Source organism: Vidua chalybeata, chromosome Z (genome assembly GCF_026979565.1).
Source record: "Vidua chalybeata isolate OUT-0048 chromosome Z, bVidCha1 merged haplotype, whole genome shotgun sequence".
Classification (NCBI taxonomy): Eukaryota; Metazoa; Chordata; class Aves; order Passeriformes; family Viduidae; genus Vidua; species Vidua chalybeata.
Window position 1 is genome coordinate 52921813 of NC_071570.1, and position 144179 is coordinate 53065991.

Sequence of the window (144179 nt, forward strand, 5' to 3'; positions counted from 1 at the left end):
GTGGAGCAGTTTCCAGCCTCCTGGTCCTTCCTCCTGCTCTGCATCCACCTTCTCAGCCAGTAACAGTCTCCCTACAAGAGTTTGGTGCAGTAAGGCCCCTTGTCAAGTGTTCTGTGTGTCCAGCCATGGTCCTGCACCAAGCTGCCTGCCAAGGCAACACAGAGCCTGCAGTTGTTCCCAGCAGTGGCTTTCTGGCAGAGCTGGTGTGCCCCAGGAGCTCCTGTAGGGAGGGAGGGGCATGACCACTGCATGCTAAGCACAGCAGCTTTTTCTGATAGGATGCAACATGGGACCCCATCCCAACTGTGTCCCTATGTGAGGCTTGTGAGATGTGCCATGGCTCTCTTCCTGATCCTCTGCTGGCTGCAGAAGGGCTTCCTGCATTAGTGGCAGGCATGCTACTGCAGTGAGCTCGGCACTGAACAGGCCCTGGGACTGGGGCATCACTCAACACTCATGTACTGGCTGCCCCCAGAATCTGACTTCCAGGGTCCGTGCTTGGAAATTAAGCTCTCACTAAAGTCAGTGCAGTCCCCCCTGCAGATGTCACTGCTGCCACACAAATCCCCACCACACAATGCTCCCCATGCTGTTTGCAGTAACAGAGAATGGGACAAGATAGCTTTGCACATTTTTCTTCCTTCATCTATTTTTCTTGCCACTGCTCCCACACTCTAGATTGGAACAAGGCCTGCATCATTTCCAGCTCCTGGTGGCACAGCATTCTTAATTCACTGCAGAGCTGACACAGGAGCTCTCACACTACTTGCCATATTTAGTGCTTAGTGCAAAAGCTCTCTTCCTAAAGACCCCATTGATAAAGCAGTGGGTCACGATGCCAATTAATCAGTGATCAGCCAGAGCTAGCAGCAGACCATGAGGTCTAGATGGCATTCTGGTTATTTTTCAGTGCTGTTTGTTTGTTGTTTAGTGTTCTGTTTGTTTGTTTTCCCTCTATGCTATTGCTGAAGTAATAGGATAGCTCTTGGATCTCAGTCTTGAGCCATGTGAAACACCGGGATGCTTTCAACCTTTAGCCTGGGAAGGAGTGGAGGGCTGGATGCAGACTGCTAGTAGTTTCCTGCACTGCTCCCCAGTCAATTCAGCAGCTAGAACAGAAATGGAAGTCTTTAGTGCTGAAATCCATGCTTATATTTGTAGTTCTGTCCCTACTTAGCCCTGTCCCTCCACCCTGTTACAGCTTGTGATGCTCTGACTTGCTTTCCTTACACTACAGATCCCTATTTGTATGTTTTTTTAATCTCCTGTGCCCATTCACAACTGAAAACACTGTATTGAATGCTCTCCCTCCTTTTAAAGCAGTTTCATCAAACCTAGCTCTGTAGAGGAGATTCTTTGCCTCTCCATCTGCTTTCCCATTGTTCTGGGGCCTCTTAAAGCCATCTGAAACTACATTAGGAGCAATATCTTCACCTTCTATGGGGCTATGCCAGAAATTATTGATAAAATGCTCTTTTATAGTCCTTACCTACATTGTAAAAAACACTCTAAAGTTTGGCACATGCCATTTCAGCTATGCAATGGGGTGACAGGGACTTTAAATGTCCTGAGTGTGTTTTGAAACAGATAACAGCTGATAACAGCAGAACCAACCACGAAATTCCTGACCTGCTGCCACCCACTGGTGTCATTGAATTACTTCTGCAATGTCTGAATGCTCCCTTGCAAAAGTCCAGTTTTCACTTTTAATTCACTTAAAATCCAAAGAAGATGCCTAGGATTTCCTTTTCCCACTGCGTGCCACTAAGTCCAATACACCAATCCTTCCTGGCACAGAGCAAGGCAAGGCAGAGGAAGACAGAAAGCCTCTCCTGTGTTGAGAAGACAGCAACACCTTTTTTTACAAAGACAGAGGGATTGGAATTGGTGGGTAAATTTTCAAGCTTGTTATCTAGCCCATTTCTTGATTTCCATTTACTAACTGGAAAGTAAATCCACAACTGATTTTCTCCATAGGCATTCTAATACTATCTGCACAAGGAGAAGAGGGCTGGTGTTAATGGAGATCATGGACTGGAGGCAGCACTTGTTCCTAGGCAACTCCCACCAAAATCACCAGTGTCCTCTGCTGCTTCCCAGACGGTTGTAATTAAATACTTGACTGTTCCTGGCACAGGGAGGGGCAGAGGCTGGCATGAACCTGGCTAGATCCCAACAACTCCCTGTGACCCTTTTGAGGTGCACCCAGTGCTCTGGCACCTCCCAGCTCTTGCAGAGAAAAGCTGGCAGCAGCTTCCTCGCAGGGGTATGGGAAGGGATTTCTCCTCGTCCAGCTGACCATGAAGGGGGCATGAAGGCCAATGTGCAAGCAGCTGGTTGCTGCAGCCAGGTGAGTGATAAATGGACAACTGGCTGAAGGGGTGTGCTCTGCTATGCAGGACAGTGAGGTTCCTGCAGGGGTGAAGGAAGCAAGAAAGAAAGGTCATGAGATTCATCAGATTTGGCCTCTGCAAACCTCCACAAGCATGATAATGGGAAAGAAATATGCAGGGATGCTCTTGTTCCTGCAGTTGACACCACCAAGTGGGGAGAGATCTCTCCCATCTATAGACAAAGAGAGAGACACCAAGTCAAAAACCACAGGAAGAGACAGACTGACTGCCATGGGAGGTAGGACACAGGCCACTTTCTTCCAGCTACATGCAGCTTTCATGGGCACACCTTCCTGCAATAACATGAAGAAACAGGCAGTTTTATAGAAACACAACACAGGTTTCTATTTTAATGAGAAAATAATTATATACTTGCATTGTAGGCCTCACAGTCACTATAAAACAGAAGCAGGATAACATTTAAGTGGTTAACATACAGAAAGCTAGGTATTGTTGAAAGTGGTTGATAAGTCATGACAAAGATGCTACCTTTTGGTTGCCAAACATGTCAATACTACTCTATTTTCCCTCAGAAACGTCAGTATAGAACAAGATGAAGCCCAAATCGGCAGCTTTAAAAACAAATTGTTCAGAAAACCTGCACTGTAACCTCAAACCAATTATAATCACAAAGGCTAACGCTTAACTATTTTTCAATACACAGTTTCATTAAAACCAGTCTTTGCCACAGGAAAGGATCTGAGCATTTCTTTTGTGGAGACAAAGTTAACTCTGCAATAGTGCTCTTTTGTTGCATTTGATATAGTAATATATAGATAGATATGTATTACTGCCGTATACTTATAAACACCTAAGCTTGGTAGCATGCAAATGAAGTAACAGAGGCAAGTAAACTGCATCTCACTCTTGTTACCACAGCACTAAATGTGCTGCTGACTCTGTCCATAATTTCTGGAAGAGAAAAACTGCTGGGTGAAAAGTCTATCTGTCCTTGGGTGAAATACTTTTGTTGCAGGGGCTGAAAGCAAATGCTTCTATCACACAGAACAAAGCAAGAAAAGATGTCTTATGATGGTTGATTATTGTCAGTAGCTTCCAGTGAGAAAGCTGGAGGGAAAAAACAGGCTTCTAGACTAAAGAAAATAAAGATGCAAATTCCTGGGAAGGCAGTCCAGGGCTGACCCAGGTTTTAGGAGCAAATACTGGGAGAAATGCTGATGAGCGCCATTTAATGCAAGACCACCACACCACAGAGGCCATCTCCTAGTCTCAGAAAACTCCTTTTTCCCAGTCTCTCTTAGCTCTCCCCAAAGGCCAGGAATCTTCTTGACACAGGTGTGTGGAGCTCACATCTGCAGCTATGTGACACATGGTCTCACTACTGCTGCACTGGTGCTGGTGCTTTTCCTACAGCTGTATGGTAACAACCAGCCTTGAGACGGGAATTACCCTTGATTCACCTGTGATTACCACGCCTGAAAAACAGGTCCACTTCATTAGATACATAATTCTTTCACAGGCATGGAACATCCCCATGGTGCCCCTCCTTGAGATAAGCTTGCTGCCCTCATCACAGAGAACTCTTGGTTCAGCAGGTTTTCTTCAGTTCAGTAGCACTTACAGAGAAAATGGAAAGAACTGAGTCAATGGGTAGATATAAATGTATTTACTATAGTTCCCTGAAAATAAGCCTGAAAATCCTAAGTGTCCATGGACAGAAATCACATGCTGGAGGAACTGAAGGGTGGCGGTGGTAGTGAATAATTTGGTTGCAAGCTCTGTGTTTATTTTTAAAAAGCACCAGAAGTATGTTCACAGTAACAGTACTCATTTTAAATGAGCTCACTGTTTCAGGATAAAAAAGCACAGCATGTCATGAAACCAAGGAAAGGCTTAGGGAGGACACAGTATCCTGACTGATGACTTTTTAAAAGCCATCAAAATAATAACTGATTATATAAAAAAATATTTTTTTAGAGAATAATGGTTTGGTGGTTTTTTTCCCATCATCTCCCAAACTTTTTGGTTTCTAGTCCAGAAATTATGGTTCCCAGTTGTAAAATATTCCTATTGTATTGCTTGGTGATAAGAAAGAGTAAACCCGCAGCCTCTATACTACATAGAAATACAAAGCACAAGAATAAATACCACATTTCTTTTCCTAATTGTCAGCTTACAAAACTGGTCAATACTTTGCAATTGTGACTCATGCAAATATCATGTTGGGTCAAATTTTAATATCACAAATACTGCATTAACTCAGTGCCTTATTTTTATATCCCCTTTCAGAAAAAAAAAAAAATAGCAATCACCCCTATAGCTGGTAAACAGCTGTGGAGAAAATAATCAGTGCACGCACTGCCATACACTTTATGGTATGCCAGCCTCGTGCACTCCCCCACACACTCACTCACACACCCACACACACCCACACACCCACACTAATCCTTCACTGCTGCTGATCCCAAGCCTAAGCAATAACTAAAGGCTCTATGGTTTGCTTGTAGCACTGAAAACACTGGCTTAACGGCTAAAATAGTATTTTCTTCCCTTGTCTGTTCTTCCTTGCTCATTCCTTCCAACTCCTTATGCCCTTTAGCTTTTTTGTTGCCTGGAAACGTGAAGACTTCCACAAAGCACTCTACTTCAAAGGCTTTTTAAGTTGTATAAATATAGTTGAAGACATAACTCTCTTTCTTCTTTATTTCATACCTCTTTCTAGACCAGAATCTGGCTTAGTTCATTTATTGCCTCATTTAAAAATTAAATGTCCTTTATTTGCATCCCTTTCTCACTACCTTTCTACTTCAAATTATCCATCTTCAAAGATTTTACACACATGCCATTCTTTCCCACCCCACCATCAAAAAATAGTTGTCATCCGCTAAATACAGATTTTGTACTTTGAAACTTTGTTGCGTAAATATGCTCTGAGAACCTGGAGTTCAGGTGATATTGCAAGCATATAGTATCCTAAAGCTAAGGTAATCCATTTGGCTTAGCTCTCATCCCCATCTATTCCACTCCTAAATTGTGATGGCTTGTGTTTGCAACACAAGGACTGTTTGAGTATGCTGGATTGTACATTTGCAGTAACTGCCTCTCTGTTTGTTGGGTTTTTCTTGTTTTAAACAGATAAATTACTAGAAAGGGGAGCAGAACCCACATCCCCAAAACCAACCCAATCCCAAACCCAACCCTTCAGTCTCCTCAAAGAAACAGAACAGAGGGCAGTATCTTTGTGTTTTGTGGCTGGATAACAGTATGCCGAATTAATGCTGATGGTCTTGTGCAGTGGCTGTGGGAGGCGAAGGAATTGTAGGAAGTTCTGACAGGAGCTGCTGGGTGGACCGTGGTCCTGGGGGAAAGCAGGGCTGGCAATTCAGTCAGTGAGAAATACAGGTGTGAGCCCTGGCCACAGACTCCTCCATGAATGACTTCCTGACAGATGCCTGCAGCCTATCTGGTCCATGGGCACAGTCACCCTCTTGTGCCCACCCCCAAGGGCTCCCACCCCCTGCACCCTCTCCATTGCATTATTTCAGACGGGAGATGGAGGGAAGAAGAAGGGGCTGTTTTCTAGGTGTGTTTTTCCTGTAGTTGTAGGATTGCCAGGAGCTGGATCATTTCTGTGTCTACGTGCATCGAGTTTGTTGTATATTTAATAAATATTGGGCTAAAATGGTGCTGCTTTCATGGTGGGTTTTTGTGATTGTGGTGGTTTTTTTTTTTTTTTCTTCCTTTCTCTTTTTTTTTTGGTTCCGGCGTGCCTGGTTGCTGTCTTCACATTGCAGTGTGTTTACTCGTCCTCCTCTCGGTTGGCATAAATGCCAGCTTCCCAGCGCAATGCCAGAGCACTCTTCCTGCGGTTCACCCTGGTTGCCTCGAGGACCTGGTCAAGAGAGAAAAGGAAAGCACAGGATGTCACTCAGCTGGACCTGTCCTCAGGGTGTCCCACATTGTGCACCCAGGCAAGCAGATACCAGCCAGGTGGGCAGGGACCAGCCAGTCCAGCCCTCCCCACAGGGCTCCAGTGCTACACCCTGTGCAGAAAAGGAAGACATGCGATGGAAACACTCGCTGATGTGGAAGTGGGGGGGTGCTACACAGGAGCAAAGCCACACCACAGGAGGACAGAAGTGATAGGAGTTCTCTGGCAGCATCCAGCTCTCGGCCCTCTCCCCAGGGCCAAATTTAGTTTAATTTCAAACTAAAACTGCACACCTTGAGTACCAGGAGCCAGCAACCACCCTGCAGCTGCACATGAGGCCCAGAAAGCGGAGAGCTGCCTATTTCAGCACATCACCCTCTCAGGCAGGACTAGGCAGCGCCTGCCCCCAGCCCCTGACCCTGCCCCTGCCCCTTCTCATGGTCGTGGGGCTGCAGCTACGGCACACTGTGATCCAAGTGCTCCTGGAGTGAAAAATCATTCCACATACATGTGAAAGGAGATTTACATGAGGAAGGCCTACAAAGCCTGGTACGCGATGGGCCCGATACATTTAAATGTATTTCATATGCACACATCATACACACAGGTATATGCACATACTATGTATCTATTTATACATATTCGCACACATTAACAATTAACTAAAAGAAACAGTTTTGACATGTGTTTTGAGAAAGGCAAAAAGAAAACAAGACAACACCAAAAGGCATTATTGTGACGTGTCTGAGGTACTCCTCAGCAGATAATGCAGAGCTGTGGGTGTTTTCCACACAGCAGAGTGAGATATAAAGAGGTCTGGAGCCTTCTTACAGAAGCACATGACAATGTTCTTTTCTGACCAACACTGAATAACAGCTCCATGATGACACTACAGAGCTGACAATGTCAATTGCCCTCAGTGTGTTTTAACCATCCCTGCCAAAGAAGCAAACTTTTGAAGCTTTTTATGTCAGTTAAAAAAAATCCCACAACAAATACGTGACTTTTCACTGAAGCAATACTGGCCATCCTCGTCCCTAATGCTTCCTGCAAGCTGCTCTGCACACTCTCTGACTGCAGAAGAGTAGATGACCTTTTGAGATAGGATGATGATATTTTATTCTTCTGTGAAGAAAGTCACGTGCAGTGAGGATTTAAGCCTTGACTAGAACAAAAGTAAATAATTAAAGACTAAAGAAATTCTTCTTCCAGCTTGTCACAAGCTGTGGTTGGAAGAGTACATAGGTGCTAGGCTCCTGCACAGGCAGTATCAGAAAATCAGCTCTGAACTCCATCTGAAATTACAGGCCACCGTAACCTTGCTTATGGGAATGAGAATGCACTACTGCATTTATGCCAATTGTAACCTCTAGACCTTCATTCAGGAGCTGAAGATAGGAGAGAGTTTTGCCAGAGTTAGTATTTCTTTGCCCTCTGAGTTTCTTTTAACTATGATTCTAAACGAGCCAAAGAACAAATGACAAAATCTGGCCAACTGAGATGAATTTTAACAAAAGCTCCATCTCATTCACAGCACTGACCATGGCTGCAAAGTTAGTCCAGGTCCACCAGAAGGATTTTGTTCTGAAATTTTGCTCAAAATCATGTCTCCTTTTTTTGCAAAACAACCACCAGAAGGAGGGACCAGGGCTGAATGGTTTCTGTTTTTCCTAGCGGAAGGGCAAATGTGCTCATAAACCTACCAATTAATTTTTTTAAAAGTAAATAAAAGAAAAAAAATCAGTAGGAAAAAAATAGGTCTGAGACATCAGCCTATAAGCTGTGTACTAGAGTTACTCCCACTGCAGAATGCCTAAACCAAAAAAAGACATTCCAAACTGAACAATGGAGAAGCAAAACTGGGAGTGGGTATCAGTGCATCATTCAGCATAAATTTCAAACTAAAACTGCCACTACATTTTAAAATAAGGTCTGTGGAATTTGGCCTGCAAAAATATGCCAGCTGAAAATGAAATGGATTTTACATCGTTTAGAACAGTCTGAAATCAGCAGCTTCTTTGCTGGACATCACAGTATTGTGAGAGTCTCTGGTGATGGGTTGCAACAGTCAAGACACTTAAACTTTGAAGACTCCTGCTTTGGATCAGTCAGCTTCTATTTGTCTTAAAAGATGGCAGTAGGGTTTCTTCCGTTTATCCCCGGTCTGCACATCTACCCCAAAGTTTGTTGGCTTCTACAAATGCTGCTGGCTCTCCAAGCAAAACTGTATCCAGATTCATATCAGAGGTACCATGAGGGCATAGCATGTGGACTTGCACCTTGCAGGAAAGCAAGTCTGGCTCAGTATTAACACTAAATAGTACAGCATATAAACTAAAGAGACTTTTGAATAGTTATTCCAGAATTATTCTTCTGATCTATTGAAAAGAGTGTTTGACCTAAAACAACCCTTGTTTTTACAAGGCTGTGACAGTGTTAGACCCTCTAGAGGAAACAGTGGCATAATTATAGCATGCAACTGGAACGACTTGAATGGGAAATTGGGACTCCTCAATAAAGCACTGAAATCATGACCCAGGAAACTGCTTGCCTAAAAATAGCCAACTATCTCAATTTTAAAATAAATTTGGCTGGTAACAGGGCTGACTCTAGACCCATAATAAGTGCAGCACACCCAGGCTCTCCATAGCAAGTCAAAATTGCTATCTCAATGCTTTACAAGCACCCTCCTTGATAATGCCCTGCATCAGCTGAGTGGGTGCAGGCAGGGCCAGTCTTGGTGTTCAAGGTATCTGTCCTACGGCAGCCAGAGCCAGAACTTCACACAGCAGGAAGATCAGGAAGCAGAAGCTTCACTTAAGCTTAGGCTACTTCAGCCTGTAAACTATGTCCTAATGAAAAGGCCACACTAGGGAAAAAAGCAATGTTACATAAAATGTCTTATTTGGCAGAGGTGATTTGAATACCAGCTGTAGTAGAAGAGGAAGAAAGTGGAGAGCAGAAGTAGGTGTGAGGGAAAGCCAAAAGATATGTAGGGCTGTAAGAACTGCTCTTCACCTCACTGCAGAAAATGTCTTTCTGGATCTTGTCATTGCAGCTCAAGGTCTCACTAAGAATTGCAGAAGGTTCTTTCCTTGAAGATTTAATTAATTTTTTGAGGATCTTGGGGAAAAGAAATTTGAAACAGCTGCCACTTTTAGGTGGTGTATGAATAATTTTTCTATCCATCCTAGAGATGGAGAGTTTCTATTGTCATACTGAGTTTCCCATGATCAGATTTAACAAATCCAGTACACAGCTTACAGCTATAATAACTGCTCTCTTACTGACAACAATAGTAAGCAATATATATATATATATATATTCTTTAGCCCATATTTATCACAACCACTGAAATAGTGGTGTTTTTTGAGTAGTCATAAAACTGACTGCTATATAGTACATGACAATTTTTGTTGAACAGTAGTAGTAAAACTGATGTAGAAGCAAAACAATTTTTCTGACGTTTAATACTTAACTGATTCTTCCCATCTGAATCTGGAAGAACTAAAAGAAGAAAAGAAAACAGAAAATGCAAAGGTCTGCATGTCTAAAATCTGTGAGTACTATGTGGTAAAGTTGCTGCAGAAAACACATTCATGGAGCACAGTGTGCATAAAGAGATGGAAGCACAAATGCAGGGATCAGGCTGCCTGCTCCTGCAGATGTGAGCATTCCTGCTCAGGAATGATAAACTAAATGCTTTAAATAAAACTGGAACTACTGAGAGAACATCTGTTTCTCCAGCATGAAGGTATTTTCTTTACTGTACCCACTTAATGCTGTTTACTGAATACCCAGACTGCTAGTAAACACAGTGAGGAGCTGGGTATCTGAGATTAAAATGTGTTTACTTGAGACAAGACAGTGGCAGTATTAAATTGCTGATTCTCAGTATTAAAACATGAACTATGTGCCCCATGCCATCAAATCTAGTATGTTCATCTTGTTTTGTAACACAAAAATTTTCAGCAGTAGCCTTTAATGTTGCATAAATGTCACCTTACTGAAGTTACCTGCTACAGTATGACTGGTATTAAGGAAACTGAAGTGTACATTTGAATATATGTATAGCTGTAAGGCCAAAAGCAGAAGGTTTTGAGGATAAAAATATCCTATATAGGGACATGAACATAAATCTCTTTAAAAAGCAGTGGGATGTGCTTTTAGTACAGACTGCAGGAATCTGGGGGAGATGCAACATATCACCCTAATGAAGCAGGATGCAGTTGCTGTGGTAGCTGAACTTCAGCAGTTACTGTGCCTTGCTGGGAGGCTGTTTTCTGCTTTCCAGAGAGGAGCTGTCAGGATGACTGCATGGATGCCCCTGCTCCTAAGCCAGTGCAAGCACAGCTGGCACAGCTACTGTGCTGCCAACAATGATTAAAACTGAGCCACCTGCCTGCACCAGAATGCATTTTGGAAGGCTCTGGTGAACAGGAGAAACAGGTCAGCTGTCGGGTTACTAGAGAGTAGGGGCATATCATGCCTTGAGTCTTGCTGCTGTGTCTGAAACAACCTGCCTAGTTTCAGCTGAAGATTTCCAGTGAGAATCACATTGTTTCTTCAGTCTGAGGTTGGACGCTGGGGAATAGCCAGAGAACATTCCTTCACCTGCGTGAGGAATTGCTGTGTCCTACAGTCTTTTTTATTTCTAGCCCCTTTCCCATTCATACAGACTCTTTTCCAGCTCCTTACTCTTTGTATCATTATCATAACACAAGGTGGACACAAAACTCTTCCCAGAAAAGACCATGTCCTGGGCCTGTAAAAACTACACCTGAACTTCTGCCTCTCAGGTAACATCAAACACTCTGTTAACTACTTAATATTCACAAATCTTGACTTAAGATTATATGTACAATATATTGTGCATGTATTATGGAGGAGAAAAGGCACAACCTCTGTTTAAAACCAGGACTCTGAAAGCATACTGCTCTTACACTGATTTAATTATCTATAAATACACAAAGATCAATCACTGGCTTGTATCAGTGTGATAAAACCCACTCTAAGTTATTTAATGAATAGGTAATGGCATAGACTTGTCTTTGCTTTACTCTCCAGGTCAGAAAATATTCATGTACTTGTCTTGAGGTAGCTGATGTGGTCAAATATATTATGGAATAGGGAAAAAATTGAAGGTTCAGGTTTATAAAAAAGTGCTGATGAGTATCAGTCATTACCACAATCTACAGAGAAAGTGACATGCATTTGAAATATACATATTACTGAGCACCTCATTAACAAACATTGCAGAAGTGTAGTTAGTATCAACTATCTGCTCTTAAAATTACTTGCTTTTGCAAAGTCCTGCTTTGGGGGTATAAGGACCGTCCCGATTACTACTTTGCTAAAATACCAAGTGTTGCTGTGAATACCCTTTATATGGCAGACTTGGGTTTATTCCACCCTGAGACAAACACTGATGCTAAGTTGTGGGACTGTGATCAGTCATCACATCATAACAGACAGGGACATGGAAAGGTTCACAACCTGAAACAGGCTGAGGCCATGCACTCAGATCTGACTGTTCCACGTATGAAAGGATGGTGTGAAGGTTTTTTTTTACAAGATACTAGAGATTTTGATAGTATTAAATACATTGTAATCAGAGACAAAGGAAAGCCACAGAAGTTTCAGGCAGCATCTGAAGATGCTCAAACCCAGGTTTACCTTTGCCAACTAAATGGTAAGAGGGATTAAGGAGAAGTTCTCATTTCTCACCTCAGGAATGCTCCAGCCCAAGGCAACAGCTCCCATCCCTTTAATTACAACTCCTCCCATGGCAAAAAGTGTAACTAGAATCCAAGGGCTAGAAAACCAGCCACACAAATATTTGCTGATGAAAGATATAAGGGAAAATCACACACATTTTTTAATACGAAATGGCACTGGCACACACTATGAAAATGACAACTGCAGCAACATGCACTTGGAATCACCATGCAAGAAGAAGCAAAAATAAACAAGCACTTGAAAAGTACCTCAGAAGTAACCCTGCTAGACAGTAATTTACAGGTGTACTGGTAGAAAGGGAAAAGACCAACATTAGTACATTGAACAAACATGTTATAACTAGGAAACAAGAACAAATTACAGAAATTCCAAGAACTGGCACATTCCACAGTATAAAACTTCAAGCAACTTAGTGTCATAAAAAATAAAAAAGTAAATATTAGCCAGTTTGGTGTTATTTTAATGGTGTTGCTTGGTCAGTCTCAGTTTTGTTTACCATCAGTGCTTGACCTATTTCCTTGCTGCTGCTTTTTCTCTTTCACTCATCTGCTGAAACCTGTACTTCAACATCCTCTGGAAGAAACTGACCCCATTCCTGAACAGCACAGCTCTTCCAAGATGCACTTGATTTGCCCTCTCTTTCTGAAAGGCATAACCCACAAGCCTTGACCAGAGATGCCACATTGTAGCCACTAAAGCCACTGAAGCCAGACATGAAACAGAAGGTGGTGATGCCTGAAGGAAAGACTACAGAGGGTAAATGCCCTACTGAAACCACCCTCCTGTCTTTTGTTGTGTCTAATGCAGGGCAAAAGTGGATCTCTGTACATCACTACTGCGGGTGTGCTCAGCACAAAAGGGAGTTCCCATGGACATGAAACTTTTCCATGGACATGAAATCTCTCCATTCAGGAGACCATGGCTGCTCTGCCAGGCAACCTGACTGCTTCCAGTACTTGAGGAAGTCTCTGGTTCTCCTCACTCACAAAGAGCAATGCTGGGCCACATTCAGCTCTCATGACATAATACTCCAAGTAGCAGCTGCCTGTCTGGTTGTTAGTTATGCTCCTTCTCCTGCTGTATTTAATGCATTTTTAAAAATAGAGCAGTGATTGGCTATTTTGTTTCTTTAGTTACAGAAACCCTTTTTGTTGAGAACACTGTTCAAATGCTCTCTGCTGACAAATTAAAGCTATTTGATTTTTAAATAAATAGTTGCTTAGCCTGGACTGTAAAATATTCACTCAAACTGACAGTGGTACAAGTGCAGCACTTCTTATTAAAATTATCTTTCCCTTGTCAATGGCAGAGTTGTTTACCAAAGGAGAGCAGAAAAAGCCATGGAAAAGAAACAAAACACTTCTGCTGATCTCAGGAAGTTCTCTTTGGGCTCTGCAGGACACAAACCTCTAATAGGATTTTGGGTGGGCAGCAGCAAAAAATCTTGTTTGGCTTTATGCAGTGGGCTTACAGAAAAGGAGAATGACAATGAACCTCAACACTGTGGGACTGTGGTGTGCACTGGAACTTTGCAAATTCACTGAAGCCTTGAAAATTCATGCAAGAAGAAGATCTATCTCACAGGTTGTCTAAGTGGTACCAATTCTCTGGCAGTGCATCTTTGGGTCATCAGTGCCTGGGCAGCTTTAGCGGCAGTGGAGAGCTGAGATGGCAGCCAGAGCGCACCTCTGGGGTCAGATACTGCCCAGACCACTGACCAGCACTCTGGACACGACATCACTTCAAACTGTAGCAGAGACTAGGTAACTGTGGCCAGTCTACCTTCCAGGGAGCACATGTGCAGCTCTGCAAGCACTTGAGGAACTGTGCTCAGGTCAATAAATGAGCAGGACCTAAGATTCCAGCCACAAGCCACCACTTCACGGGCTGGCCAGGTCACCTTCACTCTTAACAGGGGTAGAGGAAGAGCACAGGGTGAGTACTCACCCAAGCTGAGTGCCACCCTATTAGCAGAGCAGCTGCTCTGAAGTTTCCAGCCACCAGGCTGATGGTCTCAGTATGGGACTCTAGTGCTGGTTTGCACAGTGGGTGTTTTATACCCAACTCTTTTTAATGTTCCTATCAGCTTTTGCAAAGGTCATGAGAGTTGCCCTGAAAGCCTCTGAGCACCTTCAGGGACAGATGCTTTGGGGAGATGGCAGGAAACAGCACTCACCAGAGCAGGTGGGACTACTCCATTTCACTGGGTGCTTTGGGGAGGGAGAGGAAACCAGAGAGTGGCTCCTTCTTAAGATGGGCCCCCAAGATGCCACTGCCAGAATGAGACATGCTCCTGTGCACAAACTGTTTTTCTATTTGCTGTAGAAGTCTGATGGACAACAGAACCTTGTTTTTCAGTGGCCTCAGTAGAATAAGGGACCAGAAATTTTCTGGTGTGCACTGGAAACAAATCTATCTGCATTTTTAGTTAGCCAACAACAGTTCAACAAGACCCCTCCATTGTCCATTCCTTCTGATTTTTACTGCCTTTTGTTACTGTGCAATATTCACAATTATTGATTAAAAGCTGCCACACTGGTGCAGTATTCGTGTTACAAACCTTCACTTACATCTATACCCCTAATAAGAACCTGCTTTTAGTGAACATTACTAGAAAGCAGTTTGTTGGAGCATACTTGGCATTGTTCAGACATCTTTGGCTGCTTCAGCAAACACTGTGTCCTTATAAGGAGTCTGGCACTGAACTTGTATCTTACTATCTTCTTCACTCATTGCACAGTAATAATGGCTCTGAGTAAGAAACAGCTCTCTTAGGAAAAAGAGATTTTCCTGAATTTTGATACTTCCAGTTACAAAATCTGTAGCTCTTCTTATTAGTGTCTCTAATAAAGAACACCTTAATTCAGATAAACTCTACTACTGCTCGTGTGGAAGGAAGACAACAAATCTAGCAACAACATGCTAGCTGTTGAAGGATCCAAGTTAACTTCTGAAACCCTCCCAGTCTAGTTCCACAACTGGTGGTTTCTGGGGAAGTTATCATCTTACAGTGAAGACTGAACACACTTGGGATTGGATTTTGCAGGGTGGGGGGTGGTCTACAAATCACATGTATTCACAGGTGTGAATACATGCTTGATCCACAAATTTCAACATGCCACTGAAATAACCCACTGGAGGGTCTTGGTGATGTGTGAATTAACAGAACCTGCCAATTACAGAGTAGCTACACACTGCTCTTATTATTAGTTAACATAATTAATGAAAATTAAACATAATATGAGTTGCCTTTAATACTTGCAGTGACACACTCATCCTCTTCACTGGCCTGCATCCTTCCATTTTGAACACCTGCCCCTTGCAATGTGTTAAAATCCTTACCCACTTGCAAGGTGATCTGATCAGATTCTGGTGAAATAACCTGTTTCAGTGTCTGTTGGTTCTTGCAAGTCATGGTCTCTATCACAGGGCAAAAAGGGAGAGGGAGAACCACGCTTACCGCACTGTCGTCCATCCTTTCTCGTCTCTTGGTTTTGTGTGTTTCATAATCCTCCATGAGGGTCTGCATCAGGTTCTTGGGGCGCTGGGCTCCTGCAGACTCCTCAGATGGAGGGTCCAACTGTGAAGCAGGGCCTTCTGTGGTGGGGGATGGAGGAGGCTTGATCTTCTCAATCTTCCCTGCAATGACATGAAAAAGAATGACCCTTTCTAAGCTGAGGACTCACAAATTGCTTACCAAAGATGACAGCTGGAGAAGTATTTTCAGCAGATTTTGAATGAAGAAACAGTTTGGAATGAAGTCTATGAAACAATCTGGTAAATCAGGATGGCCATGGACTTTAAAAAACATTCTCCCTCTTCCTGTAACCTACTACACCAAAACACTACAAAATCTTTTTACAAAACCACTGTTTATAAAAGTACCTGCTTGAAATACCTCCATTTCCTCCTAGAGAATATATTTCTGTGATTTGGAGATGTTTGTAAGATTTTGGAAAACCACAAGATGATTTTTTTCTCACTCAGCCAATGCAACACACAGGGACCACGCACGAGACATCCAAAGAAGGCATCTTGTTAACACAGCTGCCTTCTCTTTTTCCAGTGCTTTTTGTCTGCTTTGTAAGGAAAAAGGCTTTGGGTCAATCCCCAGCCCTGCTCTTCCCTGCAGCAGTTTCCTGCAGGTTGCACAGAGTGCTCCTGTGGCAGAGTAGGATCAGGTCTCTGTCCTATAAACTCTTGGTTCAGATAGGGCCTTTGAATTCCCTCCTGGTTGAAGGGAAGCCAGAGAGAACTCATTTTGCTCTCTGGCTGAGTCCATTACACTCCATGGAAGGTCACTGTTTTGAGCAGAGTGACCCCAAAGGCAGGTAAAAAGCACACCAGGACAAGAGACTGCTGCTGTAAGCTGTAGGAGGGCTCACAGGTGGACAACTCATGCTTCTTTGGGAAGGACAGCCTGCCTTTCTCATCACTGACTTGGAGTGAACCATCCATCATGTCCTGCTGGGAAGAATGAGGATGACAGTAGCAGGTCATGGGAATGATACGTGGGGGTTCTCAGCTGTGACAGGAGAAAGAAATGCTGAACCAAAATCGCATTTCCTTTTCCACGAGACCATCATCAACTCTTTGAAATAAGACACTTCAATGAATGTAAAAAAAAAAAAAAATCATGAAAAGAGAAAAATACCCACTGCAAATCCCTTAAAAATAAGTGAAATAATCAGAAGGATCATGCTGATTTTCAGGAAACCTGTTGCTGAAATAAAGGAAAACCCTAGCTGGTCCTTCAAAAACTGTCATGACAGTTGCAGCCACCAGAGAGCAGCCTTGAAATCTCCTGTAAAAATCAACATCATTTATTCTTGAAAGTAGTAGTGAGCCAACACTGCAGAGGTATTTTTACAAGAACTCCCCATGCCAGGCTTTTCCATTTCTGATCAGTGTTGAAAAACCCAGCATGATTAGTTTCTCATTAATTTAAGCTTAATTTTAGCTTAATTTAAACTGAGCAGTGATGAGGCTGGGAATCCATCCTCTTTATAACACCCTACCAGAGATTGAAGGGGGGGTTTCTGTGAGCACAGGTTCTTCTCTGGGTTGCATCAGGACTTGCTCCACAGATAAACAGGAATCCTGCTTCCAAAGCAGGGGCTAACAATAGGTCCTGAGCTGCCCAGTTGCACCCATGTGTGACTGCTTAGATTGCTCAGCAGGAGAGACTTGAAACTACTGACACCCTGCCAATTAGGCCCAGTGGGTAAAAAACATGTGGCAAAAATGAAAGGCCTGATTAAGGGTCAGATATTTGCTGATTAAGGACTTTGTCCTTACACTAGTAATTGCCTTGGATGGATGTACATAATGGGGGAAGCATGAAGCTTCTCAGATGTCTGCCCAACTTGTATCTTCTCCAGGGATACTCACACCACAGGATGCCCAAATCTGTGGACAAGCCTAATGGCTGAAAAGAGATCCTTCCACTCCCCTTCGCCTGGAAAACAATGCAAATTGAAGGTTTTGGGGATTTCCATTTAAGAAAGGGGATCTCTTCAAGCAGGACTGTTCGTTCTGGATGCAAGGCCCAACAATTTTCATTATCACAGATGAGAAAAACATTAATGTTGGAAGAGACCTTCAAAATCATTGACTCCAAGCTTTGTATTACATGTGTACATATATATATCTCAATCATATATAATATATATACACACTTATTATACATGTGTGTATTTATATGAAGGCTACAGCATCCCAAATCTACAAATACACATTTACTTTTTACTTAGAGATGCTGCAGAGAAAAAAAATTCAAAGTAAGATATTTCAGCAGGACAGACTGTTTTAGGAAACTAGTCAGTGCTGGACTCAGGGGATTGCCGAAGTACATCCAAAAAAAGATCCCTCTAGTAATACAGAGCCTCATTACCACTCCAGGTGGAATGTGGGCTTCTTTGCTCTTCTTGAGCATCAGGTGAGCAATGCAAATACGCAAAACCACAAACAAGCAAACAGTAAATAAAGTGCATCTCAAAGATTCCCTCACTCTCTCACTTCATAGGCATCCTCTACTAGGGAGGGAGTAAGAAAGCAGAGGGCAAATTAACTGGGTTGATATGTTGTTAAGGCACTCCTGGGGAATCCTGGGAGAAAATTATTAACTTTCTTTTTTTCATACTTGCCTATAAAGGGGTAAGGAAACAGCATCTTCCATGAACATTTCTGCTCTAGCCTGTCTCAAAATTCTGATTTTAAAAGGGAGTTCATACATATGTTATTATATCTGATCCTTTTTCTGTACATGCATACTAGGCATTAAAAATTTTGCAATGACCACAAAATATCTTGCCCCAAAGTTTCTACTTCTCTTCCCACCACACAAAAAGTATCTGCAGGCTATGGCTGAACCTGAGAAGCTTCCTAAACATAGGTCTTTATTAGAGAAAAACTGAAGTGGAAAATGGTTTTGAGGCTGAAGCGGATTCTCTAACAGAGGCTTAATCTCCACAGCTGCCACTCAGGGTAAGAAAGTAGAGAGAAGAAAGAAAAGCACAGCACATACACATCCCTCAGTTACCTACAGTTTAGAGGTATCTGACTACTTGCATCTCTAGTTCCCCACTAGGCTTACACCATCCACTGAAATTCTCTCATTTAGTTGATCAGCTGAGGGCAACAAAAGATGGGCATGGTGGGCAGTTCTCCTAGATGCTTGTGCAAGTGTTTGAGTGCCTGCACATAAGCACAATGCGCCTTATGCCTCACCTGGCAATATTTTAGTGACCAAGCACCAAAAAGGCAGGTGTGGCACCTTCTCAAAGTATCTCTCAGGCATGGCTTCTTCTGCTAGGTACTCCCCATCCCTCATCATAAGATAGCAGATATTGACAAAGGGTTTAACTCTAGGTGAAAAGCCTTCACTGAACCAAGACCTCCCCTATAATGATTTTCACATCTCCTTTTGAGGAACAGGATTACTCAGAGCCAGGCACTACAGGAACTTAGATACAAGTCCTTCATAGTCAAAGTTACTTCTAATTAAAAAGAGTACCAAAAAACATGGGAATTACATCACCATGCTTACGCTGGATTCCTCTCATGTCACACACTCATCATCCTGCTCAAATAAACTACAAGACAGCTCCAAATGCTCTGCCCAGGAGAGATGCTGTACCATCTTTCCTCCACGTTGCTGGACGAAACCACTATCTTGCTGTGAAGCTGCTCACACCATGCCACGTGCAGCAGGAGCTGCAGCACACAAAACAACACAAGAAACATTCAGATTTAAATAGGGAAATATTTTGGGATCCATGGTGACTATCCATACCGTAACTGTAGGGATACATATGGATAACTCTGGCACTTCTTTGGGCTTTCTTGAATCTCCTCATGCAGGAAACCCAACTTTTTTGGGAAAAATTCAGATAGGTTCTTCACCTTTCCAAGAGTGCCCTGGAGAAGAGTGTACATGTTCCACTGAAATTACTCTGTGTCTCAGTTCAGTGATCTGAGATGGGTTAAAAGGTTGCTTCAAAGCATCAAAAACAATTTTAAAGGGTAATTGTTAGCAGCTCAGAAGTTTATTACTAAGAAACCTTTTGGATTTTGCTGAGTGACTGCAGACAAACTGAATGTTACTATCATTTTTATGAAGTTGCATGTCAGGCTGAGTAAAGCCAGCCTGTTTGCTATATAAAGTAATTAGCAGTTACTGCACATATACACCTACTTGAATTGTGCTAATCTACCACACTTCAGTTAAACTACAGAGCAGTTCACTGCAGTCCCTTTTCGTGGTTCGTCTTTCTGTTACCTATGTCAGTATCCACCTGGTTCAAAGCAGTGAAGGGGAGCAGCAGTAATAAATAGTCAGGAAACACCAGGAGTCCTAGTAAAGCAACTCTGCCCAGACCACCACTTAAATACAGTCTGACTGTTAGGCCATTGTTAATTAAGTTTATTATTATGCCTTCTCAAAAGAGTAAGTATGCACTTCCACACTTAAGGATTAGAAACAGATTTCTCAAATTTATACTTGACTCCTTAATCCCTTTCTGCTGAGGTATCCTGATGTTAGTGCCAATTCTTTCTTTGGAAAAGGCAATTTGCTGACAGAAATACCTGTTTCTTCTTTATTATTATTATCATCAATAGTAGAATTGTTATTATTTTTCTTTGTGAAACTAGATATACATACTACAGCACCAGACATATTCTACAGCATATTCCTTACTGGGCCCAGCAGAAGCATGTTTTCTTTTCTGCTCTGTATGGCACCTCTGCTCTGTTTATCCTAACAGCCAGATGTTTGTGCCTCTGCTAAATTGTATTTTGCCTCTTTTCACAAATATTGAAAAGATCCTGTAACTATTAAAAGGGAAGCTGCTGCAATCTTAAGAGGGATTATTACATGGTATTCCTCCACCCTATTTCTAAGGATGCCTGCAGGTGTTAACAGAAATACAGCTGGCTAAAGGGACAGCAAGGAAGAGATGAACTGAGGTTTATACACCTTCCAATGCTAAGCGTCCTGCAGCTGAGAGCTATGTTGAGCACATCTGCTGTTCAGCAAGCACCAAAAGCTAAAGAACTAGGAACTCTGGCAACGTTCTTTGTGGGTTTTTTGATCAATGATAGTCTTAAACACTGCCACATATTCATCTTTTCCTAAAAATTATTTCTTTGCCTTGCCACCAGCTGCAAATTGCAGTAGCTTGAGTCATTGGCTAAGAGATCCCAATTTTCTTTCTTGAACATATGGCAGTTGGACATTTAAAGGAAACTGTCTAGAATGATTCATTATAAACAGAAGTTTATAATTTTCTCTATGCTATTTACAACAAACATTTTTACAGACACAAAGTAAATGCCTTGTTGTGTAGAGAAAGCAGAAGTATGTTGTTTTCCCAGAAGCTCTGTTAAAACAAGTATTAGTGTCAGCAGCCCATCCCACATCACTTCTGAGAAAAATACAATCATTACTACCCCATTTCGAGTACTTTCAGATGATGCTATTCTTGAACACAGTCATGAGCACACCTTCATTAAAAAAGTCCTCCTAACTAACATCTGTAGTGCCCCGTATCTCACATCTTGTCAGACATTTCTCATAACACCTCAAATTAGAGAGGATCATTACGAAAAATGTTGTATTAGAGGAGTTATAACAACAGTACTGCAAAGAAAACACTGGTATTTGCTACATTTTTTTTTAATACATGTTAAGATCATCCTCTTTGCAGAAGAAACAAAACTAAATATTCACTATTTATGTGCTCCATAAAACTCCAAGTTCACAATCATATTGAGTAATGGGCTAAGTCTACATCTAATTCAAGCTTACCATGATTTTCAGAAGAAAATTACTATCACTGGCTTGTATTTACACAGTGGAAATAAAGACACCATTTAAGTACTCTTGGTAAAGTGAATACTTTTTCACAATGACCACTGTTAATAAACCTTACAGGCACTTGCAAAGCATATGCAGGTATAGGCTTAATAAAAATCACTACACAGTAATAAGCCTGGTGTGTGCTTCTGGGGTTTTTAAAAATGTATTTTTCCCTCTATTATATTTAGAAGGCATCAGTGCTTGACATTATTTCTTGAGAAGGGGAAGGAGGAGACAGATATGCTGTAACTGCTGTGAATGTCAGCAAAAGAACCCAGAAAACTGATCGGTCAAGAGGACTTCCACTGAATCTATTGAACAATTTGTTGCTTGTTTAGCTCAGTAGTGAATAACACCAGCTAAAATACATGGCAACTCATAGCTCTGGATATCATTTTACAAGACAAAGCTCATTAAGACCAAGACCTCAAAACAGGAAGCAAAACAAACAGAAAAAGATATCTGATTCATACCCCAAAATCTGCACATCTTCACTAATTTTGCACTTCCCTAATGATGTGCAAGACAAGAGGAAACCTATTAAGGATGGCCTTAGATGTTTGTCTTTCAAATAGCCACACAGCTGTAAAAACTGCTGCTGTGCTTCCTAGAGATGATCCTAAATTTCAGGGTGGTCTGAGCAGCACAGCAATGGACATGTCACGCTACAATGTGGCAGTGGGTGAATACAGAAGGAGATTTACTAGGGATGATCAGCACCTCTGCACTGTATTTGTGAAAAACCAGAACCTTCTACAGGTGTGCTCACAGCTAGAAAATTAAGTTGTCCCATGCAGTTTACAGGTAGATTAAGTCATTTGCCCTCCCACCCCTTGCAAAACAATATTTTCATTAAAAATGACATAAAATGAAACCATACTTGACCCTTCAGTCACATTTCACTTCTGCTCTGACACTTTGGGCTCTTACCTGGTGTAGTTTTATAACACACAGTTCTGGTGGGCATGGGTGGTGCACTCTTTGTAACAGGGCTTGGTGCCATTTGTAGACCTTGCCGCTGCCTCTTCAGCTCCTCTTCTCGTTCCTGGGCAGCTCTGATCTCTTCTTCTATCATCGACAAAGTCCGCTGTTTCCTCGACCGTAACTTGAAAGGGCCCACAGTCACTTCAGGCTCCTGTGTGGCCAGGATGGAGGCGGTGCTCCGAAGCTCCGCTGCCTCTGAATACTTGCTAAAATAGCTGACTTCATGCCTGTTTTCCTCCACAAGGAATGGTTGGGTGGCTGAGTACATGGGTGACTGCTGCAAACTCTTCCCTTCCCTGAGTCCTGAGTCTTCCTCTTTTGAAGTCTTTGGTATGGTGTCCCTTTTTTCTTGAACTGGTGAAGACACCTGGGGTGGTTCAAACGTTGGGTTCTGATGCTCCTTAGAGGCTGGAGCTGGCCTGGTGCTGGCTGGCTGCTCTTTGGCTGAGACCTCTTTCTCTGCTGGGATTTCTTCTTCCTTCGAGTTTCCTTTATCCACCTGCTCAGCTATGGCTTGTTGGATGGCGTTTTGAACCAGCAGGCCAGCGTGGTAGTCCAGCTGGTCATCCATCAGCATGGAGTCTGCCAAAGTGGAGGAGGGGGAATCACAGCCTGGGTCACTGAAAGACTTGGAGATGCCTTCAGCCCTGCACTCTGATGGAGTTTCAGCCTGCGGGGTCTGTGGCAGAGAGAAATCCGCTAGAGAACTTTCCTGCAGGGTGCTCATGGTCTCATTGGAGGCACCGCTGTCACTTACATTATCCATGCTGAAGTCATTGGAAAGGGTCTCCAAGACGGTGGTATCCTGAGACCTGACAGACAAGTCATCCAAACCAGAGTCAAGCTCCTCTGGCGGTGAAGAGGCACTGCCTGACTTTGGGAAGTGATCTAGAATTCCCTGTCCATCGTCCTTCACCATTGTGAAGACCGCCCTTGCACTCATGAATTCTCCATCCTCTGACCACAGTTTTGAGGCTGGTCCAGCTCTGGGGCTATCACTGCAGGATAACTCTCTTGCTGTGTCAGCTGTGGTAGTCTGAGTACTTTTGTCATCTTCTGAGCTACAGGAGACTTTCTGTGCTTTGACGACTGTGGCATTGTTACCCTCAAGTGGTCCACTTTGCCCGCACACTGAAACAGGTCTTGTCACAGAGAACATCGGCCTGTCCACATATGGAGAATTGAGGCTTTTGTAGAAGGGTTTGACGGAGAACATTTTGGGTGTTACTGACCGCCTTGGTGCAGCCTGACCCTGAGATGGACCTGAATGCTCCATCAGCTGGAACTGCTTCCTGGCAGCCGAGAAGTCAATTTGCTCTGTGACAATATCTTCTTTCTTGATATTGACTGGCTCTGGGGATACAAAGGAGCAGCTGACCTCTTTGGGGGATGTTGGTGTCGCACCTTGCTGCTGCTGCTGCTGCCTCTCCTTACGCTCCTTGTACTTCTTGTGAGACTCCAGATGCTCTTCATCCTCCAGGGGCTTCTCCTGAGGAGGGTTCCACCATTTGGCAGCAATATTGGGGTTTTTCTTGACAGCCTGGCTTTTAATGAGTTCCCTTCTTTCTTTTTCAAGTTCCATCATTTCTTCTGATGGCCTCACTTTGCGGACTCTGTATTTTTCCTTCTCTTCCTCATCTTCAAAGAGCTTTGAGGGCTTTTTATCTTCATGGAAGGCTCGCAGTTCAAACTTTGCCTCTTTCTTAAGGGTTGTAAGAGTTGTTTCTCCATCCTTAGAGGATCTTCTAGAACTGTTTGAAGAAGTGGGACTTCCTGGCACCTTCAGACTCTCCCTAGTGTCTTCTTTCAGACCACTCAAGGAATGGCCATTAGATTTCAGATTCTCATCTGTTATATTAGCTTCACATGGCTCAACCTCCAAGGATACCTGCTTGTCTGCTACATTTTTTTCCCTTTCACTAGATACTGACTCTTTATTGACATTAGCAGATGCTCCTGAACCATCCATAATCGAGACTACACTTGGTTCAGGGGAGGATGTCCCATTAAATGTACTGTCTGCAGCAGAATCGCAACAATTTGCCTCCAGCACTTCATCTAGGTATCTGATCTCTTTAGCAACTTCACTGTCCAGAGATTCATGCCTGTCCCTAAGTCCATTTTGGCTAGAAGCAGGCGAAAAGAAGTGGGTTGGATTGTCTATGGGATGTGGTGAAGCCACTGTGGTGATGCTTTTATGTTCAGAAACCGGAACTTCAATTTCCATTTTCTCTTCCTTTGTAGCAAGCACAGTAGATGGCTCCAAGAAATTGGCACAGTTTTGGTCTCTGTTTTTTCTTAACCTGATGTCATCCTCAGGGATTCTGGAAGATTTCTAAAATAAAAGAGAGAAAAATTATGAAGTCTTAAAAAATGAACACGTAATTTTTTGCAGAGCAAACGCCATCTGGAAAACAAATCCTAGCACTTCTTAAAGTTGAAATTAAAGCACTCCCTCAGAGTGTGGGAAAGCAAGGCAAGCCATTAACACAAAAAATAAGAAGTTACCTTACCATATGCTGGAAAAGGTACTAAAACAAAACAAACTTTCGTTTAAGAATCTCCCACTTGCTTACCATCCTCACTTTGTCGTTATTTCATGCCTGTGTCTTGGTCTGTGACTAGGAATAAGCTTTGAATTTCTCAGTTAACAGTAACTTGGCAGTTTAGATTCCTCAAAGATTTGCACATGCAGTACACAATACCTATCATCTTGGTACTCTAAAAATGCTTTCCACATCTGAAAGAAATCTCATAATGCTTCTACTGATGAAAAGTATTACTACCTGTGCTTTGCAGAAACAGATGCTAATATGCTGAAAGAGTTGGTGACTCACACCAAGTTAGGAAAATTGATGTAGCAATGGTAGGGAATGTTCAATTCTCAATGGCTCAATCCTGATCATCAGACATGGAGTAGAATTACACAGTGCTGGAAAGACATGGGGTTTTTCTTCCTCCCACATGGAAACCCACACACAATTGCACTTGGAAGACAGGAAGCATCTGCAACTCCCATAGCATGAAGAACACCACAAAGACCATGACAGGGACCACAATCACGGTATCTTCCCTCCCTCTTCTTTGATCTGTAATGCAGATGTACTGGATTCATGTGATGTGATGCCTCTGGTCACAAAGAGGTTATTGACATAAATACTATTTTTGTTCATATATAGACAAATTTTAATGGTCAAGCAGCCTAACAAACTTACTGAGAGTAAAGTCTGAAGGAACTTCTCATTAAGTTGGTAACACATCAATTAACTTCTCAATAATTCTATACTGCTAAAAGGCAAAACCAATCCAAAACACCCCAAAGTGGACATTTTAGACATGGTTCTTCAAAAAGCACTTGGTAACTTCCTAAATCATGAAACCCAAAAGTGATACATTATTCACTTTGACTCACCTTTTAAAACAGAAAGGTGGTATCTGAGCACTCTTTCTTGCCTTCCATATGTATTTCTATGTGTGAGGCATTGATCAAACCCCATGAACCCAGTGGCCACCAACAAGAGCACCATTGTCTAGTTGTCACCCCTGCCTTGCTGTCCCTTATCCAGCATGCTATTAACACACACTGCAGCAGCAGACCATCAACAAGGAGCACAAAGGCACTTACCTGTGACCTGAACAATCACACTGTTGCTGGATTTATATTGGCAGTCAAATGCATTTATTTGACACACCTTAAGGAATTACAGCCAGAAGAGCTCTTTCTAAAAACACTCTGGAGATCTTTCTAATTATGTAGTTGTACACAGTTGAAGATAATGATGGCTTCAGCCATTAGATATTTTCTTCTTAATTGTGCTTAAACACTGGAAAAAAATCTTTAAAAACAAACAACCTGCTTTTCTCTACATATTTTACTTGACAAACTTCACTGATTTTACTTGCTTCAATTCTTCATTTTCTGTTGAACTTATAAATATTCCAGCTAAAGTTTATAGCAGTTCTTTTCTTAAAACATACTGTATTTTTCATCATTTAAATATCTAAATGTGGCCAGTTTCTTTTTTAGTCCTGTTAATTATATACATATATATATATATATATATATATATATATATATAGTCCTGTTAATGATACATCAATAAATCAGATGCTCTGCAAACAAATATAGAGTAAGTGCAAAAAGTGCTTACTTTGTAAAATAGGCGCAGATGGAATGAAAGAATCACAGATAAAGGCTTCTTTTAACCAGAAAGGGCAAGAATTGCTCTTGATTTGCTGGCAGAGCTCCATGTACACAACAGGTATTCAGGTGACAGGATTTAAGACTGCAATACCTTTTTGATATTTGAGGTTACATCTTCCCTGCTTGACTTGCTGGTACAAAAATGAGTATGGTGGCACCTAGAGCAGTCTGTGCAAAGTCCAGGACTGATAACTGTCCCCTTTCACACAAACCATGGGTATGCAATTATGCTCCCACTAATATTTGCTTCTGATCTGACAGATCAAAGCCACTAGTGACATTGGTAACTCTGTAGCTACAAAAACATATCTTGAATGGACAGAAAATCAGTTAATGAAGATGGGCTCTCCTGCCACCAAAACACCTCCCTGCAGAGCCAAGCCAGAGCCAAAAGGCCCTTTGTTCCTGTGCTTCTTGTACCTGCACACCATGGAGCTGGAAATACACCTGACTGTCCCAGAGACTGCCTTCACTAAAGCACATCTGTTTCCACCACTGCTCTAATGTGTGAACTACTCCAGTTCACATAATATTTGGATATTCAAGTTCAGTAAAAGAACCATAGGTGCAGTTTTTTTGCCAAAACCTCTTAGCAAGTAAGAGCCCACTCTGTCACCATAGCTGCAATCCATAACTCAGAATTAATGCACATGCATGTAACAGTCTAATCAGGGCGTGCACTTGTGACAGCATGTATTTCTGGAAGTGCATGTGTCTATGCAATTAGTGTGGGACATGTAATTATGTAGCAAAACAGAAAATTATGCAGTAAAACCTATGAGAAAACAGTGCTTCTTATTGGAGGAGCCTTTCTGGTCTAGGGCTTAGAAACTGAGCATGAAAAAGGACTCCCAGCATGGCAGAGGAGCCAGTGATGATTGCTAGGAGAGTAAAAAAAAAAAACATTTAAAAGAATCAACCATTTTATTTCCTCAAAACATTCTGCCAGAATCTGGATACAACTTTGTGAAGTCATGGCAATGAAAATTAAGCTCTAGACACTCCTGCGAGGAGGAGAAATCAATCTACTGATGAATTACTTGAAGAAAAGAACTGAGATAGCTAAGGACAGAAGCAGATGGCAAAATAAAGCTTTTCAAAACAGTCCAGGCTACAGCACCTGCCTAGGACAACTGACTGTGTGTGGGAAAATGGCACATGTTAGGATGAGCCACCATGGGTGGGAGGAGGTGGGCAGTGGGATACACACAGACCCCCATGCTTCTTCTGCTGTTTGGTGGAAGGAGGTGAGCTTTCCAGGGGGCTGCCTTTTCTCCTTGATAAGCCTGGACCAGTAGCTTTGTATTTGCTGCCTACAGGAAGGCTTTTCAAAGCCTGCACCACTACAAAGACCTGTGAATGGGAAAAGGGCTGCATTCAAACCTAATTGTAGTCAGTCATAGGGCATTCACAGTCATGCTCTAAACCACTCATCTAGACCCAGATTTTCCAGAAGTTGCTGTTACATTTACACAGTCTCTGAATGTGCGTTCATTTCTGTCTAAGTCAGGATGCAACAGGGCAATTAGTGTCATTTCTACAAAGCTGCTGCACTTCAGTAAACTATAGTTATTAGCAGCTTAGAAAATTATTAGCGTATTTTCTCTTTGGCTGAATTCTTCCTCTACAAAAGTGTAAGTGTTTGGGCAATCAGCTCTTTTAGAAGGAGTAAAATGTGGGTGTGCTACTAGCAAGACCCAACAAACATGCTGCCAGTGTCTTCCTTTGATGCAACAAAAAATGCCTACAGAAACAAGTGGGAGGAAATCCTTCTGAGTCAGATCAACATTCTTCTGAAGCATCAGTGGGAAGGGAGAGGAAAGGATTAAACAACTAAGAAGTTTCATGGTTTAAGAAAATCTGGAAGTTTCCTCATTGTGGGCTTTTACAATCACTCCAGCCAAGTTTCAAGACAGCTGTTGATGCTGTTGGTCTCCTGGCTTCATTAGTACTGTCTACCTTCCATTTCTTTGGCTTTCATAGGCTTTTGGAGACTCCCTGTACTTTATTTGCTCCTCCTCCCCCTGCTTCAGCACTGAACCAGTGTTTGGTTCAACCCTTTCCACTCTTCAATCTATCAGGCCCACACTACATCAAGCAGTTTTAGCAGTAAAACCTCATTTGCAGATCGTTTACTGGTTAATCTATACCTCCTTGCTGATGTCAGTCATCTTCTCCCTCTTCACCTACTGTCTTGGCTGGCCTGCCTCTCTGATTGTCTTATTTGCAATTAAGAAGGAAGCAAATGATGGATTTGTTAGGAGATTGACTCTGGCAAACCTTCAAGAGAGCAGCTGCTTTCATTCACCTCACCCTTTTAAAGAGCACAGTCACCACCTGCATAACAGATGGAGCCAATCTGAAACACTGCAAAGACACAAAAATCAACTGAACCTCTGTGGTTCCAGACAAGACACACAGTCCAGAGACAAAACTCCTAGCCTGCACAGGTACTGTCCCATGCTTGCTAGTGACAGTAAGTCTTTGCAAAACTCATTTTCTTTAGGACCTGAAGTGTTGCAGTTCATAATGAACCTGAAAAGCTACACTTGTAAAAGGTGATAGCATATATCCCTCACAGCCCATGTTCCCTACCACACAACAGGTGCCGCCATCCTACCCCATCCCAAGTGGGAATGACAGGCCAAACCACTGTGGCAGCTCCTGTTTCACAATGGCTCCTGCACTCCCTCCTTCCCTCAGCAGGGCCTCATGGGGCAGCTGCCACCCCATCTAACTCCAAAAATGTGGTGAACACCCTTGACACTGGAGGAAGAAGAGTGTGACAGTGGGAGCCATTGCACAAAGGAATCTAAAGAAATGGGTCAAACATCTGTGTTTTGGAAACTACCTATTTGGGTGAGCTAAGAGAAAGCAGTAGCAGGAAAAAAAAGGTACAAAAAGATCCTAGAAATGGAGGGGGGAAGGGGTGAAGATGATGATGTGGAACTAAAGGAAAGAAAGGGTTTCTACTCACATTACTTACAGAAACTATACATTTTGATTAAAAAACCCCAAAACAAAACATAAAAAACCCCAAATCCAAAGTGTTGTCTTCTTACTTTTGTGCAAAAAGGTCTTCCTTTTTCATACAGTATTTTATATTGACACCTAAAGGTTTTTGAAACTACTAAGGTAAATGTTGCCCAAAAAAATTAGAGCTTTTCTCTTAATGAAATAAAATTCAAGTTTCAGGGAAAAAAAAAACAAAACAAAACAAAACAAAACAAAACAAAAAAAAAAAAAAAAAAAAAAAAACCCAAACTCAAATCCTGTCACCAAATTTTGAATTTAAGACATGTCAGGCACATGCTGACACTGCCTTGAATTGTTCCAGTCACAATCCTACTTGCACCCAAAAAGCAAAACCTGGCCTGTTCCTCTCACAGTGCATTATACAGTGTCTTCAATACAAAGACTGAAACAATAACTGGTTACTAAAATGTGTTAGTGTTGAGTGTCACAGTGACATTCTTTGCAAGCAGCTCTCTACCCTCTTCTGTGACTTTTCTGAGGCAGCCAGACAGTACAATATTTTCTTTGTGAAATGCTAGTTTGTCTCCTAAACACTTCAGAAATCACAAGAGTACATTCAAATGCAACAAAAATCAATGCAACTTCCTGATGGGGCTCACTCCCAGATTGGGGTGACCCCAAGAGGTGGAAAAGTCTTTTTTCTAACTTGTGCCTTCAAAGAAAGACTCAGTAGTCTTCAGTCGTCCGGTCTCAAGGCAGTTTATTGTATGTTATCTAAAAGATTTTCTTCCTGAACTGCTGTGGTCCATTCAGCAGGTCAGACAAAAGCACATACACACACACTGACACTGTCTCTGACACCCTCTGATTGCCCAGGGGGTTGGTGCCATCTTTTATATCACACATTATGTGTTAAATGTTTATAGTTTTTCCCCAATGCCTATCACCTATACTGAACAGTGACTTTCTACTCTAAACCAAATCTGTGAGTGCCAACATCACCAAGAACAAGGAGGATAGGAAGGAGAAAGAAGGAGGACAGGGCACGCCCAAATCCCTCCATCTTAGAACTTCTGACCCCCATGTACAAAACTTAGACCCCTCTGTACAAGGCCTAAAACCCCCCTGTACAGCACTCAAAGATTCTTCCTTTCACTTTGTGACTACTTCTATTATAATATCTAAACTTTTGTGACTTCTTGTTCTTCCTGCAAGGTTGGTAAATTGTTCCATGGATCAAATTCAAAACCACAGGGGTTTCCGGCTGCCTGCCAGGGTCTCAGATACTTCTGACTTGGACCCGGAACATCCAAGAATGTCTGAGAGACACCTTGGGTTCCAACAACTTCCTATCACGTCCTCCTAAGAACCAGTCAGGAGCACTTTTGGACTACAGACAGTGATAAGTGATGGTGGGATACAGTGCCAAACAAAGCGCTCACTTGGAAAGCTTGCTGTGTGACATTTTTTACATGGTTTTCCTATTTCCTTTTTCCATGTTTTAGCAAAGAAGTTGTGATTGCATTCATTCAGAAAACATGTGAAAGGCTTTGCAATATTATTTTCATTCCATCTGAGCTATAGGCTTCAGCTTCCCCATGTGATACACTATAAAGCTCTTTTATCAAATCAAACTCCAATCTTCTTTTGCTGCTGTAATAAATTAAAGAGGGATAAAAATAGCCCAAGAATTATGACTACTTTAATGATAAACATATATTGTGTGACAGCATATTTTAATTATGAGGACATACTCACTTGATACTGTATTTTTCCGTATGTGCCTCTGTAGCTCCAGGTTTTATTTGTGCCCTCAATAACAAATAGGTGAATTTTTTTCTGGGTAAATCAGGATCCAAATTTGTAATAAACCTTACTATTTCCTACTAATTCCAGGGTACATAAATTGAAGAGGTATTCTTCTGATAGGAAACCAGCTGGTCTTGTATGCCACTTATTTTCTCTGGCTTCCTAAAAACACAGATCTCATCCCTCCATGAAAAATTTGCAACCCTAATAACTAGATTTCAACCAGTGCTAAAGCAGCAAGAAAATCAAGTATCTTCCTGTAATGCTTGTACAGCTGTTGCAAAAAAACAACAATAAAACGCTGAGTTCTTTATACAAAATATTTTATTTCCTGCAAAGAACTGAAACTGCACAAAGCACCTGTATGGACAAAGTGATTTATACAGAAATTAATATTTAGAGACAAAGGGCTGCTAACTGCTGAGTGAAAGAAATACCACCTCTGATTAAGAAAAAACAATGCAGAGTTTATTACAGAATGATGGTTACATAGCTGGTAGTATGGAAAGCAATATATATTCAAGTAGTGTAGATGCAGATACTACTCTGTGTGGGGCTGGTTAGCTTTGCTATGAAAGCTCTGTTCAGTTTTATATCATCAAGATGGAAATCCGAAATTACAGGAAGCTGTGATTATGCTCTCATAAAGAGAGTGCAGCACTGTTTGGTACTGACACACTCCACACTCACACCCCATTTTCAATCACCTGCACATAGGGAGAACCAGGACCATGAAGAACCCAAGAGATCAGTAAATTGGCAATGATTTCAAGTACCAGAAGCTGCAGTCAAAAGGCCATTCTCCTGTTCTCTGCACTGTTGGCTTCTTGTAATGTAGGTCAGCTTGAAAGTGCAACTGAATTAGAGCAGTAAATGTGTGCAAAAGAATGCATTTCATCCAGAAAATGTGGTTTTATCATCACTCTCATCAGTTCAAATCCCACTTCTGATGCTCCTTTCACCTGCAAAATTATTTCTACCTCAAATTAAAATGCACCAGTAGGCATTATTATTTCTCATACTGCTTCAATCAGTTTCCTAGGACAGAAACAACAGCACACTCTGTGTGCAGGCATGGGAAACAAACCAATGCCACTGAGGGATAGCACTAGACTCAAGGTCAATACAAACCACGTTAGAGTGTTAATCAAGCGCACCACCACAGATGGTTAGTACTTTTTAACTTTGTTACGCATTTTTCCTAAGGCTTATTTTTCCATGGCTTGTGTGTAAAATCTGTTTTTGCTGAAACAAGATTGAATTCCAACAGCCGGGATACTTGATTTAAAGAGGTTGTGGTGCTAAGTCACTCAAATTGGTAAATATGATCTTGTGAAGCAGCCTCCAATGCTGCCTAAGGAAGCACAATGGTCTGGTGGAGAAATAAAAAGCACCCCATCCAACTAACACATAAGGAACATGGCACAGTTAGAATTGCCTGTCCACACCTGGCAAGCAATTCAATTCATGATAAAATCCTTATGGAACAGGAGAATTTCTCCTTTACAACAGAAGGTCACAGATGAGGTCCTGTACCGTTGCACTTACAGAGTCCACTTGGCTAGGCTCCCCACTCAGCTGGTGCTGGTGGAGCTGAGCTAAGGGCTTTCCTGTTTAGTAGCACTCTCTCACACTCAGCCTCTGGTTTGACGTTAAATGAAAGAGGAGAAATCCCAGGTGAATGAGGAAAGAGAAATGTTCAGCTTAACAGAGAGCCTAATACTGATACTGAGTTGAGCAGAACATGACTTCTGAATGTATGCATGAAAAATCAGTTTCACAAAATGCTGCAGCTGAAATCTGCTCTGCGCATGTCAAGGATGGAACAATTGCTCTGATAACGCATGATCTAATCCCAGCAGGGAGGGGAAACGACGCTAAACTAAGCCTTGCTCTTAATACTCTCTAACCCATCTAGATAATGTCAGCACAAGGAATGAGTGACCTTTATGGTTGCTTGCATGAAAAAGAATAGAGACAAGGGAAAAATTCCTTAGTCTTTTCTTCAGGGGCACAGGGTTCCTGTTCCAACTAAAGAATGAATCTACAACTCCTATGTAAATGAAAGAGCTCAAGAAAAATACTGGCATGTTAATCATTTTGGTGAATAAGAAAGGGACCTCCTGAGGAAGGAATTTGTGTTAGGCAGGGGCAGGAAGAAGGCAGTAAATGGAGACAGAGGGCCATGTAGTTCACTTGCTCTCTGAACAGGTACTATGGTTGCTAGGAAAACCTACTTTAATAAATGTAAGAAACAGAGATAAACCTGCTTTAAACAAACAAATAGGCTTTCTGAGATGTATTAGTATTAAAGTCCTCTGAGGATACAGTCTTTCATCAGTTGGTACAGTTTGGTAAATATTTCATAAATGACAGCCTAACCTGTATTTTCTGAAAAAAGATACATGATCTCTATGCTGGAGTTCTTTGACCACTTACTTTCAAGGGCAATAGAGTAGGAATTGAATGATTTAACTGAAACAACCACCTACAAACCTTTGCCAATGAAGACTAAGATTTTTCATTTTAAATCCTGTTTCACAAGTGTTAACAGTTGGAGGTAATACTGCTTTTAACTATTTCCTAAAGCCTAATTGATACTTGCTGTACTTCTGAAAGGCATGGCTGTTCAATACCTATTGGAGTTTGACAAGACTACTGCCGCAGAGGCTACACTGGGCTAAAGGAACAAATTATGCTCAGAAATGTATGGCCAAACATCTGTTTCTCTGACAGCTGAAGAAAGTTAAGAATTATTGTTGATATTTTGTCTTTATCAGTAGGACTTGTTACAGCTGCTCTCATCCATTAGATTAAGACTCACGACAGCAAAATTTCCTTAAATGAAGGTATGCCTACGTAACTGTGCTTGGTGCAGTGTGTCTCACCAGTGGTAGCCTCCTCTGCCAGGAGCACAAAGAACAAGGCAATGTTTGTTCACTGCAAGCAGTGAGTCTTGGGAAGGTAACAGTCTGAGGTCTCAACCAGCCAGCAGGATTAAGCACTCTATGGACTGCTTTCTTCCGAGTTTTTCAAGGAAATTGAATTATTTTAAAGCTAGAGACCTCTAAAATGCTCTACTGAGAGAGAGCATGTAGTGGCTTAAAAAGGTTCCTATTTAGAATTAGCTCTATCCAAAATGTATTTTACGCTGCTACCTCCAGACTCAGGCAAAAGCCCGTAACTGGAACATTATAAAAAGAAAACTGAAAGGACATGAAAAAAGAGGATACCTAGCCTAGTACTAGCTCAAAAATCTCATTATGTCAGTGAAGAGGGGGGAAATATGATGGTGGTCCAAGGATGTAACTCAAGTCTCTGCCATTAGCTGTTTTATACACACAACTGGGAAGAGAAGCCACTTCCTACAGGAGTGCCCACTGTCCATCAGGGAGCTACCACAGAAGAATGCTTTCACTCCCAGTCCCTTTTCCCAGAAACAGATCATGGAGAAAACAGCATTTGGAGACTTTAGCTGAAGATTTTATACAGGAGCCAAAACCCTTTTACTCTGATGCAGTGCAATTCACAGGGTTCTCCCTCTAAGGGCATGCATGTAATTTAATTTTCTGGATGGTGCACATAGAAAAACCCCACTTTAAAGATATATATCAACAAAATGAAATTTGCTATCATTAAATGATGAATCCAATACAGCCACGATGTTGGACTTTGACATACCATTTCAGTGGACTTTGACACATCATTTTAACAAATATTCAGCAAATAAGTAATATTTAGCAGGAAGTCAGACTACAGAGTCTACAAAACAGTTTTGCTAGTGAGAGGCCAAAAGTGTACAGTCTGTAAGAAGGAGGATGTTGCTAAATTCTCCACATGCCATTGCTGTCCCTAGGCTATAAATATGACATACCATGTGAGTTTGGGGTTGTGAACAGTTAGCAACCTAATCTATGCTTTGCTCATAACAAAAGCTACACACTTCAGTCACCTTACTATTTCCTGCAGGAGAGTATTTCATTGAAAGTGAGACTTGCATAGGTTGTTTTTTTTTTTTTAATTCCTTATTTGGGGAAGGTAGTTGAGAAATCCCTGGGATGTCTCCTTTCAGCACCTACCACTTCCTGTGCCTCTGCCTGTTTCCCTCCCCTCTTCCAAGCAAAAACTCATTATTCCTTCTTTTCCTGCTGAAAAGGACCTGATTTAAATTACCTACAGCACATCTGGACTACATTAGGATATTATTTCATTAAGGCATTCATTGCTTTCTCTTTGGGCACGTGGAGAATTAAGATAATGGTGGAGGAAAATATTAACTCTACTGGCTATTCCAGCTCACACTGCTCTGCTTTAAAATTCCTTCAGATTGCCCAGTCCCTCAGCTGTGGGTTCTTTTTTACTTAATAAAAGAAAATTGGACTAAACAGTGGTTAATTCATTTAATGTTAGCAAGATCACCAACGAAACTGTTATATTAAGAGTTGCTGTATTTCTCAAACAATTTGCTATTTGCTATTTGATAGGAAATGCTTGCTTGGAGCTATTTTAAACAGTCATAAAAAGGCTTGGCATTAAATAGCAAGCAGCACCTCGCATTTCTGTAGAAACACAAATTTGACACATTCCAGATCAAATTGCTTTAGAAGGGGGGAAAGACCAGACCTTCTCAAAAGGGTATTGTTTACTAGCATATCACATAAGCAGTAGCTTGGTTTGCAGTATTTGAACCGACTGCATGAGACTTCAGCTATTAGGAGTCTGTCTACCTGAAAGCCAAAGCACAGGCTAGTAGGAGACAGCAAGTCATCTTGGCTTCCAGATGCTTTCTCATTTCTCAGGAGTTAAAGAATGTGCTGTCCTCTGTGCATGCACAGAGGTATCAACTAAGTGCTACAGCATGCATCAAATGCCATAAAACCCAAGAATACTGTTGCTGCTAAATATGACTGCTCACAGTACTATATTTAATTTCCTCCAGTGTTAAAGAACTAAAAGATGAAGCTGCACAAACACCCTGAAAGCGTCTTCATGAACTGAAATTTGCTTTAGTGTCGAGAAGGGTAACACATTCAACTAGTGAGAAACATACCCCTTCAGAGCAACTAAAAGCTGAAGCCAGAAAACTTTGCAAGTGCTGCAAGAATACAGACACTGAATTTGCTGGGTGGTTCTCCTAGTTATCACATGCACAGGATATACAAAAATGTATTTTCTCCTTAGAATCAATATCGTCCTGTATTATGTCTAGTAGAAAATTGTAAATTTCACTACTGCTCACAATGAACAAACCAGCTACAATTCAAAAAATTCAACAAGTATCACTGGAAAATGGTATTTTAAATACTCCTCCCAGTATAGAAAGATAAAGATTAAATGTGATAGATAATGTGTGGCAGGTCAGAAACCTTAGCTTGCCCTTTCTCTCTGTTTCTGTAAACTCTGAAGCAGACTCCAAACATGTTGTTTTCCATAAAGGCCTTAGCTTTTTTTGGTTTGTTAAATCAAATTCCTTCCCTAGCTCATTACAGTACTGTGATGTCACAGGCCAAGTGAGACCTGGTTTAAAAAAAAAAAAATAAGCCCATAACCTCAGTCCATTCACACAAAGAGTCTTTTTTACAAGGAAGATGCCAGTTCACACTACTTGGAAAGTACATGACTTCACTTAACCTGTAAAGCAGCCACCGCCTTAGAGATACTTTCAAAAGCACCGTGCTGTCAAGAGACCTGTTTTCGGGTAGCATAAGCAGGAGTTTACTGAGGTAGGTTTTTTGTGGGCAGGTTTGTTTGGTGGGGTTTTTTTTTGTTTGTTTGTTTTTGTTTGGGTTTTTTGGTCGTTTTAGTTAGTTGAAATTTTTGTTGTTGTTGATTTTTGGTTTGGTTGTTGTTTTTTGTTTCTTTTTCTTTTTTTCTTTCTCTATTTTTTTTTTTTATTTGGATGTTTTGGTTGGGGATTTTTTTTTGGTGGAAGGTGGGAGGCTGGAGGGGGGCTGACAGGGAAAGCCACAACTCAACAATACATCATGTGGCTGGCTTAGTACTAAGAAACAGCAATTATATGAAGGGCTGCTGTGAAAGACACAAGCTCCAAGTGGTAATTAGCAGTAATTTTTACTTACCACTAAACAAAAAAAAAGGCTTGACTATATTCTTTCCAGAGGAGAGGCTGAAATGTTAATGGAAGCACTTAGGCCACCTTTGGTAAGCTGTTTCAGAAGACTCAGGTCAGGGCAGGGGTGCACAGCTTGTATGGAAAGTACCAGCCACATGGAAAAGAACTGGATACAAGGAGTGTAAAAAAATCCTCAAAACACAAACAAACAAAAGAAAACCCCACCCAAATTTGAAGAGTGATGGAGAAAATAGGCAGCACTTTTTGAACAGCACCATACCTGTTCATTACGGCTGCCTGTGGGCTAGTAACATTTGAGAACCCTTGGATTAAGTTTCCTGGAAGCTTGATCGTTTAAGGTAAAAACATGAGCTGTGCTGACCAGACATCCCCTGCAAAGGCCCTCTGGACTTTGGGTTAAAATGGCTTGAATTTAGGATCACAAATGATGCTAAAAATGACATAGTTCAAGCAAATTTTACTCACTTCAGGAATTACATAATATATTGATTTGCTTTCTTACTACTAGAGCATCAGCAAAGGGAAGGCACAGCCATTCTTTACCAACAATGATGAAAGTGACATTTTTGACAGGAGAACCCTTGAAGGCAATGGTAGCTCACTTCACTAGATGCTCCATGACCTGCCTGAGCCACATTAAATGAAGCATGTCAAGCCTCTACATTTTTTAAAATGGGTAGTAAGAAACTCTTTGTCACCTGTTGAATAAGTCTATTAAAAGAGAATGTAAATAAGTTTCTCAACAGAAAAAGAAAAAAAAATTAAAAAGGCACTCAACATCCCTGTCCTAAGCTAAGAGTGGCTTTGGTGAGCCTAAAGTGACAGGAAATACCATGTGTCTTCATGTAACACTTCCCAAACTGTCTGCACAGTAGAAGGATAGATATTTTAATACACAGTTAAAGAACAGTATGAGACAACCAGTATGAGACAGAAATAAAGATTTTACAATTTTAGCTATTTTACAATATTAGCTAATATTAGCTATTTTATTCCCTTGGATCGTCCCAGAATTTTACACTATGAAGAGAGATAAGTGTCCCACAGAGAAATAAAATATTTAAATAAAGTGCCAACAGATTTAAAATGCAATATCTGTAGCTGATTACTGATTAAATACAAAGTTTAGGTAACCTTGCCTCATTTGTGGTCACTGAAGGAGCAGAAGGTCACATGATCTTTATCTTCTGTACTCTTCGTGACACCAGGTGTTTAAAGCCCCACATGCCTGGGAGGTCACTGGAGGACAGAGCTGTAACTGGAGCACTACCCAGGTGTGCAGGAGGATGGAGCTCAAGACCCTTGTTTGATAGAGACTCATGGGAATTGTCCATCTGACATGCAAACGCTCAGTTTTCACTGAACCCTAAAGGAGTTGCTCTATGTAATTTTTTTTGTTTTTAAAATGACCTGTTTCTCATATCAACTAGTTTTGGAAAATATACTGGTATATTGCAAGACTGAATGGGCTAATTATAATGACGTGTGTTCAGTACAGCAGTGTAGCTTAGTAGCAAAGGTAGCAGATACCCTGCTAAACCCTTTTCTGCTATACCTGGCCTCAGATAAACCAACAAGCTTTTTCCCCTCAGGAACTCAGACTCACCATTGCCATCAACTTAAAGTAAGTTGAGGTTTTTATTATTTTTTGGTGTTTGGAGTTTTTTTTCCCCCTTAAAGCATCAGTCCCACTCAAAAGAACCCAAAGTTTATTTTAAAAAAATAAATAAAATTGTAGTGTTCTTGGTTGAAACAAAAATTTGAACAGAAACTTGAAACAGCTGAATGATCAAGAAACAAATAAAAATAAATAAATCTAACTCAAAGTGGTCCAAGAATACTTAAAAATTATTCCTTTTAACTTCAGAATGATTCCTTTTAACTTCCTGAAGTGCAAAGATTCTTGACACATCTGAATTTTTAACCAACTCTTCTGCATGACTATAAGCAGTATGCTTCTGGGTCCCTTATATCATGCCATACTGAAATGAAGTAAGTCTACAAAGACTGAAATGTTTTTCTTTCATAAAGAGTCTGTACTAGTATCAGAGAGCCACTGAACAATCAGCAATTATTATGTCTAGAGACATCAAGGGCAAGATTACAAAAGACAGAGTGCTGGCCTCAGTATCTGGGAAAAAAAAGGACCCTTACAAAGTAATTTACCTGCTTCAGAACCCAATCTTCTAAATTTGCAGCACAAATGCACATTATATCCAAGGATTCTGGGTTTCATGTCTAAACCTGTGTGTATGCAATGTTTGTGTAAGCAGGCAACTCCTATTTTTTTTCTGCAGATCTGAGGATTCTCAGGCCTGCAGTATGTGGAATGCTGGTGTTGAATGGCCACAAGACTGCTCTGTCCATGCCAAGAGGCCACCTGTAAAGGCAGATGAGGTGTGTAAAGCAAGAGCTCAACCAGTCAAAAAAATTATGTAGCTGGCACTATGTTCTGCCAGGCCCTTCACTTTGGGAGACCTCTTTGATCTGAAACAGTCCCCCGCTGAGAACGTTCACAATACACGATGAGGCACTGAATGTAGGGCACAGCTTATGCTGTGTTTCTGGGAGAGGCCATCCCAGAAACAGGAGTTTTCAACTTATGGGTTTGGTTCAACACAAATTATTTTAAAATGTGGCAGAACCAGTGATCTGCAGTGCTATATCTCCTGATTAAGTCGTAACAAAATTACAGCATTCACAATCCCTTTCAGCTACCTCAGGCCACAGATGCTTTATAAACCGAGACACCTTCTTCCCACACTGGAGGTGGCATGACTTCAACCACAGGGTCATTGCTACAATCTTGTAAACAGCTAATTCTGCTCTTTTAACATATAGGAAAAGGTAAAAAATTAAAAAGGGGGGAAAGGGGTGGGGTGGGGGGGAAGGAAAAAAAAAGTGTTCCTCTTTATAAAGTATACACAAGCTTAACATAAACCAAACAAATCCTCTTGTGCATCCCTTTCCTGTTCGGGGAGTAAATACCCTACCTGACTTTCTCAGTCTGTTGGACTAGCATAGCATCCTACATGACTATTAAATACAAGATGTGCAATTGCAGAAGAAAAAACAAGTATTAGAACTCTTCCCTTACCTCCTTCTGTGTCAACAGTCTTTTCATGACACACACCTCTCTGGAGGAAGTGTTATTCCTCTTCCCTGTGTGACAGCAAAGCTGCCTGCATGTGAGGAAAGGTCTAGAGAGCCCAGAGCCATCATATCTGCACATTATTTTTAAACTATAATCTCCACAGACATCTCTATCTGGGACTGTAAAATGAAGAGTGCCTCAGAAGGCTGTCTGCTTGAAGCAAAACTGGTGCTTAAGCCTACAACTGCTAGAGTTCACTAAACATTTTAAGGATCTCCTTCTCATTTTTAATACCTCCTCTAGAAATCTACACTTACCAAACCAGTGGAGGATTAATTACGGGTGGTGAACCTCTGAGGACATCCTGTGCAAGGGACCAGAGTAAAACAACAAAGATACAGGACATATGGTAAAGCTTTTAATGCTAGCCTGTCACTTGCTGGTTCAGTGCTTTTTCACTTTTAAGTGAACTGCTCCATTCCCCAGACTTCCTTTCAGGTCAAACATTTCTGACCTCACTGCATGGTTCCAGCAAGATGAAAAGGGGAGGCACTTCATGAGAGGGGAGGCAGTTTTCTGAGCAGGTGCCCATCCACCTGTGAAGCCAGTCTGAGCATGCTTGCTCACAAGCTGATTTTCAATTTTTGGCAGAAACAACTCATAGAAGCAAGGCAAGGCAGTTTTTCAAGAGAGAATTCCTTTTTGCAACAAAAACTTTTTAAAAATAAATAGTTTTCTTGGATATTTACTCATGTTTAAGGGGCTATTTGAAAACAAGCAATTACAAAGAATTTAATCTGTTGAACAATCTTAATTGTTCTTCCTCCTCCTTCCAAGGAAATTGCACACTTTAAACCCAAAGGCCAGTTTTATTTATTTTGTGAGTACAAATTGGCTCTGTCAGTTCAATTTCCCCTGGTGCTATAACCAGGCCTCCTGTTCTTACAAAGAATAACAGTATGAGACAACCAGTATGAGAGAGAAATAAAACCAGTTTCAGATATATGTGGTAAGGACAACATGCTCACATCTCAAACCTCTCCTTTCCAGAGAGTACCCCCACCCGAAACTTGCATTTCAGACAAAGTCTTCACTGCTGCTGTAGCAGCAGGAGAATAACTGCTCAGCATGAATTACCCAAGGACGGCCACCAAAATAAATTCCAATAGGAAATTGTAACATTAAACCTTGATAGGGGAGCAGAGGGCTCTTACATTTCACTAGTGCTTTGCATTTTGCAGTGAGGAGGTGCAATGCAGTTGCTTTTTGCTGCCCACTTTCACAGGGGAAGGGGTCCAGTGCCAGGCTCTGATGCTGCTTACTGTCAGGGCTGTGTCTTATGACAGAAAATGACTACAGCTTCTTTGGGGAAAAAATGCCTCCAGCATGTACTTGTACTTATATGAATGTCTACTCACACCAGCTGCTGCATTAGGTAACATAAGTAGGAAACCTTTAACCCTGGTGAAAACTAAGTGTTCAACCCAACCCAAAGAATACCTGAAGGCCTCTCTTGATGCTGTTTTGATTGAAATTAATTTCCAATGCTAAAACTGGTCTTCATTCATATTTCCATATTGAACAGGTAAAACTTAAATTATGTGTTTGCACTTAACTGCTCTGGAAATTGGGGCTTTGAGGGCATTCTCTATTTAGAAAAAAAAGTGGCACATGACATGTTTACTACCTCAGCACAGCAAACGTAAAATACCTTGTCAAAATTACTAGGGATAGAGCAATAAATGCCAATCAGCAGAGAATGCCATGAAAAGATGAGGCCAGGAAAAACAAGTTAGAAAGGTCATACAGAATCCCCCTTCCTTCTTTTCCTCAGATACTCACAGTTAATATTTAAGGAACTATTCATCTCCTTACCTGCTGTCACACACAAACAAGGAATCTGAAATGAAAAATTACTTAGGTTTGCTGCAAGCCACTTGGAGGGGGAAAGACTTCCTTTCGTCTCTTTTCCACTTTTTCAGTACCTCTCAAAAGCACTGTCTTACCCACACACTTTAGTTGTGGGTACTGAGGTGAGTGAAAACTCCTGTGACATCACGTGTGACCACTGCCAGCACCCAGTGTGATTCCATGTAGCCATGTACCACGCTCACTTCACAGTAAACTCTTCACTCTTCTGAGGTTTAAAAGTCTAAAACTTACTTAAACATCTCTTACTGGAGGGGCATGCAAACAGATGAGTGCCTCCTTAGTCTTCAAGGTGAAATAACCCAAGCTGGCCTGCCCTACACTCACAGTAGGCGTAGGAAGCTGGTCTGTGCTTCTAAATCATCTTTAGCTGCTCCATGCTCCATGTGGGTAGCTGAGCAGTCCTCTATCAGCTGCCCAATGGCAGTGGTCCTGTGCAGGCTCTTGCCTCTCCCTAAACACAAGTTAATTTGAAGAAGCTTCCTCTGGAATAATTTTAAATGTTGCTAGCACTTCAGATGACCTGTCATCCTACATGCTGAGGCTGTTTCTCAGGCAAACACAAAAGACAAGAAAAATACCCAAAAACAAACTGGTCCACCCCAGTTAAAACAAGCAATTTATTGTGGTAGCAAGGAACCTGTGCACAGTGTTTGTTTTGATTTGTTTAGATAAGGTGGCTGGAAACAAAGATCATCAGGAATTTTGAAAAAGCTGATAGAAAAATGTTTGTTTTAAAACAGAACAAAGTGTTTAGATAACTCCCAGACTTCCAGTCTTGCAAGCTGGAGTTATGCTTGTTAATTTCTATTAATTCAGACAAAATCTAAAGCTTTTTAACTCTGGTGCCGTCTTGCAAAGTTACACGTCCTGCACTGGCAAAACACAGAGAAATGTTCAGTTATGGGAAGCATAATTTCTTTAGTGTAATCAAACTTTCTCCCATATGTTGTTCTTCCAGATGCAGAGATGCAGAGCTTTGAATAGACACAGTACTTTAACTAAACACACAGATAGAAAATTAGAAAGGAGAGATCTCAACAGTCTAGAAAAAAACCAAACATTTATTTGCAAAAAGAGCACCCACTGCTATCTGCCATCTACCTAAAGGAGACCAGTAAGAAGCACAGGACAGCTTATTAACATAAATTGATTATGACCAGTCTATTAAAAACCAAGATTTACACTACAAAATGTCAAATATCCCCAAGCTTAGAAAAGATGTGTGTATTTCCAGTTGCATTTAATGCTTCTTTTGCTATAATTACTCAGCTGTTATTTCTTCTACACTTAATATTGGCAAATTGGTCAAAACACACCCAACTTTGTTCTATAACAATTCATTGTTTTTAATAAGAGGATAGCTGGTTTTTTTTATTCTTAATTCTTATTAAGAATATTCTTAATATTCTTAATTTTTTATATTCTTAATTCTTTATGCCACAACAACAGTAGCAGCAATAAAATTACTTTATGTCAGGGAAAACACACTCCAGATTTTTTCCCCCTGATTTCCTCCCTCTCACCCCAAACCCTGAACCTCCTACCTTTCACCATTATCCAGCACCAGCAGAGTATTCAGAGGGAATCCTGCATGGCACCATGATGATGCTGACTTGCCAAATTATGTTAAGTTTCTCCTGTGACAGGCAGCAACTTCTGAGGCTAAACTTCGCCAGAGCTTTGCATTTTCCTTGAAGAACTGCTGAACACAGCTTAGGAGGTGCAGGCAGGCCATTTCTGGCCTAAAAACACAGCTTAAGCTCATTTCATGAAGACCTTCAAGAAATCCATATTCTTGCTTTCCTATGACACCAGAAGGATGTGGCAAAGGCAAACACAAGGGAGATGTCTACTGGTCACAGCTTAAGTCTTAGAGATAACATCTATCTCCCACACAGAATCATGCCATTCCAGCAGGACTTCACACAAACACAGATAAGAACTGTGATGCTTAATCAAATGAGCAACAACATTTCAGGAAATGTTAAGGCATCTTTAACTACAAGAGAAACACAAGCATGCATTCCCTGATTACAGTGGTTTTCTAGCATTTAGAGGCAATTACTTAAATTTTTTCTAGCAGTGTGTTACTGATAAGCTTGTGTCAAGGCACTGGCTTATCTTCCAAGTAATTATAAATTTCTTCTAATGCTCCCTGCTATAAAACTAAGCTTCATTGAACTGATGGCAATGTGCAAAGAAGCGTAGATACAACTCCAACATAATATCCTACATCAATTCAGAATTAAAACTTAGCTCATTCTTCAAGTAAATAATTGAAGAATTAATAATAATTAATTTCTCTCTCAGCAAGTGAAATGCCATACAACAACAAGAATTCCCCTGAAATTCAGGATCCCCCTGAAATTTCACTGCTTTCTGAGACACGAAATTCAACTATAACGCTAAATAGGAGAGGACAGGAATGAGCTTGCTGACAGTAAATGCACTGAAACAAGCACCATGTCCCACTATAAGCATATTCCTCCTGTTGCAGTAATATTTTCTTATTTAAAAAATGCTAGGTTGGAAACATCTGAACTATCTTTCGCATTTTAGAAGGGGAGGTGAAGAAGAATGCGGAAGGAGATTTACCATAGTGAGGCAAAAAGCCCTCATAAATAAAGGACATTTCCAAGAAGCACAACTTGTCCTAGGACAAGACAGATGCTCAAGTTCACAAACATGGAAGAAAAGGTAAGGTACTCTGAAAGTCAACATATGTGAATACAGGTTTTCACATACCTAATCTTGAAGTCTGTCTGAGACTGTTAAACTCATGGGCACTTTAAAGTAAATATCAATATGAACAAAAGATGTATAATACCAAAACCTTGTTAAAGAGAGGGCTACAGATCTTTTACTTGTGTGATAACTGATTAATTCATAGAATATGTGGAAGAGCGTATTTTTATTTTTAAGAATGTTATCTGATTTCTTAATGAAATAATTTTCATTTTTTAAAAATTGTCTTCCAGCAAATTTATTTCTCCTTATTTAAGAACTGATGGTGAAGAGCTCTCTTCTATATTTTATCTAAAAATCTATATTTTTGTGTGAAATAGAGAGCCTTTAGGACTGCTGCTGATAGCCTGCTGGGCAGTGTTGCCATATTTGTCAGTTTCTTGTCATTAGAGATTCAACACATGCCACTGTGCATAGACAGTGCAAATTGTTAAGTACTGACAGACCTCAAATCTTACTATACAAATGTTGTGCTATTGGTTGATAGTTTACTAATAATTTCTGGGACAACTGTTTATCTCCTTTTTTTTTCTTTCTTTCTTTTTTTTTTCTTTTTTTACAGAGTCTCTTTTCCTTCACACTAAGACTTGCCTACATCTTTTGCCAAGAATAAAGGACACTGCAACAGCTGTAAATATACCGTGAACATGTCTTGTATACACACATTATGAAGCTCTCCATATACTGCTAACGCTCATTACCTCTGCTTGCAAGACTCTAGCAAATGCAGTTGTGGCAGTCTACACTGCTTGAAGCAGCAGATGAGAAGACATACAGTGGCTCCCTGGCTGCTGGAGCCCACCCTCCAAGTGCTGTTCCCCATCTGTGTGGGGCATGAGCACTAGTGCACTGCTGTAAGCTACACCTTCAAGTCAGATTAACGAAGAGGTTCACCACTTGCCAACTGTGTGGCAGACCCTGAGACAACAATCAGTGACACGAGGACTCCCATAATTTCTGCCACTTAAGAGGAGCTTCCTCTTGGCCAGCCTTGAGTACCACAGGTGCTCCATGGGGCACATCTGCCAGAGGCCTCTCATCACTGCTGAGAGACAAACTTCAGCTGCTGCCTCTTGGAGACAAGAGAACTTGGAATTGATTACCTATGTTAACTTGTGTGTCTGAAATTTCTCTTTTCCGAGTTTTTTCCCAGAATGTTTTCTCTTCCTTCTATTGATCATTGGGTTTCTTCAAGCTTTCTCTTCAGTGCCAGCTGTTCCTCTTCTTCCTCTGGCTTCTTCTATCCACCACCTACTTGCATCTTGATAAAAAAGGTCATGCTAAGCACATCAAGCAACATTCCTTCCACATAGAATCTTGTAATAGCAACATCCTGTGATTTGAGCCCATTCAGCCTGCCTCTGCCCAAGCTCACTTCCACTGAGGTTCTGTGTATGGATCTCCTTGGAAGATAATGCAGAAACACAGCTCATCAACTGCCCAGCAGTCCTCCTGCCTGGCTTTTTCCAGGCATTTACAGATCTGTTGCTCGCTCTAGTCAAACATCAGCACTGAAGCATTTGTTTTTAATTCCCTCCTCCTATTACAGTAATAGCAACAATAAAATCAACCCATAATGATTTCCTGGGCTCAAGTCAACTGCTCAGCAAATTAGGGCTCTAACAATGACAAGAATGCAGTGTTTTGGAAAGTAATTGCAAATGTTCTAGTCTGTGTCCCCTGTCGACAGCTGTCTGTAGGAGCAGTGAGAAGCTCTCTGCTGCAGCATACATTTGGGAATTGCAGTAATCAAACCTGCAGGTAGAACGAGCTTGTCCCTTCCTTTTTCTGCATACACATTATCTATCTATCTATCTATCTATCTATCTATCTATCTATCTATCTATCTATCTATCTCTCTATCTATCTATCTGTCTATCTATCTCCACATTTCTAGAGGGAAACAGACAGGAAGCAGTTTACACTGTGGTAACTCTGTGGGGCCAGAGGATGACTTTACACTGAGCTTTATGCACATAAATCTATGCACATAACAATATATGCTATCTCATGGCAAATTCTAAGCCAAGGAAAGGCTGCCCAACTTGAAGATGGGCATGAAAAATTCAACTGCATGAAAAATTGCACAGAGGCAGCTGGAGAAACATGGGACGGTACTGCAATTTCATATATTAAAATATGCAATCTGGAAAGTACAGGCAAGAAGAAATCCATAAAGCCATTCTGACATTCATTTACAGGGACGATGGGCAGAACAACACCTTGCATATTTCTAGTCCCACCATACAAATGCCTCTAACCACACTGTGTTAACCACACCTATGTGTTTCACAATGTCCCAGGAAATTACCTTAATTTCACAGAGTATTCTCAATCAATATTTAAAAAAATATTTTCTGTAGCATATCACCCTTCTAGTCCATTTTACAAAACCATGGACATTCAGCCATTAGGCAGTCATCAAACTGGGACAACCTAAAACTGGGAAATACTTGAAAAAATAACAAGCATTAAGCAGCACGTCAAATATTTGACTCATGGCAAGACTTGTGAATTAGATGCCAGGACATTAATGCCTTAGTGTGACACTGTACCCAAGATGCTATAAAGGCTCTGAGATTTTACCTGGGACCTGCTGCTGAATTCTGTGACAACACCTCCTCTCCCTCCAGTGCAGTTGTCCTTTGCTGCAATATATGGCATAAACTGGTCCAAAATGTCACATAAAACCCTAACATGGTTCAGGAGGAAAGGCAGAACAGCTTCAAACTCTGGGAGGAAGAGCTGGATTACTACTCTGTGAATTACTTGCAGAGCATTACCGTCTGAAAGGTAGCCACCAACAGGGGAAACCATGCAACTCCTCCTGTTGTAAGATTGTTACTCTAGAACGAAATTCTGACAAATTTGTCCACTTGTCCCCCCTCACAGACAACCCTTCTTCACACAACCATAGGGAGGGCAAGGATGGCTTGTCAGTAAAAAACAGTGTGGGGCTTGTGAGAAATTTCTTATGACAGCTTTCCTTTATGCACCAAACTAAACACTCACACTGCAGTCAGTCTTTTCTTTGGGTTTTGTATTGGTCTTTCTTCCATCCATTGCTGAACAGAAACCCTTAGAAAAGGGCAACAGTGTAACTAACCATGAGTACCCCAAGGACACCATCTGCTTTTCCAGGATCACAGCATTAGACCATGTATCAGCTTCGCTTTTATTTCTAACTGTCGCTTCTTTGAAAGACTAGGTGGAAATCAGGGCTTTAGCTTGCTGGAAACAGTTAACATCAAGATTTATCTTGCATTATTAATACATAGTGTAAAAGGACTGGAACTGTAATTACTTACAGACTAAATGTCTAAGGTTTGGAGTACAAGCTATTGGTTTGGTCTTTGCCTAGCTCTGGTCTGAACAGGATTCTCAGGTCACACAGCAGATTTGGGGCAAACCTTGGATGTTTACTTTCTTGAGAGCAGCCAAAGGGTCCGGGGAAGCAACTGGGGGAGTGGCAGAGCTCAGCTGAAGCAGCCACGCGTGCCTGTGGCTTCCCACTAAAAACTCCTTTCCCTTGCTGTAGTCTCCTAAAAAAGTGCTGAAGCACCTGTCTAATTTTATTGCCTCCAATTGGCTTCTCTAGTTTTAATACAGGAGAGCTTAGAAACTCAGGGTGCCAGGAAAAATCTCAAACTGATTTTCACACAACAAAAACATTGCAGCAACCCCTGCCTGCCCCCTACCCCCTCCCAACCCCGACTGACATGTTTGTTTGGTGGTTTCCCTTTCTGACTGACAGGTTAACAAGAACTCGGTGTCCAAAAATAACTTTTATGAGGAAGATAAAAATGTATTTTATGTTTCTTTTTACGTACTTTGTAACTCACGAAGTGACAGGAGAGTTTTGTGAGGTGAATACTATTTATCAAAACTGACACGTTCAAACTGAGACAGGGACCTAAATTAGTTAGTACAACTAGAAAAAGAAATACAACAGCTAGTCTCAAAACTGAATTTGTATTCCTTATGAGGATCTAATGCTGGCAGTACTCACCATGTGAGAACTCTGACCTATAAATAATCTTAGCTTAGAACAAATGAACATTTTTGCATAATGCATTGCAGTTTTCTGGCAGAACAAAAAATTATACCAGACCAAAACCATGTCTCATTTTTAAGGAAAAGAAGCCAAGCCAGTAAAGTCGACCTCCAAAAAAGGAAATCTCTAATCTACAAGTGCAAGTATCCAAGCATGTCTCCAACCCTTCTCATTCCATTAATAAGAGAGGAAACCAGGCCACCAGAAGTTTACAGACTAATGCAATTACAGGGTGGCTCAATAAGCACTGATTTGTCTGTTCTCTGTGACATGCAAGATAAAGCTATGCTAACAGGTCTGGCAATTCACGAAGCTGAATACTCACAAATCAATCACAATGGATGTTTTTCAGGAGGGAAATAGCAATCAGTTGTTCACAAATATATGAATGACCAGTTCTTATAGCTATTTTTAAGATCCATTAACTAAATAATTGGATTTACCTATAAATAACAAATGTATTTTCATTAGATAGCATTTAACATTTCTTACATCACAGGTAAAAAAAAAATCCTCTTAGCAGTATTAAAAGGTAAATAAAATTAAACTCATAATCACGGCACCACTTCAGAGTCACAATGAACTTTGAAAAATCTGTGAATACAAGGATACAAATGTACCATTAAAAAGTCTGTTGCTGAAAAAAAAGCCACTTGAAGAAAAAACAAGTTGTTCTGCTATTTGCAAGTGGGATGAATGTGGGAATCGGCCTCTCTTCTGGAATGGTGAGCAGCAGTTTGCACGTGGACAACAACAGAGATCTGGACCAGCTTCAGATGTAATGAAAGCAGAGTTCATTTGTTTTTAGGAACCACAAACACTACAGACCAGGGCTTTTAAAGAAAAATGCTGGAATCCTGATGCTTAAAATGAAAGTTCCAGAACTGGCTCCTGACACCTGTTTCTGGGACAGACAGATCTAGATGTTACTGATGTGTATACATTCAGGTCTGAATGCTAAATTCCAAGTATTCAACAAATGGCAAATTTGGGGTTTTCAGTGCCCTATCAAGAAGAAAAATAAAATATACACTAGAAGGCCAATCCAATCACTAACTTAACATCCAGTGCTTATGAATCTCAGATTCTGAAAAGAAAGGAGTAAAGTACTACTTCATTTTCATCACAACCTATATAAGAAAGTTACCAAAACTACTTCAAGAGTTTGCTGATCGCTGAATCTAAAACACCCATGCCACTGTCCAAGGGCTGACATTTCTCATAACCAAGGACCATCATTATTCACACAAGGGAACCATCATTATTGACTACAAGGGAAAATACCCAGCTTGCAAAAGGATAATTCAGCTTGACCCAGGCAGGACCTGAGCGGGACCTCTGTGTTGTTCTATGAGGGAATGGAAAAACTCTTGTTTTTCTACCCAGAAAAGCCCTTCATAGCATGCTGCTATTCTGCTCAGTGGAAGCCATCATGCCTTGCTACACTTTCTGACTTTGTACTCTGTACAAACATGCATAAAGCAATATTTTGTATTATGTCAGCTGATAATTTCAGGAAATACGTGTGGACAGAGCACTGGTAAGTCAGCTAAACAGAAATTACCCAAAGGAAATAAATGGCTTCAATTAAGGAATCGTGAACATCTCAGCAACTAAGTAACAACATGGCTAATGTGCTTATCAGTGCCTTAGCACCGACATCTCTTCTTACCAATTAGCATCTCAAAAGAGATAACGAAAGATCATAGCTTTCTGAGATGATTTGACAACCAACTATTACAGAAGCACTGCCCAAACCTGCAGCATAATTAAGGGCATGTCTTCAAAGCAGAGCTCACCCAGACTCACACCTCTGTGCTGCATCCCCCATCACCACCCTGGTTTGCACACAGACACTTCATTACTGAGTGTTGAAGAAGCACCCTTCTGGCCTAGTAACACAGGCTGGAGTCCACATGGATCCTGGCTGCATGTTGGAATTGCTGTGGGTGGATAAGTGGTCCTTATCCAACCCTAAGTATGAGTCTGAATGTGTCTGATGTCAATGCACATGCCAGTTTTACAGTGGAAATCATAATATAAGTACAGCCCTTAACTATGCTGAAACTGTGAAAAGAACTCTTAACCAAGGCACTTCACCTTGACCATTTCATCAGGAAAGCTGATTAATTTTCAGAAGCTCTCAGCACAGCTCAGATGGGGACCTCAATGTACTAGGTTATACCCTAGTTTTAAAACAGCAGTAATAACCTGGTCACAGCCTCCAATGAGAGCTTAGCAAAGAGGTGGGCATGTGAAGGCAGGCTGCAATATCAGGTGACAAGAAGATGAAAGCAATATGAATGAAAAATGGAGATCATGCACATACCATCAATATTTTTATTCTCAGCCACATCACTGTATGTGCTGGCATCACAAGGGTAAGACTTGAAGGAAGAGAGTGGCAAGGTTTTTTAGATAGTTAGACAGACTGTAATTAGACCCATAAGCCAGAACTTCTTCCAACCTCACAGGTTATGCAAGGTAAAAAAACAAATAAAAAACCTCCCAATCACTCTGCAATCCTCAGACAAAGCCTCTCCTTCAGAGGAGGAAGGAGCACAAGACATTTCTGATTGCACTGGGGAGTGTTCAGGGAGACCATGAGTAAAATAATGCCTATTTTCTAACAGGAATATATTAGCAATGATTATAATTAATGAATGGAACAATTTATTAAGGGCTGTGATTAATGCTCCCTTATAGGACATGTGGAATCAAAACTGGTTGTTTTTCTAAAATATAAACTGTAATCCAAACAAAAATCAATTTGGGGAAATCTACTAGTCTATGTCACAATGCCAGTCATAATAGGATCACAGCTGATGCTTTAAACCTTATAACCCATGAATATAGTGAGTCATGAATAACAGTACTGTTCCTTCTTCCAGTGAAGTGTCTGGTGATATGATACCTAGACTGTGACTTTGTTCAAGAACCTTTTTCCCTGATGATTGCCATGGCTTGGACAAGTTCTTTTTCCAGGAATTATGATTAAAAAATTTACTTCAGCAAAAGCTCCATCTTTTTGTATTTATACCCATGTATGCTTTCCCAGCAAAGATATTATAATGGGAACTGAAGAAAAGTTTTAATTATTTAGAATTTGTACCAAACTGGGCCAGAATAAATTTATGAACATATAATCAGAATTTTTAATTTACTGCCAGAAAACAGAAATACAGGTACACAGCAGCTTAAATGTAACTTGAGAAGGGGCCCTGAAAATCTTTCTCATTGAATGAGGACACTGAACATGGTGAACAGCTCAAAACAGATTAAGACACTTCTGCTGGACAACTTCGGCTTACAGGTCAGGCAGTCTGGTCATATCATCACTCCTTTCCCCAATTTATTTCATTCTTTTCTTTGGCAATCTCCAGTCTGTTGGTCATATGAAAAACAAAGGGCAGTGAGAACACACCCATGTTCCACTGGGTCAGCATTAAAAGAGTGGAAACTAAGAAGGGAAAAAGAAGTTGAAGAGAACTGGGAACACTTTTGAAAGGCAGAAGGGCATCACGTAAGAACAGAAACAACAACCTAGAAGTGGTTTAAGTATAGTGTGCAGCAGTGTGACTAGCAACAAGAGAGATGAAATGACCCAGGTTACTATAACAATGTGCACAAACTGGTATTGCTGGCACTTGATGGAACTAAAGCTCCCTAATCATACAGCAATAAAAATAATCCCATTTGCTCAGATGTCATTATTAAAGTCCCAGGAAGCCAAGAATTGACAGCACAAAAATGTGGCTATACAGCCCTTTTTATTTTCCTTATGTTTTTAAGTTCTTTGAAGCGAGTCTGACTTTTTTTTCCAAGCTTTTCTCTGATACCAGAAAAGGCTAGAATCTTTTCTTTACTTTTGAAAATTCTTTTTAAATTCTTCTAGATCATTAGATAGCTACCTTTTAAAAATTCTTCTATGATCCTTCAGTCACATGAACTTTGATTTTCAGCAAAAGACTCATTTTCCAGCACTCAAAACAAAAAAAGTCGCAGTATAGAGAGAATAGAACCACTTCTGTGCAACCAAGTACTATCCAGCCATGGTGGGCATTTGTGGCTCATTCTTCTGTTTACCTTAGAGGACACTGAGGTTCTTTGCTAGGACCTTTTATGATGAGAGGAGGGCAGGCAGTATGCGATCCAAGTCTATGCAACTGGAGTCATCTGCTGCTGCTGCATTATATTAAGTGCAAGTCAACTCCTTGCAGGATGCTTTTGTATTTACCTGCTATCAAGACAAATTACCAGTCTGAAAACACCACTTCAGCTGTAAGACAAGACTATTGTTTTTCACTATGCAGTGCTATTTATCTGCCATGGAACACAGGCTCTTACAAGGGCTGGGGAGTTATGTCAGATACCATGTGCAACCTTCTCCTGCCTGAAAAATGTCAGGAAATCGTATCAGCTCTTTAGTCTGAAGAGAAGCAGCCATGAGTTGACTCATCTGAATCACTGGAGACATACTAAGAACACTTTTGGTTAAGTAAAATGTATTGGCTTTCAGTGCCATAGTTAATACGTGGTAGTTTGAATCTGGGAACCACCAGCTAGAAAAGTATTTGCGTGTAATAATAATGAGCATTTCTTCCAAATCTTACCTTTATCACATCACATGATAAATATGAAAATCTAGGGATGCTAGGACTAACAGATGTATGTGTAAAAGAAAAGCTCAGCCAAATGCACCTCAACAATATTAAATGATCACATCTACCTTTACTGTTAAGATCTTTCTGGATTTTTTTTCTGATCTAATTCAAAACAATTCAGTGCAACCATACAGTCTCAACAGATCAGTAAAAATCAGAATACCAAACTCAGTGGAGCAACTGCAGAACTCTGATGATTTACAGCCTTTATTTGTTTCTTGTAAGGCTTATTATGTCCTTTAGTCACACACCTGGAAAGACTGTGACTCTGCTTTAGGGAATTTATGTTCTTGCAGTTCCTCCTTACTTCCTAAGGGCTTTGCACAAATTACTGCTTTTTAAATTAGCAGCATTCATTAAAACAAATTACCAGTACTGCTGCACTGCCTGGATGTGCTCCTAATGAGCCTCAAAACAGTTTTGCTATGTACCAGGAGACTAGGGGTGGCCCTGCCTCTTCACTAATCATACCTATGCTAACTCCAAAGCCCCCAGTAATAATGTTTTGGCAAAACTTCTCCATTTTTGGGATCACTATAAATAGTACCTTCAAACTACTGTCACATTATCTTGCTACACCCAACCCTGCACTAATCTAAATCAAGGAAGTTTTGCTGTGGACTTCAGCAGAAGCAGGCTGTTAAGCCTGAATGCTGATCACATGCAAAGGTGAGCTGGACAGTCTTCCAAGTATGACATGCTAATGGTGACTTTGGCTGGGCCCAAGAGAGAAGAAATACTGCAGCCTTCCTACAGCAAGGTCAACAGTATGCTTTCATCAGCTGTCTAATTAATATGATTTAATAAATATTAATGTACAATACCTGCATAGGCAAAAGGTAATGTGAAACTTATCAGTGGCTTGACTAGATTAACTCACTGCAATAGAGAAATGCAAATAAGTAACAAATCCAAATATTTATATTAAACTGCACTGTTTATTTCAAAATCATAGAGGGCAGATTTGTGCATGCGGAGCTACGGACATCTTCCACACTGCTGCCACACTTGAAGTTTTAAACCATTCCAGCATTACTCAGAGAAAATCCTGTGGAATTCAGACTTTCTGAGCACAGCTCTACCTAACACTTCCCAGCTTGATCCTGGATAGTAGTCCATGCACATGTATAATGAATGGCTGGTATGCAGACAGCAGGCTATGACTTCATAGCCTGGCACAGTCATAGCAGGCATTACTTCATCCATATAGGGATGCAGTATCACTTTTTTGGGAGAAGCTATCTCTTGCTGATTTTGAGTCAACAATTGTGGAAAGAAAGCTCAGAGTATCACTGAGAGTATCACTTCATCATTTCAACGAAGTGGCTGTCCTCCTGAGGAATTTAAATTAGAACAGAAATACACATATTCCTGTCTGAGCTGGTATCCACAACCACAGTATTGCACTGCAAGGACAGTAAATGCATTTAACCTTGTAACCTTTTTGTTGACAGCAAGTACACACTTGGTTTCATTTGATATGAGTGCTCCCCAGACAGTGTATTTAATTTTCAGCTTCGGCAATACTCTGAGCTGAAGCCCAGAGATTGAACTGCAGCCAATGCTGGCAGCTGGCATTCTGCTTTCTGACACCTATCTGCATTTGGATACAAACATCCAAAATTTATTATCATTGCTCTAGTACTTGAACAGCTCTGAACAGCATAAAATTCAATGAAGAATGCCATGCCTTCGGGGACCCACTGGACGCATGGCCAAATTTTCTTTTCATCTGTAGCTTTGGTAATATATTGGGTGCCTCAGATATGCTGTAATTTATAACTGTGGAGCTATGTTAAAATAGAAACAGGACAAAAAAAGCATTTCTTGGACTTTCTGAGTATTTTTTTTTTCAGTGATGCTTAAGACAACAGGGGGAAAAAAAAGGAAGGGAGAAACTTCTGAAGAAATCTTGGTTAGATGACTGCTAATTGTGCGAGCCATACATTGCAGATTCATAATTATCAACAAGTAAGCTTTTATGATATAGTAAGGAATAGCTGTGAAACTAAAGTCTCTGCTGAAAGAGACCCCAGAGCCAGCTAAGAACCTGCTGCAGGGGGAAAATCTGCAGGAATACCAACCCTTTGAAAGCCCTGGGCTATCCTTTTTACAGCACAAAATCCCACCTCCATCCCAAAGAAGATTACATAATGACTGACAAGTGATCTATACAATCTGTATAGTTGGATCCTTTAAGATAAAAGGATTAGAAAGAGAACAGTCAAAATGAACTTAGCAACACATGCAAACTGTCCTCATATAGGTGTACGTAGGTTTTGCTCCTTCTGTTTTTAAGCATACACTTTCTAGAGAAACTGATACAAAACAAAAAATCAATCTTCAAAAATTGTAAAAGCTAGTGAGATACAAGACTCGCTATATGTAAGAATAAAATGGTGTAAATAACATTTTAACTTTGATTTGCCTCTTTCAAGCCGGGAGACAGAAAAACACAGATCAGGAGACATTACTTAGAAACCCTAATTTCCAGTATTTTGTTGCACCTTCTGAACCTATAAACCTTTTTTCAAAGTTTAAAGGTCTTTCTGCCTTTGGAACTTTTGGAAAGAAAACCCATACCAAGTATTTCAAGAGTTGTGATAAAATCAGAAGAGCCAGGAAATGCAATATTTTTGAATTGCAAACTAGCTCTTTCATATTAAATGCCATCAGAGACTAGTAGACTGGTTTCATGGAAAAGAATACTGCCATGTACTGCAAGAATAGGTGTACAAATAATGACAGCCAAATTAATTTAAGGTTACACTTTTCAGATGTCAATCTTGACCATAGTTGATCTACTGCTACACTTAATGGTACTTTCATGAATCCTCAACACTAAAGGTTTTTTAAAAAATCAATTTAGAAGACAACTAACAATTATTAAACCAACTAGAATGACTTAGAATCAGAAGTTCTGGATTTCATTCTCCTATCTGGTCCTGACTTGCTGCATGACCTTGAATAAAATACTTAATTTATCCAGACTGCAATCCTACCTTAGCTTTGTCTCCTAAGACTCTTATACGGTTTAATTAATTAATCCATCTCTATAAATCTTTCAAAAGCTTAAGGATAGAAAGGCCTATGGAAATTAAGGTTATTAACAATATTTTATTACATAGAGGTAAACAGTGATGTATGTTTGATGTATGAATACTAATGCAGAGACACATAAACATACACAGCATGTTTTCACAAAACTTCTGACTTGCTCCCTCAAGTTACAGCAATTTGGAAGCAGTGAAGGAATGAACAAGACATATCCCTACAGATCCTTAATTTCCTGTGTAGCTCTAACACTGCCTCCCCTTCACAGCACATTCATACAATTACAAATTATGGTTGTTTAACATTATGAAAATAAATCATTCTTACCCTCAAACCCTGCTCCATGGACAAGCAGAGGACCTGCCAGGGTGCTGTGTACCTGAACATGTTTGGCCCCTTTTGAAGACAGACAAATAGCAAAAGGCACACAAATCTCTCAGGTCTTCCTGTTGCTCTGCATCTAAGAGATGCTTAAATGACGAGAAATCTTTCAGATGTACTCTTCAAGGGCCACTCCAGCAGACTCTAAGACAGTGTTACAGCCATTCCACTTGCACCCCGAGGAACTGAATAACTAATTCAATAAGAGGCTTCTTTTCCTTGGGAAGAGCTTAGCTCAAACTCAATTAGCATAAATAGGATGATAACCTTTGAACCTCCCACTCGTCCTCTTGAAGGAGAGGATGGTGGACAGCATGTCATGGTAGGGTTGCTCCTTCTGCAAATCTTGAGTTTGTATTTCCATTGCAGACATGTGACTCTACTTCATAAGTCCAGAAGCAGCTATCAAAGATAATCTGTAGCTTTGCTTTCTTTATTTTTGCTATTACCTTTTAGCTTGACTGAAAGGAATTTCCTCTTCCTCCTGTCAGGAGGAATTCCCTCCTGTCCCTGCCGCTGGCATCCTGACCTCTATTTTGCAATCAGCACAATAATAAATAATAAATTCACACAGAAGCTTCTATGATCACTCCCATGTTTCAATAACCACATTAAAAAAAAAAATACCACCCTAAATGAGACCAAAAGGTTTCCTCCAAAATACCCCAATGTGAAGTCTTTGCAACACTAGGAATAAGATATACTGCAGCCTTGCTTGTGGTTGAATTTTTCTTAATGGATTATAATATTTTTTCAGTTAGAGAATAAGGCCTATTCTCAAAGACATCAAACTGGTAGAAGAGCAAAGTTCAGTTATTTTCTACTTTTATGTTATTTCAGTGATGAATCAAAAAGGCACTTGAGAATGCTACTCCTGCCCAGAAAACAGTGGGATGCTGTCTATACACCTGTACCGTGTCTGCTTTTCTTATAAGGCCGTTGTTTGTAAGCATAAACCATCACAGATATAAGTCCACACAAACAGATCAAGCAACTAGGTTATCCTGGTTTCTTTCTTTAGCTTCGACAGAGGAAGAAGTAATTTTCGATTTTTATTTACTCAAATCTGACTCACTGAACCTCAATATTTTATCTCCAGTACTTGTACTGCAGCAATGCCACCCAAATAAATTACAGGCATGCAGGAAGAACTGTACAAGAATTGTCTCTATAGCTACTCCTACCAGAGAACTGAGGCTGTGCAGAGCACTACTCTGCCCTCAGCTCATGTACAGAAAGCAGTTATAGCAGAGTTCGGAGAGTCCTATTGGAGCACAAAAACCAGCAGAAGCATTCTCACACACTCAACTGTTTTGAAGAATTTTAAGAAAATTCTCTGAGAAAATGTACGTCCTCATAAATATTTTGCCTTTCTTGACAGTGAAGGGACAGACAGCCAAGAAAAACACCTAGACATGACTAAAGCACTGGGTTTCACCATGTACTTGGCAAACAACAAACAACAAACACACCTGAGATCTGGACTAACACGGATTAAAGGAGAATTTAGATTAAAACACAAGTTAGAGGAAGTGCTGCCTTTCTGCTAAAATAACATTAAGTTACTTCAGTATGGCCAAGGGCAGGGCTGTGGATTTTGGTGAGAAATGGTCATTCTACACATCTTTTGAACCTTCCTATGGCCAGATTTGCAAACAAATGATGTGGCAAAGAAAGGAGCCTGTCTGCATGCATCTTCATCTTGTACCTTCTTAATAATTTTTTTCTTGTCAAAGTCTGTGTGCCTTGATCATTACCTATACAATGAAGTTTATACCACAGTATTTAAGTTCCACAGTATTTAACTCTAAATACCACAGTATTTAAACTCTGAAGTTAGATGAAAATTTAGATACAGAATGGATCAACCTAAGTACCAAGATACAATCCTGCAGACTTGACAGTGAACTAAGTATGCAAAAATACCTGAAACCAAGGAGATCCTCAGGAAGATACTAATGACAAAATGTTTTGTCTTTATAATAGAGTATTAAAAAAAGCTTCCTAAAAAGAAGACCTCTGATCTTTGATTTTTGTAGTGAAGAACTGAATGTTCCTGAACAGCTCAGGAAGTAGCTAGCTGAAAATATTGTGATATATCAGCCATATTTAGAACAGTTAATTATCTGTGAACAACACATTGAAGCTGCTTTTACATCTTTTGCATTAAGAAGAATTCATGCAAGTGAACAATTAAAAATGCATAATTGGAACTTTTATGACCTTACATCCCTGCAAATATAATTTGCTTATTTTCTACTTAAGTAAGCAATCTTTTGCCCCCTTTGTTCTAGGCTTTCCCCCCTTTCTTTTTAATTTCTAAAGAAACCAAGACAACTAAAACAGCTTAAGCCCACAGCCAATTTTAAATGAGATCACAGAGCCGCTGATGCTAATATAAACATTCACATAGGAAGATCAGAAAGTCAATGCAATCGTTGACTTGTCTTCAGGGAGAAACATGAACAAACAGACACACTAAAAGGGAAGCTACAGAGATATGACTGTGCCATCCAAGCCAGGTCTATTTACAGAGAGTACATGCTAATGAATGCCCACTGTGTCTGAAAGACCATCATTCTTCCCTTTCACCAAAAATCGTTAACACCAGAGGAGAACTTTCCAGGGCTCTGAAGTCAAAATGCTAACACAGTATTTCTCTCCAGCGGCTTGCTGTCGGAAGAGTTAGTGTTGAAATCTTCTTGGAAAAGGTAGGCAGGATTTACAGCAGCAATGCAAAATTCTCCTCAGTCCTTGGAGGAGAATGCAAAGCACGTACCAATAAGTATCACACCCACATTCTGTGGTTTTTGTTTCTCAAGCAAGGGTCATTCGACTTCCTGTGAGACTCTGACAGCACAGCATTTGCTAGTGCTGCCCTTCTACTCCTCCTTCTTGTATTTCCCAATAAATACAAAGCCTTAGGATAAGGTTAAGAATTTATTCAAGCTGATGAAGCCAGAAAAGTTTTTCGTCCTCCAGTTGTCCATGAGTAAGGAAGACATGACACTGCATCAAAGAGGTAAAACATCCTGCCGTGAAAAATGCATGTCTCTAAAATATTAGATTGGAATTTATGAGATCAAATTCAATCCCAGGCTCTGACATCTTGGAAAAAATAATTTAACCTCAGTGTCTTTTATCAGAAAGGTGTCTATAGCATATTATGAGCTGTATGCAAAGAGTGTGCTTATGAGGACACCTGCTAATTTATCTCCTTCTTTGAAGACTTCAGGACTAATATCTCACATAACATCAGTGAATGAGGTAAGTATCCATATGGTATCTTTTCCTTTTGGTATCCAAAGAACCCAAGAAGAAAAGGTACCCGAGATTTTCAATTTTCTTTTTCCATTTTACTGTCCATTAAAATGGTTCATTACATTTTCCTGGTCCCTCAGTGCACCACTGAAATGCAAAGGCTCATGCAGTAGAGCATATTGCAGATAGAGTACCAGAAGTGTGAAGAAGACCTCCACTTCCCTTCCTCTGCTCACCATGCCTGATACTTGACACAGGGGAACTTGAAATTTCCTGAAATGCCTTTGTTTTTGTTCATGTTATATGCATGGTGTGAGAAATAAGGCACCACTGTGCTCTATTATTCCCTTAAAAAAGGGAACAATTTGTACCTGTCCTACAGAACATAGCCTGGCTGGCAAAGGACACTGCCACATAGGAGCCAGAGGTTCTCTCAGTGTTGGCCATGAGCATTTAAAGACTTTAAATAATCACAAGATTTGACAATTGCAAAATACATGGTTTGATGATCTGAAATTTGGGCAAAAGTACTCAGCAGTCTAATCCTGCCGAGTATCCATCTGTAATTACTGAATGTCATGAGCACTTTATTGAAAAAACACAAACTGCAGAATTGAACAAGAAAGCCCAAGAATTCAGCCTGGTGAGCTCCTCAGGAAAGAGTGACAGGTATTTCTAGTATGCAGTACTACTATACTGCTGCTCTTCCGTTCCTAGAGCAAGAATTCTCCTACAGGTATAAACCCCTCATTTTTCATTCCTGCCTCCAGGTTAGAAAGGAGTAAGATAGAAATTTTAAAGCAGCCAGTCTCTAAATCTCCTGAATTAAATGTATCATTTTGTTCATCTTACCTCTTCTACTGCACAACATCTCATAATCCCCATTTTATATACGACACAAAAGAGCAGATTCAAAGCTATCTTTATCATCAGACTATATATGCAAGATGTCAGATAGTATACCAAAAACATGCAGTATCAGCAACATGAGAAGCCTGTCTTTTCCAATCATATATCTCAAAGGCTAAGCAAATTTTCATAAACAAATGGAGAAACTTGGAAAGAAGCAGCAAAGTTTTGTCCAGACCCTGTATATGAAGCCTGGAGAATGAAAAGCTAGAAAACATCCTGTTGCTTTGTGGGAGAAAGTCAAATTGTTATGCAGGTGTGCTAGTGATTGGATGCTGAGACCACAACACTGGGTTTTTTTCCTTTTTTTTTCAGTCAAACAAATCTAATAAAATTAATTGTTTCTTCCTACATAACCCATCTCCATTGTTTTCTGGTAAACTTCTGTGGATACAACACTGCTACTGTTATTCAATGTCTATCTTCCTTACATAAAAGTGCCATCTCTGGGAAAACAAGAATGTGTAGTGATTCAACCAGCAGCTAGTACTAGGTGCTCCAAGGAGTAATAACATAAGGAGTATTTCAGTAAGATCATACACAAGGAGTTGTCCAGTACTAAATAATTTTCTCAGTACTTGGAAAAACCTGTTTCATCACAAGAAAAATATTTTTAAAGAGTATTTTAAAGTGAAAACATGTAGTTGACTATGGGCTGGATTAACACAGTCTAGAAAGATTAATTGAGATAAACAGAAGGAACTTGAGGAGCACAGTTTTCTACCTTCTGTCTTTAAGGAAAAGCAGTAAGAAAGGGTGTAAGAAAAGGGTATTTTGTCCAAATGCTCAGCAGCTATGCATGAATGTGACTCTTGACTGCATTTTTTCAGAAGAAATGCATGAGATCATGAAGGGTAAGATCTTAGCAGTTGCTGATTGCAAAACTTCCCTTGAACATATCAATTTGTGCACTGCAAACAACTAGTGATATTGAGGCATGATCAATGAGGTTTTCACATCGTACAGAAACTACTTGGCTTGGTGAAGATATGTAACAGCTTCCTAGCATGTTGTCAAACAAATCCTGCCACCAAAAACACAGGAAGAAGACCTGCAATCCCCACTTCAGCTTTAGGTTCTCTAGTTTAGCTGCTAAGGCATGGCTCACAACAATATCTATGTGGGTATCTGGCTGTAGAGTGCAAGGAGCTTTAGACTGCACTCATTCACTGGTATTCACATGGTTCTCCCTAAGCAGGAAATTCCTAATTCTCACTCATATTCTTTTCAAAACAGATACAACTGATGCTTGACCACCTTTTAACCTCTGAAAGACCAAAAGCCAAACATTTTTACAAATAGGAAAGATGACAAAAATTCTGAAACTATAGTAGAAGAGGAAACTCTCTTAAAACCTTCACTGAAACTGCTGTGGAGGGAAAAGAGATAATCCTCAGACAACTTATGTAAAAGGAACAACAGGAACAGAATATAAGACTGAGATTTATGTACATTGTCTGTCCTGGAAAATACTGAGTGACTGCATAACAGTTCTTTTCAGCTTTTCTAAGGTGTCCCTATCCAGGTAATATGCCAAGTGTATCCCTGGGCCTTCTACAAAATGAATTATGCACTAATCATAGAACTGCAACCTCTTGTGGTTTAGCAGAAAATATAACAAGCAGTTATATGACAACAGCTGGGATCATGTGTAAGTCACCATGGAAAACCAGGCTTTTCATTAGCCTAAAAGCACTTGAAAGGTGCTGGCACTATGGTTTTGATACTGACACAAGGACAGTAGGCAGCCACAGTCACACAGCAGTGACAAGCCAGGCCAAAGGAGCTGCTGTCATCCCGCTCACCTCTGCCCTGGCCATGCTGGGTTTGGTTGTCTGTCTGATGATATGACTGAAGAGTAATCTCAGTAAAAAGAAAGGGAAGAGTGATTTGTATCTAAATTCAGATTCCAACTGAACAAACACACACATTACCCAGCATAAATTGACACTGCATAGCCTAATCATCATACTTACCTTGGGTGGTCAGCTAGCAAGCCACAAGCTCAGCTTCCCCCCTCTTAATCCTGTGAAATTTGTTCAGCTCACAGTTTGAAGCAGTGTTTGTGTACAGTTCAAATCCACAAATGTGCTTTCCATTTGCAGTATCTTATGGCCCCACTGCAAAACTGCTTCAAGAACTTTAACAAATGCATGTTATGAAATGGACTGACAGAAGAAGGAAACAAGATTTCCTATGTCATCTGGTCCCATCCCCTATTATGGCAGGAAAGCATGACAGTTTATCATCTTCATGAAATTATTCAAATTCAGTCTTTAAAAAAAAGCAGAGAAAATTTGTCCCTACTGTTCCCATGGCAGTTGTAGTCTGATCCTCAAGGGCTGGGTTCTAGTTTCTAGTGGACATCTAATATATTTTGGTGTTTTTTTTTTTTTTTTTTTTTTTTTTTCCAGTACTGACCATTTGATTTAGTAACCTACTGCCCTTCTTGTTGTTTCCCTCCCTGATGCACATATAAACTTTTGATATATACCAGTCTGCAACTGTCTAGACTAAACAAGTAAAGTTCCTTTGATCTCAAATTGTACATCAGGCTTTCATCTCTTGGCTGTCCATGCAACCACTGCAGCGTCAAGTTATGCCCCTATCCCTTTTGCCCTGACTGGCAAGTAATCATAGTCTAAGAGGGAAGAAATCCTCTTTGTATTGCCCCATAGGAAAGTCAGCCCTCAGGGAAACACCTGGGCACATAAGGAAGGTATTTATACAGAAAGTGTATGGGCAAAAACAGGTTCATGGCACAGGCGGTGCTGGCAGTTAGTGGCAGGGCAGGAGATGCTCACAATTGTACTTCCCTCATTCAACAGGATTATACCAATTAAAAGATGACAATAGCTGCAAGGGGATGGGCATTTCAAATACAAATTTTTTCTCCGAGACTGGTAGCAGCAGCAACAGCTGTGCCGAAATGGCAATGAGTCAGTGCACCGAGAAACACAGAAAGTATGTCGTCCTTCATGGACTGTCTTACACAATTTCTTACCCTCTAATTGTCTTCCAAGCTCAACACTGAGCTAATGAGTGAATGATTAAGCACCAGCCCATGCTACTCTATGCCCTGGATACGATTACCCAAGTTACAGTGCCAAGCTAAACACTTGCAGCCCATTTCCTCTGCACGAAATGGCATCAGAAGGGAAAAACGGAACTGAGGATGCTCATGCGACCACTTTGTTTACAGGAGAGAAAGTTTCAGCAACTCAGTGGGGAACTGAAAGAGAAAATCCCTTCTCCCTTTGCACCATGCTCTAACTCTTTGTGTTGGAGCAGTCAGCACCACCACAGCCACAAAATCAGTCGGACTGTCAGTTCCATGGCACTGCCCTGCCACAGGTAATTTCAGAATGCAATAAATAATTCTCAGATATATGGATCCAAGCCTCTCTGAAAACCAACCCCCTCACCCTGCTATGAGCCCCACACCCTGGTCCTACCAGCTCCATCTCTCCTCACACCTCATTCCCTGCTGTGCCCTGGTCCATTTGCCAGCACCTCTTCTACACGCCTGAGCATGGCAGGGGCACTGCTGGCACTATCTGCAGGTTTTCAGAGGCTCTCTGCCTGGCTGATTTTGAGGCTGCACAGCCTTCTGAAGGTTTAACAGAGGTTACCCCTACACGGGTACATGGATCTCAGTGCTGCAGAACAGCAGCACAAACCTGTGAACTGCTGTTGTTGAACTATTGGCACAAACTCTTCTCAACTATGGCTGCAGAACTGGGTATAGAGGAAAACTTCAGCTTTTCTTTGTTCATTCAATTCTCAGCCTCCCTCCTAAAACTTCTCATAATGCCTACATCTAGGTCTCATACGTGCCATTTTTGCACTACAATGGAAAGAGGGGAAATGGAAAGTAAAATCCCAACTAGAAAGCCCCCAGCAGCCCCAGCCACATGAAAATGTTCCTGTTCACCAGCTTGTCTGAGAAAGCTCACCAGTCATATGGAATGATTTTATAATGGCTTTTACATTTGCTTTTTTCCACAAGAGTAATACCTTACATATTTGTGCCAAATAACGTGTAACATGTCAAAATCTTAGGAGAAAAAGCTGCCAGTTAAAACTTTAGCATGAAACTCATCTGATTTTCCTTAGAGTAGGTAGATGTTGCATCTTTCTACAAAAAATACAGTTTCTAAATGCAACTTGGGTAAGTCTGGTGACTGGAGACCAGCTCCACTCAATCCAAAAATCTTAGGAACTTGCAGTGTATTAGCTTCATCCCTCCTAAGTCTTTCATGGTTTGTTCCCGCCGTGTTTTGATCTTTCATTTTATTGCAAAACTGTGTCTTTTACTGTCTAGGGTCTGTCCTTTCAGCAGTGAACTCTCACATCTGATGGTCTGTGCCCTGCTGAGGTCTTTGGAAGACAAGCTGTGTCTCCAAAGGACATATTCAGGCACTGTATCCTCAGATAAAGATCACAGAAGAACCACTGGTGGATGAAGAATGAAGATCCATGAATTCACCCCACGACAGGACTGCATATAGAAATACATCTTAAGAAGAAGAGATACTATGACAACACCATGATCCTGGTAGCTTGCTCCTCACAAAAGTGAAAAGCAGCAGGAGAAACACCAATATAATTCCAGCTGTGTCAAATTCTTACTTGTCATTTCAATTAATAAATATTCCATTTACTTTGGTCAAATATCCCTCCAGGTTTGTCAGGTATTTTATGTAGAGTTTTGATGAATGCTCAGCATTATTGTAGCCTACCCTTGTCATTCCATCATTTTTATCAACTCACAAAGTCTTGTTCCACTTAAAATCTCAGCAGCCACAAGAGCTTTCCATCATGTGCAGAACACTCAGCTGCCCCTGGGCATGTTCTTTTCCTCTTAATTCTCCAAACAATGCTTCTTTTCTTCTCCCTTTTAGCCCAATCCCTTTAAAAATGGTGACATTTTGCAACAGGATTTGTACAAATCCCCTAATTTTCTGTTAATTAATTATTTATAATAAAACAACATTTATATATAAACTATGAAAAGTTACTGCACTGCCTCTTGAACTCTTCTTACACTGAAAGCTTTGTACTAAAAGACCTTCTCTGACAGTAAGTCTGGACATCTGTGCAGGGTCCCCTGCTCCCATCTGCTGACAGACGCTGTGAGACCACTGTGAGACCGTTCCACTAACTTCACCCACTTCACATTTCCAGCATGCAGCACAATCTAAGTTTTCCTTACGGCAACTGAGGTCTTCCCTTTCTGGTGTTAACTGTGCTGAACGATTTTTGCCCAGACCAGGCAGAGGCTGAGCTTGTCCCAGCTTTCTCTCACATCAGATGTTGCTGCTGCAGGGCACAATTAAGGGAGATAATCTTTGGGAGGGGAAGGGGGAGGCAGAAGGCTCCTTTGGTGCATATGCAGTTGTCTTTGAGTGCTCACACCACACACACACACACACACACACACACACAGACGTGTGCATGCCTATAGTGGTGTACAAGAATATATATTCCTGCCATGTAGACCCACAAGTGGGTTTCTGGTGCATTGTTAACAGTAACTTCGTGTAGCTGCCACAAAATGTCACTTTGCCCCTGGCAGGATGGATAAAGGCTGCTATTGCACAAGAATCTCACTTAAGATGTGGAGCATTTTCAAAGATGAAAGCACTCCAGTCATTGCAACTGCCTAGAAACCCAGCAGTGGGACTAATTTCCTGACTAATGCCATACGGTGATGCCTTTCTGGAACCACTAGTTACATGCTGCTTTTTTGCCCACACTGATTAGCCACCACACACTAAGGCAAAATACCTGCTACTGAACTCGTATTGAACTCATAGCCATATGTTTATTGCACCACTCCTCCATCCATCTGGCTTGGGTGGGTGGTATGGATATGAGGAATGGCTACGCATTACACAGCCACAAATGCTCCTCTGGCTCAAGACACTGAGACCAGTTGTGCCTTTCATAGAGGTCTGTTATGTCTTGAAATGTCTTAAGAGCACATGTGAAGAGAGATGCTGAAAAATGATTCTAAAATCCCAGATGAGGTATGATGCTGTTTGCAGACTTGCAGATGACATCCATAGTGAGGTACATAACACAAAGAGAATTAAGATGTGCTAGGTTAGAGCCATTTAGACAGAGAGACTGATCTAACCTATCTTTCACAGACAAGACAAGATCCAGATTTGACGATGCTGTATATGGAGCTAACACTTGCACTTGGAGAACACCTACATTTCACCTCAAGGTATTTTTTAAGATGCAAGAATAAACAAATGCTGATGTATCAATCCATGAAAGTCAAGAGAACTGCAGCTGATCATTCAGCTGCACTCATTTGAAACCAAACACATGCATTTTGAAATCCGGTAGCTAATACAATAATCACTGAGCACAGATACAGAATGAAGTAAATGTAAGTTTTAAAATTCAGTTTTCAATTGAAAAGTTACAAAGAAGAAAAAAAGTCAATTCACTGATTTCTCTTCCTTAATCTTAAGTGCAGCATTGCATTTTTGCGAGTCGCTCCTACATGCCTTCAATCTAGATCAGAGACGCTTCTGCCCTCCTGCAGAGGGAGAGGGTGCTGCGTGCTCCTACTGTTGTCAAGGAAAGCAAAACACCAACACTTGCTACCTCGTGTAATTTGCAAACAATAGCTAAGGACAGGTGAGAGTCAAAGCTGTGTGGAAACAGACGTGTGAATAACTGCAGCACCTTTTGATGTAACCAGCCAGAGCACTGGCCAGTCGTGAGCCCGCCTCTTAAGAGTCAAAAGCAACATTTAAAAGGAAACCCTGACACTCTTTGATTTGCATTGTTTAAGAGTGCCTTGTTAAGCCAGAAAGGAAGCAGACTCTTGGTTTTTAAGGAGCACCACCAAACAAAATACCATCTAAACAAGATAAATGCAGCAGCCTGAACAAGTTTCTCGGCATAGAACTCCACCAAGGAATTTCTCTTGCGAAATTGGTCTCTCCTGTGCTTCCAGACCCATCTACTGTGATAGACCCAGCTTGAGGGGGCAAGCTTTCACTTCTACACAGCTTATGTGAATGAGCTTTGTGGAGGTACGTGCAAAGCTGTGCTCCTGTAAAGCCTGCACACCGGGCTCTTACACAGAGATGGTGCCAGCACCAGACCCTGCAAGCCTGGACAGGGCAGCAAGACCTTGGAGGGAGAAAGCCTCTCCTTCCATGGAATTCATCTGAAGAGCCCTTCTCACCCCTTGGATCTCCATGGGCACTGCTCCAAAGCACTGGGTGGAACGCAGAGATAGCCCAAGACTGAGGTGTGCAAAGCCCACCCAAAGGCCATCCTGAAGGCACAGCAACACTTCCACACCCTCTTTCCCCACTCACTGCTGTTCCCTGCCTGGAAGTGACCAGCTTTCCTTCCTAGAAACTGCTTCCAGTAAGGTCTTATTCATATGAAGCATGTCTTGTTAGTGCTGCATGTGTGGCCTGGGAGAAATGAAACGTTTTTGTTGCTTAACAGTTCTCTGGTGGAAGCAGATCCTCTGAAATTAGGTTTAATACCTAAATCAGGTAACCCATGCCAAACTGTGAAGACAACAGCAAGCAGCAGGGAACCACCTGCATCTTTAGAGACATTGCCTGACTGACACCATATTCTCTCTCTGAGACCACAAAACCATTTAGGTTGGAAAACACCCCTAAGACCACTGAGTCCAATCATTAACCTAGCACTGCCAAGAGCACCACTAAACCATGTTCTCAAGTGCTATCTCCCAGCTTTTGATGTTTCTTCAATGGCTTCTCCCCTGTTTTAGGAAACAAGTCGCTTTCTGAGGGACCATCCAACCACATTTTATATATGCTAAAAGCGTCAGACAGAAATCTTGCCCAAGCTGGATTTGTGTTTCCACCTTTATTTATTCTTTAAGAGTTGTGGCTTATTTTTAATGGTGCTTTTACTCCATTGCTTTTTGTATCAAGTGCAGCAAAGGAAATTTAAGGTTTGTGCAAGGTTTCTTTGTGTAGTTAACTGAAACATGTTTCTGTTACAATCGAGCAATAAAATGTCTGCCTTCAAATGTGCTGATGAGAAAAAACAAGAAATGGAAATACATGAAACAAAGTTTGAACTTCTCTTAGAGCACTTCTCCATGGCTGTCATTGAACCTTACTTATGTCCTTATTTCTAGTAGGTTAAGCATGTAAATCTTCCTGGGGAGAAAGGTTGCAAGAATGGCCCCGCAAGTGCTTTCTCTTAAGTTAGTATCTTAGTCTATGGCAGAATAATTCCAAGGGAATATGATGCTGTGGATGTGGTGGTGACACCTTTCTCTGCATCTCTCTGCAGGCCCCAATTAAAGAATGAAAGCAGAGGGAAGAAGCTCAAACTTGAGCAAGTAGCACAGGCATGTAAGAGTCAAAAGGGAACAGACACAGCAACTTCCCTTCTGAGATGAAGGCTGATACTGAGACTGTAAAAGTGTACAAGCAAGAAAACAGGGGGCAAGAAGACTAATTAAGATACAACATTTGTAATATTCAGTTTTAACATAAAATTTATTTGGTATGTAGTTGTCATTAAGGTATTGAAGAACACCAGACAACTGGAGAGAATAATTTGCCATTGTGCAACTAAAAGTTAAAACCAAACAGAAAATGGGGAACATATTCCACTTTATGGCTTTTTGGTTTTTTTTTGTTTGGATGGGTTTTTTGTTTTGTTTTGTGGTGTTTTTGTTTGGGTTTTTTGTTTGTTTGGTTGGTTGGTTTTTGGTTTGTTTTTTTTTTTGTTTTGTTTTGGGTTTTTTTTTGTTTTTTTTTTTTGGCTTCTTGGTTTTTTTTTTTTTTTTTCGTCTGAACTGTACATATTTGTGAGTTTCCTAAGTTTTTCTGACAGACATTCTGGAGTATCCTGGTTCCTTGCGGATGCCTGAATGTGCAAAGGGCTCAAGAGACTTAAGTGAGCAGATGCAAACGCTGAGCACGTCCACGCTCAGAGACATGGTGCATTGCTCAAGTGCACCAAAGTGCACCAACGAAGAGGACATGTTATTCCCAGACAGAGCAGGCTCAGCAAAGTCAAGGTCTTTAAGATGGTTCATTCATTGGGGAGAGTGGGGCAGGAGGTGTTTTGATCATATCCTTTTCTGTACGGTGGCTAATGCTCTGTACATAAATAATGGCAGTGTCCTGTGCAGCTGCTCTGTGCTTAAGGATGGCCTTGGGGCATCATGCTACAAAGGGCAGGGACTCGTGTGAAATGCTTTACAAGCACCTCAGCCACGTGTTTAGGAGGCGCAGTAACTACTTCAAATTGCAACACATAAGTCCTCCAATTCCTCCCATTTATCGCGTCGTTAACTCTTCACAAATTGCTTATCAGGATGAAGGACCTGGGCAGCACTTGACACATTCTCACAATTGAATGACAAAGAGTATTACCACTCCGTGTTGAGCATAAGCATGCTTGTTGGTGAGTCAAAAGGAAAGCTGTTATATTTTACTCTAAAGGACAATTACCAAAGAAATGTTCACACAAGGGGAGGACTGGTTATTTGCACTGCATGAAGGTGTGAGGCTCTGTCCCGTGTTTACAGACAGCAGCTAGAGGTGCTGGAAGGCACGTTCCATTGTGAGCAAGCACAAGGATTTGTCCCAGCTTAAGCAGGAATGTCTGGGTGTATCTGATGTGACAAAGAACCATCTGAGGGAGAGACACGAAACGCTGTGTCCTAGGTCTCCTAACCGATCCCGCTGATAGCCTGTCACCCCCTCCCCATTTTCTCCTTTGATGCTGGCCTTTTCTGACTGCTTAGGCAGAGATCTCCCTGTCAGACGTAAGGGATGCTGTCTGCTGTATCTTAGAAACACTATAAGAACAACTCTCTTCAAAAGCACCAATATTGGTCAGTTTGGCCTAATCGATGGGTCACAATTCATCTCACTGAAACTAGGCGCAGAACTTCACATGATGTCAGTGGGCACAAAGCAAAGGCACTGCTGAGATGTTAAACATTTTTACTAAACCCTCAGCCCATTTTATACAGAAGAAACAGGCAAAGGCAATATGAATTCCTGGGCATCTGTGGCAGTCCTGGGGAACGTCCACACCGTGTTTTTTCCAAATGAAAAGAATACCTGAAGCAAGATTCTAAAAGCCATGCCTGATGATCAGTAGGAAAATGCAGGAGTGGATCAAAGTAGCAGTCCTGTCTCCCCCTGCCTACATCCTTTCAGAGGTCAAGTCATGGGGGATGCTTGTTTATTAATGTTGCTAAAGATCAAGACAAAGGTCCATCCATGTTAAATAGTAGCACAGACACATGGTTTTCTGTCTAGGTTTATCGTTCCTCACCACACCACATCCTCATGCTAAATGAAGCTAATTTTAAAGCATCCCCAAAGTGAACCTTCCCTTGATCCACAGGCATACGACTGACCTGTGTGACAGCCTCTGAGATCAAGAGAAAGTGGGGAAACAGTTTTTGAGTGTGATTAAAATATTTTAATAGGTTAATTAAAAAGCAATGTTATTTCACACAAGGGCTGTCCTTACTGACAAATGTTCAACTATTCTCTGCTCTCATGCTGCATTGTACCTTTGGCATCCTCTCTGATTCCTTGAACTCCATTTAAAGAATTCAACAGGTGTACATTAGTTATATTAGTCAAAAAGGGCATTTCCCATGTGCTTTTAAGAAAAAAGCCTATGATGGGTTTTGTTATAAAAAGTATGTATTCTGTGGAATAATTGGTATGAAAACAGAAGGAAACATTTTTGAAAAATTACACAAAGTAAATATCATTAAAAAAAAAGTTCTTACTTAAAACAGCAACTGCATAAATACCTGTGACTTTGTTTATATTAAACTTGTTCATAAGCACACCACAAAATCTAGGAAAAGGATTAATCTTCTTGAGATTTTTTACGTTGAAGACATGGAACAGTAAGACTAAAATGATGTGACTCTACAGAAAAACTCATGCATATTACCAGATATGGTTAGGATATTGAATCAGTTAAGAAGGCTAAATAACAAGGTTCACACTTGCTCACAAATTCACAGATGTGCTAGGAGAATGTTTCCTCACTTGGTTTTCTTCTCTTGGGTCATATCACTATAATACGTAGATCAAAGAAAACTTGATCTAATTTTCTTTGCCCCACTTCCAATCCTTATCTTGGCAACACTGCCTTAGGAAAAGCAGGTAACTCTAAGTCCAAAAATGGCAGGAGAGATCTTCTGCCTGTCCTTGAAGTGCACTGCTGATCTTTCCTGCCTGTTGGAGTGTTTTCATCCACTCTTTTCCAAGATGAAACTGACAGTGGCATGAAACAACTGGCTGACTCTTTTTCCTTTATCTTTATTTTCCTTCTTGTTAATTTTACAATTTCTGCCTTAGACAATTCAGTTTGATGACAGTGTGTCTGCTTCAAGGGTAACATCACTTGGAACTGCAAGGGAAGCAGAAGTGAGGGACTGAAGCACAGCACCACCTCTCAGTGAATGGGGGAGACAGGAGCAGTCTAAATATTTAAGTCTCAGAAGAACATTCACAAGAATGGACTGATCTATGTTCCTCAACATGTATTCCCTTTCTTTGAAGGTCCTTTCAACGAGGTACAGGTAATCACGGAGTCTCTGAAAGTTCCATGCCGTTATTTAAGCATCTTAAGTAAGTGATTTTGTTAGTTCTTCTGGTGGACTTACATTGAAATAGTTTACTTGGAGGGAGGTGAATTATATTTTGACACACTTTTAAATCTTGCCTAACAAGGGGCACATCCTCTTCTCCTGACCAGGAGCTCAGCTGCTTAGCTGCTATAGTTCATATGCAGATGATTGTAAATAACTCCTTCCTGCAGGATGATGAGATAAGGAAAGCATTTGCTCCCTGATTTTCTGTGCACTTATTTTCAAGGGAAAGGGGCTTTTGTAAATGTGCAAATGAATCACAATCTTCAAATGCAAAAAGAGAACAAAGTCTGAAATGAAAGGCTGGCCGGCTGTGATCTGGCTGCCTTGCCTGAAAAAGTCTCTGGAGAAGGCCATCCTCTATGAATGAAAAGCCTGATAATTTCAATAGGCTTTTTTTTTTTTTGTCTCACTTAGCTTCTTCCAGAGTTCCCTACACTTGAGTTTAAAAAAAAAAAAGTATATATACAAATACAAATATATATCTATATACATCTACACACACACATAGACAATGAGAAGAAAGCTAAAGATGCTCATGGAAGAAATTCTAAGGGATTAAAACGTTGCATCAAGCCATCTAGAGAATCTTCCACTTTTCCTCTGCTTGAGTCCTCTGACAAGAACTGGAAGTATTTTTACAGTTCATAAAATTTCAGTGTCTGATTGGCAGCATTGTTCTTGTCTGTCTGATCTTCACAAGATATGGGAAGATGAGCTAAAACTTATACTCTAAATATGGAAACCCTGTGTTTAACCTGGTGCTACCCTGCTTCAGCTAACTTCTTTTTGGATGGAACACTGCCAGCAAGTTGGCCTCTTCACAGACCTGTGCACTTGGAGTCTATTCCACTACATGTCTTTCTGAAAGAAGCATCCGGAGGAGGCCCAGTGTACCATCCCCTGTAGAAGTAGAAAGTAGTCTGTAGAAAGCACTGTTCCCACCAGCCCATCAGGTCTCCCTTTAGATGATTGAATTTGATTGACAGATATTACATATATATAGCTTGATGTGTCTTGCACTGCTTAAGCTGTTATGGTATCATGAATCACAGTTGTGGTATTATTTTCATGTCCTTTTAGACCCTGTTAGCACTTTATCTATGTTGTGGTGCTTCTCATACATTGAACAATTCCCCAGTGAACTACCATAGCCCAAATCCTCTTCACTTTAAAAACTCCTGTAAATTTCCAACAATTCCTGCCATAATAGTTCCCTCACTTTGCCAAAGCAATGAGCAACCAAAACCCAGTTTTACATAGGCCATTTGAAGCAACGATAGATGTCTCTGGTGTTTCTGCTTGTCCTGTGTGAACCTTTAGTGTTGGTAAACACATGGCATGGTGTTAATACACGGCATGGTGTTAGCACACATTCTCCAGCAATACAGCTGCAGTGTACCTATGCACCATGCAAACAATACAAAATATAACATTTAGCCTCAGCTGGCCCTGAGCCCTCCTCACTTACCAGCCCAGAACAGTATCCATCGCAAAACATGTGCTTTGGCATGCAAAGGAAATATATATTTGTTCCTACAAAAAAGGACACCTAAATTTTTGTTATGTGGCAGGTATATGTCATGGTACGAACCTTTTGTGACCAACAAACAGTAAGCTGCACATCTTAATAAGTTTCTCTTTCCTCTTCTCACTATATTCTTACACCTGACACATTTTGGACATGTGTCAGGGCATGTGAAAGGCACCAGAAGCATCTCCTCTCACCTAACTTGAAAGACTGAAGGGGCAGACATGCATACAGAGAGATGGGATCCTTCCACTTTGTTTTATGTGTTTATGTGTTTATGTGTGCCTTGGAATGTGTGACTGGTAAGGGGCTGTGGTCCCACAGGGTGAAAATTGCTACAGCCATTCCCCACTTGAAGGTGGTGGGGGTGGGGTATTGCTTCTGAAGGAGGCATCCATCACAAACCACTCTTCCTTAATCCGCCTGTGTTTAAGGGTGCAATCTGGTGCAACCTTACCCTCCCCAGGGAACCAGAAACATTCAAGCCCTCCCTATTCAGTCCACTTCAATATACAGTCCACAGTCCACTGCTGTAAACCTCCTCTTTTGCAGAAAAGGTCATCTGTAGGTTCTGTAGACTATACTAGCAGCTGCTCCAAATGTTGATGGCATTTAGTCAACTCTGACTTTGTAAAGAATTAAGGGCCCTTTCAAAACTGTTCCATTCCTCTGGAAGCAAGCACCACAAAAGCATTGCTCTTGGTCTGTCATGAACAGGTGTTGTATTTGTTGAAAAAATCAAAGGTAAATGATCCATTTATATTCTTGCAAAAATCCAAGTTTGCTCCGATGGACTTACAAAACCCTTCTGAAAAAAAAAATAAATAAAGCAACCCAACCCCACAGGCAATTAAGCTCTGCCAAAGGAGACACTTCCATGGCTGCAGTTTTTAAGTGAGGTAAGAATACAAGAATATTTAACAATATGATGCACTTTAAAATTCATAGGTGCACATCTACTGTAGTAATCCAGTCATAAATCCTGAGGGCACACAGAGAGCAAATAAGAAAACATGCTCCACATGAAGAGTCCAAATTTACCTTGTGCAACAAAGTGCAGGAGGTTTTGTCTTTAAGGTCACCTCAGTGAGAAGTTATCCATTCTATTTAAAAATACACTGTATGTCCCTAACCAGATATAAAATCTTCTGCAAGACATATGCTTTAAGCATGCCTTAAATTAGAGCAATCTTTGTGTGCATCAAGCCTACTTCATTAACACCCTGAAATCAACTGTGTGTAAATGTTGATACAGTGGTCTGTATGGCCAAGCTGAGGTCTTCAAACCTTAAGTATACTAATAAAAGCTAAGAATGTTATATGCAAAAGCAGAACACAACCCAGAAGGTGTAACGGCAATTTTATGGAATAAAATCAGGTTTATAATATTAAAAATATGCAACCAAATTATTAATGGAAAACCCAAAGACAAAACATTTTGTCTTGACCTATTTTTGTTCTCAAACATGTTTCAAGAACTGTTTCTGCCTGTATGTTTCAGTAAATGTGAGGTCTCAGCCATATGCTATAGCTCTGGGTCTTCTACCTCAAAGAACAATACAAAATGTTCATGACAGGACTTGTACTGACAGTATCCCAAGAGCAATACCCACCTCTAAATGGAGCATAATGCTTTAACAAAGCTTTCCCCTGAATTCAATAAGACAGAGGTAATAAACAGGAGTTATCTTGAAGGTCTGTATCATAGCCTAACATCATGATAATATTTTGCTGCTGAATTTTGCTCTACAGGCACACCTAAAGTCCTGAGTACAACTTCTCCATTTGCCCTAAGTGACAAGTTGCCCTCAGTTCATATATCCTTGAATCAAGAGCATGGTTTGTTTTTATCTGCTTGAGGGACACTTACAACCAGAGGACAAATTAGCATTTCACTAAAAGAATGCAAAGAAGGTTAAAAATACTTCATACACACAAGTGCATGAAAAGTTCAAGTCTGCTTTTATTTCAGCGTGTGGTCAATGTCTTTGCAGCATTTTTCCTGTTCCAATTTTATACTCATGATTCCCCCAAGATTCTCCTCATGTTATGCTGAAGGCTCTTCAAGAGATGAAGGGCAGACACAGATTAAGTTATCTCAGGGCACTTGGGTATATTAGATGCCAAACCCATCTCTTCTAAACCTGCCACAAAAAGGTTTTGCATCACATTTCTTGGGGTCTCCCACTGCATAAGGGCTCTCTGGGGCTGGAGTGGGAATGACCATGCTGTGTCCCATTCTCTGCAAACACCAAGAAACATCAGCAAGTTCATAGATAGTCTGCTACAGTATGCAGTTAATTGACCACATTGGCCAGTGACTTTTCTTGCTTGGGTCAGATTCCGCAGCAGATGACGCTGGATTACTTACAGCAATATTACAACAATAATAATTACAACAGCATGCCAAGCTGGCCAAAAGTTAAACTTCTTCTTCAGTGTCTCTTCTGTGAGTTTTCTGTGAACACCAACCAGGACATTAACCACAGCAGAGAGATGTTGATAAAAATCCCCCCGTAGCACATGAAGGATTTCCATCAGTGCAAGTGACCAAACACGCTGAGATGTATGTCTCTCTTCCTTGATTAGTAAGAACAAGTTTGCAGGTAGAACTGCAGGAAAATTAGGTATGGCACAATAAGGACTGATTTTCTCCTTCTATCAAGGAAGGAATTTGTGGTTTTTTATTCACTCTCTGTAATTTTGGTTAGGAAGGTATAGGGAATTTAGATTAGTAAGACTGTTAACAGCACAGGGAATAGTCACAGTAACGAAAGATATAAAACCCCTTCAATCTTATTATTCTCCAAACTACTAAAGATACCTAGTTAGCAAAGGTTTTGTTTTTACTACTGAATGAGAATTGCAATACACGAAAGAAAATTTGATTTTACTTTCACAAAGACTCTCAGATGAGACTTTAGTTTTTAAAAATCAAAACATAAGTATCTCTCATCTTTCTTCCTCCCTAACCAAGCTCTTGAAGTTGATGAGGTTCAGACAGACCTGGTTTTACTTACTTCACTATCAAAGTAATTTACAACTATTTGAGATTTCTGACTGGGATGCTGCTATACAAGCAAATCAGATTGTGAATCACTGTACTTCTTAACTTTGCCAGAGTCCAAGTAAAAAAGGCATCTGAGATAAGTATTTCTTGATTTATTTAATCTGTAGCTAGTAAAATAACAATGTTCCAGAAAACATTCTGGTTTTAAGTCCTAACTTTATTAAAAACAAAAAACCAAACAAAAAAAAGATGGCAAGCTGTGCAGGAAGAAAGCAAACTGTTTCGTGTTTTCACAATACAAAACACGTATTTTTGAGCTTCAAAAAAACATAATAAAATTTCCTTTGTTAAGTTTTATCTTGCATTTTCCCATATATGTAAGCTGTTTTTTTACCTTTTATCTAATAAAACATTTTTTTTAGCTTAGAATAGTGTTCTTTCTGGGAATTGGACATGAACAATGTACACAAGCAGCATACAGCACCATCAAGGCACGTGGTAATAACAACAAAATACCCTGAGAAAGGCAACAGCTGATATTGTGGTTGCTGCGGAGTTGATGCAGTATGTGCCATTAACTGATAATTAATTAGTGATAATTAATTAGTGAGGGCTTTGCCTAGTGTTTCTGTTGGTCTCCAGGGCTGTGCAGCAGGGCAGAGACACAAAAGCTAGTAAGCTGGTAAGGTTCCTCCAGCTCCAGACTCACCTATTTCTTCCCTCTCTTCTTCTTCAAAATGGAGTGATCATGTTTTTAGCAGGGGAGGGAGGAGGGTTATTTTTCTTTTAAAACCCATTCTCTAAGCACTCAGTCCTTAAGTTCACACTTTACAACTTCACATAAACAGACATAAGTCCAAGGGACTCGAACAAAAGGCTCAGGCTTGATGCAGGTTTGCTTTTAGTCTGGGACTGAGAAGATATCCTAGCATTTAAGTTCTCCTAAATAGCAAAGATCATTAGCTTGAATTTTAATTTCCTCTTTCATCAATGCCTTTATCTTCTTTCATCAAAGGCACATCAGTATGGAGAAGGGCCTCTCTGAATCTCAGACATTTTTATAGCATTTTAGAAGTGTGATATCATCCTATCATTTGCTGATAATTCTCAAATCTGTTTTCTTACAGCACTGTTAATGGCACAGCATCCTATCTGTATGAGAGGAGTTTGCAACAAAAGCAGGATGTACCCTCTGGGATTCACATGTTCTCATTTTAATTTAAAAGAAATCTCATTAAAATTTGCCATTGCCACAAGTGAATCAAATTAATTTAAAAAAATTAGAGGATGGGAACAAAACTTTTTTATGAGGCAACAATGACAGCTTAAATCTGTATACTTTTAATAGCATAAATTAAAACTTACGATTTAGAAGTATCTTCCTTGGGTCTCAGGAAATCCACTGAAGCGGTGGTGTAACCTTCCACTAACTCCACCTCAGGGAGAGGAATGCTGCTTATTTTTACATAGAGTTTACTCAAAACTGCACACATGCTAATAATAGTCATAAAAACTTTACTTCAGATGGAGAAACTGTTTAAATATTTACTTCCTTAATAAAATATCAAACCCCAAACACAGCAACAATCCCAAAAGCAGAATGAAATTGCTCTACTTAAAAATGAAATCACATTTGGGGCATCTTTGTTTTAAAGCTTCCAGTATCTGAGGCAAGATGTGTTTGCTTTCAATTTCCTGCTTATTAAGGAATATGGGTCTGACCTGCTGCTGTACATGATCTTTGCAAATGTGTACAGTTGAACTGGGTGAAAGATGGCAGACGATTAGACACAGATTAGGTTCTCGATGGCTTTGCTGATTGCTCAGTCTTGGCTTCACCTGCAGCTGAGGAGCCAAAGAAATTGCAGAGAGAGGAAGAACGAAAGGACAGATGGATGGCCAGGTCCTGCTCTGGCTGATAAATGCGGGAGGCCAGGAAGGAGAACATTGCACAAGCAACACAGCAGCAGTTTTAGAGGAGCATCCATCGGTCCTATCGGGGTGTGAATCTCTGCACTATCAGGGGCAAGGGTGTGAACTATTCCAGTGTGAAACAGAGCACGCAGATGTGTCCCTGGGGAGGAAGGCTCACTTCCCACTCAGCAAACTCCAGCCCATCCCCAGTGGTCATCAGGGATGTGGGAGAAGACTCACTGGATTCCCAGGGAGGACAGCCTAGCATGAGGTCATGAAGAGGCTATCTCCCAGGTCTGAGGGTGAACTCACAAAGACGTTGGGCATGTCTGCACAGTTTCAACCCCTTGGCCACTGGTGCCTTGCTTTTTCTATCACTTGCAATGCTGGTTGAACCACAACAGCCACAGCCTTGGTGCAGGACAAGATACTAACTTAATTGAGCAATGACTTGACAGACACATCTTCAGTGCAGAACACAGTATTAACTTAATTAAGCAACAAATTACTAAACCAGATGAAAGCTATGACAGCAGTCCAAATTTTGTTGCATTATCAAGCAGCTGAATAAGCTTTCCCCTAACTCTAGTCACAGGGGAGAGAAGCCATAGCAGGGGTGGAGACAGCAGGAATAACTTCTTCTATGGAAGTGGCTGTTCGGAGTGGGAAGATGCTGTTTGCACCACGGCTAGCGGAAAGCCTCTGGTTGACTTGGCTCTGGATTTTGCCAGCTCAAATGTCAACCCTGGTTATGTTTCTACACCCTTCTTGAAACTCCTACACATCATGACCACAGCTTCGTATCTCCCCACTCTGCTCATATAACCAAATAATTGGAAATAATGGACTTATTTCCAAAGTTTGCTGGTTTCTTCCAGTGAGGAAAAAGGCACCATGTGAGTACTCACACTGCCATAATGCAACCATGCCTCCTCCAGCTTCCTCACAGACACTCCTTCCCAGATGGTGGTCTCCGTTCAGTTATCTGCTGTGGCCACTGCCATGCTCAGCTATGCCTCCCATAGCTCTTTGTGCTAAGACTTTCCTACAGGCAGAGCAGATCACTCCCAGGGTGAACCTGAACATCTCAAAAAGATGAGCACACCAAAAGGAGTTAAAAAACCACACCGTGCAATATATATGTAGGGACTGATTTGGAAACATAAAAAAAACCAAACCAAACCAAACCAAACCAAACCAAAAGAAACCAAAACAAAAAAACAAGTAGGAGAGCGTGCTATCTCCAGTTTTTGAAGGATGCAGAACTTCTTTCACCTATTTTTTTTAAAAAACCTATGAAAACTATTGTACCTACACCGCTGAAAATGAGCAAATGCTGGCAGTAAGCCTTGCTACCAACTCACTTTAGGAAGCAGCAGGCTGCAGACCTCTTACTCTGCCTTCTCTCTCCTATCCAGGCACTCTGAAACTTCACACGTTAGGAAAACTCCCAACCACTTGGAAAAAAAACATTAAGTATGAACCACCTGCTCTCACCTCCCCTGGCATTTCTGGTTTTACACTCTTACTCTTTAATTTATTCATGGTCAAAACCAGGTGAAACAGAGTCATGAATGCCTCCCTTAAAGAATACAGAGGATAAAAACCAAAACTCTGGTAGAACAGTGGTTTTCCATGTGCATGATTGCTGCTGCAGCTGCATTCATGACAAAATATGTTGTTTATGTTACATCTGCTTCTCTCAGTGCCTCCTTAGCAAGGCTGTTGCTTGAATTTGGGTGACAAGGCTGGATGCTGACTGAAGTCATTTCAGCAAAAACAGCAGCAAAATTTAACACAAATTAATCTTCATTATAAATGGCAAAGAATCCTCTCTGCTCTACAAGACCCAGAGAGTGCTTGAAGTGAGAAGTGGCATGCTTGTAAACTTACAAAAGTATGACAAAACAGCAGAAAGGATTCTGGTTGGTTCTCAGAGCAGTCTCTGTTAATGGAACCCGTTGACTCTTTCCGTTCTGACCTTGCATAAAGGCAGCAAGGTCTGGACATTTAAGGAGGCAGAGAGCAAAGAACAGGGGGTCTACTCCTGCTTGCCAGAAGGCACAATCAGAGCCCCATGAACAACCAACGAGACATGTTACTATCACTCATTAACAGATTAGGAGGGGTATATGATGTTTTTTGTAGAGAATGGATTAGGGACCATTTGTTGATCCATTTCACCCTGGGAAGCATACGTGAGCATTTCTGATGGACATAAAGCTGGACAATGTACTCAGCCTGCATTCCTTTGACTGCCTTTCTCCCCGTGGAGACACAGTTCATCTGAGGTGTGTGACATTCCCTTCCATCCTCTGCAAGTCATTTTTCATTGCTATCAGCTATCCCTTGGCTGCCTGAAGTGACAAAAGCTGCTTGTGGAAGAAAGTGTGATGCTCAATCCCAAGGATTAAAACTGGGCAATGTTGGACTTGAGGGGTAAGCTTTCAATGCGCACAGAAGCCTAGGGAAGAATAACCTCCAGCATTCTGCAGACAACCAACAGTAGCAAAGCACATTTTGAGAAGAGCTAACAACTCACTGCTCTCTTTCAAAACAGACTTGAACAAGAAAGTGCTTCCTTTTTGCTAATGCCTTTCTTCTAAACCTCTTCCCCTCTGTCAGCCAGTTGTTCATGTCTACTACCACTACACTGCTATTTCAGTGATGCTCTAGTTTTAAGCAATGTGTGTAGGAGAGTTAATTCAGACTCAGAGACCTCAGGCTACTCATGCTAATTAGCTGTCTAAGCAATGAGTATATTAGCTTTACAGCAGCACTAACAGATTTGACTTATATCAGAAACAATAATACTGCCACATGAAGCTGTAGGGTGTATATGGTAAGAAACCGGTGTAGAAATGAGCAACAGAAGATAATTACCCCATTATAAAGATTCCAACTTAATGGTGACCAGGGTCAAATTAAGGTTTTATTACATATGGATTCTGACCACGATATTCTTTACCAACTGAACTAGGAAGAACAATTTGAAATTCAAGTGAACACAAACTCAGATCTGATTTCAAGGAGAATTTCCATCTGGAAAAATTGTGAAGAACTACTGACAAGTAATGGAGGTATCAAGGGCTAATAAGATTGCAAGGTGGAAAATGTGTGCATGACAACAGTGAAATTTCCAAAAGCTGAGGATTAAATCTAATAGGATAAAAAGCCTTAAGTTTCAAGCCAAGTGAAACTGTATTTGAGTAGAATCCTCTCCATCACTGCCTTATTCACCTAATCAAGTTAACTGCCAAATCTACATGTTTACAACCCCTTACTAATTCAAAGTTGTGTTGTTCATTGCTGTGCCCCAGGGATTTTCAATCACTTGTACAGTGCTGTCCCACGTATTTTCCATTTAATTTCTGTTGTCAGATGTCAACCTGTAAGATTTGTTCTCCCTGAATGTTCAGCAGTGTCCCAGTTACGCATCACCAGGGAAATTTCAAAATTTTTCCAGTGAGGTATTTTAATTGACTTAAAAACATAAGGGTTGTATAACACAACACTTTCTCCTGGCTTTAGATTCCTCCTATAAATTTGATCAGCCTTATTTTTGATCTAGAGTTACCAGCAGATTGATCAAAAGCAGAGTGGCCCTAACCAGATGTTAGACCTCCATCCTCTCTCACCAATTTCAGCTTCTTACCTTAAATCAGTCATGCCATCTATAGGAAAAGGGCAATAAAATCAACCTGAAATCAACAGAAAACTCTTCTTGTTGGCTTCACTGTTCCTGTCAAGCCTTCACTGCCTGTCAAGACTGTTGGGAACTATTCTAGAATATTACATATCATGGATGCAGTTAGTTAGTCAACTCTTCTTTAGTATGGAACAGGCTTTAAAGAATACATTGAAATGAATATTAAATCAAGAAAACTATAAATGCTGATAACCAAATATTTGGCATATACAAACTTTTCCAACTACGTGAGTGTTCTGAAGATCAAACAAAATCGTGTACCATGCACACATGCTTGTAAATAAAAAATACTCATCTGCATTTCTTCAATTAAAAAGAACCATTGGTAGTCAACATCAGGCTCTAAAATATTGTGTTGCGTACACACAGCTATATGAAAAGAGTTGCATTGATACGGACACCCCTTTGCAAATCTGCTTCATGAGGTCTGCTTTATCAAGATGATGAGCTGACATGGAACTCATATGTGTGGGAAAAAGTCAGAAGCCATTCATTTTGTGATAATTAGCCTCTAACAAGGAAATTACAGGGAACTTACTTTGAAATTAAATAACTCTTCATCTACAGGAACCCCTCCCAAACTGTTCTTGCTAAATCTTGAGTTTGATTCAGCCTCAAAATCCCCTTGCATCAGTACATAGGTTATTTTAGTTGAACTGTGGTGCTGCATTTGGCCGGGGCAGAATTAACTTTCTTCACAGTGACTGCTATGGGGCTGTATTTTGGATTTGTGTTGAACACAGGGTTGATAATACAGAGATGTTTTTGTTATTGCTCAGCAGGGCTTACACAGAACCAAAATATTTTCTGCTGTGTGTACTGCCATGCTGATGAGGACGTTGGGAGTGCATGGGAGGCTGGGAGAAGACACAACTAGGACAGGTAACCCCAACTGACCAAAGGGATTTCCAGACCATGTGACATCATGCTCAGAAGATAAAGGTGGGGTGAAGAAGGAGAAAGGAGGGGAGTATTTAGAGAGATGGTGTTTTTCTATGCAAGTAACTGTAATACATCATGGGGCTCTCCTCTCCTGGAGATGGCTGAACACATGCCTGCCATAGGAAACAGTAAAATAATTCCTTGCTTTGTTTTGCTTTGCTTATATGTGTAGCTTTTGCATTCTTTACTGAATGGTTTTGATCTCAACCCATGAGTTTTCTAGCTCTTACCTTTTCAATTCACTCCTCAGCCCCGCTGGTATGGGGATGAGTGAGTGACTGCCTGGTGCCTGATTGCTGGTGGAGGTTAAACTATGACGCACTCAAATCAGGTAACTCAAATAAACCAATTTGAGAAAACAGCATAGATTAAAAAGGTTAACTTTTGGTTATTTCTACTTGCATATGTTCATATTTTTGCAAGACACAAGTGATGTTCTACAACTTCTATACTAAAACTAACATCTTTGAACTTAATGCGCCATACTTCTTTAAACGCCTCTTCAACAGATCAGAGCATCTGGTAGACAACAGACACACTTTATGAAAGCCTAAGAACCAAGCACAAGGTAGTGTTAAGTCATTTGCTATCATGTGCCTCATGTGAAAGCTTGCCTTACCACAGCTCCACTTAAACTAGAAAAAAACCTTGAACTCCTATTTTGCTTCGATTATCACTACGTTTGGTGACAGAGCTACAGTCCAAGCTAACAAAATGAAGGACTTTGGATCTCACTCTCCCTGCTTATGTCATCCTTGAGTCTTTCACGGTAAGCCAAAAATAATTGAGGGGGCAAGTGACTACTGTCCCATGAGTCAGTGCAAATGTGGCACACCACATTCTCCCTGCCCATGTCAACTCAGGATGCATGAGTAAAGCTAGCAATTAAGAGTACAAAACAATTATTGTTCCTGACATCATCCCAGCTCCAGACCATAAGAGCTTCTTTCACCCTGCCTCCGCCTCACTGTTTTCCTCAATTTCCCAGGCTTCATCTTGTGACAGTTTTGGGGTAGAATAATGCAAGTCCAGAACCACCAAAAAGGCTATATGTTTAAAACTATGAATACCTGTTTCACCAGGAGCCAAGGAATACCTAATTCTACCAGTGTAAAAGTCTAAATAACAATAAGCAGTATGCTTGATCCTTCTGTGCTGCAATAGGGAAAAAAAAAAAGCTGCAAATCTTTGAACACTTCTTTTATCTTCTGGGACTGGCTGGTCCTGCAGGCAGGGATACGGCTGACTTTTAAAAGTATAGCCACAAAAGTAAGAGTTAACCTAGGAGGCTGGAGTTAAGGATCTACCCCACATTTTACATCTTTCTGCACTTCATGCATAGAGGGGGAGGTGACTTGTTACCTAGAGGCAAACCAAGACTTATAGAAACTTCAGCCTGTCAATCACAACCATTGAAAAGGTTTTAGGTTTGAATTTTACTGGAACTAGTATGCAGAGACAAGGTAATTTTGTTCTTTGCTAGTACTTGTGAGCTCTGTGGAGTTTATCAGTAGCAATGCTGTCTACTGAGCAATGAGCTCTATCTGCTGTCTTTATTCTCTATTTTGTCTACTTGAGATTTTGGAACAGAAACTGTATCTTATAACAAGGTTTATATAATTACTTAAATCCTATTTCCAATCTTAATTAGGGATGTAACAAAGAACTATTAATAGTATTCAGAGCAGCATTAATCTATCCCTGCTCTTTCACTTGAATGGTAACAGGAACTAGACCATCAGGGAAATAAATTAAAGAGAATTTGAGTTTTGAGAGAAATGGCTGAACAGGAGCTTGGGATCTGCATTGCTTCAATAGCTTGTGTCTACAGGAGATCCCAAGGTATCAGGAGAAGGTGATGGTGAGCCTACTTACAGTCTGATAAAGTAGAATGCACACACAGGACATCAAAGGACTCACACCCTGATGCTGAGCAAGTGTTTCAATAAAAGTGACTTCAACACAAACTAAAAGAGGGTAATGTCAAATCCTAGTTTAGGCATCTTGCCTGATAAATACAAAAATGGAATACATCCCACCCCACTACCACTCTTAAAAAGCATTTTCCCTTTCCCTCAATGGCAGTCAGGCTGGATCACAAATTAACTTCTTGCACCAGGTGTCGGATGCCAATGACACTTGGTTACGAAGCCTCTAATAAAAAAATCAAAATGCTCAATACATAATTGCTACTGACTAACAAAACCAAGTTGTAGTCATGATCCTCTGAAAAAACCCCACGACTTGGTCTGTGTGGCTTCACTGTTTTTCCAGTGCAAACTCATCTATCTGCTGGAGTAATTACCAAACTGTTTCATAGACAGTGCCATGAAAGATATTTCATTCTCACTGAACTGTAAAGTTAACCCGGGGAATTGCTGAACCTTCAGAAAGGGATGTCTTTTGTGAAAAGTAACTGAACTGATTATGCTTTAAATTTAAAACAAATCAGGAACTAATTTTTCAATTCTGCAAGAAACCAAAACCTTTAGAGTGACAGTCGTATCTTTAAAAGTTTTCACTAGGATCACACAATAATATCCTGAGGAACACTAAATCAACTTTTTTTCCCTCTCAACAATATCAGTTTACAGCTGAACAACAGAAGGGTGGAGGAGGAAATTCCTTTATTCTCACCTTCCAAAAAAAAAGTTCCTTTTCAGCAAGCTTAGTACAATGAGTTTGTCATCAATTGTTTGCAGGAAACATCTCACATTTTTTCCTTCTATGCAATGAGTTTAATCACAGAAGGTTGACTTAATTTTATAAAGAAAACAAGGCAAAGGAAAGGCAAAAGCTATAATGACATAAGAAATCAGAAATCCCACCAATCTCAGTAAAAGAATCCACACAATGCTCACAGAAGATCCAAGCAATGTATAAACACAAGACCAGAGCACCACAAGGAAGAATAACAGCACATGGACAGCATTCCCACTTTATGCTGGGACTAATCAGACTTTGTAAATACCTTTTTAATTTTGTTTGTTTAAAGCTCTTGTGAATAAACTACTTGGTCTGCAGCAACAATACTGCAACTGGCAAGAACAAGAATTCCAGAGCAAAAATTAAACTTTTACTCTTAGTAATTTCTTTTAGAGGTTTTCTAGTTTTTCTCTAATGAAAAGCTATTTCTGATGCAGCTTTTTCTGACAGAATACAAGCCAGTTGCTGCTCTTCCATGTAAAGCTCTGATCTTTCCTTGAAAGAATAAACAGTAATGCAGTAACACACAGCTGTTTGAGAAGGTTATATTCTAGAAGGAAACATAAAGGCATGGTTGAATTGCGCTTTTTGGCTGTTTAAATCAACCCCTATATAAGCTTGTGTCAGATGGCACCCTGGGGCTTTACTCCCCAGAACTAAGGCACTGCTCCTAGTCTATCCTTCAGAAAGGGGAAGCAGCACTCTGGGCCTTTGCAAATGTAGGCAATATCTTAGGAGCAAAAATATAATCCAGTCAAGCTGCCCAAGGTGCAACGTGAACTGTGAATCAGACTGAAGGACTGACAAAACTAGGGTTTGTCACAGTTCACATTTGATAAGGGTCAAATCTTTTACTCAGTCACACCACCAGATCTGTATTAACTCTCCAGCAGCTCAGGCAGCTATGGACTCCCTGGTGCGCAGCTAGCAAGAGAACTTGGTTCAGTTGACAAGGTTCTTCTGTGTCCTCCCACCACTACTATCATACATCACACTGCTTTTTAAACATACAGCTCTGTGTGAGAAAGGAACTGACAGTATCAGCTGAACACTCAAATCTCTTCCCTGAAGAAAATGACTCAACCTTCCTCTCAACTTCACATAAATCAAACAGTGACCAGAGCTGGGAAAAAGTTAGGATATGTACACTTTACCCTTTATTTAGGCTCTTGACACCCAGTGCCAACAAACACTTAGAAAAACCCCTCATGTAACACCAAAAGAAGAGAAGCAAATGGCTAAAGGTGGAGGAAGGACGCATGTTGCCCTGCAGAACAAAAGCCCAGAAATTCAGAAGTGGGACAGACATTGCAAATGTAATGCAGACTGGAAAATACAAGAGCTGCTCCCTCCCAATGAACAAGGGTCTGAGCTAACACCATTACCCTGGCCAAGCTGACTTGCTTGGTCAGTCCCCTGAGCAGAGCTGCCTGCTCCAGGGCAGTGATGTTACCCACCATCTCCTTCCCATCATACATCTCAGGAGAACCAGGATCCTGCCCTGCCACTCAGAGGACAGCTGTTTTTTGATGTTATCCTTTTAACAGCCAAAGCAAAGAAACTCTGGCAACGCTGTCACAGACTGTGGGAAACACTGAGAGAGACTAATAACATATTTCTCTGTTATTTGTGTTTGTTAGCACAAAGGAAAATCATAGGGTCTTCTCCTGCCAATCTATATCCATTTGCATTAACTGAAAGTTTGGGCCTTGGGTTTGAAGGATTTGGGTTTGCAGGAGTATCTTATTTCAGAGCTTTACAGAGAAGGCTATAAGCCTAGCATCTGAACAAGAACAATGAAAGTCCCAGAGAAGTCATTCTTTTGGACTCATCAGGTCTTTACAATACACTCTGAATCCAAACATTTTTGTTAGTTTTTAACTCTGCAGACCAGGAAATGTTTTAAAACTTTAAAGATTAAAAAAAAAAAAATTACAGTTAACAAGCCCAAATTTGTTACCAGTGAAGCTGCTGTACAGTTATGTAAAAGAGGACTTTATTGATTCCTGAAAACTGCAGGAGATAAGCTCCATATCAAGCCCACATTATCAAAGTAAATACGAATTAACTAGAAAATTTCAAATATTGTTCAACAGCATGAATTAACTGATGTCCAACAACAGAATATACATACAAAATCTGTTTCACCAAACCAATGCAAACTGTATCACCCAGCATCTAGTCCCATATGTGAAATGCAGCAGAGGCCTGTTTTCATACTGCCTAGCTATTTAAATGCCTGAGGTCCTGCCTGACTAGGAAGAACCTGAGAAATTTTGTGATCATGACACTCTACAGTGGGAGGGTCCATTGTTGCTGTAGCCCACTCCATGTTCTTGAGGAATGAAACCATCAAGCCACTATAAAATCTTGGCATTGTGCCTAGCAAAGTGAAGTTTTCCTGCTTGTGAAACTGGGTCCCCTTTTCTTCCTTAAAAAAGTCAGGCACACTATTTCAAGCTCACATTTGCCACAATAAAAACTGCAAGTCCTTCAGCATCTCTGTTTTCATTTATTCCCCTACCTTTTGCCTCCAAAGGAAATTATTCATTAGATCCAGCAGCTAGAAAGATAATTTAAATGGCATGATGCATTTCCCAATGCAGCTGCACTCTGACAGGTGACTAATGCCAATGGGATACTGGACAAAGCACCCATGTATGTGCGTGCCTTTTAACTACAGAGTCAGTCCCCATCCACAAAATACTTGTGTGTCCTACTGCTACAATTCTACTAAACTTCCAAGTCCTCGCTACTTAAGAATGCACAGCCAAAGAGCTGGTAAGTACCTGCAGAGATAACTTGGCATTTTGGTGTTCAGATGTCTAATGTTGACTCTCCCAGTCTGGACCAGCAGTTGCATCTGTGCCTGGAAGATATAAACCCTCAAAAAGGTATGAGCAGTGAACCCTGGCCTGACCTTTCACATTTTCTGCAAAAGTGTCAGCATCTGCAATGAGTGGAATATTGAAGAACTAATTCTTCACACAAAATTGAGTGGGGCTCAACCTGAGCCCAGCCCTGCTGTTCTTCAGATGTTGTACACTGTAGCATGAGTGCTATCCATGTGTCACAGGCTGACATAGAGGAAAAGAGGGCATAGGTTATACCGGTAGAAGCGTTTTAGTCTTTAATTATCTCAGATCCACTGCATCTGCAGATGAACACCTCTGGCCAATGCAACTTTTCCACAACTTTAAATATCATCTTGCTCTTAATTTACTGAATACTGGCATAAGTAACCTCTTCTCACTCTCTTACTTTCACACTCACCACTATTTTTAATAGAAACTTAGCAGTTGATGTGACAAAACTTATGTACTCTTTTTCTTTTTTACCTCTGGGTTTCTTACCAGTGTGTAACATTATGACAGACACAATCACATGTTACCATCTGCACCTGCAGGATTCCAGTTTTATTCTCCTTTCTTCAGAAACACATCCCAAAGGCATGGGAAGGGGAATGCCTAGAAATACCATTTACATGATCCTAAGGTCCTACACCCTAGGCAGCTGGTGATCAGTTGGTAATATCCCATTGGAAAAGTCCCTTTTTTGACAGTTCACTCAGCCAAGAACTTAGGGAGTTGGCTTGATTTCTCTTCAGAAAGCTTGGATAAAACAGAGTCTTGGAGCATGCAAGAGAACAGTCCTATAATCCTTTTCTTCCAGAAAGAAAACAGGTTTCCAGCAGGACACAGTTTAATAGAAGCCCTACCCAGCTCTCCACTGCAAAGTCACATCCCTCAATCAGGCCAGCAAGATTCAGCAAGATGACTTGCCAGAGGCAACAAGAACAGTAGGCAAAGCGTGCCCGACAGCTGAACTTCTGCGTTTTCCACACATCCCACTAGAAACAAAGAAGAATAAAGCAATTTTGCTGTTGAACTGTTGCTGCTATACAGATGAAATCCCTGAATAATGGAGAAGCCTGGGGAGTGAATGACAGGCAGAATAGCCTAAAAACATTTTATTCAGAGCAGAAGTTCATTTGAAAATGACATCTGACAAAAAGACAACAGCAAAGAATTTCCCCACAAGAAACATTAATTCTATTGTAGTCTCTTCAGCACACTTCATCCTGAAAGCTAGTTTGGCTCAGTCACCAAATATTTGGAATCCAACTCTACTGCTGACCACCAGCACCCAGCCCCAAGAAATAAACAAAAAGTCAGTGGAATTAACTGCCACTCAAAACTAAATTCTGGGGAGTCCTGCTTATGTGCTGATCTTATCACAAACTGGCTTCAGGACGTCTAAATCTGCCAGTAGCTGTTGTCAGCTTTCCAGTGACAACTCCAAATGTGATTTTTTCCCCCTAAGAGTGATCCTCCTAGAAATTTCAAAATTACCTGAGCTATCTCTAAGTTAATTAGATAGAAAATAATTTTTCAAGAAGTTTAAGCGCTTAAAATGTATCCCAAAATGCAAAAAATGTCAACTAATTTGATGAGAGAACTATTCACTAGAAGTCTGTCAACACACACTCTGAGCTGCTATGCCATGCCACTTTTCATTAACCAAGTCGATAAGCACCTTTTATACATCAAAATGAGCATAAACCTGGGCCTTACAAATGTATCACTCCAGAAAGCCAGTCAACAGGACAGGGGTGTTCAGAGTGCCCATCAAAAATGCTGTTAAAATGTCTCATTTTCAGAAAGTGAATGGGCACTTCTTCAGTCTATGTTGGTTCCTCTTTTAAAGTACATTTCAAATCTTAAAGAACTCCCCAAAAGCGTGGCTGCTGCTTTCCTTCCTCAGAGCTGCTGTTCACCAGAGATTCAGAGGGGACTTATATGGATTTGAGAGAGGAGGAACAAGTTTTCATTGGCAGTAATGTAAGAGGAAGCTAATATGTCTCTGTTTGACATTTTTAAATTAAACAAAGCCAGGAACTGAACCAGAAGAGTGTTAGTGAAAGTACACATTATAATGTAATGATGGAAGGAAGCATTGTGGAGACTGGGAACATGAAATGGATGCAGGACAGGCTCAGGCACCTATCAAATGAAAGAACAGCATCTAAAGCCAGCATAGGTTCTTTTGTGCTACTCTTTAGATCTAACTAAATTATCAAAATGGTTGGTTTGATTAAGCCAGTTTCCAGTGATACACTGACCAGTGTGTTCAGTGTATCTACTGCTTTCACAACAGAAAAAGACAGATTTGTCATAAATAGTTTTACTGTTGTTGTTCTAAGGGCCTTTTCCAAACTAAATGAATATATGACTTCATTAAAATACTGAAAATACGCAATCAAATGGAAAAGTCAGACCATAACTTTGTCTCAATTTCTCTTTTTAATGATTGCAACCAGCAGCAGGAGCAAGGAACAATGAAGAACTGGACCAGTCTCTGCTCTGCCAAGCTCAGCCAAGCCATGCCAAAATGATGCTGCTGGGAACATGCCCTGGTGTGTCCCTGTCTCAGTCACACGTTGTGTAACACAACATGGTGTTGAGGCCTGAATGGGTTTGAACTCTTATAGCTACATTTCCCACTAATGCATCTGGTCCTCCAGATCTTCCTTGTTATTTTGGCCATAGTCATCCTCTCCTAAGTGCAAGTGAGCTGTGCCAGTAAAACATCTCTTGAAAACATAGGGAAGTCAGAATATCAAACCATGGCACAAACCACAACAGTTTGTTCACCTTGCATATACTTAGTTTTAAAATCAGGCTAAATGACTCTCTAGGTTTATTGATAGTAGTTCCCACACCAGCACGTGGGTTCTCAAGAGCACTGCCAGCAAAAACCTCTTCTTGCACTCACTCTTGGGGCAGGGTAGCAGCTAATAGGGAACTCTAAAACTGGAAATAAATGACCTATTTCTGAGGAAAGCTGATAGAATAATATTTAAAGGTTTGAGACTGGCTTCACACTGTCTTCCTTACAAGGCTACAAGAGTAGTGTGATACACTCCTAACAGAACAGAATTAGAGAGACAAAAGATCTGTACAAACCAACTCACCAACTTTAACAAAAACAATCTTTACTTCTTTACTTGTGCAAGCTTTATTAATATATGTACATCTATTTAATTAGTTTGCCAGTAGAGTTTGGTTCAGGATGCTAATACAGGTATACATTTCATCTGATTCCTTTTTCTGGTCTGCCATTTTTCTGAAACCTGCCCTAGACAAGAGCAATCAGACAAAAAAAAAAAAAAAAGGGAAGGGAACTTCTTAAAAGTCAAACTTTTTCAAAGATGGTTGGATCTGGTTTGTATATTAGGAATTCTTTTAGGGAATTATTCTCAACTGGCACTACTAAACTTGCTCCACATTTAATGAGATACCAAAATAGAGCAGTCCAAGCATGCATACTGATGGAGCTTTATTTTTCCCTGGAGTGCTACGGAAAAAATGGCTGTTATTAAGCTCAAGTCAAACAATGCTGGTGTCACTATCCCAGACAATGAGGCATAAGATATCCACTTGAATTCTTGGATTTAATGGTTAAAAAAAAATATCCCTGTTCTCAACTATCAGTCCCTGAGAAGAACTGCTAGGAATGAAGCTGCATATGCCCTCAGGTGCATTTGCACCCAGGCCCAGTCAACAGCCACACCTACTTAGTAACTCAGCGATTGAAGCAGTGGTGTTTGCGGGTTTGGTGGTGTTTATTTATCTGCTTGGCTGGTTTTGTTTGCTTGTCTGTTTTGAGGAGTGTGTGTTTCTGTGTGTGTGTTTAAGTGAGTATAATCCTAATGTGCCACCAGTTTAAAGGTATTCGAAAATTACTATGACAGGAGATTTTTTTTTGCACTATTTTGTTGAAGTAGTCAACTTTAGTGGCTAGAAAGGGAATAAATGAGATGCATAAAAGTCACCCTTTCCTGCCAGTACTACATCAAATATACCCTTAGAAACTTTTCCTGATTCATGCATGAATTATACTAACAGATGTTGCATAAAGCAACACAAAAACATACAGAATAAAGCTGGTAAAACACAGAGAATCCTTCCCTTATGAGGTACATATGGTGATGTGAATTTATTAATTTATATACACATTTTTTCTGCTTTTTTCCCCTTTTAAATCCAGAAACACGGAAGAACAGGAAAATTATGATGCCCAGACCCCCAGAAGAAATCATTGTAACTAACAGATTCTGGAGGAAAAAATCCGGAGCTTTGGAAGCATGCTTTCCCCCTGGATCATGATTCATCTCTTTAGTCAATTAGATAAAGACGGAAGAAAATTTCAAAATGAACAAGATACACTTTCATGATTAAGTAGCACATATCAAAGTTTTCCCTAGAGCTTGCGCATGTCTTTTAAAGCAATATTCCTAACTATTCTAATACCTATAGATAGGTCTTGGAGGAAATCTGATTTATTTTAAATACAGTATTGTTTTTCTCTGTTATTAAGAAGGGATTAAATAAATAATTCTCTGCCATAATACCTAGGGAAAACTCTCACTTTCATAGTGAGAGTACACTACACTACATGCATGTAAGTATCTACACTGCATGTAAGTCTCACATTGAGCAATGTAACACTTGAGTCTTGTTACAATACAGTATTTTAATAACATTTCTGAGGAATTATTCTGAGGATACAGTTCTCTTTTCTCCTGGAAATCCAGTATCTTACCGTCATCAAATAAACAAAAAGTGAACTCTGAACTCTCATTAATTATAAACTTAAATAAAACAATCTATTTTTAAACTTAAGGATGGCATGATTTACAGTTATAATGGATCAATGAAGATTATTCACCACCAAAAATAACAATTTGTACTGATAACCCAGAATTTTAATATTAAAAAATGTATCCTCTTTTTTGTTTATTCTGTCATAATACCAGAAAAGCCAAGCACTGTGAATGTTATTACTTGGGAAACAAGCCTGTAGTAGCAGCTGAAATTAGTTTTAACTTAATGTTTTTAAGCAAAAATTATGGAAAAGCCCTGAAGATTGTCCAGTGTAGAGAAGAAGAAACAAGAATTCTCTTTTACAGGTGAAAAACTTCAGCACTGATGATTCACACTTGTTTTTTGGGATGAGTGAGATACATATGTGGTCTCCTGAAGTTATTGTGTGCAACGTGTATTTTTGAAAGCTTTGTACACATTTCAATACTGAATAACCATGACTCTTAACTGATGACAGAAAATACTTGAAGGGCCTTGAGATGCCATCTTAATGAACATCTAGATTTCTGCAGTCAACTACAATGACTATGATGACAGGTTACCATAAGGTATTTAAAAACCACCCAAAACTCCCAATGTGGCTCTGCAAAAATCTTTCCCATCTGGCATAATATGGGGATAGTTAATGTTACCAACTACAACTGGACATCTGTCATTGTCAGATGGCTGAGATGGAAACTATCCCTAACTGACTTACCCCAAGAGCAAGACTGCAAGGTTTGCTTCCTCACTGGAGACTAACCAGCAAGAATCATTCTCCAGGTCCCTCCCCATCAAGCTGTACTGTGAGATACATTCTCAGCAGCAGAAGAATCCCAGATAGGAGAGTTCACAGAGTATGGACTTTGCTAATTTACTGGAGCAATGCATGCCAATGTCTTACAGTTAGCTGAGTAGATAAGACTTAAAATTTTGGAGATGTAGAAGAAAAAGAGCACCACTTTGACATATGGCTCAAAGAAAACAACGCAAATTATAGATATAACTACATTTACTGGCATTCATTCAGTGCTGCTGCTGTATTTAAAAATTAAACTTAATTTTATAGAACTGTACTCTAGTGGTCTAGGTCAGCAATCAATTAAAGAACATCTCTCTACAGGACCAATGCAATATTCAGGTAAGCCAGTATCATCATCAATTAACAGGCCAAACTTTTTTTTTCCACCATAATTTGAATGCCAAGCCCATCTGCATCAACTTCAATGGACTTGGTCCTAGTGGGTGGGAGTATTGGAAAAGACTTTTCCTCAATTATCTGTCCAGAATTTCCTAGAAAACCTTCCTCACATTTCAGCATTGAAACAAATATTAAAAAAATCCACCTAAAAATGGGAAATATGCAATAAAAATTGTATCAAAATAACACAGAATTCAGGTTGAATTCTAGGCATCCAAGAAACAGGGTACGCATGAGAACAAAGATCTGCCCCTTCAGCACAGCCTGCTAGGAGAGACAGCTGCCACAGCTTTTCATTTTTTAAAAGGGGATAGGAGGAAGAAAGAGAGACTATTTTGGCAGCTTGAACAACCCTCTTTATCCCACAAACATAAATGTACTGCCATCAGTTGAAGTCAAAACTGCCTGAGAATCAGTACAGCAGCACATCAACGAGAGAAAAATCACACTGTGAATAGTAACAATAGGGACAGTTCTATATGTTGCTTTATGTAGCTCTTCTTGTCTTTCAATAAATGAAGTATCAATAGCAGTTGCTAAATCAGCAAGTGTTTCCAGTAGTAAAAGTGAATTTTACAGTTTAGACAAACCAGGCATGAATCAAATTATCTTATGATCAAAGTATACCTCAAACTGCTCAGGATTCTGCTGGCTGTACTTTTCACGCTGCAAGTCATACAATCCTGTGTTCTTAACTTAGCCAAAACTCTGGCTGAAGTCAACAGGAGTTTGGAGTAATTTAAAAGGACTGCACACACCCCTTCCTACAGAAGCTGCACATCCACAGTGAAGGGAAATAACCATCAGTTGCCACAAGATCTATTTTTTACTGGCACTATTACCAAATATCTATAAATATGGCTTAACTTACTTAAGAGCTCACCTGGGACTTGTACTCTTTGGACAGCTAGGAAAACTAATACAAAATCAAGGTATCAGTTCTCAAAAGCCAGTATCTGTATGTAACATTTTAAATTTCTGAACACTTATTTTGGCAGAGGCTACGGCAGGGCAGCAAAGGGACTGGCATTCAAATATAAAATGAAGATAAATCGATAAAAAACACTCAATACTGAGTGGTCAGAAATGCTTGCAATTAATACATTTAAATGAACACAATTTCAGCTGTAACTTCTGCTGTGTGCAGAGGCATAAAAACTGTGATCTACAGACATGAAAAAACTTTCTTAGGAAAAAAAAGTCACACACTATAACAGATACTGATATATATACATATATATACACAACTTCTTTGGGTTCCTAAGGCTGCTGAGATCAGAAAACATAATTGTGAAATTGAAATAAATCCCTGCAAGATAGGCAAAACCTCTGCAGAAAACTTCCACAGCATGAATACAAATTGACATACCAGAGCTATGAGACAATGCTAAAATCAGAGAATATCATTACAACGTTGAACTGTTAATCACCACTCACAATAAAACAACATATTTATTTCATTGGTAAAATCACAACGTGGGGAATAGGCTTTAGCTCTTCTAATAGCAGGCTGGTACTTGCACCTAATGGACATCTTCTGGGACCTGACAGGCAATTCATCTTAAGATAAAAACCTAACTTCAGTATGATGACTGCTCTTTAAGGCTAATGATTAATGTCATCAGGAACTCAAACACTGGTATACCCACAACAGCTGCCGGCCTGCTCACCTCAGTAATAATTCCAATAACTTTTTTGAAAGAGACACCAGCGTTTCGGAAGTTTACACGGCAGTGGTCCTCAGCAGAGGCCAAATAAAAAAGAAATAAAATATTTAAAACTCATGAACTCGCTTTGCTGTTACAGAGGAATCTAAAAATAGAAATACGTGGAACAAAGATACAGAGGCTTTTCTGTTCAAAAAGGGGAGTCCAGGAAAATTTGAGACCGCCATGAAAAACACACACTGATTAAAAAATAATTACGTCACAGGTTTCTCAGGATCTTGCTGAATCCCCTCCACGCGCTCCCTCCATGTCCACAGCCTGGCCGTCTCCCGCGCACAGCGGCCGCCCCGGGGAGGGCAGCGGAGACCCCCGGCGCCCTCGGCCGCAGCCGAGGCGGGGGCAGAGCCGCCCCCAACGTGCGGACATCGAGGGGAATGCGCGCACAGACCCGGCTTTCGGTAGGCGGCCCCCCCGCTCCGGCCGGCAGCTCCCGGCGTTCCGCGCCTCCCCCTTCCCGGGCCGTGCAAGCCGGGGGATCCCGCGGGGCTGGCAGGCACACCGCGCACGGCTGCCGGTGGCAAGGGTAGAAATGTCCCCCTTCGGCATCCCCTCTTTCCTCCTGGCCTCTTCCCTTCCCCTCCGCGCATCTGCATTCTCCTTTCCTCTTCTCCTCTCTCCCTCCCCGCGATTCCATCTTCCCTCCTCGCTTTTCCCCTGCCCCTCCTCGCACCTCTACCGACACCTCCTTACCTCCCTCGCCTCGCCCTGCCTACCCTCCTCTCCCTCTCCCGCCCGCAACCCGACGATGGCCAGCTCGCCGGAGCTGCAGCCACCGCCGCCTCCCTTCCCTCCGGGCTAGGAGCCGCGCTCACACACACACACACACAGGCAGGCAGACGCCGCGCGGACACGCGCATCCTGGCGCTCGGAGGTACCTTATCCAAACCGCTCCCGCTCCTCCGACTCGCAGCGTGCGCTGCCAGCTCTGTGCGCAGCCCCGGCACGTCCAGTCCCCTTCCTCCTCCTCCTCTTCCTCCTTCTCTTCCTCCTCCCCTACTTCCCTCGCCGCCCGCCCCCTTCGCCGACGCCAAAAGAGGGGGGCAAAACAGCCGCCCGCCTCGTCCCGCTCCGCCCCGCCCCGCCTCGTCCCGTCGTGCCCGTCCCGTCCCGCAGGATGAAGCGCTCCGTGCGGAGGCTCCGCGGCCGCCCCCGGGGCCCCCGCCCTGCCGCGCTCGGGTTACCCTCCGCCTGCGAGCCTCTCCTGTTACGATGCTCGCGGCGGGCGGGAGGAGAGGGAGCCGGGACCGGGGGCGGGCGAGCCCCGTCGAGAAGGAAAGGAACGCGGCCCCGCGGCTCGCCTCCGGAGGGTGCACAGGGCGGGAGCTTCACTCCGCCGCCACCTCCGGGGGTTTCCAAGCCGCGGGTTTCGGGTTGTTTTCTTTTTGTTTGGTTTTGGTTTGATTTTCTTTATTGGTGTGGTTTGGCTTTTTTTTTTTTTTTTTTTTTTTTTTTTTTTTTATAGGTAGTGCTGCTGTCCTGGACTTCTTCAATGTTGCCTTGAACCCAAATATGCTTGCAAGGATTCCCATTGATGTGCTATCCTTCCTGTCAAGAAGCTCTGCCTTTAATTTTTGGTTTCAATACAAGCTTAATTATCCCCTCAGCTCCTGTGCTGGAGATGAGGAACAACTGACTCTTTCTTTAAGCTGGACATGGGAACAATTAACTCTCTCTTAGACCTGCTCATTGGTTTGTAGATCTCATCTCTGCACATCATTACATTTCCTGGCTGAAGAGCTGTAGGTAGCTCTCATGGGGACCTTTGTCCACAGACTGCTCTGCGCATCTTACTGTCTTTGATGCACTCCTGAGCATGACCCTGATCTAACAGATCTAAATTTGAGTTGAAGAAATACACAGGATTTAAGATGTGATCAAAGCATGGATTCATACAGTGGCACAACAATATTTTTCCTGGACAATACTTAATGAGGATTTTTTGAGCACAGGAGGTGATGTTTTTATGGTCTAGTATAACCCTGAGATTTTACTCATACCAGCTCAGAGCCCACCATTTTTAATGACTGTTTGTCCATGTGTGTTATTTTACATTCATCTGTACTGGATTTCTGATATTGAACATTCAGTCTCATAATGTCCAAGTATAATTCTTCACAATCTTTCCTCTTGTTACTGCCAAATAAATGCATTTTGATGAACTTTGTTATTTGAGTCCATTCCCAGGTAAGGCATAAGTACATTGAACAGCACACTGCAACACTGACTCTTGAAGAACTCTACACCATCCAGCACCTCCCTCTCTTGTGAGAACTGGTGATTTATTCCTGTACTTTGAATTTTATCTTCTAAGCAATTACTGAGCTATACCAGGGCTTTCCCTCTTGTTGTTTTCTCTGCTTAGTCCCCTTAAAAGCCTTTGTCAAGAACCTTTTAGACACCCAGTCTGATACGGACATTAGATCACCCTTATCCACGTTTTTGTTGACCTTTTCAGAGCCCTCCAAAAGGTTTGTTTAAGGCAGGACTTTACAGCAGCAATGTTGACTCTTCTTAGATAGATTGCAGTAAGTGTCCTTTAGTTCTAACCCAATTAGCATCTCTGTATTTGGACAGTACAGGCATGAGGTTTGCAAACCTCTAGCTCTTCAGTCTGTATTGAAGTTTAGTGTCACATTTTCCACCCTCCACTCTTCAGTTGCCAGTGTTTTAAATTGGAGGTTACATGCTGCTGTTGATAATTCAGCTGCTGCATTCTCTGTTGAGAGCTCAAGGACACAGATGCTCACACAGAGGCATGGTTGCTACCTGAACACTATGAGATAATGAAAATTGTTTATAATAAAAGTTAATGGTATAAGGAAACTGAGCCATACACGTGTAAGTGCAGACATGTAAGCTGGTGCTATTAATGTAAGTAAGAAGCTGTCCTAATAATCAACTACACATGGCCACAGCCCTCTTTGCAAATATATGTGTCCAAAAGCATGCAAGAGTATGGTACAGACAAAACCCCACCAAGGGGTTTAACCAGGGAACTGTCTGCCATTCTCCCTACTGGCAGACATCTGTTCTCTCTTTTTTAGACTTTGTTGTAAATTCTCTGGACAAAGGATGGGCTCTTTAATGAACATTTTTTACTTGCCACTAGCATGGGGCACAGGAAGGAGGAAGAGAGATCAGTTCTGAACAGAGGTGCTTCAGCTGCACCATCTAGGAATGTCCCCAGGAATGTCTGCAATGCAGTTATCTGCCCACACACAGGACTCCTAGCCTTTGTCCTTCTAGGATAAGGTGCTAGAATCACAGTACAGAATCACAGTCCTCATTCAGCCTATTTGCAGAGAGCAGACAAGACAGGGAGCAAAGGAAAGCTGCACTTGTGCATGGATATGCATTGCTGATCCTGCCTGCCATCCTGTCCTTCAGACATAAGAGTCTGTACTCCCACAGATAGGCATGCCATCCAAATGGCAATATGGGGATGTGGAGGAAAAGAGGAAAGGAGCATGGGAGTTGCATCCTTTTTGTATGTTTCACAAGCCTGACCACCCTTTATTTGGTTTTTAGGAAATTCAGCTGCTAGAAACAGAATAAGGCAGTTAACAGAAGGAAGGAAGGGAAATAAATTAGTGGTTTTTACTTGTGGACACCTTCAGAACTACGCAGAAAGCTCACTTCCAGGCCTCAGAATCATAATTAAAATAAGCATTGTGAAGTGTCATGCTTTCCAAAGACCCCAAGTTTTGGAGACTGACAGTAGTGGGCTGTGGAGAAAAATCTGTGGAAACCAATGATGTTACACTGTCAAATGGGGAATTTCAGAGCTCCTCTTCCTGGATTCACACACCTCTGTCTTATTGTTCCAACAATTACCTTTCCTGCTATCTGGACTCATACAAGATTGGACTGATGCATGTGACTACAGCACAGATTTTCTTCCATTAGGTAAAGCAGTATCACAAATGAGACTGATGCAGTTTGTTAATGCTCCATATTTTTTTTACAGCATTACAGAGAGCTTTGGGTAGGAGGAAGGAGCAATTAATCTCCTCCAGAATGCAGTCTTCCCTTATTTTTAGTGTAATGTTAAAACACCTTTACCTAAATAGTGAATTGCAAAATCAGTTGGTATTGTCCTAAAAACTCTGAAAGGATAAAGAATATAAAGATAGCAGCATTAACCAAATATTTGTCAAGAAAGATAGTTATTTTTAACACTCACATGACAGTTCCTCACTTGTCACTCTAATTCAGGCCTGTTTTATGTACTTATGAACTGAAAAGTTGTTATACCCAGTACCACCTCTTTCCTCCTCCAATGACTGACCAATTTACATCCCAAGACTGTGCTGAACATGTTGAAAAATTGACAAAAACAGATTCTGAGATTAATGTGGAGTCTTGGAGAACATCAAGGAAATTCAACTGTGTATCTGAACTTCTGCTTGTAGGGGACTGCAAAACTGAGTGTGTTTTTCTACATCTGCAGCCTGTGAACATGAGGACTAGTGCCACTGAAGTCAGTGGCAACAGCAGATGCTCAACATCTCTGACAACAGGGCCACGTGCTTATGTGAGACCTTGTTGTTATACAAAAAGGCTCTTATTCCTGCTCTTTTTATCTCTGCCATATAAACTGACCTAGTTTGCAATCTGCTTCTGTACAGATATGTGCTCTTCCATAGACAGAAAGAGGATGGAACCATTGCCAACAAAGACTGCCTAGAGTTAGAAAGGGGAAGAGACACAAGGCGGCTCAGGATGGAGAGATAAAGAGAAGGAAATTAAAGACAAAGATGTTTGGAGGAGAGGAGAGAGATATAAGGAGAGAAAAGAGTGAAGCTGTATCAGTTTCTGCTGCTTCTCCTTTATTCAGGAGACAGAGAAGTTACTCTGCTTTTGGACCTTGTCAGTATAGGGGAGCTTGGTTTCAGTGAGGTAGATTTTTTTATTGTTATGCAGTGAACCTTCAAATGGAGAATAATTTGAAGAGGATACTTCTTCCTATTATAAATTTTTTCAGGCTGCTCTTTACGGCCCAGCACACTATTTGTGTTCTCTATGAACTCTAAAAGATGCTGAGGGCAATCCAGAACAAAGAAAGGAAGGAAAATACTGTGGTAATGATGCTGAATATGCCAGGCACTTTCATAATGTTTATTAAATGAAATTCAGTCCTGAAAGGTGATGTTTAATATGGTAGCCTCCACACTGAATTCTACTGAATATGAAAAATGAATTTTGCTTGGGATGCAGATTTTTAAGTGTCTTAGACTGGCTGTCAGAAATTTTGTGATTAATTTTCCTTTTCTTGTGAAAAGGAAAATTCCTTCTTTCTCTGACTGCAGAAGAGCATGGAGATGAGCTGGATGAGGGAATGCACCAGCTTGTAATGATATGTGTGAGATGAAAATGGTACTTCAGTGTATTCTCTGTGCATTTATAAAGCTAATGAATGCAGAGATCCACCAGGCAGTTAGGAGAAGAAATGTAGGAAGTTTAGGGGTCACATTCATAAATGCTTTATATTCAGTGCAGGGATTAAATGTTGTGAATTACAGAGACAGGGAGCTGCTGATAGAGAACTGACTGGAGATCCTTGTTCTATTCCTGTCATTGCTGTTGACTTGTGATGTGACTGAAGGCAAATGACTTTCCCTTATTTGTCTGTATGAGTTGATAAGTTTTAGGATAGGTACTTCTGGTTAGTGGGAATTGGCAAAATGTAATAGGACTTCAGCTGTGGTTAGAGAGTTCAAATAGAAAAAGTTCATACATAGAGTGAACTTAAAAATTCCTTTCTGAAGTTATTCACCTGACTAACAGGCTCGTTTATGCACATCTATTATGTGGCGGAATAGCTTGGCAAGATCTCTATCAGCCACTCACTACATGAGAAATCTCATTGGTTTAAATGTGAGTGTGTAATGTTTTAGTATTGGCTCCATAAACTGAGTCACCATCAGCATACAAACTATGTGTACACCCCTGCAAGCACTTAACACACAGTATAATGTGTTTTACTGAAAGCAACTCTGTCACGGGAGTAATACCCAGCAGAAACTGTTTCTGTCACCTACACCCACGTTAAAAAGTTACCCTGTTCTGCAGTTGAAAAACCAGCCAAGTTTCACTGGCATCATGTTCTCTTCGACACACGGGAATTGTTAGTTTCCCTTCACAAGAAATCCAATTAAGCATTCAGTACCTGTAGTATTGTAAGAAAAAATCTATTTTATTGCAGCTTTCAGGAATGCCACTGCATAACCAACTCATGGATCTTTCCTCCTTGTGGAAAATGCAGTCATGGCAAATCTGGAGCTGTAAAGTTTCACTTAAAGTTCTTTACAGTCTTGTTGCAGCTAGTGTTTCTGCTTTGATTCCTCCTGTCTTATCTTTCTCTCATTGTACCCTCGTTCACAATAGCCCCTGTTTCTTTCCCCTATTGTGACTTCCCCTTTGTGACTCCTTTCAGTCTGCTTCTTTTCCTAAGGGTAGAAAAAAATTCCATTCAGTAGTATCCCTCTTTTATTCTACAAACCACTCTTTCAACTCAGCTTTATCAATAACACCAATACAAGGCAGGCCTCAAAGATGTTTTGCCATGTCCAGCTTGCCTGATTGAGCCATATGATCCTCAGGCCAGTAAGTGAATCTCTATATATTTTTCAAATTACTGTCTCCACAGGAAGAGCCATATAAATACAGCACTACTTGTTACCACAGCATTACATATTCTACACTTATATCAAGTGGTGGGGCATGATAAACAGTACTGCAACAATTATGTACAGTTGCATATTGTTTCTGCGATAGAGTGGGCATAGCAAAAAAAAAAAAAAAATTAAAGAACAGTCTTTATTTTAGAAATAGGGAACCTCTGTAACTCTTCTATACAATACTTGAATAGCATATTCTCACAAAAAGCATTTGTTTGTGAACTAAAGAGCTTGATCCAAAGCCCAATGGAGACTCTTCTAATGCATTCAATAAGCTTTGGATTAAGTCCTTCCTGAGGAACAGATGCAGCCTTTTATTCACTACCAGTGGAACAATAAAAACAAGACAAAGAATAAAGTTGTCTGCAGAGAATAAAGCAGTGTTGTCCTACAACGGCTTAAATACATTAGGCTCTATAGTTAAAAGAAAGTACTGTAGAGCTGGTCAGATTGTTTGTGTAGGCAATTCACAAAATGTACAGTCCAGAAATGTGTAAGTATCTACACATAAACACCCATACATAATATATTTCACTGATTATTCAACTTTGTAGTATTTGCAAAAACTGAGTTATAAATACAACTATAAATTCCAGTAATTCAAGCTAAGATAACACAGAAGTAATTTGTTGATGTTAATGATCAGAACTGTGATGGAAGAAGGAGCTGGAAATTTTTTATGACATAGCTCTTAGAGGGATCTGAAATGTTTACTGAGACCTGGTCTTAAGACAGGCTTTCCTTTAGTAAGTTCATCTCATTCAACATAACGATTACTTATCTGGCCCATGATGTTATCAAAATACAGGCGATAATGGGTGCTGATTTGCAGAGACCTCTCCTGCCCCTGCAGGAAAAACTGGGGCCAAAATCACCCCAGGAAAAAGAGTCTGATAAGGGAGATAAGCAATTATGGGAGATATAGAAGAGCGGACTAAAGTAAAAGTGACAGCAAACAAGAGGAACAATTAGCAGAAATTGAGCTTTAGCAGAAACTAAGCGGGGTGGGAACCTGGGACTTGGAGCAGAGGAAAAATATGAAGAGAATGTAATCAGAGGCTTTCAGTAGGCCCCTGCAGATCTGGTGAAACAATCTAGTGAGAGAGAAAGAGTGAAAAGTATGTTAGAGAAAGAGTGAAAAGTATGTTTTTGAAACACCTGCATGGATTTAAATTGGAAAAGAAGCCTGATTAGAATAGATTGCAGTCACAGCAAAAAAAGACCTTCAGATGAATATGTGCAGAGAAACAAGGTGGATTTTGAAAGAACTCTCAGTGGAATTTGAGGAACTATTAATGTCTGGGGCAAGAAAATGTGATGAGCAGAAAAGGGCATTACATAAAACTTTAACCAGGAAAGGAAAAAGAGAATCAAAAACTGATGACTAATACTACACTAAGCAACTTCTGTAATTTTTTAAAAACAATAACATTTAAACTTTACCTGCTCATATTGAAATGTTCCTAGCCTTTTCAGCTCACGAGTAGCAGCCTCCAAAACAGGTCAGTTTTTAAAAATTCTGTATATCTAATTGCTAGGCAAAGCCAACACAGTAGTTACTTCTGTTCCAAACATGAACTAAATAGAGAAAGGCACATTTTGTCATGACATCTTTTCCTGGAGCATTGCCACAGATGTGCTCTAACAAGAATAAAGAAGAGAAATCCTTCTGCCTTTGCTTTTACTCCTACATGGGGAACTCTGTGAGCCTCCAGTGGCTGAAATCCCTACTACACAGAACATCAGGACCCTCTTCCCTACTTCTAACATTTTCACCTTTATGTTACTACAGTCTTAGTGAATGGTCCTGCAAATTCTCGACCTTTCAATCTTCTGAGTTTTGCACACTGAAGTGCTAATCTTCAGCAGTTAAGCTGCCTTCTCAACACACTTTACCAGGCCCTTGAAAAAGAAAAGCTGGATGCTTATTCCTTCCTGAAATGGTGCTAAATGCCTCCAACTGGAATGTGTCGTCAGCTGCAAAGTGGATGGCAACACTAGAAATGACTGAGAAAACCAAGACTACCTAAAGGTTCTCAGAAAATCAGAGACAAATGGATAATATTTCAAAGAAGTAGGTAATAGTTTCAAAGAAGAAATTTTTGTCTCATAACTAAGAATATGATTTTTCCTCTCAAATAAAAGTATCGCAGCTTCCTAAAGATGTGTCCTTTTCTCGAATTAGAAAGGAAACAGGCCCAGTGACCAAACCTATGGTAAGCTGAAGGATTGGCTGTCCCTGCAATAAGCTGAGGTCTTAGCTTCACTGTGTTTTCTGATCATCAGAATTGCAATCAGGCAAAATGAAGCTATAATAAGATGATATGAGAACCTGATAATAGCCTGATAATAGGTCTGCTGATTAAATACACACTCTGCTTTATGAAATCCATCTCTGCACTACAAAACTGATGTGCATTTTAATGTCTAACTCACTGTTGGAGCAGGCAATCTTACTTGTCTTTGGATATGGAGGTAGGGGGGCATGTTTTACACAGGTGCCACAGCTTGGCAGTGTTTTTACTCAGCTTAGACAGTTTTCATGCAGAGTCACAAAAATAAAATTACAATATGGGGAGTCAAACATGTTTGATCACTTTGAATGACTGATAAGTCTCTGGTTTCCCTGAGCAATGTTGCCTGCCTCCATGATGATACAAAGATGCACTCGAGAATAATTAGCAGAAATAACTGGGAATGAACTCTTAGCTGTGTGCTGTGACATGCAGCTCAGTAACTCAGATGAATTCTCCTCTCCATCACCCTGCCTAGCTCTGCTGACTTCAGCATGAGGTAAGCTTTGGACAGGACCAGAGATGGACAGTACAGCCTGGGAAAGCAGTGATGACAGCAGGTGGGAGCCAGCTGGGGAAAGCATCAGTTGCAGAAAATAAACTATTTTGCTCTTTGAAGTTGGCTGGTACCTTGCCTTGGTGTTTTGCTGCATACTGTGAATGAATTTCAGAAGTACCTGATAATGGCGGGCATAGAAGTGAGATAGATATATCTGAAACTGCTTGAAGAGTCAGGAAGAAGGGGATATAAGGCCATGCAGGCTTACACTTTGAAAAATCCCAATGATTCCAGATGACAGGGATTTTTGCTGTCTGGGCTGACAATCTTCAGATACTTGTACTATGCGGAAAAAAAATATTTCCATTACAAACTGATCCAGAGTACTGAAAATATCAAAGCCTCTGCCATTTTGAATTATATGGGAAGTTTTCATCCACAACACATTTATGGCAGCAGGACAGGAGGAAGGATGAGGGGAAGGGGCATATCCTAGATCTGCTTGAATTGTTTGTTTGTTTTTAAGCAGCTGCACCGTGAAATTAATGAATTTTTTCCATAAACTTCTGGACTTACTTATGTTCTTTGGTAATATAACATTTTATAACACCAATGAAGAAGAAAATTAATGTTCGATATTTCTGATAAAATATGACACCAAAATATTAGCACTGAAAGACAAATTCAGCCTACTGCTGATCTTTTCCATGGTCCTAAAGGTTTTGTTGAAATTAGAAGTTGTCCACCAAGATAACCTCTTAATCTCCTGTACAGCAGTATTACGGAAAAAACAAATGTTGTTCATGTACATCTTCCTTGTTACCAGTCAGCAGCAATAATGGTAGAAATATAAAGACAATCAGCTGCAGTTTATGCTACTCCCACACACATACACTTTTTGAGCAAAAGCTGCAAAAATGGCTCAGTAGTAAAGTACACTCTATTCTGAACTTGCACTCTAAAGAGACTGCAGGCATAACGGGATGAAGCAATGCAACAATGAAGAGGCAGCATTTTGCTATTTAGAAATGTAGGAAGAAATATAAAAAAACCCTTCAAGATTACTCACAAAATTTGTCTTGTTCAACAATAGCTCTAATTTGGCTTGTTCAGAGCATGTTACATAGAATGGCTTTTAGGGAGAACAACAAATTCCTCCTCTGGTGAGGGAGACTATTCCAAGTGTAGCACTTATTTACTGATCCATATCCTGTCTTCACTGGTTTTGAATATCATTATCTATTTGATATAAGAATTTTCTACACTTAATTGAAAGCTATACTAATTACCATTTCCTTGAATCGTACAGTCAATAGAACAGTCAGGACCTAAGTATAGCTTGTTGCTTCTTTGTTAATAGTTCATTAGAGGGAATGGAATTTCATGATGGCCCAGGCCTTCGCTTGGAGTAAGTTGTTTGTTGAAAATAACACAGATATGAGGATTTCACTTTCTTGTTTCTATTAATTGAAAATATTATTGAAACAATACTGAAACAATGTCTACATAGATTATTTTTGGAGTGGATCTAGAACTGAGAGTTTTCTTATGTGAAAATAACATTGCCCATTTGCCATTTTAACAACAGAAAGGACTATCATTTTGGATATCTCTCTCAGCAAACTTGGAAGAGTTTATAACCAGCTCTTCCATATAATCTTTGCCTCAAACACAGGATTGTCCCTTCCACAAATTGTTAGCACTTTATTAAGGAAAATTTTAGCTCTTTGTCATTTTCTATGACTAAATTAATCTTTTTTCCATGTGGGTAAGGATACTCTCGTGGACTTTATTGACTTTCCTGTGCTGGCATTTTGCTGATTCTGCTCACGCTACATTAGTAGCAACACTGAGTCAGCCTCCCTTTTGCAAAATTGTGTCATTAAACCTCTTCCTTCAGTGGGGGTCTTTATTGAAAAAATGACACCTCTTTTTCAAAAGCAAGGCGGAAACAATGCTAAGTCAGATTTTGTTCTGTGTGATGTTACACTCCCAAGCATTTGAGGTACTATGTTATTAAAACAAATTGCATTCCACAGTCATTGAACATTTTCCCCCTCTTCCTTAAGTATGACCTTAACTTAAGCTAGAGAATGTTACGGGCTGATTAAACTCCAGCTGAGAGCTTTCCCAGCAGCCCTAGAGGTCCTGCTTGTGACATTAGAGCTGCCATGAAGCAGCTACACTGAGCAGAGCACTGATAGCAGCCAGGGAACAATGTCTGGGAATGCCTGTGCAAGTCCATGCTCCAGCTCCAATCAGAATAATTTAAATATCTGATTTAACCATAACATGAAGGGGTTTCATTTTGACTTATTTGCACTATCAAGTTAGACCTTACTTTTATTTCTTGTGTTATAAATTATTTCCTTAATGAAAAATAGTTTATTATTGACTGCTATCTCTGAGGTTGCATTGACTTGCTGCTTTTATAGATTTAACCTTAAATTTGGTCATTGTTTTTGATACCCAGGAGTGTGAAATTCTGTGTTATGTTGTCGTTCTAAACTGCTAATTTAGAATGTAGTACATGTAGTCAGATTCATATTTGTTATTAGTAGATCTGTTTTGTTTTGGTATTTTTAAAATATTATCTTGTTCCAGCACCATTTGGATTTTATCAGGACTGTAGAAAATAAAAAAATAAAGCCTATATGAAATCTGTATTTTGAGATTTTTTTTTTGCTAGTAAAAGAAAGAAGTAAATATTTTAAGAAAAATCAAAATGTGTTTTCTGTTTACATTTTCCTCATTCAAAAAAAGAAGATTTGTGCAGATGCTGACTTGAAGTGATTATTCACCATGGTCTTTAAGATCTTAAAGGTAGCTGATGTGAGCTTCTCACACTAGTTTTCACTTACAGACCAGAAAAAGACAAAAATTTGCTGCATTTTATCTTTAAATGCTTCTCTACAGAAATTTAACTAACTGTAATTAAAAAATCCCAATCAAATCTACTTTTATAGTAGATGTATGAAATATGTTGAATCAGTCTCATATGAACCTATTTAAGAGCCTAGATTGCTGTTTAATTTAAAGAGTGTGAAAAATTAAAATAAACATAGATATTGATATGGCCTATGTATACTCAAGTTTGCATCTTTAAATATGTCTAGTCTATAGTGTAAAATTTTTGGAGACACTCTATTTTTTAAAATGGTTGGTTTTGGCTTTAGACAAAAACTTCTTCAGCAATGTTGGCCACTGTGAAGATGAATGAATATCTTGGCCCTTCAGGAATTCACTTGTCCATTCACTGCCTTTCCACTTTTCATCTTACTGACAATTCTGTTTGCTGCTGTTGAAAGCACAAAGCTGCACATGACCACATCAAGAATGACAAAGAAAAATGAGTATTCCTGTCATGGCTTTTCCAGCAAAACAGTGTTTCCACATGCCACCCCACTACACCAGGCTATCAGGAAAGACACTTGGCAAAACTTTTCAGACACTTGCCCTCCTCATGCTGACAAGCTGTTCACAGGAAGCTGCCCTGCAGACGAAAGGAGGTGGGATAGCAGTATTTGCAGGGGAGCCTGAGAAGAAGAGAATAGAACATGCAAGGAAAGATGTGTGGGAGACTGACTGACAGTGAGGAAGGATAGAGCATTGGTTTGACACCATCTTCCATGAATTGCCAGAATTATTTAACCAAACTTTTCAAGAGATTACTGTTGTTGAAAATCCTCCTAAACCTAACTTTTACATGGGACTTGTAGATATCTTGAAAGAGCCCTGTGGAAGCCAAGTGAATATAGTTTACACCAATGGGGACTTCTGTGCAAAACTACTCCCAGCATGACAAGGTCCTTGCAGCTGAAGATGTGATGCACTCCACTGAGTGTGGAGTCCATCAAGAACTATGTTTGAGCACAGTGCAGATCCCTGTGCCTCCCACAAGGTCACGGTGAGAGGAGACTTACCCCTGCACCCTCCTTGGCTTCAGAACTTTCACAGGAGCATGGTCCCAATGGGTCCCTCAGCATCATAGACAATCCTCCTGCACCTACAAAACCAAAGACATTTATTGTCCATGGGAGAATACGCACGGCTGAGAGGTTGCTTTGCTTTGATTGGATCCATTTCTACCCGCCACGCTCTGTCACCAACCTGGTGTTTTGTCACTGTTGTTAAAAAACATAGAAAGGCTACAAAAACTGAGACTGACAAATATCTTTGCCAGCTGGAAACAGCTCTGTGTGCTGGATAGAGGCAGCTGCCTCTATGGGGAAAATGCAATGGGTGCTTAGTGTTGACACAGTGTGCAATGGTTCAGGAAGAACATACTCCATTTCAGACCGCTCAGTGGCCATCCCTCTCCCTAGGGTGATTCCCAGTGGCAGAGCTGCCCTGGTTGCTGATGGGGTGGTGGGATGGCCCTTGTCACCCCCAGGCAGCTCCAGTCTTGTCACCCCCAGGCAGCTCCCAAGACACTGATTGCTCTGTGCTCATCAGTGTTGCTGAGCTGAAGGTGTGCCTGTGCTCACACCCTGTATGAGCTTCTCCTGTCTCTAGGAGAAGCCAGAGGACTTTTCATCACTTCTGTGCATCCAAAGGGCAGGGCGAATAAGAAGATCTAGACCCCTAACTAAGAGTATGTCATTAGAGAATGCTGTTTTGTCATGCAGACAGTAGTTACCACTGCTTATTGTCAGTCAGGTCACGTCAGGTCACAAGCACAGCTCGCAGGGCATGGTGTGAGCAGCCTTTCTGGGAGAATCTCTGCACTTTTATTTCTGCTTCAAGCCTAGGTCTTGAAGAAGGTAAGAACATATCCATTGATCTCACTTTCAGGGACAATCTTGTTCAAGCATAACTAGCCACAGACAGATGCTTGATTGCTTTCAGAATTTCCATAGCAATGGCAATAATTAAATAATGTTGGGTTAGAGTCAGATTAAATCAGTGAATATTTTCTAAGTTGTGAAATTAAATTATAGGGGTTACATGATCTCCTCCACAGAGAAACAGATGTGTAAGGATTTGTGTATCATCTCCAGTAGCTCTGCTGAAGGTACACATTCATACAGGGAGTACATTGAATAAAGTTCTTTATGCTACCACAGCACAGTGAATTTGAAATAGGTCTCTCATGTAATAATACATCTTGAAATGGCTCTGCAGCCCTTGGTCAATACAAGGATAGTTATTCATGCCCTCTACTGCCACTTGAGTCTATAATCTTGAGTCTGTCTCTTCAACTCACTACTGTTTGTGTATGCACCACTGTCGTGTTATGATTACTTGTGCAAAAAGGATCTGTGTTTCAGAGATGGCCTTTGCATATTTGTTGCTCCAGTGGACAGTGGCACATGCTAACAGTGTTACCTTGAGCTGTAGTTGAGAGTGACTTTCACTATAGACCTTCATATTTCCTTCTAACAATATTGGCTGGTTGCAGCTTCAGTTAGACTTCTTTTGCTCTGGGAGAAGAATATTAAAAGTGCCAGTGGAACTTATATGCCCAAAAAATCCTGAAAATGCTTTTAACTTTTTCCAGCACAGGTTCTCTGGAGCTGAAACTTCCTCTTCCTACCTGCTGAGCTATGTTGTCCATGTAGCCCACAGAGCCAATAGATAGCCCTCATGAAGGCTTGAGAACTGCATTAAAACCAATGTGAGTAGTAATGGAATTGAGACTTTTTTTTGGTGTTCCCCACAATCTGAAACAGTCAACAAAGTCAGAACTCTAGTCCTGTGACTTTACAACAGGATTGATTCCTTCTTTGCATTCATCTCTATGCTCTAGGGGGCTCCCATGGAGTATTGCTGCTTTGGAAGTGAGGCTACAGAAAAAAACAACTAGCTTATTCTGCTCTGGGTTATTTTTTTCTGATTTTTTTTTTCCTTCCAGTTCTCTTTGATAGCTTTATTCATGCTAATCTCAGGCCAAAAGGATCCTCCTTTTTATATATCTATATATAACATTTCAGCATAATGGGTTTTTGATTGTCTACTGATAACTATATGCTCTCCTGCTTTCTAAAACCAGATGTGAAAGAGATCTGTGTACCTTTTTTTATCATTTCACTAAAACTTCCCTTCATACCCAAGCTACTGTGCATCTTTTTCTGCAATGTATTTGGAATTGTGAAGCCTTTTCATGTTATCCTTGAATAGATGCCTCCACATTACCTTGTAGCTGTCAGACTGGATCAGAGGATGGGGACAGTTAGTGCTGAAATATCTAAGTCCATATTATAAATACTTCCAGGATTTAATGTCAGGCTAGATTTAGTCCGATTCCTTGGACTGAATGTTACCATACTGCCATAAGGAATACTACTTAATTTGAATATTTATGTTTATGCTATGGTTTATAAAGTATTTAATGTGATCCTGCAGGAGAGTTTCTGGTTTGGTTTCCTCCAAAAGCACTCTTGCATGTGAGTCAACAGTACATCTGTAGTGTGAATCACTCCACATCTGAATCAACTGCAAATGTGGTAGAGGAGAGAGGGATGAGTTCACTAAAAACCATACTACTCCTCTCTGATGAAATGCTTATGTATGTGCAGCCTAAGCCCAGCAAGAAAGTGTAGCCTGGTGACTAGGATGCTCAGTGGAAATGTGGGTTACCTAATTTCACACTTGTGCCACAACTAGCATTCTGCATACCCCTTGGAAGCCACTGGTATTGTCTCAAGTTCTCCACTTGTAAGACATATTCCCCATTGATGAGGCAACATTTGAAAGATTAAGGAGAGAGTATTACAGTGGTAATGATTGTACCTTGCTAGAAAAAAGTCATGAAAGTCTGAGGCCTAGAAATTAACATGCATAAGGAAATTATACATTTCCTACACATCTCATAAAATAAATAAGTATCATGAGTAGGCTTCATCCCTCACTGTTTTTGGTACAGGCCATATCTGCCATAGCATTGACCTCAGATTTGATTTACATGAAGGATATGGTGACTTCATAATCACTCTTGGATAAAAAAAAATAAATATCCAAGCATGTTTACATCCATGAACATGTTATAAAGGCTATATACCTTTATATATATATATATATATATATATATATAAATATATATATACCAGTTCCTGCTGCCATTAGCACAGCTAAGTTTTTACATTTATAATCATCTGTACAGCAGTGATGAAGTAACTCAACCAGAACAGCTGCAGGGCAGCTCCATCAGCACTGTTGGGGCTCAGTGGCTTTTCATCCAACACTGTGCATGTTAGCTCCACTTCTGTGCAGCACTGTGCTGACTTTTTTGTTTCCTTTTATTTGCTGTTCACGCCAACTGTGAGTAGGGTTTGATAGGTGACAGGAGTTTTGCAATAAAGATGACCAAATAATACTACAGGAATGAAGCTGAGCTAAAAGTTTTTCCTTAAGAGACATATCCATGCAGATTTGGGAGAGAAATCAAGGTGCAGATAATTAGAATTAATTTGGGCTCTCACCAGCATCAGCCAGTAAAGAAAGGAACAGATATTGTCAAGACAGGAAGGATGAAATTTGAGTAAAAGTCCAGTAGTTCCTGGTGATTTATTTGCCAGTGAATGTGCAAAATATGGATGGAGAAGAAAGGTACTGATGAGGATTCTGGAAAACTGCTGTTTCCCACTCATTGCTCTCAACAAAAAAGGGAAGATTTTTATCCGCCTGTTCCTGAATCGCAGTTCTTCATGGTTAGCACTGTGACCACAAGGAAGCACCTCTGAATGGGCTAGCTTTGGCCTGGGGCCACCACACTCATCTCAAGGGTCCTTGCTCCAGCAGTCTCAGTCTCCCAAACACTTTGAGTTTCTGTTCTACTTCCACAGAAGCTAGACAGAGAAGGGAAACTTTAAGGCGCAATCCAGCTACTGAAGTATGTAAACTCTCTGCAGTAACCCAAAACTCCCTTAGAAAACCCAGGAACTGCAGACTTAGGATCTTAATTTTGATATTTGTTTTAGTGACAGAGAGCTCTGTGTTTTCAGCATACAGATTCCATTGCTGTGTTGTTAAACTATCAGGAAACAAACCCAAACCTATGCCATATAGCCATTAACACTGATGCAGTCTCTATCCATCCAAAATCTGGCAGCCTACATCCTCTTGTCAAAGGAATTGGTTAGGAGCAGGTTGTAGCATAACAGAAACTGAATCAGAGAACAGTTTTAGTGCAAATATGTGTCTCTTCCGAGGAAAAGGCAGATAAAGCACTTAAGAGTATTCACCAGGAAAAGTAAATCAAGCTTACTTCATTTCTCCAAAGATAGTAATTTTTGTCTGACCGAATCAACCATCTGCTTGCATGCCGATGGATCAGTTTATTCTCTTTCACTGAGACAGTTTGCTTGTGGGAACACTTCTAGTCCTTTTCAAAGCCAAGGAACATTGTTACGTGTCCCAAAAGCACAAACTACTACTCCTAGATTGTTCCTTTCTCCCTTCTGCAAGGTGCTTGTATCCCAGATCTATTGGCCAGTCTGCTGTTCACCAGAGTGCTTCCTGCCCTATTCAGACTGGAAGGGGACAGAGCAGCTCAAACCACATAAATCTTGGATCATCATTTAACTTGGTTTTGAACAGGCCAAGGGGGCAATTTATTAGACCAACTATTTTCACTTGACTTGGATCACAGGAATTCCTGCTGTACCTTGGTCTGCTTTCTTTCAGCTACCCAGCACTTGTCATTTAAGATGAAAGATCGACTATGTCCTCACGTTGATATCTTGGCAGTGCCCAATTCAGCCAGCAGGCAGATGCCATGTTACACTACAAAGTAGAGTTTGTCACCAGTGATTTCTGTGATTAATAGAAGGTCTTCAGAAAAATAAAATCCTCAAAGAAGGAGAGAGAGAAAAAAAATAAAGACACAGTCTAGGAAAAATCTTCTAGCAAGAGTGCTACATGTTTATTAAACCACTAAATGGCTTGGTGGTTTCCTGGTGTTCAGATTGGGAGAGATCACACAGCATCAGGAAGAAAAAGGCATAACTTCAGTGGCGAAGAAAACCACTCATTTCTCTGTTTTCTGCACTTCAATTAATGCTATGTTGAGTCACTGCATGCTTGTTATATTTTGAAACAACAGTAGGGAAAATTTCTTACCCTTTTAATCATGTTTTGAGGGCTCTAAGAGTTAAGAAAAATGTTATACTCTATTTCATAAAAACTTCAGTCTTAGAAAAACTATTGCAGAGAGTGCTGTAGGTACCACTTCTTTGTGGTGTGTCTCATAGCAATTGTCTGAAGCATACTAGCTCACATAATGTGTTTTTCTGTATCTGATAGTCATGTTATTAACTGGGTTGAATGCCCGGGTTATAGAGCTAATAACACAAATCTCTTTTGCTGATTTGCTTTTCCTTTCTAAATGGTTCACCTTTTTCAGCTTTCACACTTTGAAGTATTTTGTACTTAAATACAAATAAGACAAAAAACTCCCTGCTTGTACTAGGAGGAGGGAAATCACACTTACTTATGCCCCAAGAAAAAGGAGCCTTGTCTGGTGACATCCTTCCAGAGTGACATCCATCCACCAGATTGCTGGTTGGTTTGTGACCATGCCAGAAACACTGTGCTGCATCTGTACTAAGAATAAATGTCAAAGTCTCAATCTCCAAAATTCAGGTGCATGTTTTAGATGCAGATGTCTGGCACCATTTTGGAAAACACCTAAGAAGACTTTTATTGGTGGTTGCAGGCAGAGCAATTAAAGCCATTGTACAGATCTCCATCACTGAGATGGATAAGCTCCCTTCAACTCAGGCTTTCAGGAGTGATTTGAACTAGTCCAGTCTCACCATACCCTTGACATGGTTTTTTACATGTTTCAGTTGGGGGGGAAGTGATGGTGGCTTGGAAGACCAGTTGTATCTTCAGCTATTCACTGCAAGGTCATGTAATACCAGTCTCAATACCTGTCCTTTACTTCTTTTAACAAGGAATTTCTACCTACCAACATAGTTTCTAGTGACTAACTGTGATGAACTACTGTTGATTCAGATCTTGTGTGCATTTTCTCATAGATTTATCTCTGTGGGAAAAAAACCATTTAATAGTTAGTTCTAGTGCCACAAAATAGCTGCAAGTGTGCAATGAAGTTCATAATTTCTGCTATGAAGCAATCAAAATGCCCTCAGAACCATAATCTACATATACTTTGGAAAGAAACTTTAAGTATAGACCAGCCCTAAGGTTAAAGCTATTCTAAGAGAATAAGATTGCAATGTTGCTTAGAAAATAGCTCCCAGTTCCAGCAATCTTGATCACAATGAAGAACTTTTGATGGAAGTGACAGAGAGAGACCAAAATTTTGACACTTTGCTTTGATTGGATCCATTTTCCAGCAAAACATAGGCTGAAACTCTGACATTAATTTGGAGGCATGAATAAGGGGAAAAAACTGTGAATTCAGTTTCTCTCACTTGTAATAATTTGCCTTGGAGTACATTCCCTTATTTGGAATTACCAGGTAAGAAGAGTGATATTCTATAGATAAAAGAACAGATAGGCTCCCAGCTTTGTCTAGAGTTAGTTCCTGTGTGTGGCAGAATGATGAATTCATTGCCTTGAACAAGAGTTTAAAATTAGGAGAGAACTCCTTGAATGATATGAAGCAAGGAAGCACAAGTGATGTAATGCAAGGTCTTTTTAATCATGACATCTTAAACCTAACCACAGAAAGAAAGCAGAAGGTAGCAGAAAGATTATCTGCTACTAATAACCATTCCCTGTGAGGAGAAAGAAAAGCCATCTCTTACAGAAACAGCGCTGAAAGTGCATCTGCAGTGCAGGGGAGGAGACAGCTTCTGACGCTAACCTTGCTTCACCTGTATAAAGGACTTTTTGGCCCCAAGAAATGTATGTGTGTAAATAACCACAAAGACAAGGTTCTAACGTTCTCATCAAAGCCAACAGAAAGGACTGCAAAAGCTATGTCAAATTCCCTTAGCTGCTAAGTCAGACAGTTTATCTCCTCTCTTCCTTATGCTGACCTTGCCTACACTGATATAGACAAGGCATATTTTTATGATTATTTTTTAAATTTGCTGAATTAGACCTGTAGTTGCATCTACCAGTGGTTGGGAATGCTTCATACATATGCAGAAGATGTTGTGGATGCATCTTCAATAGTCAAAAGTGAGTGTGTGCAGTTAAACCTACTTTTTTCTTTGTTGACATTTAGCAGCAAACAGGACATTCCCCACTAGTATCGAATAGTACTGCCGAAGTAAATGTCTGTGGCTTTGCAGTGCACCTCCTGGGAAGGGCCGGAAAGCAATTTCCATTTTTCAACTAACTATGTCTTTAGATGATTTTCCAATTATGCTTATCTGCTTTTTCCTGTGAAAAACCAGTTTGACTGAAGAGGGTAAAACCTTATATATGTCAGATGGCATAACTGCAGAGGGGATGGTACAAACATACTCTGCTGACATTTAGTTGTAGGTAATAGAGTGTATATGAGAGAAACTACTGCCATCAATTTTCCTTTCACACCTCATGGCCTCCTAGGAGGTGACATTTTGAATCTGGTTTGCATTTGGAGATCTTATAAAAACATCAGGCTCTCTTAAGGTGACAACAAGTGATTGAACTGCATGCATCCACCTGTGGATTTAGGAATAAACAGGTACAACTTTTTCTGAGCAGCCCTGTTCCATGCTGGTAAAAAATGTCATATTCCCAGATTTTCACAGGTTATCCATGAGTTAAACTGGTAAAACAAGGAAGTTTATAGCATAAAACCGTGAAGAACTAGTTCAGTTTTTGACAAAGCAACAGGAAGACCCCTGAGAACACTGAGAGTGGGTTTATATGCCCAATTATTTTGTAGTGGTTAAGGGCCAGACTGCAGTGAGGTAGATGTAGCCCAGACTATCTGGAGTGGTCTAATGTTTGATCTCCAGTTTTGCATACTTTTGAGTTAAGATTGTCCTGTCAGTTGTTTTGAAGAAATGTGCAACTTTTCTGACAGAAAAATTTGTATCAATACTTTATGGCAAAGTCAAACTACCAGTTTTGCCTGATAGAAAATGGTATTATTTAATGCCTTGTCACTGTCTTCTGTTGTGGTCAAGATATGAAAGAATCCCATCCAATCCTACATTTGTACTAGACACAGATGTTAATGCAAAACCCGTAGATTCCGCAATGGTAGAGTTAAATCTTGCTAGACCTGGCACGTGAGAGTTGAAAGGTGCAGGTGAATTGGTGTTATCATGGCTTGAGCCATGACAGTGCTGGAAAGCCATGCAATCCAGGAGAGTGTACCCTTTCAGGCCATGTATTAGTTCACCTGAATTTGAGGGTAGATCTACTATCTGCAAGAAGAGATCCAGAGCACTGAACAGAATTAGTAAATGTGTAATCAAACTAAAATCACTGATAATATAAGGTTAATATAATCTGACTTTTGACAAAAGAACATCAGAGATAAGATCCAGACATTAAAGGATGAAGATACACCTCTTCACCTAAGCTTAGCTGTGCCATGTGGTAATCAGTTTCAGTGATTTCAGAGGGGGTACTTTAGAGTAAGTTACTCCTCAATTAGAGAAGATGCATCAACTTCTGGCCTCTGTGGATAATCTTAGAAAATTATATAGAATTAGAAAAAATTATAATGTTTGTTTTCAAAGTACTACTTGTTTTCACTGGCAAATGTAATATCCAGATATGGTATATCCTTCTCAGTTATTCACAGATCAACTCCCCAGTTAAAATAGCTAGTGAAATGTTTCATTTCCCAGCCACAACATTCAAAAGAGGCATGACTTGCTGGTCAAAACTCCAGTGATGTTTCTTATTAAAGCCATACGCTTTTAGAGAGTTCAGTAAAGGATTTCTTGACTCCATACTAGAGGGAGAGATCAAGTGCTTTAAAAGCAAAAGCCACACTAAAAAGAAAATAAATTAAGATTTTGGTTTCATGATATTGGGCTATGATATTTCAGGACAGAGCATAAGTTAATGTGTAATGTCAAATTATCATGTCACATCCATCCACCTTCCAGATAATACTTAGGGCATTATGAGAAATGTAACAACCAAAACTTCACAGAATCACAGAATAAGCTGACTTGGAACTACGACACAAAATTACTCATGCACGCGCACTAGATGCAAAAGAGGGAAAAAAGAGGAAGTTTATTTCTGACTCTGCAATATATAGAATTCCAAAAGTGACAGTGGATTGGAGGATGAAATTGCCACCTGTCCAACTACACTGGTCAAACCAACAGTCCATCAATTCTCTCCTCCCACAAAGAAGAATGCAAAACAATCATTATTTATATGGCAGTGCATGAGAACTTCAGTAGAAATATGTAAACATCAGAAGGCATAGAAAACTTTTAGAATAACTTTAAAACTTTCAGAAGAACAGGGTGACAGGGATCCACAATGGTCATCGAATCCAACTCCTGGCCCTGCACAGGTCCCTTCCCAAGAGTCATATCACATGCCTGAGAGCATTGTCCAGACTTCTTGAACTCTGTCAGGCTGGTCTGTGATCAGTTTCCTGGGGAGCCTGTTCCAGTGCCCGAACACCCTGGTGATGAATCTTATCCTAATATCAAACCTAAACCTCCCCTAACACAGCTTCAGACCATTCCCTTGGGTCCTGTCACTGTCACCACAGAGAAGAGATCAGTGCCTGCCCCTCCTCTTCCCCTCACAAGGAAGTTGTAACTGCAGTGAGGACTCCCCTCAGTCTCCTCTTCTCCAGGCTGAACAAACCAAGCCACTCCTCACATGGCTTTCACCCCAAGTCCCTTCACCATCCTTCTGGCCCTCCTCTGGTATCTCTCTCTAACAGCTCAATGTCTTTTTTGTGTTGTAGCACTCAGAACTGCCCCCAGCACTTGAGGCGAGGCTGTCCCAGTGCAGAGCAGAGCAGGACAATCCCGTCCCTTGCCTGGCTGGTGATGCTGTGCCTGATGCACCCCAGGACATGCTTGGCCTTCTTGGCTGCCAGGGCACTGCTGACTCTTGTTCAACTTCAACCAGGATCCCCAGGTCTCTTTCCTGCACCCATTTCTGCTTTCAAGCCTGTCATTCGTTTGTCTGTCTGTACACCCAGGGTTGCCTCATCCCAGGTGCAGAATCTGGCACTTTCCCTTGTTGAATTTCATACAGCTGGTGCCTGCCCAGTCCTCTCATTTGTCAAGGTCTCTCTGCAGGGCCTTCCTGCCTTTGAGGGAATAAACTGCTCCTCCCCATTTTGTCTCATCTGTGAACTTAGTATCCCTTCCAGTCCTGAGTCCAAGCCATTTATGAAGACAAAGAGCACAGGGCTGAGGATGGAGCCCTGTGGAACCCTCCAGTGACAGGTCACCAGTCTGAGGTCACCCCAGTCACTGTAACCCTTTGTGCCTGACCTCTGAGCCAGTTGCTCACCCATCACATAATTTGTTTATCCAGCCACGTACTGGACAGTTTATGCAGAAGGATCCTGTAAGAGACAGCATCAATGGCTTTACTGAAATCCAGAAAGATTACACCAACTGGCTTCCCTTGATCAGCTAGTTGGGTTATCTTGTCATGAAAGGAAATCAGGTTTTATAAGCAGGACTTTCCCCTCATGAAGCCATGCTGGCTGTGACCAGTGACAGCACTGTTCTTCAGGTGTTTTTTTTAATACTTCCCAGAACAATCTTCTCCACAACTTTACCAGGCATTGAAGTGAGACTGACAAGTCTGTAGTTTCTGGGGTCCTCTTTCTGGCCTTTCTTGATAATTCGAACAACGTTCATCAACTCCAGTCAGCTGGGATCTCTCTGGATTCCCAAGACTGCTCAAAAATCAACAAGAGAGTTTTTGAAATTACATCAGCCTGAGGATTCTTGGATGAATACCATCAGGCCCCATAGATTTGTAGGGATCCAGCTGGAACAGCAGATCCTGCACAATTTCAGGTTTGACTGGGAGTTGAACATCCTCACAGTCATGGTCCTTGAGGCATTGAGACCCTCTTGGTCCTTCACCTGTGTTGAAGACAGAGGCAAAGAATGCATTAAACACCTCTGCCTTGTCTATGTCACTGTTGGTGAGGTGACCATTCTCATCCTGTAATGGGGCAATGTTATTTCTACACTGTCTTTTGCCATTAATATATTTGATAAAACTCTTTTTATTTTCCCCCACATTTCTGGCCAGCTTCAACTCCAGTTGGGCTTTGGCCATATGAATTTTGTCCCTACAGTGGCAAACAACATCTCTCTGTTCTTCTCATATCACCTGACTTTGCTTCCACTGTGTGTATACATTCTTTTTTTGCCTCATTTCCAAGAGAAGATCCCTGTTCAGGCAAGCTGGCCTTCTGCCTTTTCTGCTTGACTTCCAGCGTTTGGGAATTGCCTCTCCTATGCCCATAGGCAGTGATGTTTGAAAAGTGACCAGCACTGATGGACCCGAGCACCAGCAAAAGCATTTTCCCAGGAGACTTTGCTCACTTGTGCCCTGAGCAGCCTGAAGTTTGTTCTCCTCATGTCCAGAGCTGAGGTTTTGCTGGCACTTTTCCTCCTGACAGCAATTGTTCTGTGATCATTGTGGCCAAGGCGGCCACTCATCTCCACTTTGCTCATTAGATCCCCTCTGTTGACAAGCAGCAGATGCAGGAAGACATGTTTGAGTTAGTTCCCTTAGGATCTGCTCCATATAGTTGTCATCCAGGTTTTCTAGGAATCCTCCAGCCTGGGTTGTACGAGCTGTGTGATGCTCTCAGTTAACTTCTGGCAAATTGAAGTCCCCAGGACAAAACCAGTTGAAAGAACAAAAGCAGTTGACTTGGAATTGTCCCTTAGTTCCTCAAAGAATTTGTTGCATTATTGTCCTGGTTAGGAAGTCTATAGAAGATTCCCACATTGACATCCACATTATTTGTTTGTCCCTTTATTCTTATCCAGAGGCTGTCAGCTGTGCCATTGCCAACTGTGAGCTCCATACATTCTAACCCTTCTGTTACTTTTAAGTCCCTTTGCAGAGAGATGGGCTAACTGGATATAACTTTCCAGATTGTTCCATGCTTTGAGAACTTATGTAAAGACATCATCCAAAAACAGAAACCCTGCACATTAGTCAAACCTCTAAGCCTCTAGATAAGCAAACATACAGGAGATTAAAGGGGTGCTTTCTCTCTGCACTTCATAAAGGTGCATAGGCCAGCCATGTATTCCCAATAGGCTTTGTCCTCTCTCACTTCTTCAAAGTCACGACGTGCTCCTTAAAATGTGCCCTTCTGATGCAATTCAAAAACTCTGACTCTTGTGTCTGTGGTGTGTTAAATATGGCTCGTCAAGTGTAGAACAAACAGCTATGGCACAATACAAATTCACTAGGAAAAATCTGGTTTTCTCCTGCAGGGTGGTGGAAATGATCAGCTTGGTTCTACTTGTTCTCTCTCATCTGTTTATCTGTCCTATGACATGCATTGTCTAAATTCAAAGTTAAAAATATTTCTGAGGCAATGAAAGTCTTTAAGCACTTGCATTCCAGAGTATATAAAAACACAGTAAAGTCTGATGCTTCACTTTGGATAACTATGCTTGGTTTTGACGTTTTTGGAGTCACATTACTTTAATTAACAGCACCTGCATTGCCTGCTGGGGCAGAAGTCACATGCAAGGCAGGCCCATGATGTGAGAGGCTTCCCTGCCTAATGAGGCAGTCCATCTGTGCAGGTTGCACCAAATTGGAAGCTGATGCATGAACAATATATGAAACTATGGAGTTTTTCCAGAGCTTGAGTCCTGAGCCTAGCTGGGAGCATTCTAGGGTTGTAATAAGCAAAACCCACCTCCTTTTAAAAATGTAGATTTTGTAGTGTACTTGCAGCTCTCTTTACCTGTCCTGTTTCTTTTGTTCCCTCCCTTCCTCCTTAGCATGAACACCGAATAGTGTGATTGAGTAAAGTCTCTTCCTAAGTGAATTAGCTATCATCTTGAGCAAATAAACAGCATAGAGCCTGTACCAGGGTAGCAATAATAATTTTGTGCAGCTCCCATCTTGACAATAAACCTGTAATAGCAGTGGAATAGAGCATGAAGAAAGCATAAAATTACATCAGGTTTTCAATTACCTTTTGTATTACCTTTAGCTCAAATACTTATTGCTTCAGTGCTAGAGTTATTACTTACTTTTATAAGATTTTAAAATAACACCTTAAAGAGGCAGCCTGGCCTGTAGACAGAGAATCCAGCTCTGAAAACAAACAAAGAGCAGGAAATTTCCAAAGGTTTCAGGGTAAGCCCCCAAATGTCAGGCTGCTTATTTAAACCATTCCTACTGAAATCTAGCAAGCTACATTTCTTGTGAGATTTTTAGAAATTAGAAGTGTGTTAGAAAGCCTCTTTTTGAAAGAACCACTGTACTTTAATATCAAGTCTTTCATGGAATATGATATTGTGCAGCATAAAGAATAAAGAAGAGAGATGGTGCTTGGTGATTTTGGGTTTCATTGGTTGGTTGTTTTTTTCTCTTTTTATTTTCCTTCCTCTTTAAATTACAATCAAATTACTTAATCCTCAGCAGCTCTCAATTTGTGAATAGTTCAGCCTGGGTTTAAAGTAAGTTTGTGACTGACTGCCTCTTCCCTTATTCAGGCTATTCAAATAGTCTCTTCACAATGTGTACCAAGTAACAGATAAAAATAACTATCATCTTAATTCATTTTAACATTAGAGGTAGGTTGTTTGGATTTTCCACATTTATTTTCTGACAACATCATGAGTTAAAGACAGTTTCTAAGAACACAAGAAATGCCCTACTGGACTGGAAAAATTGTTTTTGGCAGCAGCAGGGAGAAGCTTCACATAAGGAGAACTGCTGTTCCGGTCTGTATCCCCTGTACTTCCTCCAGCATCACAATCACTAGATCAGGGATGTCACTGGACATGTCTCTGCCTTGTCCCTTTAATATATTTTCTAAATCTATTATCCATTGGTTTGTTAACATGGAGACATTTGTCTGTCTGGGTTTTTTTCTTGTTGTTGCTCTTGTTTGTTTGTTTTGTTTTTTCTTCTGCATAACACTGTCATCCTCTACACATGTGTGAACTACCATGATTAGTGCTACAGCTCAGAAACCTCTAAGAAGAACAGACAGTGAACCCAAGAAGTGAACTGTTATAAATTATGGCTTGTAAACAGCTTAGTAATTTTAAATATCTAAGATATGACAGCAAAAAGATTGAATGCTCAGGAATTTTAAATTCACAGTCTGAATTTCAGACCACCTTAAAGGAAGCTCTCATAGTATCTAGAGGCAGAGACATACATAACTTTCAGGAATAACTTTCAGGAATTTTAGCCTCTAGCAGTGTTTGTTGCAGAGAAAGGATCAGCAGAATAGGTTCACACTCAGTAAGGATACACTATTTAATAAGGAATTAGGTTAGCAAAGGAAGACAGATGGCAAGAGCAGACAAGACAGTTTGAGACCTAAGGCCTAATTCAGATTTGACACAGCTAAGCTGCATGGCCATTGAAGTCAGTGAGATGTTTACATATTTGTATCAGGGCTGAATTTGTTTCCCTGTGTTTTGCAGAAGGAGGTGAATAGTTGACTTCAAATAGACGTTTGAGGGTTTTTTTTTTTAATTTTGTTTTTTAAAAGCTGATGATCATATAAATATTTTGGTGCTATCCCAAAGCTTACACTTGAAAACCCAGTAGACTTAATGAGCAGAGGTGTTTCCTGCATAATGCAAATGTAGTTGAAAGACAGTGTCTGGCCTAAGGTTTTGTATATATGTAATAGAAACAAACAGATGGAGGCACAAGCAGAGGCTTGCTCTGTGCAAACTAAGTTAAATGGGACTATGAATCCTTGTTCCCTCACTCTGAGGTTGGTCTCTTTTTGAGTTTCTACAAGAGTTGCTGCAGGGTACCCAACTCTTCTTAGAGTTAGAATGGGAAATATATTCATTGTGCAAGTGAATATTTGGAGACGGAGTACTGGAAGCTAGCAGTTTACCATTTCTGCATTTCCGTCTGTCTAGGTGCCTTTTGGCTTCTGTCTAGCTCTCGGTAATCTCAGAAATAATGCTGAGACACTAAGTGGTTAACATACAGTCTCCCTTTGTCTTCTCCTTTTCAATGAACCAGTACCAATAGCTTCTGATTTATAATTTTTTATTTTATTTTGGCTATAAAATTAGAAGATATATCCTATCCTAGTAAAATGGGATATTATTTTGCATTTGCTGCTATGTAATTACATCTGTCTACTGTGGTTTAAGGCATATTGATTGTCCCACCCACTTTTGTTCAGGCTGCTCCTGTTACAAATCAGTGATTTGGGAAATCCTTACTGGAAAAATTGTACCTTAGTTGAGAGGGAGTGACCAGAATGTTGCAGAAATTTGGAAAAGCAAAGCAAAAGAGAAAGGAAAAGAAAACATTTTTGTTCTTGTGGAGATATTTTTCTGCCCTCCAAAAACACTGTCAGAACACTGGTTACAGAAGGAGGCAGTAAAAGATGTGGCCATGATAGGAGCAGTCCTGTTTCTCCTGTGTAATGCCATGGCATTTCCTGTACCACTGCATTGACATAAAGCAAAGGCAGGTAATCTTTTTTTGGTTTTAGCACACCCTGCAAAACAGTGTGGCCTAATACATAACAAGAACTGCCTCTGTAGCTAACAGCTCTCGATGCCAATGATGCACCCCTCCAAGGGCAGCAGAAGATTTCCTTATGACGTTTTCTAGCGTGTTGTACACAGAATGTTTGCTGATGGGATACATCAGACAAAATCTGTACATACAGGAAGTCTGGGGGCTGTAATCATTCCCACCTTGGGCACTGAAACACCCTGAAGGGTTTTTAACAGGGCTCTTTGCTGCTGTGAAACAGTTACCCGCCTGGTAGCTCTTCAGTTTATGACTTGTCCTCTGTGCAGATTAAGTGTGCATGCATAGTAACAGTGAAGAAACATACTGGCATCAGAAAACTCTTTTTTTTTTTTTTCTGATGAAATGGCTGAGCTACCACATTGTAGGCAGTCACTTCATTGTCTCCTGTCTTAGTTCCTCATTTTTCATATAATAACAATAGCGCTTCTCAGCCTTAACAGGGTGCTGGTTTTTTAAAATGCGCATTAAATCCTAAAACATAGCTTACAGCATCTTTTGCACTTCAATTGCTAAAGCCCACTTCCATTCAATTCTTCACCTACTGCCTGGAAATAATAAAAGATATTCCACAAATACTTAGGATGTTTGGTACTTCAGGAAAATCTAGTGTACCAGGTCAGTTGCACAAGGCACACATGCTATTGTGCAAGATTCTATCACTTTGCTATTAGCATAATCATGTTGCCATTAAACTAGTTATGATTCTTGAGGGGGGCCTAACTTTACATTATATCAGCTGCCAAGCCAAGGCTCATGTGTGTAACCACATTGGATTTATCACTTTATATGAAAACAAAGCGTATAGTCTGATGGACATACATATTACTTAAAAAATGTGGCCATTTTCATTAGAGTAATAGTTTTTGATTAAACAGTTTCTGGGAACAGTTCTGGTATTTTTATTTACCCTATAACCCCTTGAGTTCACTTCTACCAGCAGCTTCACTTTGTGTAATACATCACTCTGTCATTCCTCACCCATTTTGCTAGATGTTCATCTTGTTTAACTTAAGATCTATATACCTTACAGTTCAGATTACATTGCCCTCTATCTATACATTAACTCACAATACTGTACAAATGACAGTTTTGATTCAGGTAGAAATTGAAAAGAGGAACTGTAAAAGAAGAACTACTTGAACTGAACCATACAGCTTTGCTGGTAATAAGAACTAATCCAAATGTCAGTATAAGTTTTCTTTGGATGATTTGTATTTTCAAAAACTTTGGAGTTTGAGCTTGCTAATATCAAAGCTAGGCATGCACAGTGGGCTGTGCAAAATCTTGAAGGTGAGTCAAGGAGTCACATGGGCTAAAATATATGTAGGCAGAGTTTTAAGACGTAAACAAATGCCAAGTAATCTTTTCTTCATAACTTCAGTACGGTGTCCCTCATGGCTCAGTTGGAAGTTCTTTCTTTCAATATGTCTTTCATAAATATTTGATATCCAGACTGAAATCTTACATCTCTTTACTAAGGGAAATGGATGGGGTTGATTACAGTGACAGTAATAACACAATGATAAATATTTTTAAACACTGGGAAGCTTTACAATATATTCAGGACTTTCTGGAAATAGAACAGTTTTTCTTTAAACTGAACTTGATGGAAAGCTGGTATTTTTAATATTAATATATTGATCTAAATTTATGGTTTATGGAAAGTAGTACATCCTTTAACATAAATTTTTTAGGATCCAGGCCTGCAAAGATTTACACACAGAAATTCATTGTGTACTCTGGTCCCAGGAAATCAGAAACAAGACTCCCTTTGATTGCAGTGGAGCCAGGACTCCAGCTGTTTCTTTCAGAGCAGGCAGTATTGCACAGCTGAAGGTTTACCAGATCTTGTAAAATGTAGGGTGTGAGCCCAGTTTTTTGACATAAGACATCAGAAATTTTTCACCTTTGCCCTGTTCTTGCCATGTTCTAGGATACTTGTGTTATATTGACAAGAACAACAACAAAAAAAAAAAGGTGAGTCCTGTCTCAGTGAACTTGAGATTTGATAAAATTGAAAAACCCAAAGGCATATACTAAGAAAAGGATACATTGTTTAGAATTAATACCAAATATTTTTTCATAAATGTAAGCCTTTATTTGTTGTGCCAGGGGATGTTTTCAGCACATACATGAACGCACCCCCACCCCCACCCCATTCATTTCTGCAGGAATAAAACTGTTCATGACTATGAGGCCTTGGTCAAGCTCAGCCCAGGTCTGAGTCCAGCATAAAGCCAATGTAATCTTTGAGACTGACTAAACTCTTCAAGACAGAACTGACAAGGGCTGCTACAGCAACTATTCTCCACAGAGAACTTATTTTTAAATCTAAATAGCAAATGAGAAGGAAGTTAATGTCTGGAGGCCTGAATGTGCTCATTTTTTCTGGCTGAAGCTGATCTTTCAGGTCTGAGAATTTGTCAAGGTTGAGGTTGGATTGTCTTTGAGGTTAATGTTAGGGAGGCATTTCAGATTTGTCTTCAGGTCTGGTATGGGCTGATGTGGACATAATGCTCTGTACAGCACATCTCTGCACAAATGACATTAAAGGATGCACATCAAATCACAGCTGCTGTCTCACCCATTTTCTGGGAAAGCCTGGACCTATGTCCATCTCTAAATCATATGGCTGTCTGTCACCCTTGTGCAAAACCTGTACTTTGCCTAGCCCTGAAGTTTGCCTAGCTTCTGATCTTTGTGGTCTATGAGCCTCTCTGTTCTGAATTACAGGGACAGCAGACTCATGTTTGGATTGTGGTAGTTCTGACTTGTAATTCTTGCAGTGGGCTGCAGCAAACCTCAAAAAACTAACAAAAGTGAGCTTTTCTGTGTGCTCCCCAAGTTACTTTTGCCTGTTGAGTTTTTATTTATTATAGACTAGGTGACGCATTGGTTGCTTACAGGAAATAAAGACACTGACTTGTAACTAGTATGAAGACTCCCTGGTGGACCAGCTAAGCAGACTGGAGCTTAAACCCCATGCTCAGCATGAATGCTGTGAAGAACTGATGTTTTGTCCACCTGCAATTTATTGTGCTGCCTGGTGCTTCCCTATATCTCCTCAGACTGGGAAAACCTGCAAGTATTCCTCTTTTTCTCTTTTCACAGAACTCCCTTGCACCAGAAGTCTCTTTTCTCCTTGATTAACTTCCCTTCAACTCAGATGAGCTGGGAGGTCTGTCATAGCTTGTCCAGCTAGGCACTTGTCTGTTTTTGTCTGACACCCACTTCAAGAGTCAGACTGGGAATATATGTTGAACTACAAAAAACTCACTCATCTGACCACCTGCTTGGGAGTACTGATGCCAATTTGCTTCAATAGAGAGGGAATCCTGTTCCCTGACTGTGCCAGGGGCAATTTTCCAATCTATACTCCTCATACACTAGGGTCCTGAATTACCTTGCAGTAATATTGACACTTAAAAACCATCATGTGATTATATGGACAGAGTGCCAGATTACCTCTACCAAAACACACAAATTTTATTCAAGATTTCTTCTTAAGGATAAAATTAACTGAATGGAGCTAGCAACTCTGTCTTAGTGACTCAGTTATAATTAGTACTAATTATTTCTACTGAAACAGGCAGAAGCCGCCAAAACTGCTGTACAGCCTGATGGAGATAGTCCCTATAATCACTAATTAATGCTCACATTTCTATCTTAAGATGAATAGTGTCTCCACCTGAAAAATTAGAAAGCAGATAGGCTGAGGTAGAGAGCTCAGGTGACTTGAGTAAGGAATGCAGAGACCATGGCTTTGAGCAGTGACCAGATTTGCAGATTTTGCAACCTTCTGGCTTCAAGGTTGCATTTTACTTGCTTATTGCTTCCCAGTTCTGAGACCTCTCAGAAGGGCAAGACATTTTTTCACTAAGATCTGGCAAAAACATGTTATATTCTTGCCCCAGCCTTTACTACCTGATTTGAGTTTTGTTTACTTTATGTAGTGGAAGTGAGAAAGGGAAGATTTGTTTTGGGGTCAGACATTATATCTGGATGTAAGTCCTACAAACATCAGTATTGTCTAAGAGTTTCAAGATGCACATGACACTGGAAGATTTGTGTACAGGGGATGATGAGTCCAGGAAAAGCAATCACTCCCCATCTTTGTTCTTGGAAACAAACTTCTGGAGAAAAGTTTCTTCACAAACTTTAACATCTGTCAAACAGGTGTGCTAGTCTTCATATGCACGACAATACGTGTCTAGACCAGAGTCTTCCTTTCTGACTGCAGCATCAAACTGGTTCTCTGCTTCAGAGATATCCATGTGGTGCAGCAGTGCGCAAATGAGTGCTGTGCAAATATGCAGGCAGCTGAAGGGGAAAAGGCAGCAGTTAGGAGGGAAAGGAAAATCAGAGAGCTGGGCACAGTCAGCAGGAAAAGGAAGACGTCCAGTACTGACAATATACAGCTGTGGGTCTCTTGCCCATAGCCAGCTTCCTTATTAGACATACTTGACTTGAAATTGTAATGTCAGCCCTGCAGGCTTCACGTAGAACTGCTGTGCTGGCTGAAGCCAGGGGAATATTCCCTTTGGCTCTGAACTGCAAAGTTTCTGGCAAAAAAATAGATCTCTGAAAGAACATGATCACATAGAATTCACTAATAATAATTAAAATCACTAATAATAATTTTGGATAGAAAAATTGAAGAGAATATTCTGGTAATGTCATAGCAATAATCTTACTCCATTTGAGATATTATGACTTTTTTTTTTCTTTTCTTTGTACTGTGTTGTTTTAAAAAACTGGTCAACTCAGAAAGTTTCATTTTGGGATCAGCCTGGTAGAATCTGCTTTTAATCTGCTTTTATTTGTTAGTTTTCACCACTGAAATGAAACAGCATTATTTATTCTTCTCCAATGCTGACAGTGTTCTTAGCCTCCTTAAAACAGAACATCACATAACAAGTTTCTGCCTCTTTTCATTCTCTGCTCAGCACCATCTCTGCTGCCCATTCTTTGCAGAGACTGTATGTGATAGGCTTCCCATGCCCATTAGCAGTGGAGAATCAAGAAGATATTTCTGCAAAATAGAGGTCTTAGAAGAAAAGGGGGTTAGTTACACAGAAGGCAAGACCTTCATCACTGCAGGTTGAGACAGATCAGTTCATTTAAGGCACTTAATTGCATTCCACAGAGCAGTTTGGGTGGGAAAGAACCTTAAAGGTTATTTAGTTCCAACTCCCTGCCATGACTCCAACTAGATCTGCTTTCTCAAAGCCCCATCCAACGTTGCTTGGAACACTGACTGGGACTGGGCATCCACAACTTCTCTCCAGGCAAGCTGTTCCAGTGCCTCACCATCCTCACAGTAAAGAATTTCTTCTGCATATCTAACCTAAATTTCCTTGCTTTCAACTTGAACCTACTCCATAATTATGTCGCTCTCCTGCCAGCACTACTTAACAATCCTGTTCTCCAAAAAAAAGGTGTTTTCTTTACAGAATGCTTCATATCTTCTGCTGCTTCCAGTTATCTGGGGTTTTGTGATGAAGTCTCTAATGAAATGAGGCGGTACAAGCAGATCCATGGAAATAAATTTGGCTACCCATGTTATTAAATTCAAATACATGGCTAGTTCTTTTCTGTTATGACAAAAAGCATTTGTGGGGATTCAAAGACTAGTAGAAGGGTTAAATTTTTCTCCAACATATCTTTTACAGGTCTGTTCTCTAAAAGTAGCTTATTTGATTTCCTGTCTGACATATTTTTATTACCTATTTGAACAACATGGCTTTCAGCAACCTGTATCAGAGTAATGTACTGACCTAACTGCTTACTATTGAAAAAGCTTATAGCTTTTCTATAAACTCTTCTGGCCAAACTTTTCTTAAGATAATTGTACATAATGGAAAATGGCTAAACACATCAGATGAAAATTAAGGCTGTAACTTGGGCAGTGAGTCATGCGCTTTTATAGTGGGTAATATTGGACTACACCAGGAACTCCAGGCAGTGTAACTGCAGCGTCAACCCTGATTTGCTGCTGTAAAGAGATTTGCTTTTTGAAATTCTGTATACAGCAGAGCCCTTTGTGAAAGGACCTTGATTTTGTGCCACTTATTTTCTTTATAAAAGAAAAATTAGTTGCTTCTCAGGTGCTGATGGTGACACTTCTTCAGAGTAAGCTGGGTATGCAATCAAAGCCTGTGTTCCCTTCACTGAATTTTTCTTTCTGGAACTGGTTATTTAAATCTTGCAATCTCTCTGGCAGGAACCTAGCTTTAAAAATATCATTGCACCAGAGAGGGTTTTCCAAACCAATTTCAATACTTTCCTTTATTTCTAGTGCTTTGTGACAAAAGTCTGCTTCAACTTCACACAAAGGCACTCTGAGTTCACTGGCTAGGCTTGCGATAAGGTTCTGACCCAGAAATCACATGTGGACTTTCTTCTAAGGGACTTGTTGGCCCTGCTGCTAATATTTGCAGCTGTTAAACTGTGAAAGCTGTCCTTTGACATAAAACTGAGTTTAATTCCTTTTAGCCTATGGATTAGAGGAGAACTCTTTTTGGTGCTGGATGAAAGAAAAAGAACTAGTTTCCTTTTATTTTCACTTTCAATTAAAACTTTTAAATACTGCCAACACTGTTTAGAGCTTTAAGCCCCAGTGTTTCCTCTGTAGGACTTATAATGTATGAAGAAAATGGAGACAGGCAGGTAAAAGCCTCTGTGACAGGTCCTGGATTTGCTCATATTTAGCAAATGTTTTGGACACTGTGAAGATACATCAATAAATTAATCTCACTGTTTCCAGCTCTGTGAACTCAAAATCCTGATGTATAAAATCAGTGAAGAAACTAAACAATGTATAATATTTCAGTAGCTTGTCCATTTGTTGTAGTCTCATTTCCTCATTGCATTCAAGAGCGCTTAAGAATTTTGTGGTCTCATAAATGCCACAGAAAAGGGCTCAGAAAATAGAGTACCACAGACCTGCAGGACTTGTACATGCAGCTAGAGCAAGTATTTTCCAGTTTTCATCCTTAGCTAGGAATCCCAGGAACTAATGTTTCTTTTTTGTGTGTGTGGGGGTTTGTGGTGTTGTGTTTTTTTTTTTTTTTGTTTTTTTTGTTTTTTTTGGTGTGTTTTTTTTTTCTTTGTTTGTTTGGTTTGGTTTGTTTTTGTTTTTTTTTTTTGTGTGTGTGTTTTTGTGGGGTTTTTTGTTTATTTTTGGTTTTTCTTTTGTTTTGTTTTGTTTTTTAAATTGCAGCAAAGACTTGCCTCGGACTCCATGAGCTGGAGATTCAGAAAAGATTCTGCAAAAAAGCACTAGAATTTCAGCATAAGTTGTAGAAGCAAAACCAGAAATTACTTCTCTCCTGTTAAGTTAAGGGTTGTTTTCATCCCAGGGTGGTATCTATCTTAGTTAACTCTCCCAGTTTACTAACCCCTTGGTGACCTCCAGCTTCTGTAAAAAAAAATGCAGACTGAAATAGCAGCAGTGGAGAATTTCCAGATGTCAGCCCTGTTCTCAGTGTGAAACTGCATGTGGCATTTAACAGATTCATCACTTTACCCCATCTCACCGGTAACTCAGCCATAAACAATATAAAATTGCCTGAGTTGGTCAATAGAAGGAAGCACTCCACCTTTTCTATAAACCGTTATTTCTGAAGCAATAAAGATGCTACTATAACTTAGCACGTCATGTTAAGAAGAAACATTTTACAATGCAACAAAAAACTGAGCAACAACAATCTACTTAAAAATTTGTCAGGGCTACGTGATCTCATTTGCTTTAAAATGAATGATGTATCTACCACACTCTAGTGAAGTATAATGATCAAAACCTGATGATACTAAGCAGTATCCTTCCTTTTAAGCCACAGGATGCTCACAAACCACATCATGAAATGATGTCTAGAGGTAACCACTGTACAGTCATTTTAGCTCAAGTGAATAGATAACCACTTTTACAGCAGGGCTGATTAGCTCAACTGACTCCCCCTGCGCAGAAGAGCTACCACATTGCTGCTATTGCTGGAGCAGACTCATCCATAGCCGGAGGGATTCTGTAGCCAGTGATGCATTACATACAGTGGAAATACTCAAAAAGGAAGCTGAACTGATTTGTCACGTCTGAGAAAGTGACCCATTTTTGCATGTCTCCTTTTTTCCCTTGACCTATTTTTTTCCCTTTGTTTTCCTACCTACAAGCCACCAAATGTGCTCCAGTTCTATCATTTTTCTCGTAATTCATGGCAAACGAATCTTTCCCAGCAAACGCTTGACTGCTGTAATTGGCTGGGTTTGGTTGCAATACAGCCTATATTTTTTTCTGGTTTGGCAATGCTCTTACAAGCAGAACCACTCCAAAACTGTAGCAGTAAGAAGATATTTTTCTGAGCCTGTGTGCCCACAGCATGTCCCACATTCCTGTAGTCTTGTGACTGACACCAACAGCCACATCACCACAGCTGCACAAGGCAGGATAGTGTTAAATATCCTAAATTGCAGATGGTAAACATGAAAAACTTAGGGCTCACAGAAGATTTTAGGTACCTGCATTTCCTATCTAAATCAAGTGGATGATGTTGTGTCTACATACCTTTGTAGATCTGCAGATGAGAGACTTTTTGTGAGGTCATCCTGAACTGCTCCTAACAGCAGCAATTGGAAATGATGTTTCCCAAGACCTGAGCCAGCATCTTTATTAGTGCTCAGTAAGTCCAGAGACCTCGCTTCCTTACACCAGGCAGAACTGCTGTGTATAAAAAACAGGAGCAAATTCCCTTCTTTCTGTGGCAACCAAGTTCCTAGGTTTGCATACCAGTGTCTGTACACCTACACAACTCCTCCCTGCCCATATTTGGAGTAACCCAACCTCTCTCTCAGCCAGCTTATTCTTCCCTTAATTTCTGTTTTGAGTTATATTTTAGGAAGTACCCTCCTCCAAGTCTGATATAGCAAATTCTATTTCTATACAAGTATCTCCTTCCCTGTTTCATCTGAGAAGGTGATCTGTGTCAACTAGACTCTTGTGACAATAAAGCAGGTAGTTTTTCCTATTGCAGGTAAATGTGGAGGATGTTCTGCACAGCTGTGCAAAATGCTGTGTTTCTGCAAACTGCTCCAGAGACCAGTCTGGATTTCCCCAGAGCAGTTATAGCAAATTCATTTCTGACTGTGCATTGCATAGTGCGATGGACATCTGAGCAGCACATGAGAACTGCAAATGGAGGTCTTGGAACAGCAAAAACTTATTAACTTCTTGTCCCTTTTTTATTATTCATTCACAGTTACTAGCCTTCAAGCTTTCTTCATGTAACCTTGAAAATATCATAGTGTGAAGTAAGAATAGTTGCAGAGTTGGTATGAGTTTTGAGGCATCAAGGGCAGGTGGTGAGGGTCTTGCAGGAAAGTAAGAGGCTCTCTGAAAATGTGCTATTCCATTTCCTTCCCCCTATCTGCCCAATTACTGGAACACCTTGAGTGTTGAACTCTGAGAATAAGCACCTATTTTCCTTCTGTTACCAGAGGGATACACAGCTATTAAAATAAATGAAAAAGAAACAGAACCTGAGAGGCCTCCTACATGCTGAATATGCCCTTACTTTGTGAAGTCACTGACCTCCGAACTACTCCAGATGAGCTTCAGGGGAGCGTCGTGCTATCTGACCAGCTGCTAAATATTTTATTAAAAATATCCCAACCCCCCTTTCTTTTCCTTAGAAATTTTAAAAGGGGAAATGCTTGGAAATACCTTGTTTCTGGAACCTTAGTAACAGCAGCAATATTAAAATTGTCTAGTCTGTTTTTGGTGTTTACTTGGATGACTCAGTTTTGTACAGCAGAGGAATTATCAGCTGAAAATCTTCTCCTGGCTATGGAATTAAGTGAGGTGGAATGAAAATAAGAATATATCACAGGCCATGGTATGCACTGAGAGATGGAATATGATCCAAGCATCCAAGCACTAAGTTAGTTGCACATGATAATGCCCTTGTCAATTCATAGTCTTCTCACAGACACTACTGCTAACTCAAGTTCATGATCCCTCCTTTTGCCATTTTGACACACATTCTGGATTAGGAAGGTATTTGCAAAATCAAAGAGATTGAAACAATTATAATAATTTATCTCAGGTGAGTCAATTCTAGTCCTTTGATGATGGAACCATGCCAGTTCTCCCAGCATTCACAGAGTCTTTTCAGACAGCCAAATTGACTTTCTGTCAGTGAACACAAGTAGGAAAAAAAACAATTTGAAGCCCCATCTACTGCAAAACTTTCAGGACTAAATTATAATGCAGAAATGCAGGGCCATTTTCCCTTCTTTCATGCTAAAAAGTACCATATTGCAAAGGTCTGTGTGTGTGTGTGTGCATATACATTTTATCTGTATGGCTTCTGGGTGAAAGGAGCAGAAGGTGGGTACTTGTGTAGCAATGGGCAATTTGTGGTGCATTTCTTGAATGTCAGAGTTTAAGATAAATTTTTAAATTTCTGAGAAGGAGACATGTGATGCCTAGCTATGTTATCCATCCTATCATAGTTCTAACCTTAGGTAAACACAGCATTTCAGGGGAAAAAAAAAAAAACAACTACTTGAAGGTTTTTTCTTTTTTTTTCCCCTGACAAGTCAGACTATGGTGAGGTTCTTCCAGTCCTGATATAGAGAGGATGCTGTCTGTGATAAGCCCTGAAAGAAAATTGCATACTGTTTACTTTATCGGTCCTTAAATAATTCAGTGCTCTTTTCTCACAAATTATATATATGCTGTATGGAATACTTCCCTCAGTCAGGAAATAAGTTTACTCAGAACATACTGCCTTGCTAGCTAAACCCAATCTTTTTTTTCTTCCGCAAATATGAAAACGTGCCATGTGATCCTAGAGCAACAGGGTCCACAAAATGCTTGGCAAAGGATCACAGGAGAAGGAAAGTAAAAAAGGAAATGAGACAGTAACAGGTATGATGAGTTAATATGTATGAAGGACCTCATAAAAATAACAGCAACAGGGCATAGCAGTGGAGGAAAGGGAAAAAAAACAACTGTGGAGTTAGTACTTTAATTCTTTTAGTAAGAGAGGTAGCTCCAGCGCAGTATGTCCTTGAGATCACAGCATATCTTGAACAGTGGTAGGTAGTGATAAACACTGTAAAAAGACACAGAAATAGGCGCAGTGCAAAGGCAGATTTATTTACTAGTAATACTGTACAGAGAAAAAAAAAAAGAGAAGCCACAGTTACAGCATGGCTGTTGCTGGCAGTGTTCTTGGTTTTTTTATTTTGGTTTTTTTTCATATTCATTTTTTTAATCTGAAGAAAAAACATAACAGTCAAAAAAGTACACTTCAGGTTACAAAGTACAGCAGCTATCCCCAGCAATTCTAATCCAGTGTTAGCACAGCAGTTTTTCCCCAACAAAATGGGTTTTTATTTACATTAGCTCACAAAGAAAGTGGGAGACTAAAGCTTAAAAAAATCTCAACCACGATCTACATTCACCATAAAAGCTGCATTTTACACAACATTTTCTTGAACCCCTAAAAAGACTCATTCTTTGCCTATAGAGTGAACGTAATTGGGAGGGGCAGAAGACCTTCAGAAATGTGTTCTTTGCATTTGTTCTGACCTGCTCTTTCTTGGCTACCTTTGCTGCCGTCAGATTCCGTTGGTCAATAGAAAAGCAAAAGCTTTCAGATTGAATATTTCTCTTGTATCTGCCTCAAAGCAGTTCCTTGCAAAATAGCAGGAATAACGGGTACAATATTTGAGACTATCATCAGTAAAGCATCTTAATCATAAATACTGGCTCATCTTCACACATCCTCAAGGCTATCCCTAACCTGCACAGTAGGTGTTACACTTCAAGTGTGTGCTTAAGGTTAGTGTCACTCAAGCACCATGTTCAACTGGGACTTCATACGGTTGCACAAAACCATCTTAATTTTGGAGTTTGCCTCTCTTTAATAGGCGTACTATCTTGGAAGGATACCAGTAGATTCTTGGCAGCTAATTTTACTGAGAAAGCCTTTGCATGCTGAATCAGTCTGTGGGGAAGTTCACATTTTCTCCAGGCTTTTTTGCCCTGCTAATAGCAACCTGACATACAGCAGGGTGGATTGCCTTCTGCTGCTGTAAGAACTGCTTTCTAGATGCTGATATTTTATGTACCTGGATACATCTGGCTCATATGAGTTCAAGGGCCATAGTGTGTTCCAAAGGAATAGTAAGAGAGACAGCAGATTTACCTAAATAGTGAGATTTTAATGGAACTTGCTGTTTGGGCAACCCATAGGATGCCAGATGGATAGAGAGGGAGAATGCTCCTCTAATATCAAATATGTCTGAAGAATCTAGGAAAATGCGGGCAAATGTCCAAATAGTGAGGACAAGATATCATAATTTCTTAGAACTGACACCAGCAGGCCTAGGGTGAGTTTTATAAGTCTGGTCTCTCCTTTCTTGCCCGTCTTTTTCCTAGGAGACCACAAAAAGGGAAGCAGATGGACAAAGAAAAAGGGATCAGTTGAGCCACAATGTCCAGAATGAGAACAAGCACAGAGACAGAGGACAGGCAGAGTCTGGGGCAGAGATGTGCAGAGAGGAAAATTTGGAAATAAAAGTTACACTGCCTATTTTCTGTTGTGTTTGTGTGGAGGTGTAAAATTTACCCCTCTGTCCCCTGTGTCTCCAGGCAGTGGGATTTTGAGAGTTCTTGGAGGGTGTTTGTCTCCTCAAACACAGCCAGCAAGGAGACCATGCTCTAAAACCCTCTGAAGAAAAGTGCACCAGTTTCACAACACCATTTAAAATTCTAATTAAACTAATAAGAAGACACAGTTAACGCAGCATAAGCCTTGCCTGTAGTATATTGCTTAAAGACCAGATCCTATACACATTTGTTCATGTGCTTAAATTTTACTTGTCTGGGTCATTCCATTAAAAAGGACTACTTGAATGCTTGATTTTATGCTCATGGATAAATTTTTAGGTCTTACAGACCCTATGAAAAGATATGCAAGGTCTAAATTTTGGTACAAGTCACTAACATATCAGTGCAAGTTAAAAATGTATAAATATACCAAAACTGGTGAGCTTGAGTTACTTAGCTAATTCTAAAAAATTAATTAAGGGTTTTAAAATTAAATTTCTGAAGTAGATTAATTCTTAGAACAAATCCCTAAATCCACCTTTGAGAAGAATTTGGGAAACAATTGCAGGAAAGCTTTGAAATACAATAGCAGCAAAACCCCGCAAAGTAAGAGAAGCTTTTGCAAACTGAAAGAAGGGGCTTGGAATTCTTCACAAGTTTGCCTTTAAGAAAAATGGCCTATTCTTAATCCACTGAACAGCCTAAGTGGAACCATCACAGGTAAAAAGCTATAGATTTTGCAAGACTCTTTGAACCCACAAGGAAAAAGGCTCTGTTTTATAATTGTTTAATTTTAAATACAAGTGGGACATTTTAAAGAACGTCATGCAACCTTGTCACTATTTACAAGCTAAGTTAATATAAGTTTATATTACAAGTTGGATTTATAGTCTTTGGACTAGGTGACAATCCATTTATATTCTAAACTGAATAAATTCAGCCATTTTATAGAATTTACTCTTTTACATACAAAAATTACAGTCTATATTTTTGTTGGATATTGTCATAGTCTGCAGCTATTAAGCTCAGAACTAAAGTTTACTCTTGCTGCTCAAAAGGTTCAAGAAACACAATCTGAGCAAATCCTAAACTTTGTAACAGACAGCAAGAACTGGTTGAAACTTAGTGAATTTAGAAAAAATAAATCGTCCATGCCTCAGCATGTGGGAAAATCCTCTACTTTGTCTAAAATATTTTGTTCAACTCTTTCCAGTGGCACCATCTCTTGCACTTTGAAATCTATTGTTGGATAAAATATGACAAAACATGTGTTTCCCCTATTAGCCATACCACTCGGCTGAAAGTAGTTAGCTATTGCCTACTATGTTGGCTTTCTAGGTAAAGAAATTTGTTTAGCTATGGAAGGTGTAGGTCCACCTTTTTCTGTGAAACACGATTAATTATTTAGCTGAGTCTATAGCAGTTATATTGGATTCTACTCTTCTAACTTGACTCTTTAAAAAGTGTTGTGATCCTTCTTCCTGGAAAAAAATGTGGTTAGGTCTACAAAAGATCCCAAGAATTTGGGCATTGTCATAAACATATGAAAAAGTTGAAAGGCTCAATGCCATGGGAAGGATGATATTCCAAAACTCAATACCCATCTAGGGTTTGTATCTCATTACAAAAATATTTATTCCTTAAAAAAATACACAAATGTAAAATACTACATTTTCTATTATATCCCCGCTTACTTTCCAAGTATGCCATTTGGATGTTTGACTAAATTAAAAGGTAGAACACCTTTTATTTCTCTAGAAACTCTCTATGCTATCTTTTTGCTCAAATTAGTCTGTGGAATCTTAATAATAATTTGAGTGTAAAGAATCAGTAGTGAATTAGGTACAATGGCAGAGGACTAATATGTTAGCTGTCAGGGAAGCCCCACTGAATGTTTGCTCATGGATGGTAGCAATGCTGACTCAGGACCTGATCCTACTGGATGATAAGCACCATTTAGTTTTGTATTTTTCTCAGTAGAAGTACAATGCTTAGAGTTAGCCTCTCTGATCACACCACCTTGGGCAAACTCAGCAGTGTAAAAAATATGTATCGGTGCATAAGGAACACTCAAACTATACTCTGTGTCGGTCATTCATGCCCTGATCTTGCAGACTCCTACAATGTTCTTCCTGTGAGGAGTCCTGTTGACTGAAACAGGTCTACACACAGCAGAATTAGGCAAGCATGTTTTTGTTTGCAGGACTGAAGTCTCAAACTGCACTGGTAGAGGTACACTTCTCAGAGAAGGGCTTATGCACATTTCTCTTGCTGGGGATTGAAAGATAATGTTGTGTTTATACAGCTTTGGAATACAGCCTGCACTTTTTGGAAAAAAAGAGGGAAATAAAAGATACAAAAAAGAAGAAGGAAACCCAAGAATGCTAAGGCAAACTGTCAAATGGCACATCATACCTACTTTATCATTCATTTAGATAAGATCACAAAGGCAGACCAGAGGAGTTCTGTAAACATATACCATACAGTACATCAGCCACAAGAAATTAAAAAAAGAAAACAACCCTGTAATTCTTTTCTTTCTGTATTGATATTCTAGTAATTGAAAGAGATTGCCTAGACACTAATCATAATGCTGTGGTTTTTGATTTGTATTTTTTCCTGCTAAAAAAAAAAAAAAGAAAGAATGGAAGTAAAATGTAGTGGTTTGCAAAAGAAATGGTCCCTGAATGTAAACAAGGGACGACATGGAGAGTGGGTTTATAGAAACTTAGAAAATACAAAATATAAAAAAGTTTCCTAGGTTACTTTTTTCCCAGTCTAGGAAAAAATACACTGAAAAAAGGTTTTTCTTTGCTTTTCTTACAAAAATTAAGGCGAACAGTTCGTTGTGACAAAATGCTATTACTGAACCAGTTTCTGACTCTACTTTTTCGTATCCCCTCATGCTGAAACTGAAAATGTACATGTGATGGCATAAGTAAAACAGACAGGGATTTTGCTTAAAACAATATTTAAAAAAAAATCCCATAATGATCCTTACAAAAGTCTCTCTCTGCTTGACCACAGAGCAGGCCGCTTTCCTTGTACCTGATTGTGCATGGATTTTCACAGGTAGCCTCCTATGCAAGGGTAAGGGGAAAACCAACCCTTTCAAAGCCCAAACCATCCCTGGAAAACCAGTTTACATTCATCAGCCTGGCCTAATGTATCTGAATTCCCCTGTAACTTGGCTGCAGGCTAATGGCTAGAAGGGACAAGGCAATGTCCAGGCATGGCTGCTGCCCTTGTGGAGCAGGATGATTGGAGTAAGCGTGTTTCAGCTAAGGCCCTGTGATTTCAGACTCATTAGCTCCTATTTCATGTTTTTCCTCACCTCAGATGGGTAACTGCCTTTGACCTGTAAAGACCAACCCTATACAGCTGAACCTTTAGCTTTCCTGGACCTCCCAGGGCCTGTTAACCATGGAGTTAAAGTGAACAGATAAAAACAACTTGCCTTCCTAGGCACTCAATGTTAGCTACAAGTACTGAGCAGTAGGTATTTGAGAGGTTTAAGGTTTAAGGCTTGTGCTCTACTTCTAACCACTAAAGGGCCACTTCTGGACTGTGGTGTGCCACCATCTCCCCACCGTGCTGTGCCTCAGATGGTGCAGTGGTCTCAGACATGTTCTGGTCCCAGCGTCAGCAAGCGTCTCCCAAAGCTGGCTGCTAAGGGAGTCATCCCCAAAATGCTGAGTTGGTGCTGAACCAGAAGGTCATCTGACAGGGGAGCACATAGCTCAAGAGATGCAGGGACAGATTGGGTTAGTTTAGCCTGATACCCCAAATTTCCCAATTAGGGTTTAAAAAAAAAAAAAGTTCATGTGGGGACAGGACTGGTAGGGGGAAAAAGATTAGACTGTGAAGACACCATGAGGCCAGGGTGGCTGTGAAGGTGGCATCACACCTAGAGAGGAAAAGATGGTGAGCAACAAGATGACTGGCCAGGCCAGGAGGAGTTGGCTGGGAGAACCATTTCTGAGTATTACTGGTGAGGTAAGCAGGCCCCAGAGTGACAGAACTACTGCAAAGCGTGCTGGGCTCCCACATCATTCACAGGTAGATGCAAGACAGAAAGGGCTTCACCCTTTGTGTTGCAGTGCTCCTAAATATGCCTGGGGACAGCCTCACTTGCCATATTGGGATCAAAACTTAGGGTCTTATTTTAAGAAATGTTTAGATTTGTAAATGCTTAACATTTCTGGGAAAAGATAGAAAGGGGAAAAAAAACCCCACCCAACCACCACCACCACCACCAACCAAAAAACCCCTAAATCCCACACAACTCAGCTAAAACCACACACAGGCTGCTAGTTTCTAACAAGCAGCCACCAGACCTTTTGTTGCAATATGAGGCTCTGTGGCCCTTCCACTCTGTGATAAAACTTAAGCACCTAAGCCTGAGTCAAAGAATGATGTGCAGAACTTCTCTGGGTGAGTTTGGTCCTTCTCCCAATGAAAAGCCCCCAGGGGAGGCAAAGGGAGCATGTGGAAATCTATTCATTTCTGCCACTCCAGCTGATATGGAGGTCAGCAAAATTTCTGCAGGTGTCAAAGAGGTGAGACTGTCTTTTACTACTCTTGGTTGTTTACTACTCTTTTGGGTTTTTTTGTCTGACAGTCACCTGGGCAGTAGTGAGAAGTTTCATTGACCAGTTCCATAGTGACAGCTGAATGACCTAACATGGGAATTACCTTTTGCTTTTTTGTACATGTAGGTTTTCAGTGTGCCTCATATTACCACCACTGAACAAGTGTCTTTTTTTACTGGCACAGAAAGAAAAGAGTACAGAGCAAGAACAGTGTTCAGTCAGATGCTCTGGACTAACAATTAATGCAGTAAAAATACCATCCAAGAAAGAAGAGAAATATCATAGGAACCACCTCGGACTGAAAAAGAGGCTTTTGT

General features: G+C 40.5%; 1 protein-coding gene and 1 long non-coding RNA gene across 3 annotated transcripts; one reads left to right on the forward strand and one right to left on the reverse strand.

Moving 5' to 3' along the window:
• Nucleotides 1-2729: 2729 nt before the first annotated feature.
• Nucleotides 2730-98501, reverse strand: LOC128802594 (A-kinase anchor protein 2-like). Of its 2 annotated transcripts, XM_053969156.1 has the most exons (5): nucleotides 98470-98501; nucleotides 22316-24704; nucleotides 15485-15663; nucleotides 12273-12311; nucleotides 2730-6246 (listed from the first exon to the last, which is right to left on the reverse strand). In XM_053969156.1, exons 2-5 carry the CDS (start codon nucleotides 24594-24596, stop codon nucleotides 6154-6156), a joined length of 2592 nt encoding a protein of 863 aa, XP_053825131.1. In that variant the 5' UTR covers nucleotides 24597-24704; nucleotides 98470-98501; the 3' UTR covers nucleotides 2730-6153. The 2 variants fall into 2 exon arrangements, with proteins under 2 accessions (XP_053825131.1, XP_053825130.1); XM_053969155.1 differs by lacking the exons at nucleotides 12273-12311; nucleotides 98470-98501 and adding an exon at nucleotides 42422-42560.
• On the forward strand, nucleotides 42649-45852 carry LOC128781596 (uncharacterized). Its single transcript, XR_008428429.1, has 3 exons — nucleotides 42649-42767; nucleotides 45038-45175; nucleotides 45786-45852. It is a non-coding gene; the product is annotated as an uncharacterized LOC128781596 (long non-coding RNA).
• Nucleotides 98502-144179: the final 45678 nt, after the last annotated feature.

Coding starts and splice junctions, on each gene's coding strand:
- LOC128802594 (XM_053969156.1), bottom strand. CDS start 24,596: ATGGAAATTGAAGTTCCGGTTTCTGAACATAAAAGCATCACCACAGTG. Junction 12,312..15,484: donor AAAGGATGGACGACAGTGCG/GTAAGCGTGGTT, acceptor CCTTTCTACCAG/TACACCTGTAAATTACTGTC. Junction 6,247..12,272: donor CTAGCAGGGTTACTTCTGAG/GTACTTTTCAAG, acceptor TCTCTTGACCAG/GTCCTCGAGGCAACCAGGGT.